Source organism: Ranitomeya variabilis, chromosome 4 (genome assembly GCF_051348905.1).
Source record: "Ranitomeya variabilis isolate aRanVar5 chromosome 4, aRanVar5.hap1, whole genome shotgun sequence".
Taxonomy (NCBI): Eukaryota; Metazoa; Chordata; class Amphibia; order Anura; family Dendrobatidae; genus Ranitomeya; species Ranitomeya variabilis.
Genome location: NC_135235.1, coordinates 263,409,421 through 263,553,599, shown reverse-complemented (window position 1 = coordinate 263,553,599; position 144,179 = coordinate 263,409,421). Strand labels below are relative to the sequence as shown.

Below are 144,179 nucleotides of genomic sequence, written 5' to 3'. Positions count from 1 at the left end.
TGCAAAGTTTTTGACCTCTTACGGGCAAACTCCCTCTATGCCAAGTTGGAGAAGTGTGTGTTTGAGCAGGAGTCCTTGCCTTTCCTTGGCTATATCATCTCTGCCCAGGGATTGGCTATGGATCCTGCCAAGCTACAGGCTGTGATGGACTGGCAAGAACCCCTTTCTCTTAAAGCGGTGCAGCACTTTATGGGGTTCATTAATTACTATCCCACACTTCTCAACTTTGGTAGCTCCCTTGGTTGCCCTCACCAAGAAGGGAGCAAATCCCAAGTTGTGGTCGGAGGAGGTCTCCAAGGCCTTTCTCTTGATTAAGTCACACTTCGCTAGTGCTCCCATCTTACATCGCCCCGATGTAGATAAGCCATTTATTATGGAGGTGGATGCCTCATCCGTTGGTGCTGGAGCAGTCCTCTTCCAAAAGGATGCTCAAGGTCGGAAGTATCCTTGCTTCTTCTTCTCCAAGGCCTTTTCACCAGCGGAGAGGAATTATTCCATCGGCGACAGGGAGTTGCTAGCCATGAAGTTGGCTTTCTCAGAGTGGAGACACCTCTTGGAGGGAGCTCGCTTTCCCTTCCAAGTGTTCACAGACCACAAGAACTTGGTGTACATTCAGACGGCCCAGCGGCTGAATTCTCGCCAGGCTAGATGGTCCCTGTTCTTTTCCCGGTTCCATTTTACTCTCCATTTTCTCTCCGGGGAGAAGAACATTCGTGCCGACGCTCTCTCGCTCCGTAGTGTCATCTGAGGAGGAGGAGGAGCCTCGGCTTATTGTCCCTTCTGAGAGCCTGAGAACTGTGGCTCTGGTTTCGCTAGAGTCTGTGCCCCCAGGCAAGACTTTCATTCCATCTAATTTGTGATCGGAGGTTCTCTCTTGGGCTCAATCGTCCAGGGTGGGTGGACATTTTGGGACCAAGAGGACATCTGAGCTTTTGGCGAGGACATACTGGTGGCCGCATATGGCCCATGACGTCGGGGACTATATTTGGGCGTGTGTCTCCTGCGCCAAGAATTGGTCTCCTCGGCAACGGCCTGCTGGGTAACTTTTCCCCCTGCCGGCGGCAGATAGGCCCTGGGAGATGGTCAGAATGGACTTGTGGGCTTACCCAAGTCTCGTAACTGCACCGTTATCTGGGTTGTCACCGATCATTCCTCTAAGATGGTGCACTTGGTGCCGCTTCCACAGTTACCTTCTGCACGGGCCTTGGCGGTGTTGTTTATTAAACATATTTTCCGTTTACATGGCATGCCTGATAAAATTGTCAGTGACCGGGGTCCCCAGTTTGTTTCTCGGTTTTAGAGAGAGCTCTGTCGTTTACTCAGCATAGAATTAAATCTCTCCTCTGCATATCATCCCGAGATGAATGGGTTGGTAGAGAGGGCCAACCAGACTCTGGTGACATATTTGCGACATTTTGTCTCTGCTAGGCAGGATGACTGGACATCTTTGCTACTTTGGGCAGAATTTGCTCTGAACAACGCCATAGCCGATTCCACTGGGCAGACTCCTTTTCTCCTTAATTACGGCCAGCATCCGCGTGTCCCTGTGCCAATGCCCGTGTCATCCACTGATTCCAGGGTGGCAGACTGGGCAGTGGAGGCACGTTAAATTTGTGACCGCACACAGGATGCCATTCGGGCTTCCAAGGAGAGAATGAGGGTTTCTGCCGATGCTCACTGGCGCCCCGCTCCGACCTTTGCTCCTGGCGATTTATTGTGGCTAGTGTTGAGCGATACCGTCCGATACTTGAAAGTATCGGTATCGGAAAGTATCGGCCGATACCGGCAAAGTATCGGATCCAATCCGATACCGATACCCGATACCAATACAAGTCAATGGGACTCAAGTATCGGACGGTATTCCTGATGGTTCCCAGGGTCTGAAGGAGAGGAAACTCTCCTTCAGGCCCTGGGATCCATATAAATGTGTAAAATAAAGAATTAAAATAAAAAATATTGCTATACTCACCTCTCCGACGCAGCCTGGACCTCAGCGAGGGAACCGGCAGCGTTGTTTGTTTAAAATTCGCGCGTTTACTTGGTTACGTGAAGTCCCGGCTTGTGATTGGTCACGGCGGCCATGTTGCCGGGACGCGGACCAATCACAGCAAGCCATGACGTAATTTCGTCACGGCTTGCTGTGATTGGTCCGCGTCCCGGCAACATGGCCGCCGTGACCAATCACAAGCCGTGACGTCACGGGAGGCTGGACACGCACGCATTTTAAAATGCGCGCTTTTCCTTCCTCCCGGCTTGTGATTGGTTGCGCCGCGGTCAACCAATCACAAGCCGTGATGTCACGGGAGGCTGGACACGCGCACATTTTAAAATGCGCGCGTGTCCAGCCTCCAGTGATGTCCCGGCTTGTGATTGGTCACGGCGGCCATGTTGCCGGGACGCGGACCAATCACAGCAAGCCGGGACTTCACGTAACCAAGTAAACGCGCAAATTTTAAACAAACAACGCTGCCGGTTCCCTCGCTGAGGTCCAGGCTGCGTCGGAGAGGTGAGTATAGCAATATTTTTAATTCTCTCTTTTACACATTATTACATTAATGTTGTTGCGATACCCGATACCCAATACCACAAAAGTATCGGATCTCGGTATCGGAATTCCGATACAGCAAATATCGGCCGATACCCGATACTTGCAGTATCGGAATGCTCAACACTAATTGTGGCTCTTCGCCCGTAACATCATGCTGCAAGTTGAGTCCACTAAGTTTGCACCTCACTACATTGGTCCTTTCAAGGTTCTGCAACATGTTAACCCTGTGGTCTACCGTTTGGCTATTCCTCCACACCTTGGTATCACCGACACCTTCCACGTTTCCCTCTTAAAGCCGTCTATATGTCCCGGTTTTCTGAGTCATCTGCCAGGACATCAGGTTCGTCCACGGATGAGTACGAGGTGAATGCTATCATGGGGTGCAAGGTAGTACGTGGCAAAAAATACTATCTGGTGGACTGGAAGGGCCACGGCCCCGAGGACAGAACCTGGGAACCTGTAGAGAACATTCAGGCTCTGCTGCTCATTGCAGCCTTTGAGCGTGGCGAGGCCCAAGGGGGGGCCCTAGGGGGGGGTCATGTTAGGAGTCGAGTTCCCGCTGCTGTGCAGGGGGAATCTCGAACCATATCTGCTGCTGGGCAGCGACGAGCAGATGCTTTTGGGACTAAGTCTTGCTTTTCCCCTTCTGAGCATGCCCAGGGCAAGATCTCCCATTGGAGATCGAGGGTCACATGCTCAGATACTGCAGCAGATCCCATTGGTCCTCCAGAAAGGTCCTAAAGGTGCTCAACTTCTGTGGCAGCCTCCCATTGGCCATGCGCTAGTATACACTTGTATATGTGTGTGTGTTGTGAGTGAAAGTCGCTCTTAATCATCCCCTCCCTTGTGTTTGAATGCTTGCGTAAGGAGGATGATTGTAATCTAGCACCCGACTAGTAACCAACACTGGTACACAAACAGCATCTATTGCTGTGACCGCCAGTGCGGCGCCGTGCGCTATCACCGCACTTTCCAAACCCAAGTCTGGGTGGTTAGTGGCGTCCGCCAGTGCGGCATCGCATGCACTCTCATGCTATTTAATTATTAGTTTTGTTACGTGCGGTACTGCGGCCCTGTGACGCAACAGGGTTCGCCTATTTCACACAGGGTGAAGCTAACCAGTGTGTATCCTCATTGTACCGCCATATAGTCCATCATTGCTTAGCAGCAGGTTCCATCTCTGCACAGTGGACCCCGGGTTGCGAACGGACCTTATTCCTTTTCTCTAATTATTTGGTGCATTCCGCTAGCCCTAACATAGGGGCTCCTTTGCCTGTGGTGGTTGCAACATCTGTGCCCACATGGTGGCCACTAGAGATGTTTTTGTTAATCCTGCGGATGGGAAGACTCATAGGTTGCAGTCCTACATTAATTGTAAAACCACCTGCATGATTTATGCTCTTATTTGTCCATGCAAGCTGGTGTATGTAGGCCAAACTTCGCAGGAATTGCGGTGGAGGGTCCAAAAACATTTTTCCACCATTAATTTGGCCTCTTGTGACCTGTCCAAGGGTAAGTCGCTGACGCCTGTAGCTGCTCATTTTTTTGCCCATCACGCAGGCTGTATGCTGAATACACGGGTTGTTGGGCTGGAACACATCCAGTTATCTAACAGGGGTGGTCCCTTTAAGCCTTGCTTACTGCGTGCCGAATCCCGATGGATTTTTAACCTTGGTTCTGTTGCCCCGGCAGGTCTTAATGAGGAGCTCCTTTTTACAGGATTTCTGGGATAAGATCAATTCATCTTCACCACAATTGCTTCAATGGCTCCCATGGGTTTCTACGACAATGGAATGGTTCCTGCAATTTTATTGAACTACAACTGAAGACTTCTGGGTACCAACCCTCTATTTGCCTGGGACTGGGCGTTTTGGACCTTATTCAGGTTCTGCGCCTAATTCTTTGCTCCCATTTGGATTTTACTGTGGGTACGTGTCTGGGGTCTGATTATCGGTGTGACAATTATTTACAATAATTTAGCATATGTGTTTTGTATACACACTATTATGTTTTTTTTTTCCTTCATTGATTTGGATATCCTGGCTCATGGGATATTTTATTTTATTTATTTATTTTTTATTTTTTTTGTAGGGTCAGGTCTTTTGGCTCATGGGACATTCTTTTCAATTAGGCTGTTTCAGCATCAGGTCTGTTTGTTTTCTCTGTGACTATACAAGTTATTTCCTTGCCCTACACCCGGGCTTTCTTGTTCGATTAGGGTTTGCGTCCATTCTCGGGACCATGGCTCAGTATCTTCATTCTACAGGCGGGGCTTTTGGCAAAAGTGCATTATTCAATTGGGTCTTTATTTGGGGACCTGGCACATACAACTGGGGGGAATAGGAATATAAATAATAAAAAATGGGGGGTACAATTTTGGTATTGGGGGGGGGGTTTCGTGACATTTGTTTGCAAATTTTCTATTGTATAATGATGGGATTTTGTCTGGTGTGCCATATTTAATAAAGATATATATTTTTTTATATACTATTTATACATGTTTGTCATGACTTTTTTTGTGTTCTTGTGCGCCTGAGGATTCTTGTATGAATGCACCCCCGGGGGTTGTCTGTGGTATGTGTGTTAGTGTATGCATTCCATTGCTGGCAACACCAACACAATGGCTTGTCCATATTATATTTTTAACCCCAGCTCCGGTGTCACCGGCATTACATTCCGATACCTTGTTGTTAATTTTTCCCTTTTTGTGCCAAACAGTCAGCCCCCTCCCCGTTCTATGCCTACACTCCTGTGCGTTTATTTCATGTGCAGGTGCACACATACTATTTTGTGCATATGCAGATATGCACGGGAGTTTCCTCTCCCCCTTTCGTCATACAGCCCCCCCCCTCTAACATTCAGGTCATACCCCTTTTTTACGCATGCGCGGCATCGCACGCACGCACCTTGCGGCCCTCCTGGCACACATTACCGCGTTCCACCTCACGCAGGCGCGTTGGATTTCCACTCCACCCAGCCGCGTGTGCGTAGTGGGGCATTACGCGGATCTTTTCTCAGGCACTGCGGCCGCATTTCTGCGCACGCGCGGCAATTCGCGTGTGCGCCCTGGGGCTCTTCATTCCCCCTGGTACGCATTTTGCACTCCAGCTTGCGCAGGCGCGGTTGCGTGCCTGCTGACCCCAGCCACATACACGCAGCTGCACGGCTCCCTCTTTCCTTCCTTTTTTTTTCTCTGCTCAGGTGCAGCTCGTTACTCATCCTGCTACCAGGCTCATCTAAAGTGGCCTATTTAAACAGAGGCCTACAGGTACACCACACTTCCCCTGACGAAGCCCTCTCTTGGAGGGCGATACACATGGGGCCTTGTTCCTGGGTCCGTCCACTTTGTGTATGGGGTGACCTGCCCCTGTCAATATCTACAAATGGGTAATCTATACTCTTTCTGATCTCTAGGGTTTCTGCTGTATAGGCCTTTGCGTTAATTCACAGACGTTTCCCGGCCAGGGGCTTTTCAGCCTTGGGAATGTTCGTGCTCTATTCCTCCTTTTGTAGGATATATATATTTCTCTGCTAGAGTCATACTTGTGTGACGGGCTATAAAGTTCAGATTAGTAGTCCCATGAGCCAGTAGTTGTATAGGCCATGTTTAGGTATTTTATTATGCATGAATTGTTATGTGGATTTCATTTCTAATGGTCCAGATTCTCTGCTGTGTTGCATTTTTAGTTATGTTTTAACCCATGTGTGTTGCATCAATAAAAGCCTCTTTTGTATTTTGTGTACATATGACGTGGTGTGCATTATTACAGTGGTGTTTTTTTTTCTACATTATACAATTCGGTATTCACCATTGTCTGCATTGTCTGATTTTGATTTATAATCATGTTATGGTAGTGCGCCAGGTGCTTTTCCTGTCTATATACCAGATCAATGTCGATTGACAGTCATTTTGTATTTCTTCCATTTTCTTACTATTGCACCAACAGTTATCTCCTTGTCAACCAGCATCTTACTTATGGTTTTGTAGCCCATTCCAGCTTTGTGCAGATCTATGATCTTGTCCATGACATCCTTATAAGGATCTTTGGTCTTGCCCATGTTGTAGAGATTAGAGTCTGACTGATTCATTGAGTCTGTGAACAGGAGTCTTTTATAAAGTTGACTATGTAAGACAGCTGTCTTTAATGCAGGTAACAAGTTGATTAGGAGTATCTAACCGGTCTGTAGGAGCCAGAACTCTTAATGGTTGGTAGGGGATCAAATACTTATTTCTCACTGCAAAATGCAAATATATTTATATAATTTATACAATGTGTTTTTCTGGATTTTATTTTTGATATTATCTCTCTCGATGTTAAAATTAACCTACCCTTAAAATTATGGACTGTTCATGTCTTTGTCAGTGGGCAAACTTACAAAATCAGCACTGCATATGTATTGAAGAATGTTTCCTTGGAAAACTATCATAAAAAGTTCTTCTATGTAAAAGCTAATGTTAAAATTGCACTGCATACGGACTACATGTGCATGTGATTCAGATATTAATTATAAGCTATGTGATAAAAGTATAAATGGTTTTATTTGTCAATGCGTTTCAAAGTATATAAATGTCTTCTTCATGACCACCACAATAGCAAGAGTGTTTGTCCTGAATGAGTTTATATACTTCAAAACACATTGACAAATTAAATCACGTATTCTCGGACTAGCATTGTTCATCTTTCCTATAAGGCAGCACAGAATTTACAAATTTGTTTCTCCATTGCCTGCACTTTCATCCTCTTGTGAGTCTGCAGCAGTATTAAGCATTATCAATAGTTGTGTGCACACAACCCGATCAGGTGAGCACCATAATGCAACTCTTTTAAAAATTCCTACCCATATAAGACCCTATTTGCTCTTTATGTCATCCCAGTCGTTCTTTTCTTTGGATCTTTAATGAAAGGAAAAGGCTACTTTTCATGTTGGTAAACTCTTTCGGCATAGTTAATTGATAATTTATCTCAATTAACTCAATCATAGTCTTCCTGTGAAAAAAGAAACAGGGAAAAATCAAGTGCAATAGGGTCTTATCTGATGGACAAATTTATATAGGTGAGAGGCAAATAACTGCTCACTTTTTGTAGTTGTTTTACCCACAACTAAGGATTAACAGCTGCTGCAATACCCTTAGGTTGGAAGATGCTGCCTTTTTAGATGCCAAACATGTAGGGCGGGGACTCAACCATGGTGCTTGAGCATCCGCGATACTCGATTGAGTACCGAGAATGTCCGAGTACCTCAATGCTTCATCGATTATCAAGCAGGGGTGAGTATAGTCGGTCATAACTGCTAAATAATAATTCGTATTGCTTGTGTCCCAAAAACATTGTTAGGGCTGGCGGAACGCATCAAATAATTATAAAGATGGAATAATGTGCGTTCGCAGCCTACCATGCAGAGATGATATCTGCTGCTCAGTAATGGCAGACAGTAAATGGCGGTATAATGAGAACACACACGGGTTAACTTCACCTGTATGAAGGAAGCAAACCCTATTGTGTCACAGGGCTGCAATACCGCAGAAAGAACGCAAGTATAGAGTCACAAGACTCTGCCCCGAGACACGGGGTTAGAGTATCTCTAGACCACTTGCGCTCGGCACTGCAACTGCGGTGCCAGGGAAAGTCTAAATAATAATTTACCGCACTGAGTGCGTGCAGCACCGCTCTGGCAGACGCCACTAACCACCCTAACTAGGGCCAGGAAAGCTCACTAATTTCCAAGGCGTCCCACTAACGGATGCTGTTACTAGATGCTGTGTAATCGTGCCTAGTGCTGGATGGCACAGTCTGGCGCTAAGTAGCTCAAACACCCAAAACTTTCAACAACACTAGGAATGGGGATGATTAGGAGCTTTCACCAGATTCAGTCATACATCCACACACACACGATAACAGATTTATACTAGCGCATGACCGAGTGGCCAATGCAAAACTTTTATAGTTGTAGCTCTCCAGGACCTTCCTAGTGGTCCAATCGGAGCCGCTACAGGACCTGAGCATGTGACCCCCGACCTCCAATGAGAGGTCGTCCCGTGGACATGCTCAATAGAAAAAAAGCAGGACTTGGTCCCTGGAACATCTGCTCACCACTGATCAGTGCTGGTTACAAATGCAGAGACTGGAAAGGCAGCAGTAACCAAGGGCACAGTATTAGCTAGAGCCAGATGCTGGGATCAATGTCTCTGCTAAGCAGGTTCCACTGTGGCTGGAGGAGAATGGGAGACTGCAGCGGATATGGTTCGAGATACCCACTGTTCAGCAGCAGGAACTTGACACCTAACATGGCCCCCCTCCTTGGGCCTCGCTATGTTCAAAAGCTGCAATGTGCTGAGGAGCCTGAATGTGCTCAACAGGTTCTCAGGTAATGTATTCTGGGCCATGACCCTTCCAGTCCACCAGATAGTACTTTTTGCCACTTACCACCTTGCACCCAGCAATACCGTTCATCTCATAATCGTCCATAGATAAGCCCAATGTCCCAGCAGATGACTTGGAAAACTGGGACATGTGAACGGGTTTTAAGAGGGACACATTGAAGGTGTCGGTGATACCTAGGCATGGAGGAAGGGCCAGACGGTAGACCACAGGGTTAACCTGTTCCAGGACCTTGAAGGGACCTATGTAGCGAGGTTCGAACTTAGTGGACTCAACTCGCAGCCTGATATTACAGGCGGAGAGCCATATCAAGTTGCCAGGAGCAAAGGTCGGAGCGGGGTGCTGATGTGTATTGGCGGAGACCCTCATTCTCTCCTTGGAAGCCCGGATGGAATCCTGCATGTGGTCCTAAATGTCACGTGCCTCCACTGCCCAGTCTGCCACCCTAGAGTTGGTGGAAGACACGGGCATGGGCACCGGAACCTGCAGATGCTGGCCATAGTTAAGGAGGAATGGGGTCTGCCCAGTGGAGTCGGCTGCGGAATTGTTCAATGCAAACTCCGCCCATGGTAGCAAGGATGCCCAGTCATCATGTCTGGCTGAAACAAAATGTCGCAGGTATGTGACCAGGGTCTGTTTGGCCCTCCCTACCAACCCATTCATCTTGGGATGGTATGCTGAAGAGAGATTCAGCTCGATGCTGAGTATTATTATTATTATGTATTTATATAGCACCATTAATTCCATAGTGCTGTACATGAGAAAAGGGGTTACATACAGGGTTATAGATAACGTTTTCAGTAAACAAATTTACAATGACAGACCGGTACAGAGGGGAAAGCACCCTGTCCTTGCAGATTTACATTCTACGGGATAATGGGGAGGAGACAGAAGGTCGGGGAAGCGGCAGTTCTGGCGGTGGTGAGGTGGCAGCTCTGGCAGTGGTGAGGCTGCAGCTCTGGCGGTGGTGAGGCAGCAGCTCTGGCAGTTGGTGAGGAGGCAGCTCTGGCAGGTTGGTGACACAGAAGCTCTGGCGGTAGGTGACGCAGCAGCTCTGGCGGTTGGTGACGCGGCAGCTCTGGCGGTTGGTGACGCGGCGGCTCTGGTGGTTGGAGACATGGCAGCTTTGGTGGTTGGTGACAAGGCAGAATGGTTATTGCAGGTTGTAGGCTTTCCTAAAGAGATGGGTTTTCAGGTTCCATCTGAAGGATCCGAGGGTGGTGGATAGTCGGACGTGTTGAGGTGTGGAGTTCCAGAGGATGGGGGATATTCGGGAGAAATCTTGGAGGCGGTTGTGTGAGGAATGAATAAGTATGGAGAAGAGTAGGAGGTCTTGGGAGAATCGAAGATTATGTGAAGGAAGATATTGGGAGATTAGTTCAGAGATATAGGGAGGGGACAGGTTGTGGATGGCTTTGTAGATCAGTGTTAGTAGTTCGAACTGGATTCGTTGGGGAATTGGGAGCCAGTGGAGGGATTTGCAGAGGGGAGAAGCAGGGGAGTAGCGAGGGGAGAGGTGGATTAGCCGGGCAGCAGAGTTGAGGACAAACTGGAGTGGTGCAAGAGAGTTAGCGGGGGGGCCAAAGAGAAGGGTGTTGCAGTAATCATGGCGGCAGATGATGAGGGCATGCACAAGAGTTTTAGTAGATTGTGGGCTGAGGAAGGGATAGATTATGGCAAAATTTTTGAGTTGGAGGCGAAAGGAGGTGGCAACAGTTTGGACGTGCGGCTTGAAGGACAGGGCAGAGTCGAGAGTTACCCTGAAGCAGCGGATTTCAGGTGCAGGAGACTGGAGTGTGATGCCATTTACCATAATAGATAGAACAAGTAGGGGGGATACACAAGATGGGGGAAAGATGATGTTTGATTTTGTCTACATTGAGTTTTAGGAAGTGAGAGGTGAAGAAGGAGGATATGGCTGATAGACACTCCGGGATTCTGGACAGCAGAGAGGTGACATCTGGGCCAGAGAGGTAGATCTGAGTGTCATCCACATACAGGTGGTACTGGAAGCCATGGGACTTTATTAGTTGTCCTAGGCCAAGGGTATAGATGGAAAAAAGTAAGGGCCCTAGGACAGAGCCTTGAGGGACTCCAACAGAGAGAGGGCGGGATGAGGAGGTAGTATGGAAGTGGGAAACGCTAAATGTGTGGTTGGAAAGGTATGAAGCAATTCAGGACAGGGCAAGGCCTTTGATGCCAAGGGAAGAAAAAATCTGCAGCAGTAGGCAGTGGTTGACTGTGTCGAAAGCAGAGGATAGGTCGAGAAGGAGGAGGATGTAGAACTGTCTGTTAGCTTTGGCTGTGAGTAAGTCATTAGTAATTTTGGTCAGAGCAGTTTCGGTGGAGTGGTGGGGACGGAAGCTAGATTGGTGTAATAATTATAGGGGATAATTCAGAAGACTCTTTGCGTAGAACAAGACAACAGGACGCAGTTTTATAAGTGGTAAAGTTTATATTATCACATGGTGATTAGTGTTGAGCGATACCGTCCGATACTTGAAAGTATCGGTATCGGATAGTATCGGCCGATACCCGAAAATAATCGGATATCGCCGATACCGATACCCGATACCAATACAAGTCAATAGGACTCAAGTATCGGAAGGTATCCCTTATGGTTCCCAGGGTCTGAAGGAGAGGAAACTCTCCTTCAGGCCCTTGGATCCATATTAATGTAAAAAATAAAGAATTAAAATGATAAATATGGATATACTCACCCGTCCGGCGGCCCCTGGACCTTACCGCTGTTAACCGGCAGCCTCCTTTGCTAAGAATGAGCGCGTTTAGGACCTTCCATTGATGTCACGGCTTCTGATTGGTCGCGTGCCGCTCATGTGACCGCCACACGACCAATCACAAGCCGCGACATCCTAAATTCCTAGAATGAGGAGTTTAGGGCCTGAGAATGATGTCGCGGCTTGTGATTGGTCGCGTGGTGGTCACATGAGCGGCACGTGACCAATCAAAAGCCGTGACGTCATGGAAGGTCCTAAACGCGCTCATTCTTAGCCTCGGTAAGGTGCAGGGGCCGCCGGAGAGGTGAGTATATCAATATTTTTTATTTTTATTCTTTATTTTACACATTATTATCGATCCCGATACCGATTCCCGATATCACAAAAGTATCGGAACTCGGTATCGGAATTCCGATACCGCAAATATCCGCCGATACCCGATACTTACGGTATCAGAATGCTCAACACTAATGGTGATTCAAACAGGTGCAGAGAGAAACTCAAGTTCACAACACTTGGTGCAAATAATAAACGCAGCTTAGCAGTCAATAGGAAACTTCAGAGGTAGATGCAAACAAACAGAAAGTCTATGAAGCACAGTTATTCTTGAGGAAACTTGACACGAATAGATCCTTGACTTAGTCCAGACACAGATAGATATGCTATAAGGCAGTTCAAATCATATCTTAGCTCAACCAGGGAGACTCAGGTTTTGCAGAGCAGCAAACAGCTTACATGTCCAGCAAATGCAGATGGAAGTAACACGAGCAGCAGATGAAGGAGGATTACTGAACACTGGTGTATGCAGCAGGAACTCAGAGCAGAGTGGCAGGATCTCCAACACAGGTTCACAGGAGCAGGTGCAGGTGCAAGGCCAGGGAGTAATCAGGAGCTGGATGCAAGCAGAATAATCTAGCACAGACTGAAGGCTGGGGTCGAGTTTTATAGCAGGAAGACAAGTGCACATGAGACCAAAGACGCCATGTTGGAAAAGGGCAGTAATGCACAAAAGGTAAAAAATGTTCAGAGTCCTGACAATTGGAGGTTGTCAAGAACAGAGTTAGATGAAAGGTGGGAGGGAAGTTGAGCATGGACATGCTGCTCAAGGAGTTTGGAAGCAAACGAGAGCAGTGATATGGGGCGATAGCTGGGCATAGCAGTTGGGTCAAGGTTAGCTTTTTTGAGGATTGGTGTGATAGTCGCATGTTTGAAGGCAGAGGGGAAGGTACCAGAAGATAGCAATAGGTTGAAGAGATGGTTAGGGCTGGAATCAGCATGTTAGTGAGGTTGGGGAGCAGGTGGGAAGAAATGGGGTCAAGTGCACAGGTGGTGAGGTGTGATGTGGAAAGGAGGTAAGTTCTCCTTCAGTGATGGAGAAGGAAGTTATTAGGGAAGGGCAAATGTCTGGTATATGGAGTGGTTGGGGTGGTGGAACAGTAAAGGTTTGCCTTGTTTGATCGATCTTGTTTTTGAAGTAGGTGGCAAACTCCCCAGAATAGATGAGGGGAGTTGGAAGTGGCAGTGGTGGACTGAGGAGAGAATTAAATGTGCTGAACAGTTGTTTTGGGTTGTATGATAGTGAAGATACAAGGATAGTGAAATAAGTCTGTTTAGCAGAAGTGAGGGCTAGTTTGAAGGCAAGTGTAGCTTGTTTGAAAGAATTGAAGTTGCCTGGCAGGCGTGTTTCTTTCCAACGCTGCTCTGTGACCCTGGATGCTTGTCGAAGTTTTTTGGTGAGGTTGTTATGCCAGGGTTGCCTATTGTTTTGTCGCACTTTGTCATGCATGACAGGGGTGACTGAGTCTATGGCTGATGTGAGGGTGGAGTTATAGAACGTGGTGGCGCTGTCCGTGTCATGGAATGAAGATGTGGAGGACAGGGGTAGAAGAGAGTCTGTGAATGTCTAGGTGTGCAAGGTTTCTGCAAGGATGTGGTAGTGAGTGGACATAGGAGGCGGGTGAGGACAAGGATGGGAAGGTGAGTAGATGGTGGTCATATAGGGGAAGGAAGAGGTTGTGAGACTAGATAAGGAACAGAGGCCGGTGAAGATAAGGTCTAGTGTATGTCCGTCTGCGTGGGTGGATGTGGTGGACCACTGTGTAAGTCCAAAGGATGAAGGAAGGGCCAGGAGCTTGGAGGCTGGTGGCTGGCTGGTGTCAGTAGGGATATTAAAGTCACCCATTATGATGGTGGGGATGTCAGCAGAGAGAAAGTGAAGAAGTCAGGTGGAGAATTGGTCAATGAAGGCAGTGGCTGAGCCCGGTGATCGGTATATGACAGCCATTTGGAAACTAGAGGAAGAGTAGATATGGACAGAGTGAACCTCGAAAGAAGGAAGGATAAAGGAGGGTGGGAGTGTTGGATAGGGTTGAAGGAGCAGTTTTTAGAAAGAAGGAAACCTACTCCTCCCCATGTCTGTTGCCATTGCAAGGAGTGTGGGTAAAGTGGAAGCCACCATAGCTCAGTGCAGCAGGGAAGGCCATGTCAGGAGGGTCAGCCAGGTCTCAGTGAGGGCCAGGAAGGAAAGGTTGCGTGAAGTAAAGAGATCGTGGATCATGTGGAGCTTGTTACAGACATAGCGGGCATTCCAAAGTGGCCCAGAGAGAGGAAGCAGGGTGGTGGTAGTCAGTGGTACCGGATTTTCAGTGTGAGGGGTTGCGGTAGTTTCTCATGGTGTGAGAAGGATAGGGCTGAGAATTAGTGTAGAGTAGAGTAGAGTGCAGAGTAGACGACAAAGCTCTCTTCAGAACCGAGACGCAAACTGGGGACCCCGGTCATTGACAATTTTGTCTGGCATACCGTGTAGGCGGAAAACATGCTTAATAAACAATGCCGCCAAGGCGCGTGCAGAAAGTAGCCATGGAAGAGGCACCAAGTGCACCATTTTAGAAAAATGGTTGGTGACTACCCAAATAATGGTGCAGCTATGGGACTTGGGTAAGCCCACTGCGAAGTACATCTTGACCATCTCCCAGGGCCTGTCCACCACCAGCAGGGGGTAAAGTAGCCCAGCAGGCCATTATCGAGGAGACCTATTCTTGGCGCAGGAGACACACGCCCGAATATAGTCTCCAACATCATGGGCCATATGCGTCTACCAGTACGTCCTCGCCAGAAGCCCAGATGTCTTCTTGGTCCCAAAATGTCCACCCACCCTGGATGAGTGAGCCAAAGAGAGAACCTCCGGTCGCAACTTAGATGGCACAAAAGTCTTGCCTGGAGGCATAGACTCTATCGAAACCGGGACCACAGTCCTCAGGCTCTCCGAAGGGGCAATTAGCCGAGGCTCCTACTCCTCCTCTACTGATAAAACTATGGAGTGGGAGAGAGCATCGGTACGGATGTTCTTCTCCCTGGAAAGATAATGGAGGGTGAAGTGGAAGCGGGAGAAGAACAAAGACCATCTAGCCTGGTGAGAGTTTAGCAGCTGGGCAGTCTGCAAAAAAACCAAATTTTTGTGGTCGGTATACACTTGGAAGGGAAAATGAGCCCCCTCCAGGAGGTATCTCCACTACGAGAAGGCCAACTTCATAGCTAGCAACTCCCTGTCATCAATGGAATAATTCCTCTCCGTTGGTGTGAAGGTCTTGGAGAAAAAGAAGCAAGGATGCTTCCAACCTTGAGCATCCTTTTGGAAGAGGACTGCTCCAGCACCGACGGATGAAGCATCCATCGCCCATTATACATCGGGGCGATGTAGCATGGGCGCGCTATCAAAATGGGACTAAATAGAGAGGAAGGCCTTGGAGACCTCCTCCGACCACAATTTGGGATTTGTTCCCTTCTTGATGAGGGCTACCAAGGGAGCTACCAAAGTTGAGAAGTGGGGAATTAACTGGCGATAATAGTTAATGAACCTCATAAAGCGCTGCACCACTTTGAGAGAATGGGGTTCCTGCCAGTCCATCACAGCCTGTAGCTTGGCAGGATCCATAGCCAATCCCTGGGCGGAGATGATATAGCCAAGAAAAGGCAAGGACTCCTGCTCAAACACACGCTTATCCAACTTGGCATAGAGGGAGTTTGCCCGTAGGAGGTCAAAGACTTTGAAAACATCTCTACGGTGGGAGTCTATATCTGGAGAATAGATGAGAATATCATCCAGGTAGACTATGACCAAAGTAAAGAACATGTCCCGGAAGATGTCATTTACAAAGCCCTGCAAGACGGCAGGAGCATTACAGAGCCCAAAGGGCATCACCAGGTACTCGTAATGGCCATCCCTGGTGCTACATGCCGTCTTCCATTTGTCCCCCTCACGGATGCGAATAAGGTTGTAAGCACCCTGCAGATCAAGTTTACCCTCGCTCCCTGCAACCTATCAAACAACTCAGATATCAGGGGCAGAGGGTACTTGTTCTTAACGGTGATGGCATTAAGACCTCTGTAATCTATGCATGGATGTAGTTCTCCTTTCTTCTGCACAAAGAAGAATCCCGCCCCTGCAGGTGACACTGACTCCCTAATGAATCCTCTTGCCAGATTCTCCTGGATGTACTGAGTCATTGCCTCCGTCTCCGGGAGAGATAGTGGATAGACTCGACCCCAGGAAGGCTCAGCACCAGGCAAAAGGTCAGTAGGACAGTCATAGGGGCGGTGAGATGGAAGGGTCTCTGCAGCCTTTTTGGAGAACACGTCTGCATAGGACCAATAGTGCTTGGGGAGAGAGGAAAGATCTGCGGGTACCTCTGTAGTAATAACCTGAACCCACTCCCTCAGACATCTGCCCTCACAGGACTCACTCCATCCCAAAATTTTCCCTGTAGACCACTCTATATGAGGGGAGTGGTAACTAGTGTTGAGCATTCCGATACCGCAAGTATCGGGTATCGGCCGATACTTGCGGTATCGGAATTCCGATACCGGGATTCCGATACTTGCCGCGTATCGGATACCGGAATCGGAAGTTCCCAGATTCAAAATGCACAAATTCAGCCAATGAGAATGATTTCAAGTGTGGGCACATCCTGTTCAGCATGGAGGGCATGAAACTACTGGCATGGCTGTGATTGGCTGCTGAAATGATGTCATTATGCAGTTTAAAAGTCGCTGGCGCCATTTTGCGATCACTCTGCTGTGAATTCAGTTAGTGACAGGACGCTGTTTGCTGACTGAGGGCCAGTTTAGAGATAGCGATTTGCTTCTTTGTGCTTTCCAAAGGCTAATTTAGCAACCGCTGTGTTCACCTACTATTCACCTTGCTTTTGCCTTGTAGCGCTGTTTTCACAGCGATCTGCAAGGTCTGTGTGTGTGTGTGTGAGTGCAGCCCACTCTCTAGTCTGAGTGCAGCCACATAGGGCATCCATTGCTGGTTGTATTCAGTTCAGGGAGGGTGGTTCATTGCCTCATACTGTTCTTTTTTTTTTTTTTTTCCAAGTAGTGTAGTCTGCTGCTAAGTTTTAACAAAAAATCCTATTAGTGTCTTTCCACCCGTCTCCAGCTAATTTGTGGAAAAACACTACATAGGATAACGTAGAGGAGGGTTTTTGGGCCTTGCAGCGCCGTTTACGGCTGTCTGCACGGTCTCCGTGTGACTGCAGCTCGCCCTATAGTCTGTGAGCAGCCATAGCCTGGTTGTCTCCAGCTCAGGGTTGTTCACTGCGTCATACCGCAAAATCAATTTTCATTTTGTTTTAAGTAGTGCAGGCTGCTGCACATTTTTTCAAAAAATTCCTATTAGTGTCTTTCCACCCGTCTCCAGCTAATTTGTGGAAAAACACTACATAGGATAACGTAGAGGAGGGTTTTTGGGCCTTGCAGCGCCGTTTACGGCTGTCTGCACGGTCTCCGTGTGACTGCAGCTCGCCCTGTAGTCTGTGAGCAGCCATAGCCTGGTTGTCTCCAGCTCAGGGTTGTTCACTGCGTCATACCGCAAAATCAATTTTCATTTTGTTTTAAGTAGTGCAGGCTGCTGCACATTTTTTCAAAAAATTCCTATTAGTGTCTTTCCACCCGTCTCCAGCTAATTTGTGGAAAAACACTACATAGGATAACGTAGAGGAGGGTTTTTGGGCCTTGCAGCGCCTTTACGGCTGTCTGCACGGTCTCCGTGTGACTGCAGCTCGCCCTGTAGTCTGTGAGCAGCCATAGCCTGGTTGTCTCCAGCTCAGGGTTCTTCACTGCGTCATACCGCAAAATCAATTTTCATTTTGTTTTAAGTAGTGCAGGCTGCTGCACATTTTTTCAAAAAATTCCTATTAGTGTCTTTCCACCCGTCTCCAGCTAATTTGTGGAAAAACACTACATAGGATAACGTAGAGGAGGGTTTTTGGGCCTTGCAGCGCCGTTTACGGCTGTCTGCACGGTCTCCGTGTGACTGCAGCTCGCCCTGTAGTCTGTGAGCAGCCATAGCCTGGTTGTCTCCAGCTCAGGGTTGTTCACTGCGTCATACCGCAAAATCAATTTTCATTTTGTTTTAAGTAGTGCAGGCTGCTGCACATTTTTTCAAAAAATTCCTATTAGTGTCTTTCCACCCGTCTCCAGCTAATTTGTGGAAAAACACTACATAGGATAACGTAGAGGAGGGTTTTTGGGCCTTGCAGCGCCTTTACGGCTGTCTGCACGGTCTCCGTGTGACTGCAGCTCGCCCTGTAGTCTGTGAGCAGCCATAGCCTGGTTGTCTCCAGCTCAGGGTTCTTCACTGCGTCATACCGCAAAATCAATTTTCATTTTGTTTTAAGTAGTGCAGGCTGCTTCACATTTTTTCAAAAAATTCCTATTAGTGTCTTTCCACCCGTCTCCAGCTAACTTGTGGAAAAACACTACATAGGATAACGTAGAGGAGGGTTTTTGGGCCTTGCAGCGCCGTTTACGGCTGTCTGCACGGTCTCCGTGTGACTGCAGCTCTCTCTGTTGTCAGTTCAGCCCCCCAAAAATAAATAAATAATAAAGTTCACCAAACACACCAGTGACACCACTTTACATTTCTGTAGGCCACATTAGCTCATATTAAAGTCTAGTCCACACTTTAGAAAATTAGTGTTTCTTATACCTGTTAGGAGGAGTTGTTCAGGAATAAGCACACAAAGCCGTTAGTACTTTTCTGCTTATCTTTATCAGTCACCCAAGATGAAGAAGGCAGTGAGTAAGGCACGTGGGCGTGGGCGCGGAGCAGGGAGGGGATGTGGGGATTCTGTGCCCGCTGCGGGCACCGGTGACTCATCAGCACCCACTTTCACAAGGGAACAGTCATTCATGCGCAGCTTTGTCGCAGAGCGCCGTACACCGCTGCTGCGTGAAGACCAAATTGAAGCCGTTGTCGGATGGATGGCAGCTAATGCATCAACTTCAATTAGTGCCACATCCTCTCAGACACAGAGCACTGGAGAGCAGCCATCTGTCTCTTCACCACCTGCCAAATTGCCCAGGCAGACAGAGAGCCCAGGACAGGAGCCGTCTCTACTTCTGTTCTCTGAATCTCTTGGCTCGGAAACAGGGGGCCAGCCAAGCAGCATTGGAGAAATGGAAGAAGAGGCAGGGTGCAGTGATGCCCAACAGCTTTTTCTCTCTGAGTCTGAAGAGGCGGGTGGGCCAGTGGCTCCGGTCACCACATCGCAGGCCGCATCCGCTGATGATGACACTCAGGTGCCACTTACTGGTGCGTGCTCTGCTGCTGAGACTACCCAGGAGGAGCAGTTGGGGGCAGAGGGTAGTGTAGATGATGAGGTCCTTGACCCATCTTGGCGTGAGGGACAGGAAGGTGGTGGGAGCAGCTCTGAGGAAGAGATTCCCCGTACGGCCCAAAGAGGGAGAGGGAGGGGGAAGTGTTGTGAATTTGGATTCGGGGCTCCCCCGGTGGCTACTGGTGGAATTGAACTGGTGTCTTCATCTTCTCTGTTCACCTGTTCCCATCAAGATGTGGGAGTCGCTATATAACCTTGCTTCTCTGTTAGTTGCTTGCCGGTCAACAATGTTATCAGAAGCCTCTCTGTGCTTGTTCCTGCTCCTAGACAACTACTAGATAAGTTGGACTCTTGTCCATGTTTGTTTTTGCATTTTGTTCCAGTTCACAGCTGTAGTTTCGTTACTGTGTCTGGAAAGCTCTTGTGAACAGGAATTGCCACTCTGGTGTTATGAGTTAATGCCAGAGTCTTAAAGTAATTCCTGGATGGTGTTTTGATAGGGTTTTCAGCTGACCATGAAAGTGTCCTTTCTGTCTTCTGCTATGTAGTAAGTGGACCTCAAATTTGCTAAACCTATTTTCATACTACGTTTGTTATTTCATCTTGATTCACCGCCAATACATGTGGGGGGCCTCTGTCTCCTTTCGGGGTATTTCTCTAGAGGTGAGCTAGGACTAATATTTTCCTCTGCTAGCTTTATTTAGTCCTCCGGCTGGTGCTGGGCATCTAGAATCAACGTAGGCATGCTACCCGGCCACTGCTAGTTGTGCGTTAGGTTTAGTTCATGGTCAGCTCAGTTCCCATCTTCCAAGAGCTAGTTCCTATATATGCTGATGCTATGTTCTCTTGCCATTGAGATCATGACAGTTTGACCGGCCTACTAAAGGGTTAAAATCCTTGGCTGAGAAAGGAGAGTAATAAGAAGTCTGCTGAGTTTTTTTTTTTTTTTTTTTTTTTCTTTGAATGGCTCTGTGTCCACCTGTTTGTAATGGATCTTCAGAGTGTAACTGCAGGTTTGAATAATCTCGCCACGAAGGTACAAAATTTGCAAGACTTTGTTTGTCATGCACCTGTATCTGAGCCGAGAATTCCTTTGCCGGAATTTTTCTCGGGGAATAGATCTGGGTTTCAGAATTTTCGAAATAATTGCAAATTATTTTTGTCCCTGAAATTTCGCTCTGCCGGAGACCCTGCACAGCAGGTCAGGATTGTGATTTCCTTGCTCCGGGGCGACCCTCAAGACTGGGCTTTTTCATTGACACCAGGGGATCCTGCGTTGCTCAATGTGGATGCGTTTTTTCTGGCCTTGGGGTTGCTTTATGACGAACCTCATTTGGAGCTTCAGGCAGAAAAAACTTTGATGTCCCTATCTCAGGGGCAAGATGAAGCGGAAATTTACTGCCAAAGATTCCGTAAATGGTCTGTGCTTACTCAGTGGAATGAGTGCGCCCTGGCGGCGACTTTCAGAGAGGGTCTCTCTGATGCCATTAAGGATGTTATGGTGGGGTTCCCTGTGCCTGCGGGTCTGAATGAGTCCATGACAATGGCTATTCAGATCGATAGGCGTTTGCGGGAGCGCAAACCAGTGCACCATCTGGCGGTGTCCACTGAGAAGTCGCCAGAGAGTATGCAGTGTGATAGAATTCTGTCCCGAAGCGAGCGGCAGAATTTTAGACGGAAAAATGGGTTGTGTTTCTATTGTGGTGATTCTACTCATGTTATATCAGCATGCTCTAAGCGCACTAAAAAGCTTGATAAATCTGTTTCCATTTGCACCTTACCGTCTAAGTTTATTCTATCTGTGACCCTGATTTGCTCTTTGTCATCTATTACCACGGACGCCTATGTCGACTCTGGCGCCGCTTTGAGTCTTATGGATTGGTCCTTTGCCAAACGCTGTGGGTATGATTTAGAGCCTTTGGAGACTCTTATTCCTCTGAAGGGGATTGACTCCACCCCATTGGCTAATAATAAACCACAATACTGGACACAAGTAACTATGCGTGTTAATCCGGATCACCAGGAGATTATTCGCTTTCTGGTGCTGTATAGTCTACATGATGATTTGGTGCTAGGATTGCCTTGGCTGCAATCTCATAACCCAGTCCTCGACTGGAGAGCTATGTCTGTGTTGAGCTGGGGATGTAAGGGGTCTCATGGGGATGTACCTGTGGTTTCCATTTCATCATCTATTCCCTCTGAAATTCCTGAGTTCCTGTCTGATTATCGTGACGTCTTTGAAGAATCCAAGCTTGGTTCGTTACCTCCGCACCGAGAGTGCGATTGTGCCATAGATTTAATCCCGGGTAGTAAATACCCAAAGGGTCGTTTATTTAATCTGTCTGTGCCTGAACATGCTGCTATGCGAGAATATATAAAGGAGTCCTTGGAAAAGGGACATATTCGTCCATCGTCATCTCCCTTAGGAGCCGGTTTTTTCTTTGTGTCAAAAAAAGACGGCTCTTTGAGACCATGTATCGATTATCGGCTTTTGAATAAAATCACTGTTAAATATCAATACCCATTGCCGTTGCTGACTGATTTGTTTGCTCGCATAAAGGGGGCCAAGTGGTTCTCTAAGATTGACCTTCGTGGGGCGTATAATTTGGTGCGAATCAGGCAGGGGGATGAGTGGAAAACCGCATTTAATACGCCCGAGGGCCACTTTGAGTATTTAGTGATGCCTTTTGGTCTTTCAAATGCTCCGTCAGTTTTCCAGTCCTTTATGCATGATATTTTTCGCGATTATTTGGATAAATTTATGATTGTGTATCTGGATGATATTCTGATTTTTTCGGATGACTGGGACTCTCATGTCCAGCAAGTCAGGAGGGTTTTTCAGGTTTTGCGGTCTAATTCTTTGTGTGTGAAGGGTTCTAAGTGTGTTTTTGGGGTACAGAGGATTTCCTTTTTGGGATATATTTTTTCTCCCTCTTCCATTGAAATGGATCCTGTCAAGGTTCAAGCTATTTGTGATTGGACGCAGCCCTCTTCTCTTAAGAGTCTTCAGAAATTTTTGGGCTTTGCTAACTTTTATCGTCGATTTATTGCTGGTTTTTCGGATATTGCTAAACCATTGACCGATTTGACTAAGAAGGGTGCTGATGTTGCTGATTGGTCCCCTGATGCTGTGGAGGCCTTTCGGGAGCTTAAGCGCCGTTTTTCCTCTACCCCTGTGTTGCGTCAGCCTGATGTTGCTCTACCTTTTCAGGTTGAGGTCGACGCTTCTGAGATCGGAGCTGGGGCAGTGTTGTCGCAGAAAAGTTCTGACTGCTCCGTGATGAGGCCTTGTGCCTTCTTTTCCCGTAAATTTTCGCCCGCTGAGCGGAATTATGATGTTGGGAATCGGGAGCTTTTGGCCATGAAGTGGGCTTTTGAGGAGTGGCGCCATTGGCTTGAGGGGGCCAGACATCAGGTGGTGGTATTGACTGACCACAAAAATTTGATTTATCTTGAGACCGCCAGGCGCCTGAATCCTAGACAGGCGCGCTGGTCATTATTTTTCTCTCGGTTTAATTTTGTGGTGTCATACCTACCGGGTTCTAAGAATGTTAAGGCGGATGCCCTTTCTAGGAGTTTTGAGCCTGACTCGCCTGGTAACTCTGAGCCCACAGGTATCCTTAAGGATGGAGTGGTATTGTCAGCCGTTTCTCCAGACCTGCGGCGGGCCTTGCAGGAGTTTCAGGCGGATAGACCGCATCGTTGCCCACCTGATAAACTGTTTGTTCCTGATGATTGGACCAGTAGAGTCATCTCTGAGGTTCATTCTTCTGCGTTGGCAGGTCATCCTGGCATTTTTGGTACCAGGGATTTGGTGGCAAGGTCCTTCTGGTGGCCTTCCCTGTCACGAGATGTGCGAGGCTTTGTGCAGTCTTGTGACGTTTGTGCTCGGGCCAAGCCTTGTTGTTCTCGGGCTAGTGGATTATTGTTGCCCTTGCCTATTCCTAAGAGGCCTTGGACGCACATCTCGATGGATTTTATTTCAGATCTGCCTGTTTCTCAGAAGATGTCTGTCATCTGGGTGGTGTGTGACCGTTTCTCTAAGATGGTCCATTTGGTTCCTCTGCCCAAGTTGCCTACTTCTTCCGAGTTGGTTCCTCTGTTTTTTCAAAATGTTGTTCGTTTGCATGGTATTCCTGAGAATATCATTTCTGACAGAGGGGCCCAATTCGTGTCTAGATTTTGGCGGGCATTCTGTGCTAGGATGGGCATAGATTTATCTTTTTCGTCCGCTTTCCATCCTCAGACGAATGGCCAGACCGAGCGGACTAATCAGACCCTGGAGACATATCTGAGGTGTTTTGTGTCTGCTGACCAGGATGATTGGGTTGCTTTTTTGCCATTGGCGGAGTTCGCTCTCAATAATCGGGCCAGCTCTGCCACTTTGGTGTCCCCGTTTTTCTGTAATTCGGGGTTTCATCCTCGATTTTCCTCTGGTCAGGTGGAATCTTCGGATTGTCCTGGAGTGGATGCTGTGGTGGAGAGATTGCATCAGATCTGGGGGAAGGTGGTGGACAATTTGAGGTTGTCCCAGGAGAAGACTCAGCTTTTTGCCAACCGCCACCGTCGTGTTGGTCCTCGGCTTTGTGTTGGGGATTTGGTGTGGTTGTCTTCTCGTTTTGTCCCTATGAGGGTCTCTTCTCCTAAGTTTAAGCCTCGGTTCATCGGCCCGTATAAGATATTGGAGATTCTTAACCCTGTTTCCTTCCGTTTGGACCTCCCTGCATCCTTTTCTATTCATAACGTTTTTCATCGGTCATTATTGCGCAGGTATGAGGTACCGGTTGTGCCTTCCGTTGAGCCTCCTGCTCCGGTGTTGGTTGAGGGTGAGTTGGAGTACGTTGTGGAGAAAATCTTAGACTCCCGTGTTTCCAGACGGAGACTCCAGTATCTGGTCAAGTGGAAGGGATACGGCCAGGAGGATAATTCTTGGGTGAATGCATCTGATGTTCATGCCTCTGATCTGGTTCGTGCCTTTCATAGGGCCCATCCTGATCGCCCTGGTGGTTCTGGTGAGGGTTCGGTGCCCCCTCCTTGAGGGGGGGGTACTGTTGTGAATTTGGATTCGGGGCTCCCCCGGTGGCTACTGGTGGAATTGAACTGGTGTCTTCATCTTCTCTGTTCACCTGTTCCCATCAAGATGTGGGAGTCGCTATATAACCTTGCTTCTCTGTTGGTTGCTTGCCGGTCAACAATGTTATCAGAAGCCTCTCTGTGCTTGTTCCTGCTCCTAGACAACTACTAGATAAGTTGGACTCTTGTCCATGTTTGTTTTTGCATTTTGTTCCAGTTCACAGCTGTAGTTTCGTTACTGTGTCTGGAAAGCTCTTGTGAACAGGAATTGCCACTCTGGTGTTATGAGTTAATGCCAGAGTCTTAAAGTAATTCCTGGATGGTGTTTTGATAGGGTTTTCAGCTGACCATGAAAGTGTCCTTTCTGTCTTCTGCTATGTAGTAAGTGGACCTCAAATTTGCTAAACCTATTTTCATACTACGTTTGTTATTTCATCTTGATTCACCGCCAATACATGTGGGGGGCCTCTGTCTCCTTTCGGGGTATTTCTCTAGAGGTGAGCTAGGACTAATATTTTCCTCTGCTAGCTTTATTTAGTCCTCCGGCTGGTGCTGGGCATCTAGAATCAACGTAGGCATGCTACCCGGCCACTGCTAGTTGTGCGTTAGGTTTAGTTCATGGTCAGCTCAGTTCCCATCTTCCAAGAGCTAGTTCCTATATATGCTGATGCTATGTTCTCTTGCCATTGAGATCATGACAGGGAAGACTGCGGATCCTGCAGCCTCCGCTTTGGCACCCGTTAGGAGCATGTCTCTTCCAAAAGCCAAAAAGGGCGCTCCCAAGACTTGCAGTGCCTGGGCCTTTTTTGACACAGTTGCAGATGACATTTGCTATGTCAAATGCAAGGTGTGTCATCAGAAAGTCAAAAGAGGTCGAAATGTCAGCAGCCTCAATACCTCCAACATGTGGAAACATGTGCGCAACAGGCACGCGGCGTTGTTAGAAAAACACACTGAAGAGCTAGGCCAACCAACAGCGGCAGCTACCACCTCTTCAGCTCGTGTTGCCTCTTCCTCCAGCTCACACGCAGCTGGTTCGGCTTCCTCCCAGGATCGCCGTGGAAGAACCTCTGGCCCTGTTGTCCAGAGACCCACTGTAATTCCACCCGCAGCACCACTTTCCCAGTCATCCACACACTCCCAGCCCAGTCTACAGCCATCGGTAGTACAGGCATGGGAGAAAAGGCGGCCTTTCTCGTCAAACCACCCACGAGCACAGGCTCTGACTGCAGGCATTGCCAAACTTCTGTCACTGGAAATGCTGTCATTCAGGCTGGTGGAGACTGACAGCTTCCGTGACTTGATGTCATTGGCAGTCCCCCAGTACAATGTGCCCAGCCGCTTTTACTTCAGCAGGCAAGCCGTCCCTGCCCTGCACAAGCATGTGGAGGGACACATAAAACACGCGCTACTGAACGCCGTCAGTAGCAAGGTCCACCTCACCACCGATGCGTGGACCAGTCACCATGGACAGGGGCGATACCTTTCCCTCACTGCCCATTGGGTTAATGTCGTTGAGCCGGGTACAGACCGTGCGAGTGGCGCAGGACGTGTCCTGCCCACTCCAAGGATTGCAGGAATCCATTCTGTACGCATTGACTCCTCCTCCTACACCAGTTCCTCAGAATCATCGCTGCAGGAGCCGTCACAGTCCACCTCCACATGGACCCGTGATGAACGTGTACCTGTTACGACCGACATGAGCACAGCCGTGGCCAAACGTCAACAGGCCGTCTTGAAATTAATTTCTTTGGGGAATCGAAGCCACACAGCGCGGGAGCTCTGGAATGCCATCAAGCAGGAGAGCGATGTGTGGTTTGTGCCAGCGAATCTCCAGCCAGGCATGGTAGTGTGTGATAATGGCCGAAATCTGGTGGCAGCTCTGGGCCTCGGCAACCTCACTCACATCCCATGTCTGGCACATGTGCTCAATTTGGTCGTGCAGAGTTTTCTGAGGGACTATCCGGATCTTGATGCACTGCTGCACAAGGTCCGCCTAGAGTGTGCTCACTTGCGGCGTTCCAGTACGGCAAAAGCGCGCATTGCGGCTCTGCAGCGCCGACACCGCCTGCCGGAACATCGCATCATACAGTGGGGCAAAAAAGTATTTAGTCAGTCAGCAATAGTGTAAGTTCCACCACTTAAAAAGATGAGAGACGTCTGTAATTTACATCATAGGTAGACCTCAACTATGGGAGACAAACTGAGACAAAAAAATCCAGAAAATCACATTGTCTGTTTTTTTATCATTTTATTTGCATATTATGGTGGAAAATAAGTATTTGGTCAGAAACAAACAATCAAGATTTCTGGCTCTCACAGACCTGTAACTTCTTCTTTAAGAGTCTCCTCTTTCCTCCACTCATTACCTGTAGTAATGGCACCTGTTTAAACTTGTTATCAGTATAAAAAGACACCTGTGCACACCCTCAAACAGTCTGACTCCAAACTCCACTATGGTGAAGACCAAAGAGCTGTCAAAGGACACCAGAAACAAAATTGTAGCCCTGCACCAGGCTGGGAAGACTGAATCTGCAATAGCCAACCAGCTTGGAGTGAAGAAATCAACAGTGGGAGCAATAATTAGAAAATGGAAGACATTCAAGACCACTGATAATCTCCCTCGATCTGGGGCTCCACGCAAAATCCCACCCCGTGGGGTCAGAATGATCACAAGAACGGTGAGCAAAAATCCCAAAACCATGCGGGGGGACCTAGTGAATGAACTGCAGAGAGCTGGGACCAATGTAACAAGGCCTACCATAAGTAACACACTACGCCACCATGGACTCAGATCCTGCAGTGCCAGACGTGTCCCACTGCTTAAGCCAGTACATGTCCGGGCCCGTCTGAAGTTTGCTAGAGAGCATTTGGATGATCCAGAGGAGTTTTGGGAGAATGTCCTATGGTCTGATGAAACCAAACTGGAACTGTTTGGTAGAAACACAACTTGTCGTGTTTGGAGGAAAAAGAATACTGAGTTGCATCCATCAAACACCATACCTACTGTAAAGCATGGTGGTGGAAACATCATGCTTTGGGGCTGTTTCTCTGCAAAGGGGCCAGGACGACTGATCCGGGTACATGAAAGAATGAATGGGGCCATGTATCGTGAGATTTTGAGTGCAAACCTCCTTCCATCAGCAAGGGCATTGAAGATGAAACGTGGCTGGGTCTTTCAACATGACAATGATCCAAAGCACACCGCCAGGGCAACGAAGGAGTGGCTTCGTAAGAAGCATTTCAAGGTCCTGGAGTGGCCTAGCCAGTCTCCAGATCTCAACCCTATAGAAAACCTTTGGAGGGAGTTGAAAGTCCGTGTTGCCAAGCGAAAAGCCAAAAACATCACTGCTCTAGAGGAGATCTGCATGGAGGAATGGGCCAACATAACAACAACAGTGTGTGGCAACCTTGTGAAGACTTACAGAAAACGTTTGACCTCTGTCATTGCCAACAAAGGATATATTACAAAGTATTGAGATGAAATTTTGTTTCTGACCAAATACTTATTTTCCACCATAATATGCAAATAAAATGATAAAAAAACAGACAATGTGATTTTCTGGATTTTTTTGTCTCAGTTTGTCTCCCATAGTTGAGGTCTACCTATGATGTAAATTACAGACGCCTCTCATCTTTTTAAGTGGTGGAACTTGCACTATTGCTGACTGACTAAATACTTTTTTGCCCCACTGTATGTGACCTACCTACCAGGTGGAATTCCACGTTACATATGTTGGAGCGGTTGTGTGAGCAGCAGCAAGCTGTAATGGAGTACCAGCTGCTTCAGGCGCAAAGAAGTCGCACTCAGTGCCGTACAGACTTCACAACCACAGAGTGGGCCACTATGAATGACGTCTGCCAGGTTTTGCGTCCCTTTGATTATTCCACGCGGATGGCGAGTGCAGATGATGCACTAGTCAGCATGACTGTCCCCCTTATCTGCCTGCTTGAAAAATCACTGCAAGCGCTAAGGGATGATGTTGTGGAAGAGGTGGAGGATGAGGATTCAGCATTTCCATCATCTTCTGGACAGTCAGCGCCACGTGGTTCCTCACAAACGCGTAGGCAGGGGACAGTTTGTGAGGAGGATGAGGAGGAGTCAATGGAGGAGGAAGACATCCGTCCAGAGGAGGGAGTTACACAATTGTCCAGTAGTCAGTGTGTACAGCAAGAGTGGGGTGATGACGAGCGGGCAGAGATCACGCCTCCAGCAGGGGACAGCGTTTCTTGGGCAGTTGGCAGTCTGCAGCACATGGTGGATTACATGCTGCAGTGCCTGAGAAACGACCGCCGCATCGCCCACATTCTCAACATGTCTGATTATTGGGTGTTCACCCTCCTCGATCCTCGCTACCGGGACAACGTAGAAAGCCTCATCACACCGTTGAACCGGGAGCGAAAAATGCGGGAGTACCAAGACACACTGGTGAATTCCATCATCTTCTCCATTCCAAGTGAGAGAAGTGCTGCTAGTGCATTCCAAAGCAGCTCAGTGCGTCCAGGCAGTGGTGGAGGCTCTGCACAAAGAGGGAGCAGAAGCAGTGCCTCTGCCCAAGGCAAGACCAGTATGGCCCAACTGTGGCACAGTTTTCTGTGCCCGCCACAAAAGTCTACACCATCACAGACGGCTCCAGTCAGCAGGAGGCAATGGTTCCGTCAGATGGTGACAGACTACATGTCTTGCCCTCTTGCTGTACTCCCAGACGGCTCTTCCCCTTTCAAGTTTTGGGTCTCAAAGCTGGATACATGGCCAGAGCTAAGCCAGTATGCATTGGAGGTGCTGTCTTGCCCTGCGGCCAGTGTATTATCGGAACGTGTCTTTAGTGCTGCAGGTGGTGTACTAACTGACAGTCGCATGCGACTATCTTCCGATAACGTTGAACGGCTTACTTTCCTGAAAATGAACAAGGCCTGGATCTCGCAGGAATTTGCCACTCCTCTTCCTGATTAAATAATTAGGTGACTGTCTACAGTATCCAGGTCTCCTGTTGTGTTCATCTTTCTACCACCTGAACTTAAATTCCTGGGCTCCAACACCGCCAGTTGAGGCTCAGAAGTGCCACCTGCACAGTCAAAACATACGACCCAGTGTTATTGGGTTTCAGTAACGTCAGCTGATCCCCAGCTGTGTAGCCGGCAATGTGTCCTGTGACCGCCACGCTGACACAACAACTGAAATGTAAGGGAACCTGTCCCCCCCCCCAAGGCGTTTGTTACTGAAAGAGCCACCTTGTACAGCAGTAATGCTGCACAAGGAAAAGGTAGCTATTTTTGTTTAGCTCCTTGCACACGCAGAACTTAACACTTATAAAATGTGTCCCCTGATACCGTGTGACCGTCCCGGAGGTGGGACTTTCCTTCGTAATATGACGCAGCACAGCCGTCATTCCTACCCCCTTGGCGCCGTGCCCCGGCTCCTCAGCGTTGTTTGATTCCGTCCCGGAGCCTGCGCTGTTATGTTATCCCTTGGCCAGGCACACTTAGCGCTGCCCGTCTTCTGACATCATTTGGTGTCAGGATGGCTGCGCCTGTGCGGCCGCGCTGGCCGAGAGCCCGCCTCGCAGTGTCTTCTGATTTCATCCCACTGGGGGCCTGAGATCCATGGACATGCGCAGTGCATATCTGAACCTCCACCTCTCACTCATCTCCCTACGGCTTCTTCAGACTGTGCAGTTGGAGCGCCCCCCCACACCGCCGCAGGGCCTAGGGGTACCCGGAGCCGGGCCTCTAGGTCTCAGTCCTGGGGTTGTCACGGTGGCTAGACCCGGTCCGTGGCCCTGTCTGTCAGTGGGGGACGTCCGGTGAAATAAGTGGTGTTATAACGGTGCAGTTGTGGGGTGCAAGTCGCGATAAATAACAAGGACACCAGGTTGCAGTCTCTTTACCTCTTTACTGAAGATCTCTGAGTCCTCAATCCAGAATACGGCTCACCAGGCTGCGCAAGTCCGGCCGGTCCAATGGCACTTCCAGAGTTCTCTTCACAGGAGGAAATCTGTGCCTTCCCCCTAGCGCTATGTGTTGTAGTCCTTCCCTGCTGTGCTTACGGAAAGTACCCCACAACTGTTGTGTCTGTTTCTGATGTTCCCTCACAACTCGATTAGATGATGTTCTGCTAATCCTCCGTCCCTCCCTGAGGTTCGGGTAGGAACGGCACCCGTTTGACGGGTAGGCCTGGAGTTCTTCCGGGACCCTAGAGACGCCCCTCTCCCACAATTGCCTCCCAAGACTTCATAGGTGATTTGAGTTAGACAGCCCGCCTGAGACTGACTGTCCTGCCGCTGTTTGGAGTATTGCTTGAAGCTGAATGTTATTCTACTCCCTCGGCATTCCGGCCACCGGTAGTGCGCCTCAGTAGGATGTTGCTTCGGTCTTACAGCACGACTCCTACTGGTATTTCTCCTTTGCGTGATCCCGTTTCTCACTCAGCACAATCTATCTCTCTTCTAATCCTTTCTTGGGCACCGCCGCTACCCGGAGCAGGCACGGTCCCGTTACGTTCGTTCTCGTTGCCAAGCCTCTGTCAGGATCCCACCCCTGACAGAGACCCTACTGTATCTTCCCCTACAACACCCTCTGCCACAAGGTGTTGCCTGGTTCCAACCCAGTCAGCTTTCTGATCTAACTTCCTGCCTGACCCCCAGTTTACCCACTATGGTGGGGAGTGGCCTAATGAATAGCACCCTTAGCTCCCCCCGGAGGCCCGGCTGTGAAATGTATTGGTGTCTGTGATACCTGATCAGATGAACTCCTTCAGTGCCATCGAACGTACCATAGCTCCCCTTAGTGGCTGAGCCATAGTACTGCAATGACCAGGACTCTGGGGCGCTGCACTCCCCCCTGGTTAAACACAGTACTCCGGGACTGGGAAGAAAAACAACAATACAAGTTAGCAAAAAGACATACAGTTCTGTTTGAGTGCAATAACAATAAGTATACTTGAACAGGCTTCCCTTTATGGGAGGTAAGGACACTTGAACGTTACAAAACATGGTTAAATATTAAAACATTATAAATTACAGGCTATAAATAACTCCTGTTACCCAACCGGGTATTCTACTTAGTGCAAACATTGGTATAATACATTAACATTGTCTTTAGAGGACACACACTCTAAGTCCACCAAAGACCTTCCTATAATCACATTATAAGGCATATCAACTTTTCATTCTCCTTCTGTGAATCTGCAGGACCGCCTGTCCTATCGGCACCAGACCTACTGCCTCTCCTTTCTATTACAGGACCGTCCCGTTCAGCCAGAACCTACTGCCTTTTCAACTGCTATACATAGTATAGGACATAACATACTTTCAGTTTTAGAAGCACTGAGCCATCTACGTATAGCTCCTAGGAGGACTCACTACCTAACCCCTACGGGTTCACTTTCTGTCCTCTGTAACACATTATTAACTCTTCTTAACTTTCTATGGAGGACTCAGGGTTTACCTTCTATCCCCAGTTTCTTATCAACATTATCAACTATCTTCTTAGATCATCAACCTTCATTAATACTTTCTTACTTCCGACTATGCAGGACACTCTGTCTACCCCTATGGGCCTACTGCATCTTCCTTCTGTCTCTCAATCTTTCTTCTAAGGAACATTATCAGCATTTCTTTACAGTTAACCAGTTGGATACATATAACTTTTACATGTAAGCATCATCATTTTCTCTTATCAAACATCATTGCTATCTATCAGTCTTAAAGCAATACCATTTCTTTAAGTGCAACACGTGAACATCCCCTTTAAGAGGGGACCAAGTCTTTAAGAGGTAGCATTTGTTCTCTAGCTACCAGTCCATACTCAGCAAAAGCTCCGGTATGGTATCTTCGCAAAGAGTCTTTAAGTAGAACCAGTAGGAAACACCCTTAAGAAGGTGTAAACTATTTACAAGGAAGAGTTTGTATCATGCTCGGTCCATGATTACTGCAGTTCTTTTAACTTGTGCAAACTTGAAGGACATAAATAAACAACAAGGATCCCGGGTCAGCAAAGGGATCCATAAGAATTAACCCTGGACGGGTTTAGCAGCAACAATCAGGAAACAAACAGTTAAGCAAAGAACTATATACATTTTTAAAGCAGTCATGCTTACTCATTCTTCGGGGAGGAAGGTGGTTTCCTCCCGGGCCTCACCAGACCAACGGGTCGTCCGGCTGGTTCAAGGATCGGGTCCCGCCCCAACAGCGACAGGATCCCCCGCCGGGATGTTCTTTTTACCGAGGATCCGGCACGCCCCCACGGTGCATTGTAGGTCCGGGTCCCTCGCTGCTCCCCAGGACCAGGTTCTGTTGTCTTATCGGTGGGAGGTTTCTCTTCGGAAGTTGCAGCGGCGGCCTGAAGCGCAACGCACCGCTGGACGCCCCGCGCCATCCAGCCCGCTTCGCTGGTTGCCCTCCTCCACCTGGTATAAGTGACGGCATCACCCGGCTCCAGGTCACGATCAAATCTTCCACTGCAAGGCTCCACCTCTTCTCGGTCCACGTGGACTTGTAGCGGCTCCCCGATCTCCTGGATAACCCCGCGTCCGTATCGGGGGTTGAAGGAGACCACTACACCCCAGTGGGACAAGGGGGGCTCCGCAACAGTGAGTAAGTTTACCTGGGGTACCGGTTGTGGCCGGGCTCGCCATGCAGCCATCATGTGCCGCAGGTGTTCGGCTTCAGGCATGAGCTTCAAGCCTGGTGTCAGCGGCGCACTTCCAGCCGCGACCGGGTTGAGAGGATCAAGGGACATTGGAGACAAGCAGACCTCCGTGGGCTGGCCCAGCCGAGCAGTCACTCTAGCATCGGCCTCCAGGCGAGCAGCGATCCGCCGGGCCTCGGCTGCGGCCGTGCACTCTTCCGACGGCGGCCTGGGGGGTCGGCCCATCGTTGGCTCCGTAAGGGTCAGCTCCCGCAGCGGCGGCGTATCCTGAGCCACACCGGGCTGTCCAGCCTCTCTCGGAGTTCGACCATCCCCATGCGGTGCTTCTGGTGTCGCCATCTTTATCTCCTCTCCAATGTCTTCTTCCCGCGGTCTCTTTCGTGGGCGGCCCCGTCTCCATGGTCTCCACCCTCCAAACAGGATCAGGAGGCGGACCTCAGCTGTTGACGGACACGTCCGCAGGACACAGAAATACTTAGACTGGGCGGCCATTATCTTTTGCGCTCTCCAGCTTGTCTACGCCTACTCCACGCCCCTTCTCTTCTCCTGCGCTTCTCCTCAGCGCTGCAATGGCGGCGGTTTTGGCGGCAATCCTTGTAGTAATGGCAGCACACAGTCTCTCAATAAAGTTACAGTCCAAGCACAATAAATCACAGTTCCAAGGCACACATGACCTGATTCTTTAGGCTTAAGTAGATCCTGTTCGTGACGCCAAGTTGGAGCGCCCCCCCACACCGCCGCAGGGCCTAGGGGTACCCGGAGCCGGGCCTCTAGGTCTCAGTCCTGGGGTTGTCACGGTGGCTAGACCCGGTCCGTGGCCCTGTCTGTCAGTGGGGGACGTCCGGTGAAATAAGTGGTGTTATAACGGTGCAGTTGTGGGGTGCAAGTCGCGATAAATAACAAGGACACCAGGTTGCAGTCTCTTTACCTCTTTACTGAAGATCTCTGAGTCCTCAATCCAGAATACGGCTCACCAGGCTGCGCAAGTCCGGCCGGTCCAATGGCACTTCCAGAGTTCTCTTCACAGGAGGAAATCTGTGCCTTCCCCCTAGCGCTATGTGTTGTAGTCCTTCCCTGCTGTGCTTACGGAAAGTACCCCACAACTGTTGTGTCTGTTTCTGATGTTCCCTCACAACTCGATTAGATGATGTTCTGCTAATCCTCCGTCCCTCCCTGAGGTTCGGGTAGGAACGGCACCCGTTTGACGGGTAGGCCTGGAGTTCTTCCGGGACCCTAGAGACGCCCCTCTCCCACAATTGCCTCCCAAGACTTCATAGGTGATTTGAGTTAGACAGCCCGCCTGAGACTGACTGTCCTGCCGCTGTTTGGAGTATTGCTTGAAGCTGAATGTTATTCTACTCCCTCGGCATTCCGGCCACCGGTAGTGCGCCTCAGTAGGATGTTGCTTCGGTCTTACAGCACGACTCCTACTGGTATTTCTCCTTTGCGTGATCCCGTTTCTCACTCAGCACAATCTATCTCTCTTCTAATCCTTTCTTGGGCACCGCCGCTACCCGGAGCAGGCACGGTCCCGTTACGTTCGTTCTCGTTGCCAAGCCTCTGTCAGGATCCCACCCCTGACAGAGACCCTACTGTATCTTCCCCTACAACACCCTCTGCCACAAGGTGTTGCCTGGTTCCAACCCAGTCAGCTTTCTGATCTAACTTCCTGCCTGACCCCCAGTTTACCCACTATGGTGGGGAGTGGCCTAATGAATAGCACCCTTAGCTCCCCCCGGAGGCCCGGCTGTGAAATGTATTGGTGTCTGTGATACCTGATCAGATGAACTCCTTCAGTGCCATCGAACGTACCATAGCTCCCCTTAGTGGCTGAGCCATAGTACTGCAATGACCAGGATTCTGGGGCGCTGCACGATGTCAGCTGGTCCCTAATAGCATGCCACGGCCGTGACACCGCACAGTCTTAAGAAGCCGTAGGGAGGGGAGTGAGAGGCGAGGATATGCACTGCGCATGGCCACGGATCCCAGGCCCGCGGTGGGATTACATTAGACGACACTGCGAGGCGGGCTCTCGGCCAGCGCGGCCGCACAGGCGCAGCCAGCCTGACACCAAATGATGTCAGAAGATGGGCAGCGCTAAGTGTGCCTGGCCAAGGGATAACATAACAGCGCAGGCTCCGGGATGGAATCAAACAACGCTGAGGAGCCGGGGCACGGCGCCAAGGGGGTAGGAATGACGGCTGTGCTGCGTCATATTACGAAGGAAAGTCCCACCTCCGGGACGGTCACACGGTATCAGGGGACACATTTTATAAGTGTTTAGTTCTGTGTTTGCAAGGAGCATCATGAAAAGAGCCACCTTTTCCTTTTGCATCTTTTTTGCTGCACAAGCTGGCTCTTTCAGCTACAAACGCCTTGGGGGGGGGTTAAAGGTTCCCTTTCGACTTTCTCCAATCAGGCTTCGGCCTACATTGTGTTCCTCTGCTTCTCCTCCTGTCCCTGGGCTCCAACACCGCTAGTTGTTGCCTGGTAGTGCTGTACGCACAGTCCCGACAGTCCCTCCTCTGTTATTGGGGTTCAGTAAAGTCAGCTGTTCCCCTGCTGTGTGTGTGGCAATCCCTCCTACCTCCTCCACCTCCTCCTCCTCCACCTGTCCCTGGGCTCCAACACCGCTAGTTGTTGCCTGGTAGTGCTGTACGCGCAGTCCCGACAGTCCCTCCTCTGTTATTGGGGTTCAGTAACGTCAGCTGTTCCCCTGCTGTGTGTGTGGCAATCCCTCCTACCTCCTCCACCTCCTCCTCCTCCACCTGTCCCTGTGCTCCAACACCGCTAGTTGTTGCCTGGTAGTGCTGTACGCGCAGTCCCGACAGTCCCTCCTCTGTTATTGGGGTTCAGTAACGTCAGCTGTTCCCCTGCTGTGTGTGTGGCAATCCCTCCTACCTCCTCCACCTCCTCCTCCTCCACCTGTCCCTGTGCTCCAACACCGCTAGTTGTTGCCTGGTAGTGCTGTACGCGCAGTCCTGACAGTCCCTCCTCTGTTATTGGGGTTCAGTAACGTCAGCTGTTCCCCTGCTGTGTGTGTGGCAATCCCTCCTACCTCCTCCACCTCCTCCTCCTCCACCTGTCCCTGGGCTCCAACACCGCTAGTTGTTGCCTGGTAGTGCTGTACGCGCAGTCCCGACAGTCCCTCCTCTGTTATTGGGGTTCAGTAACGTCAGCTGTTCCCCTGCTGTGTGTGTGGCAATCCCTCCTACCTCCTCCACCTCCTCCTCCTCCACCTGTCCCTGGGCTCCAACACCGCTAGTTGTTGCCTGGTAGTGCTGTACGCGCAGTCCCGACAGTCCCTCCTCTGTTATTGGGGTTCAGTAACATCAGCTGTTCCCCTGCTGTGTGTGTGGCAATCCCTCCTACCTCCTCCACCTCCTCCTCCTCCACCTGTCCCTGTGCTCCAACACCGCTAGTTGTTGCCTGGTAGTGCTGTACGCGCAGTCCTGACAGTCCCTCCTCTGTTATTGGGGTTCAGTAACGTCAGCTGTTCCCCTGCTGTGTGTGTGGCAATCCCTCCTACCTCCTCCACCTCCTCCTCCTCCACCTGTCCCTGGGCTCCAACACCGCTAGTTGTTGCCTGGTAGTGCTGTACGCGCAGTCCCGACAGTCCCTCCTCTGTTATTGGGGTTCAGTAACGTCAGCTGTTCCCCTGCTGTGTGTGTGGCAATCCCTCCTACCTCCTCCACCTCCTCCTCCTCCACCTGTCCCTGGGCTCCAACACCGCTAGTTGTTGCCTGGTAGTGCTGTACGCGCAGTCCCGACAGTCCCTCCTCTGTTATTGGGGTTCAGTAACGTCAGCTGTTCCCCTGCTGTGTGTGTGGCAATCCCTCCTACCTCCTCCACCTCCTCCTCCTCCACCTGTCCCTGGGCTCCAACACCGCTAGTTGCCGTCCAGAAGTGCTGTCCGCACAGAGCCAAACACCTCGCCAATGTGTTAGTGGGGTTCAGTAACGTCAGCTGTTCCCCTTCTGTGTATACGGCAACGTGTACTGCGACCGCCACGCAGGCACAACAAGTTAAATTTAAGGGAACCTGTCCCCCCCCCCCAGGCGTTTGTTACTGAAGGAGCCACCTTGTGCAGCAGTAATGATGCAAAGGGAAAAAGTGCCTCTTTTCGTGGTGCTCCTTGCACATGCTGAACCTAACACTTATGAAAAGTGTCCCCTCCTACCGTGATACCGTCCGGTAGGTGGAACTTTCCTTTGTGATGTGACGCAGCACAGCCGTCATTCTTACCCCCTTGGCGCCGTGCGCTGCCTCCTCAGCGTTGTTTGAATCAGTCCTGGAGCCTGCGCTGTTAGGTTAGCCCTTGGCCATGCACACATTTTGCGCTGCCCGTCTTCTGACATCATTTGGTGTCAGGCTGGCTGCGCCTGTGCGTCCGCGCTGGCCGAGATCCCGCCTCGTACTGTCTTCTGATTTCATCCCACTGGGGGCCTGAGATCCATGGACATGCGCAGTGCATATCTGATCCTCCACCTCTCACTCATCTCCCTACGGCTTCTTCAAACTGTGCGGTGTCAGCTGGTCCCTAATAGCATGCCACGGCCGTGACACCGCACAGTCTGAAGAAGCCGTAGGGAGGGGAGTGAGAGGCGAGGATATGCACTGCGCATGGCCACGGATCTCAAGCCTCCAGTGGGATTAAATCAGAAGACAGTACGAGGCGGGATCTCGGCCAGCGCGGCCGCACAGGCGCAGCCAGCCTGACACCAAATGATGTCAGAAGACGGGCAGCGCAAAATGTGTGCATGGCCAAGGGCTAACCTAACAGCGCAGGCTCCGGGACTGATTCAAACAACGCTGAGGAGGCGGCGCACGGCGCCAAGGGGGTAAGAATGACGGCTGTGCTGCGTCACATCACAAAGGAAAGTTCCACCTACCGGACGGTATCACGTTAGGAGGGGACACTTTTCATAAGTGTTAGGTTCAGCATGTGCAAGGACCATAATTAAAAGAGCTAAGTTTACCTTTTCCAGCATTAGTGCTGTACACGATGGCTCTTTCAGCTACAAACGCCTGGGGGGGGGGTTAAAGTTTCCCTTTCTTTCTTTCAACGTTCTTTTTATTGAAAAGCATGTTTATACAAACAAAACAATGAAAACACATTAATATAAGGTAATTTTAGCATATAGAGTAAAATTACAGAATAACACCGGTTTCTCATTCCTTAAGTGCCACTGTCCAGTAAATATGTGAACACATACCTACATAGTAACATATGAAAATAATAGAATAAACTGCATTCTTGGCGCACATTTGATAAACAGTTCTGGTTTAAAGAGAAAATCACCTGTATATTAGAAGGAAGAAGAGAGGAAGAAGCAAAGGAGTGAAAATTAGGGTCAAAAGAGTAGGTATGGGAGAGGAGGAAGGGGCAGGGGAAACTACGGCACCTGTGATATCAATGAGTAGGTTTATGATGTTGTTTCTGTTATTTCAGAAATAAAGGGTCGTTGCGTTCTGTAAAGAGTCCAAGGTTTCCAGACGCGGTTAAAGTTTTCTAGATTATGATTGACTTTGGCAGCCAATTCTTCGATGTGATATAATTGTTCTATTTTAAGAAGTAGTTGGGTATTAGTAGGTATTGTTTTGGAGTTCCAGTGTTGAGGAATCAAGGATTTCCCTGCTGCTATAATAAATTGAGCTAATTTATCGGTTGCTTTGTCGTTTGTCACAGTTGGGAAGTGGAGGAACATATTTTCTGGTCTACACGTAATGCGTTTATTTAGTAGCTTGCATAATAATGAGTTAACATCTTTCCAGAGGGGGGCTAATGCCGGACAGGACCACCAGATGTGTAAATAATTTCCTTCCTCCACTCCACATCTCCAACAGTCTATAGACGCAGCAGGATTCCATTTTTGGATTTGTTTGGGCGTGATATACCATCTAGTGAGTAGTTTAAAAGAATTTTCTTGGATTCTCACACATTTTGAGTGGCCATGTGAGTTCCTATAAATGTGTTTGATTTGTGAGTCAGAAAAGGAGCAACCTAGATCTCTCTCCCATCTGGCTAAGTAGGCGCGTTTCAACGTTGTGTCAATTTTGATTAATGATTGATATATGGTTGACAAAATTTTGGTAGGGGGTCTCAGTTCAGCACATAATCTTTCGTAAGCGGTTAATGATCTATTAAGATCGGCCTGACGGGCATATTGATTAATTGTATGGGAAAGTTTTCTGTGTTTAAAGTTTCCCTTTCAACTTGCTCCAGTGCAGGCTTCGGCCTACACTCTGCTCCCTCTCCTCCTCCTGCTGACCCTGGGCTCCAACACCGCCAGTTGGGGCCCGGTACTGCTAGCTGCACAGAGAAAAACACCAGCCAATGTGTCAGTGGGGTTCAGCACCGCCAGCTGTTCCCCTGCTGTGCAGCCGGCAACGTGTCCTGCGACCGCCACGCAGGCACAACAGACCCAAAGCTGCCGCCAGTGCAGGCTTCGGCCTACACTCTGCTCCATCTCCTCCTCCTGCTGACCCTGGGCTCTAACACCGCCAGTTGGGGCCCGGTACTGCTAGCTGCACAGAGAAAAACACCAGCCAATGTGTCAGTGGGGTCCAGCACCGCCAGCTGTTCCCCTGCTGTGTAGCCGGCATTGTGTCCTGCAAAAGCCACGCAGACACAAGAACTGAAATTGAAGGGAACCTGTCCCCCCTCCCCCAGGCGTTTGTACGTTTTACAGCCACCTCGTACAGCGGTAATGCTGCATGTGTGCAAGGTGGCTCATAAACGTATTCTCCTCGCACATGTGGAACTGAAAACACGTCTGAAATGTGTCCTCTGTGTGACCATTTAACCGTCCCGGTGGTGTGACTTTCCTTTGTAATGACACGCTGCAACCCCCTTGGTAGCGCTGCCCGTCTTCTGGCATCATTGTTTGGCTGCCTGCGCCTCTGCGGCCGCCCTGACCCACACAACGCCCCTCGGTGTCTTATTTATTGGGACTGCGAGGGTGTGATTGATGGGCATGAGCAGTGCATATCTTCGCCTGTTGTCACTCATCTCCTTCCGCCTTCTTCAGACTGTGCGGCTTCATGGCCGTGGCATGCGATAAGGGATCAGCTGACGCCGCACAGTCTGAAGCGGGTGTAAGGACCCGAGTGTGAGAGGCGAACATATGTGCTGCGCCAGGCCATGAATCCCAGACCCGCAGTGTTTTAACAATGTTACGACACTGCGGGGCTGGGATTCATGGTCATCGCGAACGCAACGGCCGACATTAAATGATGTCAGAAGATGGGCAGCGCTAACAGCGCTAGGCCAGGGGATAACACGACAGCGCAGACTCCTGTACAGCAAATAACAACGCTCAGGAGGCTGCACCCAGCACCAAGGTGGGATTCTTGACATCTGTGCTGCGTCTCATTACGAAGGGAACTCGCGCCTCCAACACAGTTTGACTGTATAAAGGGCTAAATGTTATACGTGTTTCATTCAGCGTGTGCAAGGAGAAAAATTAAAAGAGCAACCTTTGACTTGTGCGGCACTACTGCTGCATAAGCTGTGGCTCTTCTAGTTTGTAACCCCTGAGGGGGGGTTAAAGGTTTACTTTAAAATTGGTTCAATTAGGCTTCGGCCTACACTCTGCTCCCCCTGCAGAGCCCGGGCTCCAACACCGCCAGTTGGGGCCCGGTACTGCTAGCTGCACAGAGAAAAACACCAGCCAATGTGTCAGTGGGGTTCAGCACCACCAGCTGTTCCCCTGCTGTGTAGCCGGCAACGTGTCCTGCGACCGCCACGCAGGCACAACAGACCCAAAGCTGCCGCCAGTGCAGGCTTCGGCCTACACTCCCCTCCCCCTGCTCCTCCTCCTGCTCCTCCTCCTGCTGACCCTGGGCTCTAACACCGCCAGTTGGGGCCCGGTACTGCTAGCTGCACAGAGAAAAACACCAGCCAATGTGTCAGTGGGGTTCAGCACCGCCAGCTGTTCCCCTGCTGTTTAGCCAGCAACGTGTCCTGCAAAAGCCACGCAGACACAAGAACTGAAATTGAAGGGAACCTGTCCCCCCTCCCCCAGGTGTTTCTATGTTTTACAGCCACCTTGTACAGCAGTAATACTGCATGTGTGCAAGGTGGCTCGGAAACTTATTCTCCTTGCCCATGGGGAACTGAACACGTCTAAAATGAGTCCTCTGAGACCATTAAAACGTCCCTCAGGTGTGATTTTCCTTTGTATTGACACGCAACAAGCTCCTTGGTAGCGCTGCCCGTCTTCTGGCCTCATTGTTTGGCTGGCTGCGCCTCTGCCGCCACCTTGCCCCACACAACGCCCCTCGGTGTCTTATTTATTGGGACTGCGAGGTTGTGATTGATGGGCTTGATCGGTGCATTTCTTCGCCTGTCCCTCATCTCCTTCCGCCTTCTTCGGACTGTGCGGCTTCATGGCCATGGCATGCGATAAGGGATCAGCTGACGCCGCATAGTCTGAAGCAGGTGTAAGAACCCAAGCGAGAGGCGAACATATGTACTGCACCAGGCCATGAATCCCAGCCCCGCAGTGTTTTAACAATGTTAAGACACTGCGGGGCTGGGATTCATGGTCATCGCGAACCGCAACGGCCGACATTAAATGATGTCAGAAGATGGGCAGCGGTAACAGCGCAAGGCCAAGGGATAACACGACAGCGCAGACTCCTGTACAGCAAATAACAACGCTCAGGAGGCTGCACCCAGCACCAAGGTGGGATTCTTGACATCTGTGCTGCGTCTCATTACGAAGGGAACTCGTGCCTCCAACACAGTTTGACTGTATAAAGGGCTAAATGTTATATGTGTTTCATTCGGCGTGTGCAAGGAGAAAAATTAAAAGAGCAACCTTTGACTTGTGCGGCACTACTGCTGCATAAGCTGTGGCTCTTCTAGTTTGTAACCCCTGAGGGGGGGTTAAAGGTTACCTTTGAAATCGGTTCAATTAGGCTTCGGCCTACACTCTGCTCCACCGGCAGAGCCCGGGCTCCAACAACGCTAGTTGCTGTCCGGAAGTGCTGGCTGCACAGAGCCAAACACCTCGCCAATGTGTCAGTGGGGTTCAGCACCGCCAGCTGTTCCCCTGCTGTGTAGCCGGCAACGTGTCTTGCGACCGCCACGCAGGCACAACAGACCCAAAGCTGCCGCCAGTGCAGGCTTCGGCCTACACTCCCCTCCCCCTGCTCCTCCTTCTGCTGACCCTGGGCTCTAACACCGCCAGTTGGGGCTCTAGGAAGACAAGCTTGAATAGGTCCCCATCCTGGTTCCAGTACCGTCAGCTGGTTCCGGGCAGAGCCTTTGGCTTAGGTGCCTCCCTCTGGGTATCCGAGTTCCACCAACGTCAGGTGGTCCTTGGTAGTGCTTTCAGGCACGGGTACCTCCTGCTTAGTAACCGGGTTCCAGTAACGTCAGCTGGTCCTCGGTAGTTCCATTGGCTCTTGGACCTTCGGTTACCCATCCGGGTTCCAGTACCGTCAGCTGGTTCTCGGCAGTGTCTTTTGCTCTTGTACCTTCTGCTCCCCATCCTGGTTCCAGTACCGTCAGCTGGTTCCGGGCAGAGCCTTTGGCTTAGGTGCCTCCCTCTGGGTATCCGAGTTCCACCAACGTCAGGTGGTCCTTGGTAGTGCTTTCAGGCACGGGTACCTCCTGCTTAGTAACCGGGTTCCAGTAACGTCAGCTGGTCCACGGTAGTTCCATTGGCTCTTGGACCTTCGGGTAGCCATCCGAGTTCCAGATCCATCAGCTGTTTCTCGGCATTTTCTCAGCCTTCTTGTACCTTCTGCTACATTTCCAAGTTCAAGACCCTAAAGACGATGACCCGGAAGACCACCCCTAAGATGATGACGACACCAGAGACGACAACCACCGAGATGACGATGACCCTGGAGACGATGACCCTGAAGACGACCCCGATGACGACGACCCCGATGACGACGACCCCGGAGACGACGACCCTGGAGACGACGACGACATGGGAGACCGAGAAGCAGAAGAACAAGAGGCTGCAGAACAAAGAGCAGAAGAACATTAAGCATAAGACTAAATATCAGAGCAAAAGATATTATCTAAATTATAAGCAGAAGAAGACTAAGCAGTGTATGGGGGTGAGTCCGTTCCTCCTCGTGGTGCCCCTGGATAAAGCCTGATGCTGCAGGCCAAACTGAACGCGGACAAATGTAACTCTTTTGTGACAGGCAGAACGGAAGGTGTAATCTTCAAACTTTTATAGATAACAACTACGGGAATGCCTGTCACAAATAAGAATATGATGAAGAAGTTGAATATGAAAAAGATAATAGTTAAATAAAAAGAATATGAACAATGTAAAAAAAAAAAATTAGAGGTAGAAGAAGATGAATAAGGTGAAGATAGTTGATGTCAAAGAAGCTGATGATGAGGATAATGAAGAAGAAAGTGTGGGAGAAGTAAAAAAGAAGGTGAAGGACGTGGAAGTAGTGAAACATCAATATCTGACAAAATAAAAAAAAAAAAATAGTCAAAATCTTTCTAACGCCGACCGTCATAAAAAAAAACAAAAAAACCTGCTATTCTATTTGTTTGGGCTAAACCTCTGTGCCTTTAATGTCTCCGCCACCTCCCCCAATACATCCTACATTATTCTTAGTTGTTTTCCTTCATGTAGAATGAACCTACAAGGAAAGAAAGGGTTTATTTTAATTCCGATATTTTCGTCCCATTGACTTGCATTGGGATCGGGTATCGGTATCGGATTAGATCCGATACTTTGACGGTATCGGCCGATACTTTCCGATACCGATACTTTCCGATATCGGAAGGTATCGCTCAACACTAGTGGTAACGCAACCAAGGTATCCCTGACAGAACCTCATCAATTCCCTCGGAAATCACAAGCAGGGAGATTATTTCCTTAAGGGATGGTGACATAGAAAGGGTAAATGGGATGGTTTGATGTGTTATCTTTGAGGGCAGTGTCAACTCATTTATCACTCGCACAGTCACTGGTTTGGAGAGCATTACCAGGGGTATTGTGTGCTGTTGGGTGAAGAAGATGACATGAAATTGCCCTCCACCCCGGAATCAGCGCAAACCTCTACCGTATGAGTGGATGGGCCTATGGTTATTGTCCCCTTGAAGGACAATTTGAAGGAAAATGCTGCTGTGTCTTGTGAACCACCTCCTCCGGACACTAAACCGGGGACATTTTCCTGACTGCTGAGAACATCTGGAGGCAAGATGTCCTGATTGCTGGCAAAAATGACAAACCTTGAAAGCAAAAGCTGTCTGGGACTTAGATCCCGCTTGTGACACCTCCATGGCCTCATGTAGCTTGGACGCCTGGACCGAAGATTCCAAAAGTTTTGCGAAGATGCGAGCCAGCCGAAACCTCTCCCTACACTGGACTCACTCCAACCTTCACTCGTTAAAATGAAGGTCGATGCGAATTGATACCGCAATTAGCTCCTCCAGTGTGGCAGGAATCTCCCTAGTGGCCAAAACATCCTTCACATGGTCAGCCAGCCCCCTCCAAAAAACTGTGATGAGGACTTTATCCGACCACTCCAGCTCAGATACTAAAGTCCGGAAGTGGACGGCAAAATTGCTGACCATGGACAAGCCTTGTGTCAATGCCAGCAGTTGGAGCGCCATAACATGGTGACTTGAGGTCCCAAGAAGACCTGTTTCAGAGTGCTCAGGAACCGCGGAGCACTCTGCACCAGATGAACATCGCACTCCCACAGCGTGGTAGCCCACTCCAGCGTCCTGTCCGACAGGAGGGATATGATAAATCCCACCTTTGGCCGTTCTGTGGGGAAAACGTGCTGCCAGGACCTCAAGGTGTATTGCACACTGGCTCATGAATCCCCTACACAGCTTACTGTCTCCAGAAAACTTATCTGGCAGTTGAAGGCGGGATAAGGTCGGAACAGGGGTGGCAGTAGACAAACTGGCTGCAGCCACGCTAGCAGCCTGAACAACTACTGCGGTAACATCCACAGCCGAGGTTGTGCGCTCGAGAGCCGCCAACCTGCCCTCCAGCTGCTGGATGTACCACTGCAGTCGCTGTTCGTTCAGCATTACTAGCCAGACCTTTGTGCTAGTATAATGTTAGGGCTGGCAGAACACACCAAATAATTGACCATTTGAGCTTGGCGGTGCCAGGGAAAGTCTAAATAATAATTTATCACACTGAGTGTTTGCAGCGCCACTCTTGCGGACGCCACTAACCACCCACACTAGGGCCAGGAAAGCGCACAAATTGTGCAAGGCACCACACTGACGGACGCTGTTACTAGATGCTGTATAATTGTGCTGGTTGGCACAGTCTGGTGCTAAGTAGCTCAAACACCCAAAACTTTCAAAAACACTAGGAATGGGCATGATTAGGAGCTTTCACCACATTCCGTCTTTCATCCACACACACACGATAACAGATTTATACTATTGCATGGCCGAGCGGCCATGCAAAACTTTTATAGTTGTAGCTCTCCAGGACCTTCCTAGTGGTCCAATCGGAGCTGCTACAGGACCTGAGCATGTGACCCCCGACCTCCAATGAGTGGTCGTCCCGTTGGCATGCTCAGCAGAAGAAAAGCAGGACTTAGTTCCTGGAACGTCTGCTCACCAATGATCAGTGCTGGTTACAAAGGGTGAGCCTGGAAGGAGAGCAGTAACCAAGCGCACAGTATCAGCTTGAGCCACACACTGGGATCGACATCTCTGCTGAGCAGGTTCCACTGTGGCTGGAAGAGAATGAGAGACTGCAGTGGACATGGTTCGAGATTCCCCCTGTGCAGCTGTGGGAACTTGACACCTAATACCCATATCAAAATGTGCAAAATCTACACCCCCCATGGCTATAAAGACATCACAAAGCTGGATTGATACAAAAATATATTTTATTAGTTTTTTTCACTGCCAAAAAAGTAAATTCAAGAATTCTGTGTACTCCTGAAGAGTTAGTCATTAATGGGTTAAGCAACTTGTTTTCATAACATTTTAACATATGACGATCTTTCAAATTCCAATTAAAAGTAGGATCATATGATTCTCTAAAGCAACATAAGAACTCATGTTATCATAAGTAAATGTAATCCTTACTAACATGCTTTGTTAATCCATTCTTTCTGATTATATAAAACCTCGAGCAGCAGTGCAGAAAGAGTCACCAGTCTGTAATAGAAGATTAGACAATGGATTCCAGCACCTGTAAGCGCTACCATGAAGATGAATTTGATTCCAGAGAAAATCTGGAGTTTTATTTTTCAGATAAACCTGATATGGTCTTTCGAGAGGATTCCTTAATATTTCCCATTGAAAATCTTACAAAAATATTCACAGAGGGTATGTATCTAATTCTTTTTGAGTTTAATTAGTTCAATAAGATACCAAAGAAGCAAACTTGGTTATAAAGGGTTTGGGTAATAAAAGAGGAAAAACACACTGCTCCAAGCATATCCACCAAATAGAGCATAGCAAAGCTCTAGTTATTACAAACAGAAGAATATAGAGGTTTTAGGTTTTAAGGGTGTCAGTGTTCTCCTCTCCGTGTTCAACAACAATTTAGAAAATACAGTGATTGTGATAAAATGATCATTTAAGAATTTAAATTTCGGCTGGTACATTCACATGTGCAAATTTTCAGATGCAAATTTTGATGAACATCCAGAGAAAATCCACAGCAAAATTTTCAGGTGTTTCATATGGACTTTCTGTGGATTTTGTTGTGTATTTGTCATACAGTCTTCCCTTGAATTTGCCCTATAGATTAAAAATCTGCTGTAAAATTCTAGACCACAGGTCAATTTTTGCACTAAATGGTATTTGAAGCATGTGTATAAGGCTTCTTGAAAACTTATCTGAGACATTCTATTACTTTTAATGAGCAATGTGTGCTTCAAGAATAACCATTGCTTTATTTTTTTTCTTTAAATCAATGGTAAACATGAAAATACAGCAGACTCAATGTGTCCTATGTGATGTACATACACAAGTACCATTGTCTCCTATGTGATGTATACGGGTGTCTCAGTGTCTAATGCGTGATACACAAACACAAATTCCAGTGTCTCCTATATGATATATAAAGCTGTCTCAGTGTCTCCTATATGATGTATACAACAGTATCAGTGTCTCCTATATGATGTATAAAGCTGTCTCATTGTCTCTTATATGATGTATACAACAGTCTCAGTGTCTCATATATGATGTATGAAACGGTCTCAGTGTCCCCTATGTAATGTATGCAACAGTCTCAGTGTCTCCTATGTGAAGTATGTTGCAGAGTCACAGTTTATCTTAAGGTTACCATTTTTAAAGTTTCACCGAATAGTGCTCAAATCATATAATAATAATAATAAAAAATGTTATTTATATAGCGCCAACATATTCCGCAGCACTTTACAATTAAGCGGGGACATGTACAAACAATAAATTCGGTACGAGTTAAGACAATTTAAACAGTGACATTAGGAGTGAGGTCCCTGCTCGCAAGCTTACAATCTACAAGGAAAAAAACCTTTAATATATCTCAAGAAAACTTTTAAATAGTACAATCAACACCCAATACTATGATACGGGTCTGCTAATACACTGCTCAAAAAAATAAAGGGAACACTAAAATACCATATCCTAGATATCACTGAATGAAATATTTCAGTTGCAAATCTTTATTCATTGCATAATGGAATGTGATGAGAACAATAAAACATAAAAAATGATCATTGGAAATCAAAATGAATATCCCATGGAGGTCTGGATTTGGAATTATACTCAAAATCAAAATGGAAAATCAAATTACAGGCTGATCCAACTTCAGTGGAAATGCCTCAAGACAAGGAAATGGTGTTCAGTTGTATGTGTGTTGGCTCCTTGTGCCTGTATGACCTTCCTACAATGCCTGGGCATGCTCCTGAGGAGGCGGCGGATGGTCTCCTGAAGGATCTCCTCCCAGATCTGGACTAAAGCATCCAACAACTCCTGGATAGTCTGTGGTGCAACGTGACATAGGTGAATGGTGCGAGACATGATGTCCCAGATGTGTTCAATTGGATTCAGGTCTGGGGAACGGGTGGGCCAGTCCATAGCTTCAATGGTTTTATCTTGCAGGAACTGCTGACACACTCCAGCCACATGAGGACTGGCATTGTCCTGCATTAGGAGGAACCAGGGGACAACCGCACCAGCATATGGTCTCACAAGGGGTCTGAGGATCCCATCTCGGTACCTAATGGGAGTCGAGCTACCTCTGGCGAGGACATGGAGGAACGTGCAGCTCTCCAAAGAAATGCCACCCCACACCATTACTGACCCACTGCCAAACTGTTCATGCTGAAACATGTTGCAGGCAGCAGATCACTCTCCATGGCATCTCCAGACTCTGTCATGTCTGTCACATGTGCTCAGTGTGAACTTGCTTTCATCTGTGAAGAGTGGCGAAATTGCCAATCTTGGTTTTCTGTGGCAAATGCCAAGCATACTGCACGGTGTTGGACTGTGAGCATAAGCCCATCTGTAGATGTCGGGCACTCAAACCATCCTCATGGAGTCGGTTTCTAACCATTTGTACAGACACATGCACATTTGTGGCCTGCTGGAGGTCATTTTGCAGGGCTCTGGCAGTGCTCCTCCTGTTCCTTCTTGCACAAAGGCTGAGGTAGCAGTCCTGCTCCTGGGTTGTTGCCCTCCTATGGCCCCCTCCACATCTCCTGGTGTACTGGCCTGTCTGCTGGTAGCGCCTCCATCCTCTGGACACTAGGCTGACAGACACAGCAAACCTTCTTGCCACAGCTCACATTGATGTGCCATCCTAGATGACCTGCACTACCTGAGCCACTTGTGTGGGTTGTAGAGTCCGTCTCATGCTACAACTAGTGTGAAAGCACAACCAACATTCAAAAGTGACCTAAACATCTGCCAGAAAGCATTAGTACTGAGATGTGATCTGTCGTCCCCACCTGTAGATCCACTCCTTTATTGAGTGTGTCTTGATAATTGCCAATAATTTCCATCTGTTGTCTATTCCATTTGCACAACAGCAAGTTAAATTTATTGCAAAACAGTGTTGCTTCCTAAGTGGACAATTTGATTTCACAGAAGTTTGATTTACTTGGAGTTATATTCATTGTTTAAGTGTTCCCTTTATTTTTTTGAGCAGTGTATATGGGCAAATAAAGAAGAGGAATATTTTACCCTAATAGCTTACTAAAATATCCCATCCTACCAGTGGAGGTTGGCACCCTGGAACCTGCGCATTGGCGCCCCTGCTCAACGTAGACTCTCCCTCCCTTTACCTAGAAAAACCTTTTACTGAATTCACACAAAGCAAATGATAGAACATTTTTGCATTTGGGCAAATCAGACTTTTTTATAAATAATTAATGGTGGTGTTTAAATCTTTTGCTCTGTGAGTTTGACACACAAATTAAAAATGACAATAATGGGTGCAGCGATAATACATGGCACAGTGACAGATGGAAAAAGATTAATGCTGTGGCATAAAATATTAAAAGTCTGCAACAGTGTTTAAAACTGGTAGTTTGACATAGAAAAAACAAATCACAATAATGGCTGCAGCAGTCAGACAACGCACAGTGACAGATGTCCAAAAAAGTTATGATGTGACAAACTAAATTTTAACAGTCTGAGCTACAAATAAAAATGGGGGGTTCTATCTGCTTCTTTGATACAGAATGTTCTAAAAAGCATTACACAGACTCCGCACAAGTGACCTCAGACATATATACCATCATGATCGGCTGTGCTATAACTGCTACTGTAAGGCATTATGGGGAGACCTGCCAGGTGATGTGATCTCTCTTCTCTACCTTATACTGTCTGAAATTAACCAAGAATTATTCTGATTTGTAAACTTAGTGAATTTTGTAAAATTTGTATCTATTTCAATTTGTGCAAAATTGATTTATGCTTCTGTAAGATTTTTATGATGATGAAAAGATATGTTATGGGTGGATTTTGCAGCAGAATTGTGCACTTGGAAGCAGATTTACCGGATCGTCTTGTTGGGTTGAGAAAATCGTTCTAACCAAAAGTTCTAATTTCACCATTCTGCCTGCTAATTGGACAAGCAGTCTCTATTCTGTGGCATCTATCATTTTACATGTACATGAGTTCTGCTGTTTATTACAGATCCTGAGACGGCACCGTGCGACTGCAGTAAATGTTCGGCACCTATGAAAGCAGCCTTCCGTTTGTGCAGTCAATATATGATGAAATTTCAGGAAGGAGTTAACGAAAATGGATTGAAAGTTCTGTTTTGATTTTCCCATTCAGTATTCAATGACACAATTTGACTATTATTCTAACTTTTCCACCTCTATGTATGTATCAATATTTCACATTTTTTTCTGCAGGTCATGTTAAAGGCGATATCTTGATTGACCTTAGTTCTGGTTCTATGGTTCATCATCTGTTTGCAGCCTGTGACTTTTTCAAGCACATCATAGTGCTGAAGATGAGAGACAGATGCATCATGGAGATGAAAAGATGGGTGGACTCACGTACAGGAGCGTTTGATTGGAACCATGCCACACAACTTCATGTAGACAGAGCGGGAAAGAGGTGAAGTATATGTCCTAAAATTAGGAAATCCCTCTCATGTCATTTTTTACTACAAAGGACATAAAAGCAGTTCTTAGTGTAATATCATAAATATCTATGGTTTACCTGATGGTACAATGATGGTTTGTTCTAACTGAAATTTTAGTAAGGCTCTACTTGTGTTTAGAGATGAGCCACCTCCCTAGTGTTCGGGTTCGGTGCGGTTCGGTTCGTCAAAAAAAAGAAATATCTTTAGGTAGAATGGCAGTGGGTCCATTCAGAACACTTTCCTTAGAAGACGTAGTGGTACCACCGTTGGGAGTTGTGCCAAAAAATGAACCCAATACATTCAGACTAATCCACCAATTGTCATATCCAAGGGGCAGGTCAGTAAACGACAACATCGACGCGGAACCAAGTAAAGTACTATGTACTGTACCTCCTTTGACGAGGCAATCAGGTGGGTCAAGAAGTTGGTAAGGGGCACCCTAATGGCCAAAACAGACATTGAGGGGATGTTCCGGTTACTACCTGTGCCTCCGAATAGTGTCCTCCCATTGGGCTGCTTCTGTGAAGGAGCATACTACATAGATCGCTGTTTGCCCATGGGGTGCTCCATACCCTGCTCACTATTTGAGGCATTTAGTTGCTTCCTCTAATGTGTCGTCTTGGACGTTTGTAAGGCGGCACATATTATCCATTACCTTGACGACTTCTTATGCCTGGGCCCAAAAGATTCGCCACAGTGTGAAAACACCCGGTAGTCCACCTGTGAGAAGGAGAGAGCTGGAGGGAGAGTGGACACCCCAGGGCCGAGGGGTTAGATTGAGAAAGAAAGAAGGCGGTGTAGCTTGCTTCATGGGTGGGGTACTCCGCTGAGTAGCAGAAATTGCTACTAGGCCCAAAAGGATTTCCTGGCCTAGATGCCGTTAAAAAATAGTACTTAGGTAAACAGGCGGTGTAGCTTGCTTCATGGGTGGGGTACGCTGCTGAGTAGCACCAAATTCTACTAGGCCCAAAACGATTTCCTGGGCCAGATGCCGTTAAAAATAGTACTTAGGTAAACAGGCGGTGTAGCTTGCTTCATGGGTGGGGTACGCTGCTGAGTAGCACTAAATTCTATTAGGCCCAAAAGGATTTCCTGGGCTAGATGCTGATAAAATATAGTACTTAGGTAAACAGGCGGTGTAGCTTGCTTCATGGGTGGGGTACGCTGCTGAGTAGCATGAAATTCTACTAGGCCCAAAAGGATTTCCTGGGCCAGATGCCATTAAAAATAGTACTTAGGTAAACAGGCGGTGTAGCTTGCTTCATTGGTGGGGAACGCTGCTGAGTAGCACTAAATTCTACTAGGCCCAAAAGGATTTCCCGGGCTAGATGCCATTACAAAATAGTAGTTAGGTAAACAGGCGGTGTAGCTTGCTTCATGTGTGGGGTATGCTGCTGAGTAGCACCAAATTCTACTAGGCCCAAAAGGATTTCCCCTTGCCAGATGCCGTTAAAAATAATACTTAGGTAAACAGGCAGTGTAGCTTGCTTCATGGGTGGGGTACTGTGCTGAGTAGCACAAAATGCTATTAGGTAAAAAACGATTTCCTGGGCTTTATGCAGTTAAAAATTAGTAATTAGATCAACAGGCAGTGTAGCTTGCTTCATTGGTAGGGTACGCTGCTGAATAGCACTAAATTCTACTAGGCCCAAAAGGATTTCCTGGGCCAGATGCTGTTAAAAATAGTACATAGGTAAACAGGCAGTGTAGCTTACTTCATGGGTGGGGTACTGTGCTGAGTAGCACAAAATTCTACTAGTCCCAAAAGGATTTCCCAGGCTAGATGACATTACAAAATAGTAGTTAGGTAAACAGGTGGTGTAGCTTGCTTCATAGGTGGGGTACGCTGCTGAGTAGCACTAAATTATACTATGCCTAAAAGGTTTTCCTGGGCTAGATGCCATTAAAAATAGTTCTTAGGTAAACAGGGGGTGTAGCTTGCTTCACGGGTGGGGTACGCTGCTGAGTAGCACTAAATTCTACTAGGCCGAAAAGGATTTCCTGGGTTAGATGCCGATGCAAAATAGCAGTTAAGTAAACAGGTGGTGTAGCTTGCTTCATGGGTGGGGTACGCTGCTGAGTAGCACTAAATTCTACTAGGCCCAAAAGGATTTCCCTGGCTAGATGCGGTTACAAAATAGTAGTTAGGTAAACAGGCGGTGTAGCTTGCTTCATGGGTGGGGTATGCTGCTGAGTAGCACCAAATTCTACTAGGCACAAAAGGATTTCCTGGGCCAGATGCCGTTAAAAATAGTACTTAGGTAAACAGGCGGTGTAGCTTGCTTCATGGGTGGGGTATGCTGCTGAGTAGCACTAAATTCTACTAGGCCCAAAAGGATTTCCCGGGCTAGATGCCGTTACAAAATAGTAGTTAGGTAAACAGGTGGTGTAGCTTGCTTCATGTGTTGTGTACGCTGCTGAGTAGCACTAAATTCTATTAGGTCCAAAAGGATTTCCTGGGCTAGATGCCGTTACAAAATAGCATTTAGGTAAACAGGTGGTGTAGCTTGCTTCATGGGTGGGGTATGCTGCTGAGTAGCACTAAATTCTACTAGGCCATAAAGGATTTCCCGGGCTAGATGACGTTACAAAATAGTACTTATGTAAACAGGCGGTGTAGCTTGCTTCATGTGTGGGGTATGCTGCTGAGTAGCACCAAATTCTACTAGGCTCAAAAGGATTTCCCGGGCCTGATGCCGTTAAAAATAATACTTAGGTAAACAGGCAGTGTAGCTTGCTTCATGGGTGGGGTACTTTGCTGAGTAGCACAAAATGCTATTAGGTAAAAAACGATTTCCTGGGCTAGATGCAGTTAAAAATTAGTAATTAGATCAACAGGCAGTGTAGCTTGCTTCATGGGTGGGGTACGCTGCTAAGTAGCACCAAATTCTACTAGGCCTAATAGGATTTCCTGGGCCAGATGTCGTTAAAAATAGCACTTAGGTAAACAGGCGGCGAAGCTTGCTTCATGGGTGGGGTACGCTGCTGAGTAGCACCAAATTCTACTAGGCCCAAAAGGATTTCCCGGGTCAGATGCCATTAAAAATAGTACTTAGGTAAACAGGCGGTGTAGCTTGCTTCATGGGTGGGGTACGCTGCTGAGTAGCACTAAATTCTACTAGGCCCAAAAGGATTTCCTGGGCTAGGTGCCGTTACAAAATAGTAGTTAGGTAAACAGGCAGTGTAGCTTGCTTCATGGGTGGGGTATGCTGCCGAGTAGCACTAAATTCTACTAAGCGGAAAAGGATTTCCTGGGCTAGATGTCATTACAAAATAGTAGTTAGGTAAACAGGCGGTGTAGCTTGCTTCATGGGTGTGGTACTGTGCTGAGTAGCACTAAATTCTACTAGGCCCAAAAGGATTTCCCGGGCTAGATGCCGTTACAAAATAGTAGTTAGGTAAACAGGCGGTGTAGCTTGCTTCATGGGTGGGGTACGCTGCTGAGTAGCACTAAATTCTACTAGGCCCAAAAGGATTTCCTGTGCTAGATGCCATTAAAAAATAGTAGTTAGGTAAACAGGCTGTGTAGCTTGCTTCATGGGTGGGGTACGCTGCTGAGTAGCACTAAATTCTACTAGGCCCAAAAGGATTTCCTGGGCTGGATGCCGTTACAAAATAGTACTTAGGTAAACAGGCGGTGTGTGGCTTGGCTGCTCTGCTGACTAGCAGACACTGAATCTTTGGAGCAGACCTCTGAATCCCAGGCCATAGTATGAGTAAACAACTCTGCACACGACCCCACCCACCTGGAATTGACGATGACAACGTCATGTAAAACTCAGCAAGGGGACTAAATAAAAGAGTCTCCATTTTTTAAAAAAATTCGGCCACAGACACCACTTAAGTGGCATCAAGAGTTTTTTAAAACAGTTGGTGAGGTGATTTTCAAAAATCATCACGCTTTTAGTCTCCCCAAGATGACACAGGGGTAGAAAAGTCCTTGCGGATCCAGGATTTGTTCATCTTGATGAATGTTACAGTAGTCTGTCTACATTGTCACTGGACAGCCGCGTGCGCTTATCTGTCGGCACACCACCAGCAGCGCTGAGCACACAGTCAGAGAGAACGCTGGCTGCGGGGCACGACAAGATCTCCAAGGCATGAGTGGCGAGCTCAGGCCATTTTTCAAGATTGGAAGCCCAAAATGAGCAAGGGTCCAGTTCCACAGTCATGGCATCGATGTTAACTTGGAGATACTCTTGTACCATCCTCTCTCGGCGTTGGCTGTGCATCAGACTTCTTGTCTCCTGTGGCCTTGCAAAGGATGGTCTAAAAAAATCTTGAAACGATAGGAAAAAATTGCTGTTACCACCAGATACGATGTTACTGTTACGGTTAGAGTAATGACTCGATAGTCCCACGGTTGGCAAGTTAGAACTCAGGGATTGACTACGTGCACCACTGGTATTTTGTGGAAAACCAGATGTTAGATTCTGTAACAGTCTCTGCTGATACTCCTGCATGCGTGAATCCCTTTCTATGGCAGGAATTATTTCACTAAATTTGCTTTTGTACCGGGGGATCTAAGAGTGTGGCAACCCAGTAGTCGGCATTACTTCGAATTCTGACAATCTGAGGGTCATGTTGCAGGTAGTGCAGCAAGAAGGCACTCATGTGTCTTGCGCATCCAGGAGGACCAAGTCCTTGTTGTCTTGGTGGTGGCGAGGTGAGAATCATGCTTCCTTCGTCTGCCCTCTCCCCCCAACCTCGCACAACAGAAATTTGATCAAGGTCTCCCTCATCTGATGAGTCTTCCATGCCCAGCGCCAGTTCGTCCTCCACTTCTTCCTCGCATCCTGCACCTTCCTCAAAAGTTTGGCTGCTACCATGCGCCCTCGGTAATCCCTCTACCCCAGCCTCCAATTCCAGCCACCTTGGTGCTGCCAACCTTCTTGACCTTGGAGATATGATCCCTTCCACATACTACTCCTCCTGTTCCGCCTCCTCCTCTTGTTCCAACACCTGACTCCGAACACTGTGTAAGGTGTGCTACAGCATGTAAATCACCAGAATGGTCATGCTGATAATGGCATCGTCAGCACTAAACATCTTTGTTGCAATTTCAAAACTGTGCAGAAGGGTGCATAGGTCCCTGATCTGAGACCACTCCTGCAGCGTGATTTGCTCCACCTCTTGAGCTCATTGGCCCAGGCTATAGGTCACAACGTATTATACAAGGGCTCGTCGGACAGTGCAGACACTGCTCCTAGGCCCAATACTATTAACTGGATTAGATGCAGTAAAAATAGAGATACACAGGCGGTATAGTTAGTTTCACAGGCGGGCTACTCGGCTGACGTGCAGACACTGCTCCTAGGCCCTAAACTATTAACTGGATTAGATGCAGTAAAAATTGTGATACACAGGCGGTAAAGATTGTTTCACAGGCGGGCTACTCTGCTGACGCGCAGACACTGCTCCTAGGACCAAAACTATTAACTGGATTAGATGCAGTAAAAATTGAGATACACAGGTGTGGCACCCCAGTGTCCTGGTCATCGCAGTGATGTCATTATCCTTCCAGGGGAGAAGTGATGTCATGTCTGAAGGCAATGAAAGACAACCACATTCAGGTATTACTCACATGCAACATGTTCACACTCCAGACCAGAAGGGGGAGCTCTAAGCCTGTTTAGGGTGACCTCCCCTAATTACATCCTGATTTGGAGGAAAAGAGTTCAGTTTCTGTCAGGCAGAGAGAAGGAGTGGAGCTCTGCTTGCATGATGTGCTGCAACTCCTGGGAAAAGACAAGGTGAACATACTGCGGAGAGTGTGCAGGAAAGCGGAGCATAGGAGAGAAATACCAGAGGGAGAACAGCCAGGAACAAGCTTCTCTTTTCTGAGGCACAGAAGCCGGTAGCCAGAAACACCGAGGGAGTAATAGGCTCTACGCATTACTTCAAACAACGGCAGGACAGTTAATTCCAAGTTGGCTGCCCAACCTTTAACCTAATGAAGACAACGGAGGCAAATTGTGGCAGAGGGGCGTCTCTAGGGTCTCTATAAAATAGCTCTAGGCCTACCCCGTCATACGGGTGTCCTATCCATACCATCTGGGGGACGGAGAGAGAGAATATCAGAAAAATACACGACAGTTGTGAGGACTATCCCGTGGTCCTCAGCAGGGAGGTACTACAACACACAGGCGCTAGTAGGAAGGCTACTGATTTCCACCTGGATAAGGGGACTCTGGAATTGCCTTCAGACCGACCGGACCCTGCCTGCCCTGTCATCTGGCGCTCCGGGCTGAGGATACCATCTGAAGTCTTCAGTAAACCAAGGTAAAAGACTGCAAACCTGTCTCCTCGTTCTTTATTGCACCTTGCCCATATATAAACTCTTTTACTGGACACCCCTGATGGCCACGGACTGGGTCAGCCACCGTGACATCCCCCAAACCGCAGGACCCGGTGCCGAGTACTCCATTGCCCTACACTGTGGGTCATCCATTTTGGCGTCACGAACAGGATCTACTTAAGCCTGGAAAAATCGGGTCATGTGCGCCTAAGAACTGTGCCCGAACTGTATGTGAACTACGATTTGCTTAAAGACTGTGTGTTGCAAATTGCCGCCAAAATCCGCCATTGCCATGCTGTGTGGAGCACGAGGGGAGGAGCCATAGCTTCGTGGGTGGCGCCAGCTGGAAAGAGCGTGAAGCAAGAAGACCGGTGCCGTGCTGCTGCCTGGGAAAGCCGGAAGTGGAGACGCCGTGCAGCAGAGCCGCCAGAAGAGACGCTGCAAAGTGACGATTCCAGAGAGGAGCCCCGATGTTGTGAATTCTGCTCTTGGGCTCCCTCCGGTAGTTGTAAGTTGTACTGCTGCTGATTCCAGCAATCATCAGGTGCTTTCACTTACTACCAATTCTGACTGGGCTACTTATTCTGGCTAGATCCTTTGGTCAGTGCCAGTTGTCCATGGTTTTCTGGAGGATTCACATCTCTACTTGGTTTCTCCTGCTGGATTGTCCAAATCATCAAAGATAAGTCCTGACTTTGTGTTTGCAGTCCACATGCAGTGGACTTTATAGCTCAGTGAATTGCTATGTTTTTTCTTGTCCAGCTTTGTCTGTGTAAAGATTTATTCAGCCAAGCTGGAAGCTCTGGAGTTGCAGAGTTACCCTCCATGCCTTTAGTTAGGTGTGGAGATTTTTGTATTCTCTGTGGTGGATTTTTGTAGTACTTTAATACTGACCGCAAAGTACTCTGTTCTGTCTTTTCTTTCTAGTTAGCGTGGCCTCCTTTGCTAATTCTGTTTTCAGTCTGCGTGTGTAATTTCCCTCTCCTCTCACAGTCAATATTTGTGGGGGGCTGTCTTTCCTTTGGGGATTTTCTCTGAGGCAAGATAGTTTTCCTGTTTCTCTCTTTGGGGGTAATTAGTCCTCCGGCTGTGACGAGGTGTCTAGGGAGTGACAGGAACATCCCACGGCTACTTCTAGTTGCGGTGTTAAGTTCAGGGTCTGTGGTCAGTATAGAGGCCACCTTCTCCAGAGCTCGTCCATGCTGCTCCTGGCCACCAGATCATAACAGTACAACTGGCCAACAAAGAGTTAAATGCATCTCAAAAGAAGGGAAGTGCTGAGCCATTTTTTTTTTTTGTAGTCTGTTTTGTCTTCTCTTCCCTCTTAAACTCTGGGTGGTTCAGGAGTTTGGCGCGGGCATGGATATTCAGGGACTGGCTTCTCGTGTGGATCAACTTGCTGCAAGAGTACAGGGTATTTCCGATTATATTGTCCAGACTCCGGTTTTGGAGCCTAGAATTCCTATTCCTGATTTGTTTTTTGGGGACAGGTCCAAGTTTTTGAGCTTTAAAAATAACTGCAAACTGTTTTTTGCTCTGAAACCTCGTTCCTCTGGTGATCCCATTCAGCAAGTTAAAATTGTCATCTCTTTGCTGCGTAGCGATCCTCAGGATTGGGCATTCTCCCTGGAGTCTGGGAACCCAGCCTTGCTCAATGTAGACACCTTTTTTCAGGCGCTAGGGTTATTGTATGATGAACCTAATTCAGTGAATCATGCAGAAAAGACCTTGTTAACCCTGTGTCAGGGTCAAGATGCGGCAGAATTATACTGCCAGAAATTTAGAAAATGGCCTGTGCTCACGAAATGGAATGAGGATGCTTTGGCGGCAATTTTCAGAAAGGGTCTTTCTGAATCCGTTAAAGATGTTATGGTGGGGTTCCCCACGCCTGCTGGTCTGAGTGATTCTATGTCTCTGGCCATTCAGATTGACCGGCGCTTGCGTGAGCGCAGAGTTGTGCACACGATGGCGTTGTCCTCTGAGCGGAGTCCTGAGCCTATGCAGTGTGATAGGATTTTGTCTAGAGCTGAAAGACAAGAATTCAGACGTCAGAATAGGTTGTGTTTTTACTGCGGTGATTCTGCTCATGTTATTTCTGATTGTCCTAAGCGTACAAAGAGAATCGCTGGTTCTGTTACCATCAGTACTGTACAACCTAAATTTCTGTTATCTGTTACCCTGATCTGCTCATTCTCGTCATTTTCTGTCATGGCATTTGTGGATTCAGGCGCCGCTTTGAACTTGATGGATTTAGAATTTGCCAGGCGTTGTGGTTTCTCATTGCAGCCTTTGCAGGATCCTATTCCTTTAAGGGGCATTGATGCTACACCTTTGGCTAAAAATAAACCTCAGTTCTGGACACAGCTGACTATGTGCATGGCGCCAGCACATCAGGAAGATTGTCGTTTTCTGGTGTTGCAAAATTTGCATGATTCTATTGTGCTGGGTTTTCCATGGTTACAGGTACATAACCCGGTACTGGATTGGAAATCCATGTCTGTGACTAGTTGGGGTTGTCAGGGGGTTCATGATGACGTTCCTGTGATGTCAATTTCCTCTTCCCCCTCTTCTGAAATTCCTGAGTTTTTGTCAGATTTCCAGGATGTATTTGATGAGCCCAAGTCCAGTTCCCTTCCGCCGCATAGGGACTGTGATTGTGCTATTGACTTGATTCCAGGCTGTAAGTTCCCTAAGGGCCGACTCTTCAACCTGTCTGTGCCAGAACATGCCACCATGCGGAGTTATGTTAAGGAGTCCTTGGAGAAAGGGCATATTCGGCCATCTTCTTCACCTTTGGGAGCGGGTTTTTTTTGTTGCCAAGAAGGATGGCTCATTGAGACCCTGTACTGATTATCACCTCTTGAATAAGATCACGGTCAAATTTCAATACCCTTTGCCTTTGCTTTCTGACTTGTTTGCTAGGATTAAGGGGGCTAGTTGGTTTACTAAGATTGACCTTCGAGGGGCGTATAATCTTGTTCGTATTAAACAGGGTGACGAATGGAAAACGGCATTTAATACGCCTGAAAGTCATTTTGAATACCTTGTGATGCCATTCGGGCTCTCTAATGCTCCATCGGTGTTTCAGTCCTTCATGCATGATATCTTCCGCAATTATCTTGATAAATTCATGATTGTATATTTGGATGATATTTAGATTTTTTCTGATGATTGGGAGTCTCATGTGAAACAGGTCAGGGTGGTATTTCAGATCCTTCGTGAGAATGCTTTGTTTGTGAAGGGGTCTAAGTGCCTCTTTGGAGTACAGAAGGTTTCTTTTCTGGGTTTCATTTTTTCTCCCTCATCTATAGAAATGGATCCGGTTAAGGTTCAGGCCATTCATGATTGGATTCAACCCACATCTGTGAAGAGTCTTCAGAAATTTTTGGGTTTTGCTAATTTTTATTGCCGTTTCATTGCCAACTTCTCCAGTGTGTTTAAACCCTTGACCAATTTGACAAAGAAAGGCGCTGATGTGACGAATTGGCCCTCTGCGGCTGTTTCTGCTTTTCAGGAACTTAAACGCCGATTTACTTCTGCCCCTGTGTTGCGTCAGTCGGACGTTTCTCTTCCTTTTCAGGTTGAGGTTGACGCTTCTGAGATTGGGGCAGGGGCCGTTTTGTCTCACAGGAATTCTGATGGTTCCTTGATGAAACCATGTGCCTTCTTTTCCCGAAAGTTTTCGCCTGCGGAACGCAATTATGATGTCGGCAATCGGGAGTTGTTGGCTATGAAGTGGGCAGTTGAGGAGTGGCGACATTGGCTTGAGGGGTCCAAGCACCGTGTTGTGGTCTTGACCGATCATAAGAATCTGATTTACCTCGAGTCTGCCAAGCGGCTGAATCCTAGACAGGCTCGTTGGTCCCTGTTTTTCTCCCGTTTTGATTTTGTGGTCTCGTATCTTCCGGGTTCTAAGAATGTTAAGGCTGACGCCCTCTCTTGGAGCTTTTTGCCTGATTCTCCTGGGGTCCTTGAGCCGGTCGGCATTCTGAAAGAAGGGGTGATTCTTTCTGCCATCTCCCCTGATTTACGACGGGCTCTTCAGGAATTTCAGGCTGATAAACCTGACCGCTGTCCAGCGGGGAAACTGTTTGTTCCTGATAGATGGACTAGTAAGGTGATTTCTGAGGTTCATTGTTCTGTGTTGGCGGGTCATCCTGGGATTTTTGGTACCAGAGATTTGGTTGGTAGGTCCTTTTGGTGGCCTTCTTTGTCACGGGTTGTGCGTTCTTTTGTGCAGTCCTGTGGGACTTGTGCGCGGGCCAAGCCCTGCTGTTCCCGTGCTAGTGGGTTGCTTTTGCCTTTGCCGGTCCCTGAGAGGCCTTGGACGCATATTTCTATGGATTTCATTTCTGATCTTCCTGTTTCCCAGAAGATGTCTGTTATTTGGGTGGTTTGTGATCGGTTTTCTAAGATGGTTCATTTGGTACCCTTGCCTAAATTGCCTTCCTCCTCTGATTTGGTTCCGCTGTTTTTTCAGCATGTGGTTCGTTTGCATGGCATTCCTGAGAATATTTGGTCTGACAGAGGTTCCCAATTTGTTTCTAGGTTTTGGCGGGCCTTTTGTGCTAGGCTGGGCATTGATTTGTCTTTTTCTTCCGCATTTCATCCTCAGACAAATGGCCAGACCGAGCGTACTAATCAGACCTTGGAGACTTATTTGAGATGCTTTGTGTCTGCTGATCAGGATGACTGGGTGACCTTTTTGCCATTGGCTGAGTTTGCCCTTAATAATCGGGCTAGTTCGGCTACTTTGGTTTCGCCTTTTTTTTGCAATTCTGGCTTTCATCCTCGTTTTTCTTCTGGACAGGTTGAGCCTTCTGACTGCCCTGGGGTGGATTCTGTGGTGGACAGGTTGCAGCAGATTTGGACCCATGTGGTGGACAATTTGGTATTGTCTCAGGAGAAGGCTCAGCGTTTTGCTAACCGTCGTCGGTAGGGTTGAGCGACTTTCATTTTTTAAAGATCGAGTCGGGTTTTGTGAAACCCGACTTTGTCCAGAGTCGAGTCGAGGGCAGTCGGCCGATTATCGCTAAAAGTCGGGGATCGACCGAAACATGAAACCCAATGCAAGTCAATGGGGAAGCATAGTCGGCAGTGAGTGGAGGCCAGGAAAACACCTACAGTGCCCATTTTAATGCCAAAAACATCCATTCTTGTTTCTGAAGCTTGTCAATCTTAATTAACTTTATAATAATAGTTGTTCATTGGAACTTGGGGGTTATTTGGCAAAAGTTGTGGGGGGTAGGGTTGGTTCAAGGTTTTAGTGGGCCCAGGAATCGTGGACTACGTCACGGCGGTGGAGCAGGGAGAGGTAAGTATTTCAACGTTGCAAGTGCTGTGATCCTGAGCAAGCAGGGGGGGCCCACTCGTTCGCATTGGCACTGGCACAGGGCCCCTCAAAGTACAGCGGTGTGTTTGCACGGCGGGGGCGCCTCCCACCAGCAGCGACACTTTTGCGTACTCTGAGGGGCCCTGTGCCAGTGACGTCGCCAACGAGTATGCCCCCCCCACCTGATGAAGGAACCTGCACTTTCATCTGCACCTTCCTCTTTGTCCCTGTGTAAGGTGGCATAACATGCGGGAAGGGGAACCTTACTTTCAGCAGGGTCAGATTCTGGCTGTGTAGAGTGCAAGGGGAATGTAGTGGTCTAGGTCAATGTACCAGCAGACTCATCTAGCAGTGGCTGGGCAATGGGCAGGATGAGGAGGAAACAGATATAGGGCCAAAGAATAAAGTAGGCTAAATGCAGTTCAAAATTGGTAACAGCACTAAACAGGCGGCATTGCTTTGTTCAGTGGAGTAGCAAACCCAGGAGCAGCAGACACTGTTTTAAGGGCCCAAACACACTAATAGGCCAAATGCAGTTTAATATCTGATACTTTAGGCCAAAAGCCTAAAGACTGAAGCTCAGCTTTATACAGTGGAGGACAACACCAGGGAGGGGCAGACACCGTTAGTAGGCTGTAACCACCAAGTTTTTTAAAAAACAGCACTTAATGAGAGCCAGAAGGTTGAAGCTCAGCTTTATTCAGTTGAGGACAAACACCAGGGAGGGGCAGACACCGTTAGTAGGCCGTAACCAAATTTAAAGGCCAAATGCAGTTTAATATCTAATACTATAGGCCGAAAGCCAGAAGGTGGAAGCTCAGCTTTATTCAGTTGAGGGCAAACACCAGGGAGGGGCAGACACCGTTAGTAGGCTGTAACCACCAAGTTTTTTAAAAACCAGCACTTAATGAGAGCCAGAAGGTTGAAGCTCAGCTTTATTCAGTTGAGGACAAACACCAGGGAGGGGCAGACACCGTTAGTAGGCCGTAACCAAAGTTGAAGGCCAAATGCAGTTTAATATCTAATACTATAGGCCGAAAGCCAGAAGGTGGAAGCTCAGCTTTATTCAGTTGAGGGCAAACACTAGGAAGGGGCAGACACCGTTAGTAGGCTGTAACCACCAAGTTTTTTAAAAAACAGCACTTAATGAGAGCCAGAAGGTTGAAGCTCAGCTTTATTCAGTTGAGGACAAACACCAGGGAGGGGCAGACACCGTTAGTAGGCCTTAACCAAAGTTGAAGGCCAAATGCAGTTTAATATCTAATACTATAGGCCAAAAGCCAGAAGGTGGAAGCTCAGCTTTATTCAGTTGAGGGCAAACACCAGGGAGGGGCAGACACCGTTAGTAGGCCGTAACCAAAGTTGAAGGCCAAATGCAGTTTAATATCTGATACTATAGGCCGAAAGCCAGAAGGTGGAAGCTCAGCTTTATTCAGTTGAGGGAAAACACCAGGGAGGAGCAGACACCGTTAGTAGGCCGTAACCACCAAGTTTTTAAAAAACAGCACTTAATGAGAGCCAGAAGGTTGAAGCTCAGCTTTATTCAGTTGAGGGCAAACACCAGGGAGCGGCAGACACCGTTAGTAGGCTGTAACCAAAGTTGAAGGCCAAATGCAGTTTAATATCTGATACTATAGGCTGAAAGCCAGAAGGTGGAAGCTCAGCTTTATTCAGTTGAGGGCAAACACCAGGGAGCGGCAGACACCGTTAGTAGGCCGTAACCAAAGTTGAAGGCCAAATGCAGTTTAATATCTGATACTATAGGCCGAAAGCCAGAAGGTGGAAGCTCAGCTTTACTCAGTTGAGGGCAAACACCAGGGAGCGGCAGACACCGTTAGTAGGCCGTAACCAAAGTTGAAGGCCAAATGCAGTTTAATATCTGATACTATAGGCCGAAAGCCAGAAGGTGGAAGCTCAGCTTTATTCAGTTGAGGGCAAACACCAGGGAGCGGCAGACACCGTTAGTAGGCCGTAACCAAAGTTGAAGGCCAAATGCAGTTTAATTTCTGATACTATAGGCCGAAAGCCAGAAGGTGGAAGCTCAGCTTTATTCAGTTGAGGGCAAACACCAGGGAGCGGCAGACACCGTTAGTAGGCCGTAACCAAAGTTGAAGGCCAAATGCAGTTTAATTTCTGATACTATAGGCCGAAAGCCAGAAGGTTGAAGCTCCGATTTAGACAGTGGAGGACAATTTGAATTAGGGACTGCAGACAGACTTAGTAGGCTGTCCCCTGTGGACCATGCATCCACCACATTAACCCATTGCGCCGTAATGGACACGTAATCTTCCGTGGCCATGCCTACAGGTCAATGCGTCTGTTGTCAGGTGCACCTTTGTACTCACAGATTGCCAGAGTGCATGGACAATGCGGTCTTTTACATGCTGGTGGAGGGTTGGGATGGCTTTTCTCGCAAAAGAAGTGTCGACTGGTTAGCTTGTAGCGTGGTACAGCATAGTCCATCATGGCCTTATTAATAGTAAATAAAATATATAACTAGGCTCTATGAACTTTTAAATAGGTTCCAGGGGTACACGGGCAGCATTGGTGTGGTCAGTGGAGGAGTATTGCAAGTAGGGGCCGCAGACAGGCTATCAAAGGCATAAAATAACAAACAATAGGCTCATGGCAGTTATAAATCGGTTACATGGATACACAGGCAGGCACTCCAGGCAGCATTGTGGTCAGTGGAGGAGTATTGCAAGTAGGGACCGCAGACAGGCTAACAAAGGCCTAAAATAACAAACAATAGGCTCATGGCAGTTTTAAATCGGTTACATGGATACACAGGCAGGCACTCCAGGCAGCATTGTGGTCAGTGAAGGAGTATTGCAAGTAGGGACCGCAGACAGGCTAACAAAGGCCTAAAATAGCAAACAATAGGCTCATGGCAGTTTTAAATCGGTTACATGGATACACAGGCAGGCACTCCAGGCAGCATTGTGGTCAGTGGAGGAGTATTGCAAGTAGGGACCGCAGACAGGCTAACAAAGGCCTAAAATAACAAACAATAGGCTCATGGCAGTTTTAAATCGGTTACATGGATACACAGGCAGGCACTCCAGGCAGCATTGTGGTCAGTGGAGGAGTATTGCAAGTAGGGGCCGCAGACAGGCTATCAAAGGCCTAAAATAACAAACAATAGGCTCATGGCAGTTTTAAATCGGTTACATGGATACACAGGCAGGCACTCCAGGCAGCATTGTGGTCAGTGGAGGAGTATTGCAAGTAGGGACCGCAGACAGGCTAACAAAGGCCTAAAATAACAAACAATAGGCTCATGGCAGTTTTAAATCGGTTACATGGATACACAGGCAGGCACTCAAGGCAGCATTGTGGTCAGTGGAGGAGTATTGCAAGTAGGGGCCGCAGACAGGCTATCAAAGGCCTAAAATAACAAACAATAGGCTCATGGCAGTTTTAAATCGGTTACATGGATACACAGGCAGGCAGCACTGTGGTCAGTGGAGGAGTATTGCAAGAAGTGTCTGACACAGTTAGTACTCCCAAAAAATAAATAGATGTTAATGTCTCGCAAAACAACTATAAATAAAAAAAGGGTGGCATGCTTAGGTACAGGGGTGGGCTCATTTGCAGAGTTTATGACAAAGTAATTTGGCAGTAAATTAGTATTTACTGGTGTCAATATAGGACACTGACCCAGACTACTTTAACTAGCATCATAGATGTCAACAAATTGGTATTGTTTGTCAGTGCCAGGCATTGAATGATGTCAGCGCATAGACTAAACATTGGTGGAGCTGTGCGAGATAATTTTGCACGTGGTAGAGCACAGTTTGAGCTGGGGGGGGACTCTCTTGTGGCCGGCAGTACCGCCCCAGGGCCCCTCATGTTACAACGGTGTGTCTGACGTTGGGTGCGCACCACCACCGCCAGAGACACTACATTGTACTATGAGGGACCCAGTGGCAGTGCCGTCGACCAAAAGCGAGCACACCCATCTCTTCTGACAAACAGCACTGTAACTAACGGGTGCTTGCGCCAAGTGTCGAGAGTGAGACAACGGCCCCGTGGGGGGAGTTTTCCCATTGGGGGATGTGTAAACATGTCGTATGCTGTTCAAACAGCTGCTGCAAATTAAGAGATTTGAACACTCAGTAAGACCACTCCACAAGCAAGACCTTTTTATAGGAAAGCTAGGTGTCAGCCGGGAAAGGTGGGGCAAAATAATTTGAAATCCAGGAGTGGTTCATTTTAATGAAGGTGAGATCATCCACATTTTGGGTAGCCAGATGAGTCCTTTTTTCGGTTAATATTGAACCAGCAGCACTGAATACTCTTTCTGATAGCACACTAGCTGCTGGGCAAGCAAGCTCCTGCAACGCATATTCTGCCAATTCAGGCCAGGTGTCTAATTTGGATGCCCAGTAATCAAATGGGAATGACGGTTGAGGGAGAACATCAATAAGGGCTGAAAAATAGTTAGTAACCATACTGGACAAATGTTGTCTCCTGTCACTTTGAATAGATGCTGCAGTACCTGTCCTGTCTGCGGTCATTGCGAAATCACTCCACAACCTGGTCAGAAAACCCCTCTGTCCAACGCCACTTCTGATCTGTGCACCTCTAACACCTCTGCCATGTAGCCCCCTGCAGCTTGTGTGAGAACCATCACCGGCGCTGTGTGATGAGAATACCTGAATCAAACGGTCTACAAGAGTAGCTTGTTTGGTTGCTAAGATTTGTTCGAGGTTCTCATGTGGCATAACATTTTGCAATTTGCCTTTATAGCGAGGGTCAAGGATGCAGGCCAACCAGTAATCGTCATCGCTCATCATTTTAATAATGCGTGTGTCCCTTTTGAGGATACGTAAGGCATAATCCGCCATGTGGGCCAAAGTTCCAGTTGTCAAATCTGCGGTTGTGCTTATTGGAGGGGCAGTTACAGGCAAATCTACGTCACTTGTCTCCCTTAAAAAAACACAACCCGGCCTTGCAACGTCACTAATTTCTGTTGGCCCAGGAGAAGCTTCCTCATTCAAAAAGTACTCATCCCCATCATCCTCCTCGTCCTCCTCCTCCTCTTCGCCCGCTACAGCGTCCTCTACACGGCCCTGACCAGACAATGGCTGACTGTCATCAAGGCTTTCCTCTTCCTCGGCTGCAGACGCCTGCTCCTTTATGTGCATCAAACTTTGCATCAGCAGACGCATTAGGGGGATGCTCATGCTTATTATGGCGTTGTCTGCACTAACCAGCCGTGTGCATTCCTCAAAACACTGCACACCTGACAACTCCATGTCTGCCATCCAACTGCCTGCCCGTGTATGTGTATCCTCCCACAAAAATATAACAGCATGCCTCTGTTCGCACAGTCTCTGAAGCGGGTAACTTTTCAGGAAGCACTGCACCACCAGGTTTAAGGTGTGAGCCAGGCAAGGAATGTGTTTCAGTTGGGAAAGGGCTATGGCAGCCATGAAATTCCTTCCGTTATCACTCACTACCTTGCCTGCCTCAAGATATACAGTGCCCAGCCATGACTGAGTTTCATTCTGCAAGAACTCGGACAGAACTTCTGCGGTGTGTCTGTTGTCGCCCAAACACTTAATTGCCAATACAGCCTGCTGACGCTTGCCACTAGCTGTCCCATAATGGCACACCTGGTGTGCAACAGTGGCAGCTGCGGATGGAGTGGATGTGCGACTGCGGTCTGTGGTCGAGCTCTTGCTTCTGCATAAGGAGGAGGAAGAGGAGGAGGGGGGGCGAACGCCTACAGCCAACTCTTTCCTTGACCGTGGGCTAGGCAGAACTGTCCCAATATTGCTGTCCCCTGTCGACCCTGCATCCACCACATTCACCCAGTGTGCCGTGATGGACACGTAACGTCCCTGGCCATGCCTACTGGTCCATGCATCTGTTGTCAGGTGCACCTTTGTAGTCACAGACTGCCTGAGTACATGGACGATGCGGTCTTTAACATTCTGTTGGAGGGCTGGGATGGCTTTTCTAGAAAAGAAGTGTCGACTGGGTAGCTCATAGCGTGGTACAGCGTAGTCCATCAGCGCTTTGAAAGCTTTGCTTTCAACTAACTGGTAGGGCATCATCTCTAATGAGATTAGTCTAGCAATGTGGGCGTTCAAACCCTGTGTACGCGGATGCGAGGATGAGTACTTCCTTTTCCTAACAAGAGTCTCATGTAGGGTGAGATGGACTGGAGAGCTGGAGATCGTGGAACTAGCGGTGGTGCCGGTGGACATGGGTGACTGAGAGAGGGTTGGAGATGGTATTCTTGCCGGTGCCCTACATGCAGTGTTTCCTACTACTAACCTGGTGATTCCCTGACTGCTTTGGCCTGGCGAGGAAAGCTGCACAGATACTGCAGGTGGTGTGGGAAATGGTCGGCTTACAGGGAGGGAAGGGATGTAGCGTTGCTGACTAGCTTCATTGGCCGAGGGTGCTGCAACCTTTAGGGACGTTTGGTAGTTAGTCCAGGCTTGCAAATGCATGGTGGATAAATGTCTATGCATGCAACTTGTATTTAGACTTTTAAGATTCTGACCTCTGCTTAAGGTTGTTGAACATTTTTGACAGATGACTTTGCGCTGATCATTTGGATGTTGTTTAAAAAAATGCCAGACTGCACTCTTTCTACTATCGGATACCTTTTCAAGCATTGCAGACTGAGCTTCTTTAACCGGATGGCCACGCTGTCCTCCAACTGGTTTTGTTTTTGCCACGCGTTTTTGGCCAGATACGGGCCCGGTAGATGGAACCTGTTGTGATGTTGATGCCTGCTGCGGCTCCTCCTCCTCCGCTTCAGAACTACTGCCGCCTGCACTCTGTTCCCCCAATGGCTGCCAATCGGGGTCCACAACTGGGTCATCTATGACCTCCTCTTCTATGTCGTGTGCAATTTCGTCTGTGTCACCGTGTAAGCCGGTGGTATAGCGTTCGTGACAGGGCACCATTGTCTCCGCTGGGTTTTATTCTGCCTCAGTACACTGCGAGGGCAATGTTCTGGTCTGAGTCAAAGGAACAGCATAGTAATCTGGCTGTGGCTGTGCATCTGTGCACTCCATGTCCGATTCAACTTCTAATGGGCATGGCCTGTTAACTGTTTCACTGTCTAACCCAGGAACGGTATGTGTAAAGAGCTCCATGGAGTAACCTGTTGTGTCGACTGACGCACCCTTAACTGTTGTTTTTAGTGAAGGACACAAGGAAGCGACTTGTTCCTGACCGGGAGCAACCACTGACGATGCACTGCTCTGACATTTGGCACTTTCCGAGGAGGAGGCGAAAGAGCTAGAGGCAGAGTCAGCAATGAAAGCCAATACTTGTTCCTCCTGCTCCGGCTTCAAAAGTGGTTTTCCTACTCCCAGAAAAGAGAGTGTTCGAGGCCTTGTGTAGCCAGACAACGAACCTGGCTCAACAACTCGAGACTTAGGTGCTGTACTGCTTTTACCACGACCACCTGATGCTCCACCACCACTACCATCATTACCAGCTGACAATGACCGCCCACGGCCACGACCTCTTCCACTAGACTTCCTCATTGTTTGTAAAACGTAACCAAAGTAAAGCTATTTGTTACTGTAAAACAACTTATAAGGTGAACTCAAACTTCTGTAGGATTTATATATACCTTTATAGGTGCCTGACACTGAAATGAAAATCAGGCCCAATGTTACACACTAGGTTTTCTGTGCCCCAATAATTTGAGACAGATGGCACACACAGGACCAGCACTCAAGCAGAAATGCCAATCTTAATCTCCCACTATTATTTTTTTTTTAAAAGGGAGAATTTACCCCCCCCCCAAAAAAAAGGCCAAGTATTACACAGTGTTTTCGGTGGCACACAATGAGAGACAGATGCCACACACAGCAATGGCACGGAGGCAGACTTGCCAATATCTATCTCCCACTATTTTTTTTTTTTTTGAAAAGGGAGAATGTACCCCAAAAAAAAAAAATGGCCAAGTATTACACAGTGTTTTCGGTGCCACACAATGAGAGACAGATGCCACACACAGCAATGGCACGGAGGCAGACTTGCCAATATTTATCTCCCACTATTTTTTTTTTTTGAAAAGGGAGAATGTACCCCCCCAAAAAAAAAAAAAAAGGCCAAGTATTACACAGTGTTTTCGGTGGCACACAATGACAGACAGATGCCACACACAGCAATGGCACGGAGGCAGACTTGCCAATATTTATCTCCCACTCATTTTTTTTTTTGAAAAGGGAGAATGTACCCAAAAAAAAAAAAAATGGCCAAGTATTACGCAGTGTTTTCGGTGGCACACAATGAGAGACAGATGCCACACACAGCAATGGCACGGAGGCAGACTTGCCAATATTTATCTCCCACTAATTTTTTTTTTTGAAAAGGGAGAATGCACCCCAAAAAAAAAAAAATGGCCAAGTATTACACAGTGTTTTTGGTGGCACACAATGAGAGACAGATGCCACACACAGCAATGGCACGGAGGCAGACTTGCCAATATTTATCTCCCTGCAGTTATCTCAGAAAAGTATGGCAGGCAGCTATAAAAAAGGACTGCTGCACACAAAAGTGTGGACAAACACACAAGATAGCTGTGCAGAAAGGAAGGAAAAATAGGATTTGTGCTTTGAAAAAAGCAGTTGGTTTGCACAGCGGCGTACACACAGGCACAGCAACGCAGCTATCAGGGTCAGGGAGCCTTCTAGTGCAGCCCAATGAGCTACAGCGCTGAGGAAAAAAAAATGTAGCTTCCACTGTCCCTGCAATCAAAAGGTGGTGTTGGACAGTGGAAATCGCTACAGCACAAGCGGTTTGTAGCTTTATGTACCCTGCCTATCACTATCCCTGCTTCTGAAGAAGCTGCAGCAACCTCTCCCTACGCTCAGATCAGCAGCAGTAAGATGGCGGTCAGCGGGAACACCCCTTTATAGCCCCTGTGACGCCGCAGAAAGCAAGCCAATCACTGCAATGCCCTTCTCTAAGATGGTGGGGACTGAGATCTATGTCATCACGCTGCCCACACTCTGCGTCCACCTTCATTGGCTGAGAAATGGCGCTTTTAGTGTAATTGAAACGCGACTTTGGCGCGAAAGTCGTGTACCGCATGGCAGACCCCACACAGGGATCGGCTCGGTTTCATGAGACGCCAACTTTGCCAAAAGTCGGCGACTTATGAAAATGAACGATCCGTTTCGCTCAACCCTAGTCGTCGGGGTGTTGGTTCCCGGCTTCGGGTTGGGGATTTGGTCTGGTTGTCTTCCCGTCATGTTCCTATGAAGGTCTCTTCCCCTAAGTTCAAACCTCGCTTTATTGGTCCCTATAAGATTTCTGAGATTATTAATCCAGTGTCTTTTCGTTTGCCCCTTCCAGCCTCATTTTCCATCCATAATGTTTTCCATAGATCTTTGTTGCAGGAATATTTGGTGCCCGTGGTTCCTTCTGTTGATCCTCCTGCTCCGGTGTTGGTTGATGGGGAGTTGGAATATGTGGTTGAGAAGATCTTGGATTCTCATTTTTTGAGGTGGAGGCTTCAGTATCTTGTCAAGTCGAAGGGTTATGACCAGGAGGATAATTCTTGGGTTGCTGCCTCTGATGTTCATGCTGACGATTTGGTTTGTGCTTTTCATTTGGCTCATCCTGATCGGCCTGGGGGCTCTGGTGAGGGTTCGGTGACCCCTCCTCAAGGGGGGGGTACTGTTGTGAATTCTGCTCTTGGGCTCCCTCCGGTGGTTGTAATTGGTACTGCTGCTGATTTCAGCAGTCATCAGGTGATTTCACTTACTACCAATTCTGACTGGGCTACTTATTCTGGCTAGATCTTTTGGTCAGTGCCAGTTGTCCATGGTTTTCTGGAGGATTCACATCTCTACTTGGTTTCTCCTGCTGGATTGTCCAAATCATCAAAGATAAGTCCTGGCTTTGTGTTTGCAGTCCACATGCAGTGGACTTTATAGCTCAGTGAATTGCTATGTTTTTTCTTGTCCAGCTTTGTCTGTGTAAAGATTTATTCAGCCAAGCTGGAAGCTCTGGAGTTGCAGAGTTACCCTCCATGCCTTTAGTTAGGTGTGGAGATTTTTGTATTCTCTGTGGTGGATTTTTGCAGTATTTTACTACTGACCGCAAAGTACTCTGTTCTGTCTTTTCTTTCTAGTTAGCGTGGCCTCCTTTGCTAATTCTGTTTTCAGTCTGTGTGTATAATTTCCCTCTCCTCTCACAGTCAATGTTTGTGGGGGGCTGTCTTTCCTTTGGGGATTTTCTCTGAGGCAAGATAGTTTTCCTGTTTCTCTCTTTAGGGGTAATTAGTCCTCCGGCTGTGACGAGGTGTCTAGGGAGTGACAGGAACATCCCATGGCTACTTCTAGTTGCGGTATTAAGTTCAGGGTCTGCGGTCAGTATAGAGGCCACCTTCTCCAGAGCTTGTCCATGCTGTTCCTGGCCACCAGATCATAACACCCCGACTCCCACCAGGTTAGCAGAGGGGAGGAACGGCCATGTCCGATCTGGGAAGGGAAGTAGCGGCGGTCGCAGCCGCAGACCTGGAAGCGCCTCCAGGACCCGCAATAGGCGCAGCCGCAGGCCTTGTACCACCGCCGGGTTCCACAGAGCTTGCCGCTTCCATCAGCCAGCCGGGCACCACCATGGCTACAGCGGCCATAATGCCCTTCTCTATGCCATACATACCTGGAGCAGCCTGGCTCCCATGATACTCTGGAGAATCGCATACATTAACTGACTTTAATTAAGGGATCTGCAACCTGCTTGAGTTTTATCCCCTGACAGCGCCTCAGAAAGTTCACATGATAACGGGCCAACTGCTTGGAGCGGCTCTGAGAGAAGTGAAGTCCTGGCCCACTGCGGATAAGAGAACTGCACAGCAGGTCTTTGCAAAGCTTAAAACCACCTTTGACATCCGCACCGCTACAGAAATTAAATTGATGTTCTATGGGTGCAAGCAGAGGCCACAGGATAGCTTACGGGACTATGCCCTTATTCTCCAGGAGGCACTGCGGGCAATCAAGCAGGATGATCCAAACAGCATGCAAGATGAGGATAAACTCTTAAAGGAGCGGTTCATCGAGGGGCTCCTGTGCAGTCATCAAAGGGCCCAACTGCACCTCCTGGCCATGCAGAATCCTGACCTGACCTTTGCGCAATTTAAGGACAAGGCCATCTAAGTTCTACAAGAGCGACAGCCCAGCCCTGCAGTACTTCCCAGGCGTCAAGCCCTCACGTACCACCAGGAGGTGGTGCCAGATGCTCAAGTTTCTGCCGAGGCCGATGCCCAGATCCTGGAAGACGATTCCCCTGCAGGACTACGCCTCCAGATGCAGGAGCTGACCAAGAGCTGCCTTAGCCTGACCGTGCAGTCCCTACAGGAGGCCACCAAGGAGAAGATCAAGCTGGCTTCCAGACCGGAGGATGTTCCCTGGCGACGACAGAAGAGGATCCCGCTGACCAGAGGCAGAGATGACGATCGCTTTCATCAGGACGGACGACCCATCTGCCGCCGCTGCAACCAGGTGGGCCACATTGCAAGGTACTGTCATTTAAATGAGCAACCCCTGGGGCAGAGGGCCAACCCCCAGGAGTAGGTATTCCCATGAACGCTCTGTTGGACACCGGCTCTCAGGTGACAACTATGCCTTACATCCTTTATAAACGTTATTGGGAGGACACAGACATTACTCGTGGCCCTGATGATGATTTCACCATAGTAGCCAGTAACGGTCAGTCATTGCCACAAGTGGGGTACAAAGAGGGTACAAAGAGGTCACCATTAAAGTGGGGCGGGTAGAATTGAAAGCCCAAGGAATTGTGATTGTTGATATTGACCGACGTGAATGTAACCCCATGATGACCATTGGTACTAATGTCATAGAAAATTGTCTTGCAGAGGTTATTTGTTATGACCTGGTGGTTAGGAGCACCTGGAATGACCTGATGGTTAAACTAGATGACAGGACAAGCTCTGGGGAGTGGGATCTCTGCTGACCGCAAACCCTAATCCTATCACACACACTAGAAATAGCCGTGGAGCGTACCTAACTCTCCCTAGATGCCTCTTCACAGCCTAAGAGCTAACTACCCCTAAAGATAGAAAATAAAGCCTTACCTTGCCTCAGAGAAATTCCGCAAAGGAAAAGGCAGCCCCCCCACAAATATTGACTGTGAGTTAAGAGGAAAGTCACAAACACAGGAATGAAACAGGTTTCAGCAAAGGAGGCCAGACTTACTAAATAGACTGAGGATAGGAAAGGGATCTATGCGGTCAGCACAAAAAAACTACAAAAAGCCACGCAGAGTGTGCAAAAAGACCCCCGCACCGACTCACGGTGCGGAGGTGCCACTCTGCACCCCAGAGCTTCCAGCTAGCAAGGCAATATCATGTTAGCAAGCTGGACTAGAACTTAGCAAGTACTAATAAATATATTCAGTACACAATGAACAACAAATGAACTAGCAGGGACTTAGCTTCTGCTGGAGTAGACAGGTCATCAGAAAGATCCGAGAGAGATCTGAACCAGTACTGATACATTGACAGCTGGAATGAAGTAACGATCTGAGTGGAATTAAATAGAGAAGCCAGCCTAGCTGCAAATGAGAGCAGCTGAGGAAGCAACCTCAGAACCAGCAGTTCCACTCACAGCCACCAGAGGGAGTCCACGGACAGAACTCGCCGAAGTACCATTCATGACCACAGGAGGGAGTTCGAGAACGGAATTCACAACAGTACCCCCCCTTGAGGAGGTGTCACCGAACCCTCACCAGAGCCCCCAGGCCGATCAGGATGAGCCAAATGAAAGGCACGAACCAAATCGGCAGCATGGACATCGGAGGCAACAACCCAGGAATTATCCTCCTGACCATAGCCCTTCCATTTGACCAGGTACTGAAGTTTCCTGTTGTGAATTGGGTTTCTGGGCTCCCCCGGTGGTCACTGGTGGTACTGAACTTGTGTGCTTCATCTCCTCTGTTCACCTGTTTCCATCAGGATGTGGGAGTTTTCTATTTAACCTTGCTCCTCAGTCATTTCTATGCCGGCCAACAATGTTACCAGAAGCCTTTCTGTTGCATGTTCCTGCTCCTAGACTACTATCAGCTAAGTTGGACTTGTAGTCCTAAGTTTGTTTTGCATTTTTGTTCCAGTTCTCGGTGTTTGAATATTTCTGAGGCTGGAAGCTCTTGTGAGCTGAAATTGCCACTCTAGTGTCATGAGTTGATATTAGAGTCTTAAAGTAATTTCAGGATGGTGTTTTGAAAAGGGTTTTCAGCTGACTGTGAAGTTCCCTTTTCTGTCTTCCTACTATCTAGTAAGCGGACCTCAATTTGCTAAACCTATCTTCATACTTCGTATGTCTATTTCCTCTAAAATCACCGACAATATATGTGGGGGCTACTGTCTGCCTTTAGGGGAAAATTTCTCTAGAGGTAAGCCAGGTCTGTATTTTCCTCTGCTAGGGTCAGGCAGTCCTCCGGCTGGCGCTGGGCGTCTAGGGATAAAACGTAGGCACGCTACCCGGCCACTGTTAGTTGTGCGGTAGGTGTAGCTCACAGTCAGCTCGAGTTCCCATCTTCCAAGAGCTAGTCCTTTTGTATGCTTTACTACGGTCTCTTGCCATTGAGAACCATGACAGTTTGGCCGGCCAAGGGTTAAAATAATTGGCAGAAGAAAGGAGAGATAAGAAGTCTGCAGAGAATTTTTTTTTTTTTTTTTTTTCCTGAGTTTGCTCATTAGTTTATTCACTTGCATCTCTGCTTACTGCAGCCTTCGTCTCTCTCTCCTTCTAATCCTTGAATGGTTCTGATTTCACCTGATAAAAATGGATCAGCAGAGTTTAGCTACAGGTTTGAATAATCTCGCTATGAAGGTTCAAAGTTTACAGGATTTTGTAATTCATGCTCCTATATCTGAACCTAGAATTCCTTTACCTGAATTTTTCTCCGGGGATAGATCTCGCTTCCAGAATTTCAAACATAATTGTAAATTATTTTTGTCTCTGAGATCTCGCTCCGCTGGAGATCCTGCACAGCAGGTCAGGATTGTAATTTCCTTGCTCCGGGGCGACCCTCAGGATTGGGCATTTGCTTTGGCACCAGGGGATCCTGCGTTGCTCAATGTGGATGCGTTTTTCCTGGCATTGGGGTTGCTTTATGAGGAACCTCATTTAGAGATTCAGGCTGAAAAAGCCTTGATGGCCCTGTCTCAGGGGCAAGATGAGGCTGAAATATACTGCCAAAAATTTCGTAAGTGGTCTGTGCTTACTCAGTGGAATGAGTGCGCCCTGGCGGCGAATTTCAGAGAGGGTCTCTCTGATGCCATTAAAGATGTTATGGTGGGGTTCCCTGTGCCTACAGGTCTGAATGAGTCCATGACAATGGCCATTCAGATTGATCGGCGTTTGCGGGAGCGCAAACCTGTGCACCATTTGGCAGTGTAAACTGAGAAGGCGCCAGAGATTATGCAATGTGATAGAATTCTGTCCAGAAGCGAACGACAGAATTTTAGGCGAAAAAATGGGTTATGCTTCTATTGTGGTGATTCAACTCATGTTATATCAGCATGCTCTAAACGTACTAAGAAGGTTGATAAGTCTGTTTCAATTGGCACTTTACAGTCTAAGTTTATTCTGTCTGTGACCCTGATTTGCTCTTTATCGTCTATTACCGCGGACGCCTATGTCGACTCTGGCGCCGCTTTGAGTCTTATGGATTGGTCCTTTGCCAAACGTTGTGGGTTTAATTTAGAGCCTCTGGAAGTTCCTATACCTCTGAAGGGTATTGACTCCACGCCATTGGCTAGTAATAAACCACAATACTGGACACAAGTAACTATGCGTATTAATCCGGATCACCAGGAGATTATTCGCTTCCTTGTGTTGTATAATCTACATGATGTGTTGGTGCTTGGATTGCCATGGCTGCAATCTCATAACCCAGTCCTCGACTGGAAAGCAATGTCTGTGTTAAGCTGGGGATGTCAGGGGACTCATGGGGACGTACCTTTGGTTTCCATTTCGTCATCTATTCCCTCTGAGATTCCGGAATTTTTATCTGATTATCGTGACGTTTTTGAGGAGCCTAAACTTGGTTCACTACCTCCGCACAGAGATTGCGATTGTACTATAGATCTGATTCCGGGCAGTAAGTTTCCAAAGGGTCGTTTATTTAATCTATCTGTGCCTGAACATGCTGCTATGCGGGAATATATTAAGGAGTCCTTGGAAAAGGGACATATTCGTCCTTCGTCATCTCCCTTAGGAGCCGTTTTTTTCTTTGTATCTAAAAAAGATGGCTCTTTGAGGCCGTGTATTGATTATCGGCTTTTGAATAAAATCACGGTTAAATATCAGTATCCTTTGCCACTGCTTACTGATTTGTTTGCTCGAATAAAGGGGGCCAAGTGGTTCTCTAAGATTGATCTTCGTGGGGCGTATAATTTAGTGCGAATTAAGCAGGGGGATGAGTGGAAAACCGCATTTAATACGCCTGAGGGCCATTTTGAGTATTTAGTAATGCCTTTTGGTCTTTCAAATGCCCCTTCAGTCTTTCAGTCTTTTATGCATGACATTTTCCGTGAATATTTGGATAAATTTATGATTGTGTATCTGGATGATATTTTGATTTTTTCGGATGACTGGGACTCTCATGTCCAACAGGTCAGGAGGGTTTTTCAGGTTTTGCGCTCTAATTCCTTGTGTGTAAAGGGTTCTAAGTGTGTTTTTGGGGTTCAAAAGATTTCGTTTTTGGGGTACATTTTTTCCCCCTCTTCCATTGAGATGGACCCTGTCAAGGTTCAGGCTATTTGTGATTGGACGCAACCCTCTTCTCTTAAGAGCCTTCAGAAGTTTTTGGGCTTTGCTAATTTTTATCGTCGATTTATAACTGGTTTTTCTGATGTTGCTAAGCCGTTGACTGATTTGACTAAGAAGGGTGCTGATGTTGCTGATTGGTCCCCTGCTGCTGTGGAGGCCTTTCGGGAGCTTAAGCGCCGCTTTTCTTCCGCCCCTGTATTGCGTCAGCCTGATGTTACTCTTCCTTTTCAGGATGAGGTTGACGCTTCAGAAATCGGAGCTGGGGCGGTTTTGTCGCAGAAAAGTTCCGACTGCTCCGTGATGAGACCTTGCGCGTTCTTTTCTCGTAAATTTTCGCCCGCTGAGCGTAATTATGATATTGGTAATCGGGAGCTCTTGGCTATGAAGTGGACTTTTGAGGAGTGGCGTCATTGGCTTGAGGGGGCTAGACATCAGGTGGTGGTATTGACCAACCACAAGAATTTGATTTATCTTGAGTCTGCCAGGCGCCTGAATCCTAGACAGGCGCGCTGGTCGTTATTTTTCTCTCGGTTTAATTTTGTGGTTTCTTACCTACCGGGTTCTAAAAATGTGAAGGCGGATGCCCTTTCTAGGAGTTTTGAGCCTGATTCCCCTGGTAATTCTGAACCTACAGGTATCCTTAAGGATGGGGTGATATTGTCTGCTGTTTCCCCAGACTTGCGACGGGTCTTGCAGGAGTTTCAGGCGGATAGACCTGATCGTTGCCTGCCTGGTAGACTGTTTGTTCTGGATGATTGGACCAGTAGAGTCATCTCGGAGGTCCATTCTTCTGCGTTAGCTGGTCATCCTGGAATCTTTGGTACCAGGGATTTGGTGGCTAGGTCCTTCTGGTGGCCTTCCCTGTCGCGAGATGTGCAAGGTTTTGTGCAGTCTTGTGATGTTTGTGCTCGGGCCAAGCCTTGTTGTTCTCGGGCTAGTGGATTGTTGTTATCTTTGCCCATTCCGAAGAGGCCTTGGACTCACATCTCCATGGATTTTATTTCTGATCTTCCTGTTTCTCAGAAGATGTCTGTCATCTGGGTGGTGTGTGACCGTTTCTCTAAGATGGTCCATTTGGTCCCCTTGCCTAAATTGCCTTCCTCATCCGAGCTGGTTCCTCTGTTTTTTCAAAATGTGGTTCGCTTGCATGGTATTCCGGAGAATATCGTTTCTGACAGGGGAACTCAATTCGTGTCTAGATTTTGGCGAGCATTCTGTGCTAGGATGGGCATTGATTTGTCTTTTTCGTCTGCTTTCCATCCTCAGACTAATGGCCAGACCGAGCGAACTAATCAGACCTTGGAGACTTATTTGAGGTGTTTTGTGTCTGCGGATCAGGATGATTGGGTTGCCTTTTTGCCCTTGGCGGAGTTTGCCCTCAATAATCGGGCTAGTTCTGCCACCTTGGTTTCTCCTTTCTTCTGTAATTCGGGGTTTCATCCTCGTTTCTCTTCCGGTCAGGTGGAGTCTTCGGATTGTCCTGGAGTGGATGCTGTGGTGGAGAGGTTGCATCAGATTTGGGGGCATGTGGTGGACAATTTGAAGTTGTCCCAGGAGAAGACTCAGCAGTTTGCCAACCGCCGTCGTCGTGTTGGTCCTCGTCTTTGTGTTGGGGACTTGGTGTGGTTGTCTTCTCGTTTTGTCCCTATGAAGGTTTCTTCTCCTAAGTTTAAGCCTCGGTTCATCGGCCCGTACAAGATATTGGAGATTCTTAACCCTGTGTCCTTTCGTTTGGACCTCCCTGCATCTTTTTCTATTCATAATGTCTTCCATCGGTCATTGTTGCGCAGGTATGAGGTACCGGTTGTGCCTTCCGTTGAGCCTCCTGCTCCGGTGTTGGTTGAGGGTGAGTTGGAGTACGTTGTCGAGAAGATCTTGGACTCCCGTGTTTCCAGACGGAGACTTCAGTATCTGGTCAAGTGGAAGGGCTACGGTCAGGAGGATAATTCTTGGGTGACAGCCTCTGATGTTCATGCCTCCGATTTGGTCCGTGCCTTTCATAGGGCTCATCCTGATCGCCCTGGTGGTTCTGGTGAGGGTTCGGTGCCCCCTCCTTGAGGGGGGGGTACTGTTGTGAATTGGGTTTCTGGGCTCCCCCGGTGGTCACTGGTGGTACTGAACTTGTGTGCTTCATCTCCTCTGTTCACCTGTTTCCATCAGGATGTGGGAGTTTTCTATTTAACCTTGCTCCTCAGTCATTTCTATGCCGGCCAACAATGTTACCAGAAGCCTTTCTGTTGCATGTTCCTGCTCCTAGACTACTATCAGCTAAGTTGGACTTGTAGTCCTAAGTTTGTTTTGCATTTTTGTTCCAGTTCTCGGTGTTTGAATATTTCTGAGGCTGGAAGCTCTTGTGAGCTGAAATTGCCACTCTAGTGTCATGAGTTGATATTAGAGTCTTAAAGTAATTTCAGGATGGTGTTTTGAAAAGGGTTTTCAGCTGACTGTGAAGTTCCCTTTTCTGTCTTCCTACTATCTAGTAAGCGGACCTCAATTTGCTAAACCTATCTTCATACTTCGTATGTCTATTTCCTCTAAAATCACCGACAATATATGTGGGGGCTACTGTCTGCCTTTTGGGGAAAATTTCTCTAGAGGTAAGCCAGGTCTGTATTTTCCTCTGCTAGGGTCAGGCAGTCCTCCGGCTGGCGCTGGGCATCTAGGGATAAAACGTAGGCACGCTACCCGGCCACTGTTAGTTGTGCGGTAGGTGTAGCTCACAGTCAGCTCGAGTTCCCATCTTCCAAGAGCTAGTCCTTTTGTATGCTTTACTACGGTCTCTTGCCATTGAGAACCATGACAGTTGCCGTCTCGAAATACGAGAATCTAAAGTCTTCTCCACAACATACTCCAACTCCCCCTCGACCAACACCGGAGCAGGAGGGTCAACGGAGGGAACCATAGGCGCCACATATCTCCACAACAACGACCTATGGAACACATTATGGATGGCAAAAGAAGCTGGAAGGGCCAAACGAAATGACACAGGATTGAGAATTTCAGAAATCTTATAAGGACCAATGAAACGAGGTTTAAACTTAGGAGAAGAAACCTTCATAGGGACATAACGAGACGACAACCAAACCAAATCCCCAACACGAAGTCGGGGACCAGCACAGCGACGGCGGTTGGCGAAACGTTGAGCCTTCTCCTGGGACAATGTCAAATTGTCCACTACATGAGTCCAAATTTGCTGCAACCTGTCCACCACAGAATCTACCCCAGGACAGTCCGAAGGCTCAACCTGCCCTGAAGAAAAACGAGGATGAAAACCAGAATTACCAAAAAAAAGGCGAAACCAAAGTAGCCGAACTGGCCCGATTATTAAGGGCGAACTCAGCCAATGGCAAGAAGGTCACCCAATCATCCTGATCAGCAGAAACAAAGCATCTCAGATAGGTCTCCAAAGTCTGATTAGTTCGTTTGGTTTGGCCATTTGTCTGAGGATGGAAAGCCGAAGAAAAAGACAAATCAATGTCCATCCTAGCACAAAAGGACCGCCAAAACCTTGAAACAAACTGGGAACCTCTGTCCGACATGATGTTCTCCGGAATGCCATGCAAACGAACCACATGCTGGAAAAATAATGGAACCAAATCAGAGGAGGAGGGTAATTTAGGCAAGGGTACCAAATGGACCATCTTAGAGAAGCGATCACAAACCACCCAGATGACCGACATCCTTTGAGAGACAGGGAGATCTGAAATAAAATCCATGGAAACATGCGTCCAAGGCCTTTTCGGGACTGGCAGGGGCAAAAGTAACCCACTGGCACGAGAACAGCAGGGCTTGGCCCGAGCACAAGTCCCACAGGACTGCACAAAAGAACGCACATCCCGTGACAAGGAAGGCCACCAAAAGGACCTAGCCACCAAATCTCTGGTACCAAAAATCCCAGGATGACCAGCCAACACCAAACAATGAACCTCAGAGATAAATCTACTAGTCCATCTATCAGGGACAAACAGTTTCTCCGCTGGACAATGGTCAGGTCTATCAGCCTGAAACTCCTGCAGCGCCCGCCGCAAATCAGGTGAGATGGCAGACAGAATTACCCCCTCTTTGAGAATACCAGCCGGCTCAGGAACTCCCGGAGAATCAGGCACAAAACTCCTTGAAAGGGCATCGGCCTTCACATTCTTAGAACCCGGAAGGTATGAAACCACAAAATTGAAACGGGAGAAAAACAGCGACCATCGAGCCTGTCTAGGATTCAGCCGCTTGGCAGACTCGAGATAAGTCAGATTCTTTTGATCCGTTAAGACCACCACGCGATGCTTGTCTCCCTCAAGCCAATGTCGCCACTCCTCGAATGCCCACTTCATAGCCAACAACTCCCAATTGCCAACATCATAATTATGCTCAGCAGGCGAAAACCTTCTAGAAAAGAAAGCACATGGCTTCATCACAGAGCCATCAGAACTTCTTTGAGACAAAACAGCCCCTGCCCCAATCTCAGAAGCATCAACCTCGACCTGAAAAGGGAGCGAAACATCTGGCTGACACAACACGGGCCGAAGAAAAATGACGTTTCAACTCCCGAAAAGCCTCAACGGCCGCAGAGGACCAATTCACCACATCAGCACCTTTCTTGGTCAAATCAGTCAACGGTTTAACAACACTAGAAAAATTAGCGATGAAGCGACGGTAAAAATTAGCAAAGCCCAGGAATTTCTGAAGGCTCTTCACAGATGTAGGCTGAGTCCAATCAAAAATGACCTGAACTTTAACAGGATCCATCTCGATAGTAGAAGGGGAAAAAATGAAGCCCAAAAAGGAAACCTTCTGAACTCCGAAGAGACATTTAGACCCCTTCACAAACAAAGAATTAGCACGAAGGACCTGGAAGACCATTCTGACCTGCTTCACATGAGACTCCCAATCATCCGAAAAGACCAAAATATCATCCAAATATACAATCATGAATCTATCCAAATACTTTCGGAAGATGTCATGCATAAAGGACTGAAACACAGATGGAGCATTAGAAAGCCCGAATGGCATCACCAGGTACTCAAAATGGCCCTCGGGCGTATTAAATGCTGTTTTCCATTCATCGCCCTGTTTAATACGCACAAGATTATACGCCCCTCGAAGATCTATCTTGGTGAACCAACTAGCCCCCTTAATCCGAGCAAACAAATCAGACAGTAGAGGCAAAGGGTACTGAAATTTGACTGTGATTTTATTGAGAAGGCGGTAATCTATACAAGGTCTCAGAGAACCATCCTTCTTGGCCACAAAAAAGAACCCTGCTCCTAACGGTGACGACGACGGGCGAATATGCCCTTTCTCCAAGGACTCCTTTATATAACTCCACATAGCGGCGTGTTCCGTCACAGATAAATTGAAAAGTTGTCCCTTAGGAAGTTTACTACCAGGGATCAAATTAATAGCACAATCACAATCCCTATGAGGAGGTAGGGCACTGGATTTGGGCTCATCAAATACATCTCGGTAATCCGACAAAAACTCAGGGACTTCAGAAGGAGTAGAGGAAGAAATTGACAACAACGGAACATCACCATGTACCCCTTGACAACCCCAACTGGACACAGACATTGATTTCCCATCCAATACTGGATTATGGACCTGTAGCCATGGAAAACCCAACACGACCACATCATGCAAATTATGCAACACCAAAAAGCGAATAGCTTCCTGATGTGCAGGAGCCATGCACATGGTCAATTGAGTCCAATACTGAGGTTTATTCTTGGCCAAAGGCGTAGCATCAATTCCCCTTAATGGAATAGGATACTGCAAGGGCTCGAAGAAAAAACCACAGCGCCTGGCAAACTCCAAGTCCATCAAATTCAGGGCAGCGCCTGAATCCACAAATGCTATAACAGAGTAGGACGACAAAGAGCAAATCAGAGTAACGGACAGTAATGTACAGTACCAATGGTGACAGACCTAGCGAACCGCTTAGTGCGCTTAGGACAATCAGAGATAGCATGAGTGGAGTCACCACAGTAAAAACACAGCCCATTCTGACGTCTGTGTTCTTGCCGTTCAGCTCTGGTCAAAGTCCTATCACATTGCATAGGCTCAGGCCTCTGCTCAGAGGATACCGCCAAATGGTGCACAACCTGGCGCTCACGCAAGCGCCGATCGATCTGAATGGCCAAGGACATTGATTCATTCAGACCAGCAGGCGTGGGGAACCCCACCATAACATCCTTAAGGGCTTCAGAAAGACCCTTTCTGAAAATTGCTGCAAGGGCACACTCATTCCATTGAGTAAGCACAGACCACTTTCTAAACTTCTGGCAATATACCTCCGCTTCATCCTGACCCTGACACAAAGCCAGCAAGATTTTCTCTGCCTGATCCACAGAGTTAGGTTCGTCATAAAGCAATCCAAGCGCCAGAAAAAACGCATCTACATTAAGCAATGCAGGATCTCCTGGCGCAAGGGAGAATGCCCAGTCTTGAGGGTCGCCACGTAACAAAGAAATAATGATTTTCACTTGCTGAATGGGGTCACCAGAGGAGCGGGGTTTCAAAGCAAGAAACAGTCTACAATTATTTTTGAAATTCAGAAATTTAGATCTATCCCCAGAAAACAAATCAGGAATTGGAATTCTAGGCTCTAACATCGGATTCTGAACTACATAATCTTGAATGCTTTGTACCCTTGCAGTCAGTTGATCAACACAAGAGGACAGAACTTGAATGTCCATATCTACACCTGAGTCCTGAACCACCCATAGGTTAAGGGGAAAAGAAAGACAAAACACATTGCAGAGAAAAAAAAATGGTCTCAGAACTTCTCTTATCCCTCTATTGAGATGCATTAACACTTTGTTGGCCAGCTGTACTGTTATGACCTGGTGGTTAGGAGCACCTGGAATGACCTGATGGTTAAACTAGACGACAGGACAAGCCCTGGGGAGTGGGATCTCTGCTGACCGCAAACCCTAATCCTATCACACACACTAGAAATAGCCGTGGAGCGTACCTAACTCTCCCTAGATGCCTCTTCACAGCCTAAGAGCTAACTACCCCTAAAGATAGAAAATAAAGCCTTACCTTGCCTCAGAGAAATTCCCCAAAGGAAAAGGCAGCCCCCCCACAAATATTGACTGTGAGTTAAGAGGAAAGTCACAAACACAGGAATGAAACAGGTTTCAGCAAAGGAGGCCAGACTTACTAAATAGACTGAGGATAGGAAAGGGATCTATGCGGTCAGCACAAAAAAACTACAAAAAGCCACGCAGAGTGTGCAAAAAGACCCCCGCACCGACTCACGGTGCGGAGGTGCCACTCTGCACCCCAGAGCTTCCAGCTAGCAAGGCAATATCATGTTAGCAAGCTGGACTAGAACTTAGCAAGTACTAATAAATATATTCAGTACACAATGAACAACAAATGAACTAGCAGGGACTTAGCTTCTGCTGGAGTAGACAGGTCATCAGAAAGATCCGAGAGAGATCTGAACCAGTACTGATACATTGACAGCTGGCATGAAGTAACGATCTGAGTGGAGTTAAATAGAGAAGCCAGCCTAGCCGCAAACGAGGGCAGCTGAGGAAGCAACCTCAGAACCAGCAGTTCCACTCACAGCCACCAGAGGGAGTCCACGGACAGAACTCGCCGAAGTACCATTCATGACCACAGGAGGGAGTTCGAGAACGGAATTCACAACAGTTATTCTCTTGTTACAGCAGGTGGCAGAAACAGCTGGTTACAGTGAACAGCGTGCCTTGCAGAAAGAAATCCGAGCTCTGATGCAGAGACAGCAGGTAGAACTGACTGGTGGAGAAATTGGCCGTGTCACCGTGAGTGATTCAATCCCCATTGCAATACCCCCCAGGAGCGAAATATTAATATGCTGTCGGGCAGCAATAGGCCTCAGGGGTGGAGACTATCAAGCCCTGATGGAACCTGTGTATTCAGATAGTAGGCCCACCCTCCTGAAATCCAGAGGGGTGGTTGAAGTCTGCAAGGGGAGGGTGCCAATACGTGTCCTTAACTGTGGAGAGGAAGAGGTCCACCTAACCAAATATGCCACACTTGCCAAATTGTTTGCTGTTGATAATAATGTGATACAGGGAACAGAACCCTTGGTCCCGTCCAACCGGGCGGAGGACAATGGCTCTGCAGGGCAAATGGAAGATTGGTGTCAGAAATTGCACGTAGGCACTGACTCTACCCCATCACACCAAAAACAGGGGGCTTACAGGGTGGTTCATGAGCATGAGCGGGTATTCAGCAAGCATCCCCAAGATTTTAGGCAGGTAAAAGGGATTCAACATCATATCCCCACAGGAGATCATCCACCCATTAAAGAAAGATACCATCCTGTACCCCCAGCTCACTATCAGTGTGCCAAAGATATGTTGCGAGAGATGAAGGAGGCTAGGGTAGTGAGAGACAGTTGTAGCCCCTGGGCAGCTCCATTAGTCCTTGTCAGAAAGAAGGATGGCACAATGAGGATGTGTGTTGATTATAGGCAGAAAAACCGCATTACACATAAGGATGCATACCCACTGCCCAGAATAGAAGAGTCCTTAGCTGCTTTAAAATCTGCTAACTACTTCTCTACCTTGGATCTCACCAGTGGCTACTGGCAGGTTCCTGTAGCAGAGACAGACAAGGAAAAGACAGCCTTCACCCCACCGATGTTATGATCCTAGTGGCTGAGGATCACCAAACGGACTAGCTAAGTTTATGAACATAGACAGGAGCTCTAGGGAGGTGGTAACTGGACTGACCGCAAACCTGATCCTAACCAACACACTAAAGGAAGCCAGTGAACGTGCCTAAAATCCTGGACGTCTCGACGCAGCCTGAGAAACTATCTACTCCTGGAGGGAAAGTAAGACCTCACTTGCCTCAAGAGAAATCACCCCAAAGATATAGGAAGCCCCCAACAAATAATAACGGTGAGGTAAGGGGAAAACACAAACGTAGAAATGAAAACAGATTAAGCAAATGAGGCCCGCTAATACTAGATAGCAGAAGACAGATAGGGAACTGTGCGGTCAGTAAAAAACCCTATGCAAAATATCCACGCTGAGAATACAAGAACCCCCACACCAACTAATGGTGTGAGGGGAGAAACTCAGCCCCCTAGAGCTACCAGCAAGCAAGGAAATCACATATTAGCAAGCTGGATAAAAATAAACCAAGAAACATATGACCACTGATGGTCAAAAAATGAACCAAGCAAAACTTAGCTTCTCTTGAAGAGACTGATAACGAAGGACTGCAGGAGAGCTCCAAAATAGCACTGAAGACATTGACAGCAGGCAACAACTGAGAGTCCAGGTGAACTAAATAGGAAACCAGCTAAGAGATAACGAGACAGCTGATCCTGCCTCAGACCTGCAGAATGACACAAAGAACCACCAGAGGGAGCCCAAAGACAGCACTCACACAATACCAGTTGTGACCACAAGAGGGAGCCCAAAAACAGAGTTCACAACAACCGATGGGTCTCTGTGAATTCAACTACATGCCATTCGGACTGTGCAACGCCCCAGGAACGTTCCAGAGGATGATGGAGTGCTGTCTTGGACACAAGAATTTTGAAACCGTGTTGCTATATCTGGACGATGTCATTGTTTTCTCCAAGACTTATGAGGACCATCTGAAGCACCTGGCTGAGGTGTTCGAAGCCCTGTCCAACTTTGGCCTAAAGGTAAAACCGTCCAAATGCCATCTGTTCAAGCCCAAAGTGCAGTACCTGGGCCATGTAGTGAGTGCCGAAGGGGTGGCCCCAGACCCTGACAAGGTCACTGTGATCAGAGACTGGCCGAAGCCCAGCAACCTCCATGAAGTCCGGCAGTTCCTCAGGTTGGTAGGCTACTACAGGAGGTTTATCAAAGACTTCACCAAGAAAGCCGCGCCATTGCAAGACCTGCCGGTGGGCCAATCCAAGAAAACCAAGGGTAAGAATACCCCATTAGACTGGAACGATGGATTGGAGGGATCCTTCACTTGTTTGAAGTTGGCGCTGATGGGAGAAGAGGTACTGGCCTACCCTGAATATGACCAACCATTTGTGCTGTATACGGATGCCAGCAACATGGGACTGGGAGCCGTGTTGTCCCAGGTCCAGAAAGGCAAGGAGAGGGTAATTTCTTATGCCAGCAGGAAACTTCGTCCCACTGAAAGGAACCCTGACAACTACAGTTCCTTTAAGCTGGAGTTCCTCGCCATCGTTTGGGCAGTGACGGAGAGGTTCAAGCACTACCTGGCCTCAGCAAAATTCACCATCTTCACGGACAACAATCCACTGACACACTTGGACACAGCAAAACTTGGTGCCTTAGAGCAGCGGTGGATGGCCCGGTTGTCCAATTACGATTTCACCATCAACTACCGGGCAGGGCACAAGAATGCGAATGCCGATGCATTGTCCAGGATCCCCAACTTACCAGAAACGGGAGAAGACTCGTAAGCACTTGAAGAAATAGAGTTGCCAGCTTTCCATCCCCCCAAGGCCACTCAGTATTCCCATCATGTGTGGAACAGGCGCAAGAACAAGCAGGATGCCACGCTGAATCCCCTGCCACCCCATGGATGGGTGAAAAAATAGAAAAAATGCGGCAGCACTCACCAACCTCAGTGTGGTCTAAGTCCTTTATTAAGACATATAAAACATCACCATTTTTAGTGTGAAAAAGGAGGAGGTGAGCAGGGATCGACGACGGCCGTTTCGCGCAAACAGTAGCGCTTCCACGGGTTTTTTTTTCTATTTTTTCACTTGTTGCATTGCTGTTTTCCATGCGAGCACCTCCACCTGGATGTCAGGCTCTCCTCTCACACCACTCACGGACTGTGGTCAGCTCCAGGTGATGTGGCTGTGCGGTTCAGCTTTTTTCTTTATTTATGCACACCATGGATGGGCAGGGACTCAGGACAGTGACCCCGCGGTCCGTCGGGTGAAAGAGCTCCTGAAGCAAGCAGGTTCGCACCCTGGCCCAGAGGATCCACAGGAGATGCAACAGCTGTGGAAGGGGAGAGGCAATGTGTTTATCTATGATGGTAAGCTGTGCCGAAGAAGCATCGACCCACGCACCCATGAGTTGGTATGGCAGATAGTAGTCCCAAAGCAAGATGTGCCAATGGTTCTGGAAGCGTACCACGATGGAGCAGGACACTTCAGATGGAGGAAGTTAGAGAGTCTGCTTCGTGGAAGGTTCTACTGGATTGGCATGAAGAAAGCCATCGAAAAGTGGTGCCGAGAGTGTGGCCCATGTAGCCTATGCAGGAAGGACCCTGACAGCCAAAGGGCTCCACTCCAGCCCATTATCACCAAACGACCGCTCGAACTGGTCGCGCTAGATCATGTGAAGCTAACACCCAGCCGGTCAGGCTATGTCTACGCCCTAACCATCGTAGATCACTACTCTAGATTCCTGGTAGTTGTGCCTGTCAAAGATCTGACAGCAAGGACAGCAGCCAAAGTCTTCCAGCAGTACTTCTGTAGACCACACGGGTACGCGGAAAAGGTGCTGACTGATCAAGGACCAGCCTTTGAAGCAGAAGTGTTCCAGGAATTCTGCAACTTATACGGGTGTAAAAAGATCAGGACGACACCGTATCACCCCCAAACCAACGGGATGTGTGAAAAGATGAACCGAGTGGTAATTGAAGACTTTGCCTGTGGAGGAACGGAACTTATGGCCAGCAAAGTTGCCCGACTTGGTAGACATGTACAACCACATCCCAGTGAATTCCACCAACTGTACCCCAGCATACCGGATGAGAGGAAGATCCAACAAGATACCTGTTGATCTAGACATGGGGGTCTTAACCCCAGATGATACCTCGCCAGATGCAGATTGGGATACAGAAAGGCAGCAAAGGTACCACAAAGTACAGGAATGCGTGGAAAGAAGTCTAGCCCAAGCCAGACAAAAACAAGAAAGGGATTACAACCAGCATGCTCCTGTAATTCCCTTGTCACCAGGTGAACAAGTACTCAAATGGAAGAGGAGACTACACAAACTTGACGGCCAATGGGAAGCAGAACCATATACCATCCTGCTATCCGACTTTGACAATACAAAGGTCTGTCTCATCAGCAAAGATGGAGGAGAAACTTCGACAGCAATATCCAGGGACCACCTCAAAGTATGCCCTGACAAGCTGAGAGATAGAGAAACAGATCCAAGAACATCGCCACCTGTGGAGGAGGAGAAGGTGATACACACTGTTCTTGGGGACTTTCCCCAGTCTTGGACTCAAACAAATCAGGCCATCGTGGTACCTGTTTTGATGTTTCATCAGCCGAAACCGCCGGAACCAAATGTGATGCCAGATCATCTGGAGCCAAGCGAGACTCTGCACCAACAGATTCCAACAGCTGACGCAATCCCGGCCGTAACTCACCAACAGCAGACTCCAACAGAGGACGCCATGCCAACAGTTGAATTGGCAAGTCCACCCTCTGCTGTCGGTGAATCTGCCATGCCTGCAAGTAGTAGAAGCAGTCCTGAGAGCTCCAGCATACCAGTGCTACCTAGACTCACTAGAAGTGTAGCCAAAAGACAGTGCACTACACCAGCAATAGCAAGCACAGTGGACCCTGTTAGGTCACTAGCGACCCCTGCATTGCGGAGGTCTACACGTAGCACTAAAAATCAGACCCCAATTCGCTACAAAACTTGGAAATATTAACGGTTGCTGCTGTTTGGTTGAAAATGTTTGTATATATATCTTTGTTACAGATTTAAAATGGACAATGGAGTAATGGACAGTGAATTGCTCCAAAATTTTCATCATACTTTTAAAAGGGATCCCTTTGTTTACCCGGGATCCCTGCTGTTTCAAGTTTGCACTCACTGAACTGGGAGTCATGAACTGTGCATGAATGAGACTTTCGCAACGTTCAAGTGTCCTCACCTCCCACAAAGGGAAGCACTGTTAAATTAATTTGTTTTAAAGCATTTCAAAATGTTGTATGTATTTTTGCTAATGTATTGTTGTTCTTCTTTTCCCAGTCCCGGAGTACTGGATTTAACAGTGGGGGAGTGCGGAGCCCCAGTGTCCTGGTCGTCGCAGTGATGTCATTATCCTTCCAGGGGAGAAGTGATGTCATGTCTGAAGGCAATGAAAGATAACCACATTCAGGTATTAAACACATGCAACATGTTCACACTCCAGACCAGAAGGGGGAGCTCTAAGCCTGTTTAGGGTGACCTCCCCTAATTACATCCTGATTTGGAGGAAAAGAGTTCAGTTCCTGTCAGGCAGAGAGAAGGAGTGGAGCTCTGCTGGCATGACGTGCTGCAACTCCTGGGAAAAGGCAAGGTGAATATACTGCGGAGAGTGTGCAGGAAAGCGGAGCATAGGAGAGAAATACCAGAGGGAGAACAGCCAGGAACAAGCTTCTCTTTTCTGAGGCACAGAAGCCGGTAGCCAGAAACACCGAGGGAGTAATAGGCTCTACGCATTACTTCAAACAACGGCAGGACAGTTAATTCCAAGTTGGCTGCCCAACCTTTAACCTAATGAAGACAACGGAGGCAAATTGTGGGAGAGGGGCGCCTCTAGGGTCCCTATAAAATAGCTCCAGGCATACCCCGTCATACGGGTCATCCTATCCATACCATCTGGGGGACGGAGAGAGAGAATATCAGAAATATACACGACAGTTGTGAGGAATATCCTGTGGTGCTCAGCAGGGAGGTACTACAACACACAGGTGTTAGTAGGAAGGCTACTGATTTCCACCTGGATAAGGGGACTCTGGAATTGCCTTCAGACCGACCGGACCCTGCCTGCCCTGTCATCTGGCGCTCCGGGCTGAGGATACCATCCGAAGTCTTCAATAAACCAAGGTAAAAGACTGCAAATCTGTCTCCTCGTTCTTTATTGCACCTTGCCCATATATAAACTCTTTTACTGGAGACCCCTGAGGGCTACGGACCGGGTCAGCCACCGTGACATCCCCCGAACCGCAGAACCCGGTGCCGAGTACCCCATTGCCCTACACTGGGGGTGATCCACAGGCAGTATAGTTTGTTTCACAGGCTGGCTACTCTGCTGACATGCAGACACTGCTCCTAGGCCCTAAACTATTAACTGGATTAGATGCAGTAAAAATTGAGATACACAGGCGGTATAGTTTGTTTCACAGGCGGGCTACACTACTGAGGATCTGATTTTATGCACTTTACATTTTGTCAGTGATAGAAGGAAACACATGGTATCAGACGGTTGAGGGGTGTCTGGTTGATTTGGGTTAATTATAACCTCAGCACTAGTGTTGAGCGATACCTTCCGATATGCAAAGGTATCGGTATCGGATTGGATCGGCCGATATCCAAAAAATATCGGATATCGCCGATACCGATACCCGATACCAATGCATATCAATGGGACACAAAATATCGGAATGGTTCCCAGGGTCTGACGGAGAGGAAACTCTCCTTCAGGCCCTGGGATCCATATTCATGTATAAAATAAAGAATAAAAATAAAAAATATTGATATACTCACCCCTCTGATGGGCCCGGCTCTCACCGGTACAAGCGTCTGCCTCCGTTCCTAAGAATGCAGAGTGAAGGACCTTCGATGACGTCGCGGCTTGTGATTGGTCGCGTGACCGCAACATGTGACCGCTCACGTGACCAATCACAAGCCGCGATGTCATCGAAGGTCATTCACTCCCTGCAATCTTAGGAACGGAGGCACCGCTAAGCACCAGGGTCCGCCGGAGGGGTGAGTATATCAATATTTTTTATTTTTATTATTTATTTTTTACATGAATATGGATCCCAGGGCCTGAAGGAGAGTCTCCTCTCCTCCAGACCCTGGGAACCATATGCACCGCACACTTCCGATTCCGATTTCCGATATCGCAAAAATATCGGAACTCGGTATCGGAATTCCGATACAGCAAATATCGGCCGATACCTGATATTTGCAGTATCGGAATGCTCAACACTACTCAGAACCTGTTATAAATCTGTGGAGAGTTTCCCGGTTTGTGTGTTTTCCTTCTTATAAGATTGCAAAACGTCAGGTGGTAGATTTTTAATGCACATGTCCCCATAAATGGTGTTATTTTTGTTAAGGAAGTCAACTTATATTCCACTTTGCCTACCTAGCCTCTGGTTTGGTTTGGTTTGGTTTGAGGCACCAATTTTAATGTATATGTTATTCTGTTTTATATTGAAATAAAGAAATTGATATATTGTATATAAATTGTGTTTTATGGCACTTCTTGATCCTGTAAAAGGATTGTTATGTTATAACTGGATTAGATGCAGTAAAAATTGAGATACACAGGCGGTATAGTTTGTTTCACAGGCGGGCTACTCTGCTGACGTGCAGACACTGCTCCAAGGCCCAAAACTGTTAACTGGATTAGATGCAGTAAAAATTGAGATACACAGGCAGTTTAGCTTGTTTCACAGGCTGGCTACTCTGCTGACGTGCAGACACTGCTCCTAGGCCCTAAACTACTAACTGGATTAGATGCAGTAAAAACTTAGATAAACAGGCGGTATAGTTTGTTTCACAGGCGGGCTACTCTGCTGACGTGCAGACAATGCTACTAGGCACTAAACTATTAACTGGAATAGATGCAGTGAAAATAGAGATACACAGGCAGTGTAGTTAGTTTCACAGGCGGGCTACTCTGCTGATATGCAGACACTGCTCCTAGGCCCAAAACTATTAACTGGATTAGATGCAGTAAAAATAGAGATACACAGGCGGTAAAGTTTGTTTCACAGGCGGGCTACTCTGCTGACGTGCAGACACTGTTCCTACGCCCAAAACTATTAACTGGATTAGATGCAGTAAAAATTGAGATACACAGGCGGTATAGTTTGTTTCACAGGTGGGCTACTCTGCTGATGTGCAGACACTGCTCCTAGGCCCAAAAGTATTTACTGGATTAGATGCAGTAAAAATTGAGATACACAGGTGGTATAGTTTGCTTCACAGGCGGGCTACTCTGCTGACGTTCAGACACTGCTCCTAGGCCCAAAACTATTAACTGGATTAGATGCAGTAAAAATTGAGATACACAGGCGGTATAGTTTGTTTCACATGCGGGCTACTCTGCTGACGTGCAGACACTGCTCCTAGGCCCAAAACTATTAACTGGATTAGATGCAGTAAAAATAGAGATACACAGGCGGTATAGTTAGTTTCACAGGTGGGCTACTCTGCTGACGTGCAGACACTGCTCCTTGGCCCAAAACTATTAACTGGATTAGATGCAGTAAAAATTGAGATACACAGGCGGTATAGTTAGTTTCAGAGGCTGGCTACTCTGCTGACGTGCAGACACTGCTCCTATGCCCCAAACTATTAACTGGATTAGATGCAGTAAAAATTGAGATACACAGGCGGTATAGTTTGTTTCACAGGCGGGCTATTCTGCTGACGTGCAGACACTGCTCCTAGGCCCAAAACTATTAACTGGATTAGATGCAGTAAAAATTGAGATACACAGGCGGTATAGTTTGTTTCACAGGTGAGCTGCTCTGCTGACGTGCACACACTGCTCCTAGGCCCAAAACTATTAACTGGTTTAGATGCAGTAAAAATTGAGATACAATGGCGGTATAGCTAGTTTCACAGGCTGGCTACTCTGCTGACGTGCAGACACTGCTCCTAGGCCCAAAACTATTAACTGGATTAGATGCAGTAAAAATTGAGATACACAGGCGGTATAGTTTGTTTCACAGGCGGGCTACTCTGCTGACGTGCAGACACTGCTCCAAGGCCCAAAACTGTTAACTGGATTAGATGCAGTAAAAATTGAGATACACAGGCAGTTTAGCTTGTTTCACAGGCTGGCTACTCTGCTGACGTGCAGACACTGCTCCTAGGCCCTAAACTACTAACTGGATTAGATGTAGTAAAAATTGAGATACACAGGCGGTATAGTTTGTTTCACAGGCGGGCTACTCTGCTGACGTGCAGACACTGCTCCAAGGCCCAAAACTGTTAACTGGATTAGATGCAGTAAAAATTGAGATACACAGGCAGTTTAGCTTGTTTCACAGGCTGGCTACTCTGCTGACGTGCAGACACTGCTCCTAGGCCCTAAACTACTAACTGGATTAGATGCAGTAAAAACTTAGATAAACAGGCGGTATAGTTTGTTTCACAGGCGGGCTACTCTGCTGACGTGCAGACAATGCTACTAGGCACTAAACTATTAACTGGAATAGATGCAGTGAAAATAGAGATACACAGGCAGTGTAGTTAGTTTCACAGGCGGGCTACTCTGCTGATATGCAGACACTGCTCCTAGGCCCAAAACTATTAACTGGATTAGATGCAGTAAAAATTGAGATACACAGGCGGTATAGTTTGTTTCACAGGCGGGCTACTCTGCTGACGTGCAGACACTGCTCCAAGGCCCAAAACTGTTAACTGGATTAGATGCAGTAAAAATTGAGATACACAGGCAGTTTAGCTTGTTTCACAGGCTGGCTACTCTGCTGACGTGCAGACACTGCTACTAGGCCCAAAACTATTAACTGGATTAGATGTAGTAAAAATTGAGATACACAGGCGGTATAGTTTGTTTCACAGGCGGGCTACTCTGCTGACGTGCAGACACTGCTCCAAGGCCCAAAACTGTTAACTGGATTAGATGCAGTAAAAATTGAGATACACAGGCAGTTTAGCTTGTTTCACAGGCTGGCTACTCTGCTGACGTGCAGACACTGCTCCTAGGCAGGGCCGTTTCTTCAACAGGGCGGGCAGGGCGGCCACACGGGGCGCCGTGGGGCCGGGGGGCGCAGGAGAGGCCTCGGGCCCCGGTGGTCCCCTGCCCGCTGCTGCTGCTGTTTAAGGGCTGTCAGGGGCGCGGATGCCGCGCTCAGTGCTGAGCGCGGGCGCGCCCTGCCCGAACTCAGCTGCAAATCTGACAGCTGAGCGGTCAGATCATCGCCTCGCGTCGCCGCGCCCCCCCCCCGCACCGCACATAATGGTTGCGGCCACCTCGGCGCCGCCACTCACCTCCGCTCCGCGCTGGATGAACAGCGAGAATGAACAGCCAGGATGAGGCAGCTCGGCCACTCCCACACTGATAGTATTATTTTCGGTGCCGGGGGGGGGGGGGCTTGGGAAATTTCCTACTCTCGCCCTGTGTCATTTTTGGGCTAGAAACTGCCCTGCTCCTAGGCCCTAAACTACTAACTGGATTAGATGCAGTAAAAACTTAGATAAACAGGCGGTATAGTTTGTTTCACAGGCGGGCTACTCTGCTGACGTGCAGACAATGCTACTAGGCACTAAACTATTAACTGGAATAGATGCAGTGAAAATAGAGATACACAGGCAGTGTAGTTAGTTTCACAGGCGGGCTACTCTGCTGATATGCAGACACTGCTCCTAGGCCCAAAACTATTAACTGGATTAGATGCAGTAAAAATAGAGATACACAGGCGGTAAAGTTTGTTTCACAGGCGGGCTACTCTGCTGACGTGCAGACACTGTTCCTACGCCCAAAACTATTAACTGGATTAGATGCAGTAAAAATTGAGATACACAGGCGGTATAGTTTGTTTCACAGGTGGGCTACTCTGCTGATGTGCAGACACTGCTCCTAGGCCCAAAAGTATTTACTGGATTAGATGCAGTAAAAATTGAGATACACAGGTGGTATAGTTTGCTTCACAGGCGGGCTACTCTGCTGACGTTCAGACACTGCTCCTAGGCCCAAAACTATTAACTGGATTAGATGCAGTAAAAATTGAGATACACAGGCGGTATAGTTTGTTTCACATGCGGGCTACTCTGCTGACGTGCAGACACTGCTCCTAGGCCCAAAACTATTAACTGGATTAGATGCAGTAAAAATTGAGATACACAGGCGGTATAGTTTGTTTCACAGGCTGACTACTCTGCTGACGTGCAGACACTGCTCCTAGGCCCTAAACTATTAACTGGATTAGATGCAGTAAAAATAGAGATACACAGGCGGTATAGTTAGTTTCACAGGTGGGCTACTCTGCTGACGTGCAGACACTGCTCCTTGGCCCAAAACTATTAACTGGATTAGATGCAGTAAAAATTGAGATACACAGGCGGTATAGTTAGTTTCAGAGGCTGGCTACTCTGCTGACGTGCAGACACTGCTCCTATGCCCCAAACTATTAACTGGATTAGATGCAGTAAAAATTGAGATACACAGGCGGTATAGTTTGTTTCACAGGCGGGCTATTCTGCTGACGTGCAGACACTGCTCCTAGGCCCAAAACTATTAACTGGATTAGATGCAGTAAAAATTGAGATACACAGGCGGTATAGTTTGTTTCACAGGTGAGCTGCTCTGCTGACGTGCACACACTGCTCCTAGGCCCAAAACTATTAACTGGTTTAGATGCAGTAAAAATTGAGATACAATGGCGGTATAGCTAGTTTCACAGGCTGGCTACTCTGCTGACGTGCAGACACTGCTCCTAGGCCCAAAACTATTAACTGGATTAGATGCAGTAAAAATTGAGATACACAGGCGGTATAGTTTGTTTCACAGGCGGGCTACTCTGCTGACGTGCAGACACTGCTCCAAGGCCCAAAACTGTTAACTGGATTAGATGCAGTAAAAATTGAGATACACAGGCAGTTTAGCTTGTTTCACAGGCTGGCTACTCTGCTGACGTGCAGACACTGCTCCTAGGCCCTAAACTACTAACTGGATTAGATGTAGTAAAAATTGAGATACACAGGCGGTATAGTTTGTTTCACAGGCGGGCTACTCTGCTGACGTGCAGACACTGCTCCAAGGCCCAAAACTGTTAACTGGATTAGATGCAGTAAAAATTGAGATACACAGGCAGTTTAGCTTGTTTCACAGGCTGGCTACTCTGCTGACGTGCAGACACTGCTCCTAGGCCCTAAACTACTAACTGGATTAGATGCAGTAAAAACTTAGATAAACAGGCGGTATAGTTTGTTTCACAGGCGGGCTACTCTGCTGACGTGCAGACAATGCTACTAGGCACTAAACTATTAACTGGAATAGATGCAGTGAAAATAGAGATACACAGGCAGTGTAGTTAGTTTCACAGGCGGGCTACTCTGCTGATATGCAGACACTGCTCCTAGGCCCAAAACTATTAACTGGATTAGATGCAGTAAAAATTGAGATACACAGGCGGTATAGTTTGTTTCACAGGCGGGCTACTCTGCTGACGTGCAGACACTGCTCCAAGGCCCAAAACTGTTAACTGGATTAGATGCAGTAAAAATTGAGATACACAGGCAGTTTAGCTTGTTTCACAGGCTGGCTACTCTGCTGACGTGCAGACACTGCTACTAGGCCCAAAACTATTAACTGGATTAGATGTAGTAAAAATTGAGATACACAGGCGGTATAGTTTGTTTCACAGGCGGGCTACTCTGCTGACGTGCAGACACTGCTCCAAGGCCCAAAACTGTTAACTGGATTAGATGCAGTAAAAATTGAGATACACAGGCAGTTTAGCTTGTTTCACAGGCTGGCTACTCTGCTGACGTGCAGACACTGCTCCTAGGCCCTAAACTACTAACTGGATTAGATGCAGTAAAAACTTAGATAAACAGGCGGTATAGTTTGTTTCACAGGCGGGCTACTCTGCTGACGTGCAGACAATGCTACTAGGCACTAAACTATTAACTGGAATAGATGCAGTGAAAATAGAGATACACAGGCAGTGTAGTTAGTTTCACAGGCGGGCTACTCTGCTGATATGCAGAAACTGCTCCTAGGCCCAAAACTATTAACTGGATTAGATGCAGTAAAAATAGAGATACACAGGCGGTAAAGTTTGTTTCACAGGCGGGCTACTCTGCTGACGTGCAGACACTGTTCCTACGCCCAAAACTATTAACTGGATTAGATGCAGTAAAAATTGAGATACACAGGCGGTATAGTTTGTTTCACAGGTGGGCTACTATGCTGATGTGCAGACACTGCTCCTAGGCCCAAAAGTATTTACTGGATTAGATGCAGTAAAAATTGAGATACACAGGTGGTATAGTTTGCTTCACAGGCGGGCTACTCTGCTGACGTTCAGACACTGCTCCTAGGCCCAAAACTATTAACTGGATTAGATGCAGTAAAAATTGAGATACACAGGCGGTATAGTTTGTTTCACATGCGGGCTACTCTGCTGACGTGCAGACACTGCTCCTAGGCCCAAAACTATTAACTGGATTAGATGCAGTAAAAATTGAGATACACAGGCGGTATAGTTTGTTTCACAGGCTGACTACTCTGCTGACGTGCAGACACTGCTCCTAGGCCCTAAACTATTAACTGGATTAGATGCAGTAAAAATAGAGATACACAGGCGGTATAGTTAGTTTCACAGGTGGGCTACTCTGCTGACGTGCAGACACTGCTCCTTGGCCCAAAACTATTAACTGGATTAGATGCAGTAAAAATTGAGATACACAGGCGGTATAGTTAGTTTCAGAGGCTGGCTACTCTGCTGACGTGCAGACACTGCTCCTATGCCCCAAACTATTAACTGGATTAGATGCAGTAAAAATTGAGATACACAGGCGGTATAGTTTGTTTCACAGGCGGGCTATTCTGCTGACGTGCAGACACTGCTCCTAGGCCCAAAACTATTAACTGGATTAGATGTAGTAAAAATTGAGATACACAGGCGGTATAGTTTGTTTCACAGGTGAGCTGCTCTGCTGACGTGCACACACTGCTCCTAGGCCCAAAACTATTAACTGGTTTAGATGCAGTAAAAATTGAGATACAATGGCGGTATAGCTAGTTTCACAGGCTGGCTACTCTGCTGACGTGCAGACACTGCTCCTAGGCCCAAAACTATTAACTGGATTAGATGCAGTAAAAATTGAGATACACAGGCGGTATAGTTATTTTCACAGTCTGGCTACTCTGCTGACATGCAGACACTGCTCCTAGGCCCTAAACTATTAAGATGGATTAGATGCAGTAAGAATTGAGATACACAGGCGGTATAGTTTGTTTCACAGGCGGGCTAATCTGCTGACGTGCAGACACTGCTCCTAGGCCCAAACTATTAACTGGATTAGATGCAGTAAAAATTGAGATACACAGGCGGTATAGTTTGTTTCACAGGCGGGCTACTCTGCTGACATGCAGACACTGCTCCTATGCCCCAAACTATTAACTGGATTAGATGCAGTAAAAATTGAGATACACAGGCGGTATAGTTTGTTTCACAGGCGGGCTATTCTGCTGACGTGCAGACACTGCTCCTAGGCCCAAAACTATTAACTGGATTAGATGCAGTAAAAATTGAGATACACAGGCGGTAGAGCTAGTTTCACAGGCTGGCTACTCTGCTGACGTGCAGACACTGCTCCTAGGCCCAAACATATTAACTGGATTAGATGCAGTAAAAATTGAGATACACAGGCGGTATATTTATTTTCAGTCTGGTACTCTGCTGACATGCAGACACTGCTCCTAGGCCCTAAACTATTAAGATGGATTAGATGCAGTAAGAATTGAGATACACAGGCGATACAGTTTGCTTCACAGGCGGGCTACTCTGCTGACGTGCAGACACTGCTCCTAGGCCCAAAACTATTAACTGGTTTAGATGCAGTAAAAATTGAGATACACAGGCGGTATAGTTTGTTTCACAGGCGAGCTACTCTGCTGACGTGCAGACACTGCTCCTAGGCCCAAACTATTAACTGGATTAGATGCAGTAAAAATTGAGATACACAGGCGGTATAGTTTGTTTCACAGGTGGCTATTCTGCTGACGTGCAGACACTGCTCTTAGGCCCAAAACTATTAACTAGATTAGATGTAGTAAAAATTGAGATACACAGGCGGTATAGTTTGTTTCACAGGTGGGCTACTCTGCTGACGTGCAGACACTGCTCCTAGGCCCAAAACTATTAACTGGATTAGATGCAGTAAAAATTGAGATACACAGGCGGTATAGTTTGTTTCACAGGCGGGCTACTCTGCTGACATGCAGACACTGCTCCTAGGCCCCAAACTATTAACTGGATTAGATGCAGTAAAAATTGAGATACACAGGCGGTATAGTTTGTTTCACAGGCGGGCTAATCTGCTGACGTGCAGACACTGCTCCTAGGCCCAAACTATTAACTGGATTAGATGCAGTAAAAATTGAGATACACAGGCGGTATAGTTTGTTTCACAGGCGGGCTACTCTGCTGACATGCAGACACTGCTCCTATGCCCCAAACTATTAACTGGATTAGATGCAGTAAAAATTGAGATACACAGGCGGTATAGTTTGTTTCACAGGCGGGCTATTCTGCTGACGTGCAGACACTGCTCCTAGGCCCAAAACTATTAACTGGATTAGATGCAGTAAAAATTGAGATACACAGGCGGTAGAGCTAGTTTCACAGGCTGGCTACTCTGCTGACGTGCAGACACTGCTCCTAGGCCCAAAACTATTAACTGGATTAGATGCAGTAAAAATTGAGATACACAGGCGGTATATTTATTTTCAGTCTGGTACTCTGCTGACATGCAGACACTGCTCCTAGGCCCTAAACTATTAAGATGGATTAGATGCAGTAAGAATTGAGATACACAGGCGATACAGTTTGCTTCACAGGCGGGCTACTCTGCTGACGTGCAGACACTGCTCCTAGGCCCAAAACTATTAACTGGATTAGATGCAGTAAAAATTGAGATACACAGGCGGTATAGTTTGTTTCACAGGCGGGCTAACTCTGCTGACGTGCAGACACTGCTCCAAGGCCCAAAACTGTTAACTGGATTAGATGCAGTAAAAATTGAGATACACAGGCAGTTTAGCTTGTTTCACAGGCTGGCTACTGTGCTGACGTGCAGACACTGCTCCTAGGCCCTAAACTACTAACTGGATTAGATGCAGTAAAAACTTAAACAGGCGGTATAGTTTGTTTCACAGGCGGGCTACTCTGCTGACGTGCAGACAATGCTACTAGGCACTAAACTATTAACTGGAATAGATGCAGTGAAAATAGAGATACACAGGCAGTGTAGTTAGTTTCACAGGCGGGCTACTCTGCTGATATGCAGACACTGCTCCTAGGCCCAAAACTATTAACTGGATTAGATGCAGTAAAAATAGAGATACACAGGCGGTAAAGTTTGTTTCACAGGCGGGCTACTCTGCTGACGTGCAGACACTGTTCCTACGCCCAAAACTATTAACTGGATTAGATGCAGTAAAAATTGAGATACACAGGCGGTATAGTTTGTTTCACAGGTGGGCTACTCTGCTGATGTGCAGACACTGCTCCTAGGCCCAAAAGTATTTACTGGATTAGATGCAGTAAAAATTGAGATACACAGGTGGTATAGTTTGCTTCACAGGCGGGCTACTCTGCTGACGTTCAGACACTGCTCCTAGGCCCAAAACTATTAACTGGATTAGATGCAGTAAAAATTGAGATACACAGGCGGTATAGTTTGTTTCACATGCGGGCTACTCTGCTGACGTGCAGACACTGCTCCTAGGCCCAAAACTATTAACTGGATTAGATGCAGTAAAAATTGAGATACACAGGCGGTATAGTTTGTTTCACAGGCTGACTACTCTGCTGACGTGCAGACACTGCTCCTAGGCCCTAAACTATTAACTGGATTAGATGCAGTAAAAATAGAGATACACAGGCGGTATAGTTAGTTTCACAGGTGGGCTACTCTGCTGACGTGCAGACACTGCTCCTTGGCCCAAAACTATTAACTGGATTAGATGCAGTAAAAATTGAGATACACAGGCGGTATAGTTAGTTTCAGAGGCTGGCTACTCTGCTGACGTGCAGACACTGCTCCTATGCCCCAAACTATTAACTGGATTAGATGCAGTAAAAATTGAGATACACAGGCGGTATAGTTTGTTTCACAGGCGGGCTACTCTGCTGACGTGCAGACACTGCTCCTAGGCCCTAAACTATTAAGATGGATTAGATGCAGTAAGAATTGAGATACACAGGCGATACAGTTTGCTTCACAGGCGGGCTACTCTCCTGACGTGCAGACACTGCTCTGAGGCCCAAAACTATTAACTGGATTAGATGCAGTAAAAATTGAGATACACAGGCGGTATAGTTTGTTTCACAGGCGGGCTACTCTGCTGACATGCAGACACTGCTCCTAGGCCCCAAACTATTAACTGGATTAGATGCAGTAAAAATTGAGATACACAGGCGGTATAGTTTGTTTCACAGGCGGGCTAATCTGCTGACGTGCAGACACTGCTCCTAGGCCCAAACTATTAACTGGATTAGATGCAGTAAAAATTGAGATACACAGGCGGTATAGTTTGTTTCACAGGCGGGCTACTCTGCTGACATGCAGACACTGCTCCTATGCCCCAAACTATTAACTGGATTAGATGCAGTAAAAATTGAGATACACAGGCGGTATAGTTTGTTTCACAGGCGGGCTATTCTGCTGACGTGCAGACACTGCTCCTAGGCCCAAAACTATTAACTGGATTAGATGCAGTAAAAATTGAGATACACAGGCGGTAGAGCAAGTTTCACAGGCTGGCTACTCTGCTGACGTGCAGACACTGCTCCTAGGCCCAAAACTATTAACTGGATTAGATGCAGTAAAAATTGAGATACACAGGCGGTATATTTATTTTCAGTCTGGTACTCTGCTGACATGCAGACACTGCTCCTAGGCCCTAAACTATTAAGATGGATTAGATGCAGTAAGAATTGAGATACACAGGCGATACAGTTTGCTTCACAGGCGGGCTACTCTGCTGACGTGCAGACACTGCTCCTAGGCCCAAAACTATTAACTGGATTAGATGCAGTAAAAATTGAGATACACAGGCGGTATAGTTTGTTTCACAGGCGGGCTACTCTGCTGACGTGCAGACACTGCTCCTAGGCCCAAACTATTAACTGGATTAGATGCAGTAAAAATTGAGATACACAGGCGGTATAGTTTGTTTCACAGGTGGCTATTCTGCTGACGTGCAGACACTGCTCTTAGGCCCAAAACTATTAACTAGATTAGATGTAGTAAAAATTGAGATACACAGGCGGTATAGTTTGTTTCACAGGTGGGCTACTCTGCTGACGTGCAGACACTGCTCCTAGGCCCAAAACTATTAACTGGATTAGATGCAGTAAAAATTGAGATACACAGGCGGTATAGTTTGTTTCACAGGCGGGCTACTCTGCTGATATGCAGACATTGCTCCTAGGCCCCAAACTATTAACTGGATTAGATGCAGTAAAAATTGAGATACACAGGCGGTATAGTTTGTTTCACAGGCGGGCTACTCTGCTGACGTGCAGACACTGCTCTTAGGCCCAAACTATTAACTGGATTAGATGCAGTAAAAATTGAGATACACAGGCGGTATAGTTTGTTTCACAGGTGGCTATTCTGCTGACGTTCAGACACTGCTCTTAGGCCCAAAACTATTAACTGGATTAGATGTAGTAAAAATTGAGATACACAGGCGGTATAGTTTGTTTCACAGGTGGGCTACTCTGCTGACGTGCAGACACTGCTCCTAGGCCCAAAACTATTAACTGGTTTAGATGCAGTAAAAATTGAGATACAATGGTGGTATAGCTAGTTTCACAGGCTGGCTACTCTGCTGACGTGCAGACACTGCTCCTAGGCCCAAAACTATTAACTGGATTAGATGCAGTAAAAATTGAGATACACAGGCGGTATAGTTATTTTCACAGTCTGGCTACTCTGCTGACATGCAGACACTGCTCCTAGGCCCTAAACTATTAAGATGGATTAGATGCAGTAAGAATTGAGATACACAGGCGGTACAGTTTGCTTCACAGGCGGGCTACTCTGCTGACGTGCAGACACTGCTCCTAGGCCCAAAACTACTAAATGGATTAGATGCAGTAAAAATTGAGATACACAGGCGGTATAGTTTGTTTCACAGGCGGGCTACTCTGCTGACTTGCAGACACTGCTCCTAGGCCCCAAACTATTAACTGGATTAGATGCAGTAAAAATTGAGATACACAGGCGGTATAGTTTGTTTCACAGGCAGGCTCATCTGCTGAAGTGCAGACACTGCTCCTAGGCCCAAGACTATTAACTGGATTAGATGCAGTAAAAACTGAGATACACAGGCGGTATAGTTGGTTTCACAGGCGGGCTACTCTGCTGAGGTGCAGACACCGCTCCTAGGCCCAAAATTATTAACTGGATTAGATGCAGTAAAAATTGAGATACACAGGCGGTATAGTTTGTTTCACAGGCGAGCTACTAGGCCCAAAACTATTAACTGGATTAGATGCAGTAAAAATTGAGATACACAGGCGGTATAGTTTGTTTTACAGGTGGGCTACTCTGCTGACATGCAGACACTGCTCCTAGGCCCAAAACTATTAACTGGATTAGATGCAGTAAAAATTGAGATACACAGGCGGTATAGTTAGTTTCACAGGCGGGCTACTCTGCTGAGGTGCAGACACTGCTCCTAGGCCCAAAACTATTAACTGGATTAGATGCAGTAAAAACTGAGATACACAGGCGGTATAGTTAGTTTCACAGGCGGGCTACTCTGCTGACGTGCAGACACCGCTCCTAGGCCCAAAACTATTAACTGGATTAGATGCAGTAAAAATTGAGATACACAGGCGGTATAGTTTGTTTCACAGGCGGGCTACTGGGCCCAAAACTATTAACTGGTTTAGATGCAGTAAAAATAGAGATACATAGGCGGTATAGTTTGTTTCACAGGTGAGCTACTCTGCTGACATGCAGACACTGCTCCTAGGCCCAAAACTATTAACTGGATTAGATGCAGTAAAAATTGAGATACACAGGCGGTATAGTTTGTTTCACAGGCGGGCTACTCTGCTGACGTGCAGACACTGCTCCTAGGCCCAAAACTATTAACTGGATTAGATGCAGTAAAAATTGAGATACACAGGAGGTATAGTTTGTTTCACAGGCGGGCTACTCTGCTGACGTGCAGACACTGCTCCTAGGCCCAAAACTATTAACTGGATTAGATGCAGAAAAAATTGAGATTACACTGACGGTATAGTTTGTTTCACAGGCGGACTACTCTGCTGACGTGCAGACACTGCTCCTAGGCCCAAAACTATGAACTGGATTAGATGCAGTAAAAATTGAGATACACAGGCGGTATAGTTAGTTTCACAGGCGGGCTACTCTGCTGACGTGCAGACACTGCTCTGAGGCCCAAAACTATTAACTGGATTAGATGCAGTAAAAATTGAGATACACAGGCGGTATAGTTTGTTTCACAGGCGGGCTACTCTGCTGACATGCAGACACTGCTCCTAGGCCCAAACTATTAACTGGATTAGATGCAGTAAAAATTGAGATACACAGGCGGTATAGTTTGTTTCACAGGCGGGCTAATCTGCTGACGTGCAGACACTGCTCCTAGGCCCAAACTATTAACTGGATTAGATGCAGTAAAAATTGAGATACATAGGCGGTATAGTTTGTTTCACAGGCGGGCTATTCTGCTGACGTGCAGACACTGCTCCTAGGCCCCAAACTATTAACTGGATTAGATGTAGTAAAAATTGAGATACACAGGCGGTATAGTTTGTTTCACAGGTGGGCTACTCTGCTGACGTGCAGACACTGCTCCTAGGCCCAAAACTATTAACTGGTTTAGATGCAGTAAAAATTGAGATACAATGGTGGTATAGCTAGTTTCACAGGCTGGCTACTCTGCTGACGTGCAGACACTGCTCCTAGGCCCAAAACTATTAACTGGATTAGATGCAGTAAAAATTGAGATACACAGGCGGTATAGTTATTTTCACAGTCTGGCTACTCTGCTGACATGCAGACACTGCTCCTAGGCCCTAAACTATTAAGATGGATTAGATGCAGTAAGAATTGAGATACACAGGCGGTACAGTTTGCTTCTCAGGCGGGCTACTCTGCTGACGTGCAGACACTGCTCCTAGGCCCAAAACTATTAACTGGATTAGATGCAGTAAAAATTGAGATACACAGGCGGTATAGTTTGTTTCACAGGCGGGCTACTCTGCTGACATGCAGACACTGCTCCTAGGCCCCAAACTATTAACTGGATTAGATGCAGTAAAAATTGAGATACACAGGCGGTATAGTTTGTTTTACAGGCGGGCTAATCTGCTGACGTGCAGACACTGCTCCTAGGCTCAAGACTATTAACTGGATTAGATGCAGTAAAAATTGAGATACACAGGCGGTATAGTTAGTTTCACAGGCGGGCTACTCTGCTGACGTGCAGACACTGCTCCTAGGCCCAAAACTATTAACTGGATTAGATGCAGTAAAAACTGAGATACACAGGCGGTATAGTTAGTTTCACAGGCGGGCTACTCTGCTGACGTGCAGACACCGCTCCTAGGCCCAAAACTATTAACTGGATTAGATGCAGTAAAAATTGAGATACACAGGCGGTATAGTTTGTTTCACAGGCGGGCTACTGGGCCCAAAACTATTAACTGGTTTAGATGCAGTAAAAATAGAGATACATAGGCGGTATAGTTTGTTTCACAGGTGGGCTACTCTGCTGACGTGCAAACACTGCTCCTAGGCCCAAAACTATTAACTGGATTAGATGCAGTAAAAATTGAGATACACAGGAGGTATAGTTTGTTTCACAGGCGGGCTACTCTGCTGCCGTGCAGACACTGCTCCTAGGCCCAAAACTATTAACTGGATTAGATGCAGAAAAAATTGAGATACACAGACGGTATAGTTTGTTTCACAGGCGGACTACTCTGCTGACGTGCAGACACTGCTCCTAGGCCCAAAACTATTAACTGGATTAGATGCAGTAAAAATTGAGATACACAGGCGGTATAGTTTGTTTCACAGGCGGGCTACTGGGCCCAAAACTATTAACTGGATTAGATGCAGTAAAAATTGAGATACACAGGCGGTATAGTTAGTTTCACAGGCTGGCTACTCTGATGACGTTCAGACACTGCTCTGAGGCCCAAAATTATTAACTGGATTAGATGCAGTAAAAATTGAGATACACAGGCGGTATAGTTTGTTTCACAGGCGGGCTACTCTGCTGACATGCAGACACTGCTCCTAGGCCCCAAACTATTAACTGGATTAGATGCAGTAAAAATTGAGATACACAGGAGGTATAGTTTGTTTCACAGGCGGGCTAATCTGCTGACGTGCAGACACTGCTCCTAGGCCCAAACTATTAACTGGATTAGATGCAGTAAAAATTGAGATACACAGGCGGTATAGTTTGTTTCACAGGCGGGCTATTCTGCTGACGTGCAGACACTGCTCCTAGGCCCAAAACTATTAACTGGATAAGATGTAGTAAAAATTGAGATACACAGGCGGTATAGTTTGTTTCACAGGTGGGCTACTCTGCTGACGTGCAGACACTGCTCCTAGGCCCAAAACTATTAACTGGTTTAGATGCAGTAAAAATTGAGATACAATGGTGGTATAGCTAGTTTCACAGGCTGGCTACTCTGCTGACGTGCAGACACTGCTCCTAGGCCCAAAACTATTAACTGGATTAGATGCAGTAAAAATTGAGATACACAGGCGGTATAGTTATTTTCACAGTCTGGCTACTCTGCTGACATGCAGACACTGCTCCTAGGCCCTAAACTATTAAGATGGATTAGATGCAGTAAGAATTGAGATACACAGGCGGTACAGTTTGCTTCACAGGCGGGCTAATCTGCTGACGTGCAGACACTGCTCCTAGGCCCAAAACTATTAACTGGATTAGATGCAGTAAAAATTGAGATACACAGGCGGTATAGTTGGTTTCACAGGCGGGCTACTCTGCTGAGGTGCAGACACCGCTCCTAGGCCCAAAATTATTAACTGGATTAGATGCAGTAAAAATTGAGATACACAGGCGGTATAGTTTGTTTCACAGGTGGGCTACTAGGCCCAAAACTATTAACTGGATTAGATGCAGTAAAAATTGAGATACACAGGCGGTATAGTTAGTTTCACAGACGGGCTACTCTGCTGACATGCAGACACTGCTCCTAGGCCCAAAACTATTAACTGGATTAGATGCAGTAAAAACTGAGATACACAGGCGTTATAGTTAGTTTCACAGGCGGGCTACTCTGCTGACGTGCAGACACAGCTCCTAGGCCCAAAACTATTAACTGGATTAGATGCAGTAAAAATTGAGATACACAGGCGGTATAGTTTGTTTCACAGGCGGGCTACTGGGCCCAAAACTATTAACTGGTTTAGATGCAGTAAAAATAGAGATACATAGGCGGTATAGTTTGTTTCACAGGTGGGCTACTCTGCTGACATGCAGACACTGCTCCTAGGCCCAAAACTATTAACTGGATTAGATGCAGTAAAAATTGAGATACACAGGCGGTATAGTTTGTTTCACAGGCGGGCTACTCTGCTGACGTGCAGACACTGCTCCTAGGCCCTAAACTACTAACTGGATTAGATGCAGTAAAAATTGAGATACACAGGCAGTTTAGCTTGTTTCACAGGCTGGCTACTCTGCTGACGTGCAGACACTGCTCCTAGGCCCTAAACTACTAACTGGATTAGATGCAGTAAAAACTTAGATAAATAGGCGGTATAGTTTGTTTCACAGGCGGGCTACTCTGCTGACGTGCAGATAATGCTACTGGGCACTAAACTATTAACTGGAATAGATGCAGTGAAAATAGAGATACACAGGCAGTGTAGTTAGTTTCACAGGCGGGCTACTCTGCTGATGTGCAGACACTGCTCCTAGGCCCAAAACTATTAACTGGATTAGATGCAGTAAAAATAGAGATACAAAGGCGGTAAAGTTTGTTTCACAGGCGGGCTACTCTGCTGACGTGCAGACACTGTTCCTACGCCCAAAACTATTAACTGGATTAGATGCAGTAAAAATTGAGATACACAGGCGGTATAGTTTGTTTCACAGGTGGGCTACTCTGCTGATGTGCAGACACTGCTCCTAGGCCCAAAACTATTAACTGGATTAGATGCAGTAAAAATTGAGATACACAGGTGGTATAGTTTGCTTCACAGGCGGGCTACTCTGCTGACGTTCAGACACTGCTCCTAGGCCCAAAACTATTAACTGGATTAGATGCAGTAAAAATTGAGATACACAGGAGGTATAGTTTGTTTCACATGCGGGCTACTCTGCTGACGTGCAGACACTGCTCCTAGGCCCAAAACTATTAACTGGATTAGATGCAGTAAAAATTGAGATACACAGGCGGCATAGTTTGTTTCACAGGCTGACTACTCTGCTGACGTGCAGACACTGCTCCTAGGCCCTAAACTATTAACTGGATTAGATGCAGTAAAAATAGAGATACACAGGCGGTATGGTTAGTTTCACAGGTGGGCTACTCTGCTGACGTGCAGACACTGCTCCTTGGCCCAAAACTATTAACTGGATTAGATGCAGTAAAAATTGAGATACACAGGCGGTATAGTTAGTTTCAGAGGCTGGCTACTCTGCTGACGTGCAGACACGGCTCCTATGCCCCAAACTATTAACTGGATTAGATGCAGTAAAAATTGAGATACACAGGCGGTATAGTTTGTTTCACAGGCGGGCTGTTCTGCTGACGTGCAGACACTGCTCCTAGGCCCAAAACTATTAACTGGATTAGATGTAGTAAAAATTGAGATACACAGGCGGTATAGTTTGTTTCACAGGTGGGCTACTCTGCTGACGTGCACACACTGCTCCTAGGCCCAAAACTATAAACTGGTTTAGATTCAGTAAAAATTGAGATACAATGGCGGTATAGCTAGTTTCACAGGCTGGCTACTCTGCTGACGTGCAGACACTGCTCCTAGGCCCAAAACTATTAACTGGATTAGATGCAGTAAAAATTGAGATACACTGGCGGTATAGTTATTTTCACAGTCTGGCTACTCTGCTGACATGCAGACACTGCTCCTAGGCCCTAAACTATTAACTGGATTAGATGCAGTAAAAATTGAGATACACAGGCGGTATAGTTTGTTTCACAGGCGGGCTACTCTGCTGACATGCAGACACTGCTCCTAGGCCCCAAACTATTAACTGGATTAGATGCAGTAAAAATTGAGATACACAGGCGGTATAGTTTGTTTCACAGGCGGGCTACTCTGCTGACGTGCAGACACTGCTCCTAGGCCCAAACTATTAACTGGATTAGATGCAGTAAAAATTGAGATACACAGGCGGTATAGTTTGTTTCACAGGCAGGCTAATCTGCTGAAGTGCAGACACTGCTACTAGGTCCAAGACTATTAACTGGATTAGATGCAGTAAAAACTGAGATACACAGGCGGTATAGTTGGTTTCACAGGCGGGCTACTCTGCTGAGGTGCAGGCACCGCTCCTAGGCCCAAAATTATTAACTGGATTAGATGCAGTAAAAATTGAGATACACAGGCGGTATAGTTTGTTTCACAGGCGGGCTACTAGGCCCAAAACTATTAACTGGATTAGATGCAGTAAAAATTGAGATACACAGGCGGTGTAGTTTGTTTTACAGGTGGGCTACTCTGCTGACATGCAGACACTGCTCCTAGGCCCAAAACTATTAACTGGATTAGATGTAGTAAAAATTGAGATACACAGGAGGTATAGTTAGTTTCACAGGCGGGCTACTCTGCTGACGTGCAGACACTGCTCCTAGGCCCAAAACTATTAACTGGATTAGATGCAGTAAAAACTGAGATACACAGGCGGTATAGTTAGTTTCACAGGCGGGCTACTCTGCTGACGTGCAGACACCGCTCCTAGGCCCAAAACTATTAACTGGATTAGATGCAGTAAAAATTGAGATACACAGGCGGTATAGTTTGTTTCACAGGCGGGCTACTGGGCCCAAAACTATTAACTGGTTTAGATGCAGTAAAAATAGAGATACATAGGCGGTATAGTTTGTTTCACAGGTGGGCTACTCTGCTGACATGCAGACACTGCTCCTAGGCCCAAAACTATTAACTGGATTAGATGCAGTAAAAATTGAGATACACAGGCGGTATAGTTTGTTTCACAGGCGGGCTACTCTGCTGACGTGCAGACACTGCTCCTAGGCCCAAAACTATTAACTGGATTAGATGCAGTAAAAATTGAGATACACAGGAGGTATAGTTTGTTTCACAGGCGGGCTACTCTGCTGACGTGCAGACACTGCTCCTAGGCCCAAAACTATTAACTGGATTAGATGCAGAAAAAATTGAGATACACAGACGGTATAGTTTGTTTCACAGGCGGACTACTCTGCTGACGTGCAGACACTGCTCCTAGGCCCAAACTATTAACTGGTTTAGATGCAGTAAAAATTGAGATACACAGGCGGTATAGTTAGTTTCACAGGCGGGCTACTCTGCTGACGTGCAGACACTGCTCTGAGGCCCAAAACTCTTAACTGGATTAGATGCAGTAAAAATTGAGATACACAGGCGGTATAGTTTGTTTCACAGGCGGGCTACTCTGCTGACATGCAGACACTGCTCCTAGGCCTCAAACTATTAACTGGATTAGATGCAGTAAAAATTGAGATACACAGGCGGTATAGTTTGTTTCACAGGCGGGCTAATCTGCTGACGTGCAGACACTGCTCCTAGGCCCAAACTATTAACTGGATTAGATGCAGTAAAAATTGAGATACACAAGTGGTATAGTTTGTTTCACAGGCGGGCTATTCTGCTGACGTGCAGACACTGCTCCTAGGCCCAAAACTATTAACTGGTTTAGATGTAGTAAAAATTCAGATACACAGGCGGTATAGTTTGTTTCACAGGTGGGCTACTCTGCTGACGTGCAGACACTGCTCCTAGGCCCAAAACTATTAACTGGTTTAGATGCAGTAAAAATTGAGATACAATGGTGGTATAGCTAGTTTCACAGGCTGGCTACTCTGCTGAGGTGCAGACACTGCTCCTAGGCCCAAAACTATTAACTGGATTAGATGCAGTAAAAATTGAGATACACAGGCGGTATAGTTATTTTCACAGTCTGGCTACTCTGCTGACAAGCAGACACTGCTCCTAGGCCCTAAACTATTAAGATGGATTAGATGCAGTAAGAATTGAGATACACAGGCGGTACAGTTTGCTTCACAGGCGGGCTACTCTGCTGACGTGCAGACACTGCTCATAGGCCCAAAACTATTAACTGGATTAGATGCAGTAAAAATTGAGATACACAGGCGGTATAGTTTGTTTCACAGGCGGGCTACTCTGCTGACATGCAGACACTGCTCCTAGGCCCCAAACTATTAACTGGATTAGATGCAGTAAAAATTGAGATACACAGGCGGTATAGTTTGTTTTACAGGCGGGCTAATCTGCTGACGTGCAGACACTGCTCCTAGGCTCAAGACTATTAACTGGATTAGATGCAGTAAAAACTGAGATACACAGGCGGTATAGTTGGTTTCACAGCCGGGCTACTCTGCTGAGGTGCAGACACCGCTCCTAGGCCCAAAATTATTAACTGGATTAGATGCAGTAAAAATTGAGATACACAGGCGGTATAGTTTGTTTCACAGGCGGGCTACTAGGCCCAAAACTATTAACTGGATTAGATGCAGTAAAAACTGAGATACACAGGCGGTATAGTTATTTTCACAGGCGGGCTACTCTGCTGGCGTGCAGACACCGCTCCTAGGCCCAAAACTATTAACTGGATTAGATGCAGTAAAAATTGAGATACACAGGCGGTATAGTTTGTTTCACAGGCGGGCTACTGGGCCCAAAACTATTAACTGGTTTAGATGCAGTAAAAATAGAGATACATAGGCGGTATAGTTTGTTTCACAGGCGGGCTAATCTGCTGACGTGCAGACACTGCTCCTAGGCCCAAACTATTAACTGGATTAGATGCAGTAAAAATTGAGATACACAGGCGGTATAGTTTGTTTCACAGGCGGGCTATTCTGCTGACGTGCAGACACTGCTCCTAGGCCCAAAACTATTAACTGGATTAGATGTAGTAAAAATTGAGATACACAGGCGGTATAGTTTGTTTCACAGGTGGGCTACTCTGCTGACGTGCAGACACTTCTCCTAGGCCCAAAACTATTAACTGGTTTAGATGCAGTAAAAATTGAGATACAATGGTGGTATAGCTAGTTTCACAGGCTGGCTACTCTGCTGACGTGCAGACACTGCTCCTAGGCCCAAAACTATTAACTGGATTAGATGCAGTAAAAATTGAGATACACAGGCGGTATAGTTATTTTCACAGTCTGGCTACTCTGCTGACATGCAGACACTGCTCCTAGGCCCTAAACTATTAAGATGGATTAGATGCAGTAAGAATTGAGATACACAGGCGGTACAGTTTGCTTCACAGGCGGGCTACTCTGCTGACGTGCAGACACTGCTCCTAGGCCCAAAACTATTAACTGGATTAGATGCAGTAAAAATTGAGATACACAGGCGGTATAGTTGGTTTCACAGGCGGGCTACTCTGCTGAGGTGCAGACACCGCTCCTAGGCCCAAAATTATTAACTGGATTAGATGCAGTAAAAATTGAGATACACAGGCGGTATAGTTTGTTTCACAGGCGGGCTACTAGGCCCAAAACTTTTAACTGGATTAGATGCAGTAAAAATTGAGATACACAGGCGGTATAGTTAGTTTCACAGGCGGGCTACTCTGCTGACGTGCAGACACTGCTCCTAGGCCCAAAACTATTAACTGGATTAGATGCAGTAAAAACTGAGATACACAGGCGGTATAGTTAGTTTCACAGGCGGGCTACTCTGCTGACGTGCAGACATCGCTCCTAGGCCCAAAACTATTAACTGGATTAGATGCAGTAAAAATTGAGATACACAGGCGGTATAGTTTGTTTCACAGGCGGGCTACTGGGCCCAAAACTATTAACTGGTTTAGATGCAGTAAAAATAGAGATACATAGGCGGTATAGTTTGTTTCACAGGTGGGCTACTCTGCTGACATGCAGACACTGCTCCTAGGCCCAAAACTATTAACTGGATTAGATGCAGTAAAAATTGAGATACACAGGCGGTATAGTTTGTTTCACAGGCGGGCTACTCTGCTGACGTGCAGACACTGCTCCTAGGCCCAAAACTATTAACTGGATTAGCTGGATTAGATGCAGTAAAAATTGAGATACACAGGAGGTATAGTTTGTTTCACAGGCGGGCTACTCTGCTGACGTGCAGACACTGCTCCTAGGCCCAAAACTATTAACTGGATTAGATGCAGAAAAAATTGAGATACACAGACGGTATAGTTTGTTTCACAGGCGGACTACTCTGCTGACGTGCAGACACTGCTCCTAGGCCCAAAACTATTAACTGGATTAGATGCAGTAAAAATTGAGATACACAGGCGGTATAGTTAGTTTCACAGGCTGGCTACTCTGCTGACGTTCAGACACTGCTCTGAGGCCCAAAACTATTAACTGGATTAGATGCAGTAAAAATTGAGATACACAGGCGGTATAGTTTGTTTCACAGGCGGGCTACTCTGCTGACATGCAGACACTGCTCCTAGGCCCCAAACTATTAACTGGATTAGATGCAGTAAAAATTGAGATACACAGGAGGTATAGTTTGTTTCACAGGCGGGCTAATCTGCTGACGTGCAGACACTGCTCCTAGGCCCAAACTATTAACTGGATTAGATGCAGTAAAAATTGAGATACACAGGAGGTATAGTTTGTTTCACAGGCGGGCTATTCTGCTGACGTGCAGACACTGCTCCTATGCCCAAAACTATTAACTGGATTAGATGTAGTAAAAATTGAGATACACAGGCGGTATAGTTTGTTTCACAGGTGGGCTACTCTGCTGACGTGCAGACACTGCTCCTTGGCCCAAAACTATTAACTGGTTTAGATGCAGTAAAAATTGAGATACAATGGTGGTATAGCTAGTTTCACAGGCTGGCTACTCTGCTGACGTGCAGACACTGCTCCTAGGCCCAAAACTATTAACTGGATTAGATGCAGTAAAAATTGAGATACACAGGCGGTATAGTTATTTTCACAGTCTGGCTACTCTGCTGACATGCAGACACTGCTCCTAGGCCCTAAACTATTAAGATGGATTAGATGCAGTAAGAATTGAGATACACAGGCGGTACAGTTTGCTTCACAGGCGGGCTACTCTGCTGACGTGCAGACACTGCTCCTAGGCCCAAAACTATTAACTGGATTAGATGCAGTAAAAATTGAGATACACAGGCGGTATAGTTTGTTTCACAGGCGGGCTACTCTGCTGACGTGCAGACACTGCTCCTAGGCCCCAAACTATTAACTGGATTAGATGCAGTACAAATTGAGATACACAGGCGGTATAGTTTGTTTTACAGGCGGGCTAATCTGCTGACTTGCAGACACTGCTCCTAGGCCCAAGACTATTAACTGGATTAGATGCAGTAAAAACTGAGATACACAGGCGGTATAGTTGGTTTCACAGGCGGGCTACTCTGCTGAGGTGCAGACACCGCTCCTAGGCCCAAAATTATTAACTGGATTAGATGCAGTAAAAATTGAGATACACAGGCGGTATAGTTTGTTTCACAGGCGGGCTATTGGGCCCAAAACTATTAACTGGTTTAGATGCAGTAAAAATAGAGATACATAGGCGGTATAGTTTGTTTCACAGGTGGGCTACTCTGCTGACATGCAGACACTGCTCTGTTGTGAATTTGGATTCTGGGCTCCCCCGGTGGCCGCTTGTGGAATTGGACTTGTCATCCTCCTTCCTGTTTCACCTGGTTCCATCAGTAGTGGGTGTCGCTATTTAAGCTCATTTCTCTGGTGGTTTCTTGCCGGTCAACAATGTTATCTGATGCCTCTCAGTGCTTGTTCCTGCTTCTAGACAACTACTAGATAAGTTGGACTTTTGTCCATGTTTTGTTTTGCCTATTTGTTCCAGTTCACAGCTGAAGTTTTGTTACTGTGTCTGGAAAGCTCTCGTTGATCAGGGATTGCTACTCTGGCGTTATGAGTTAATGCTAGAGTTTAAGGTAATCTCTGGATGGTGTTTTGTTAGTGTTTTTCTGCTGACCATGAAAGTATACTATCTGTCTTCTGCTATCTAGTAAGCGGACCTCAAATTTGCTAAGACTATTTTCCTGCTGCGTTTGTTGTTTCATCTGAACTCACCGTCATTATATGTGGGGGGCTACTGTCTTCTTTGGAATATTTCTCTAGAGGTGAGCCAGGTCTTATATTTCCCTCTGCTAGCTATTTAGGTCTTAGGCCAGAGCTGGGCATCTAGCGATAAATAGGAAATGCTACCTGGCTATTTCTAGTTGCGCGGCAGGCTTAGTTCATGGTCAGTATAGTTCCATCTTCCGAGAGCTTGTCCCTCTATAGGCTTGCTATGATCTCTGCCTGCAGAGATCATGACAGTTTGACCGGCCAATAAAGTGTTAAAGACCCAGGTTGAGAAAGGAGAGTTATAAGAAGTCTGCTGGAATTTTTTTTTTTTTTTTTCCTCCAGTCTGCCTTGCTGCAGTCTTTTTTCTCTCTCTCCTCCTAATCTCTGTATGGCTCTGTGTGCACCTGACAATAATGGATCTCCAGAGTGTAACTGCGGGTTTGAATAATCTCATCACGAAAGTACAAAATTTACAAGATTTTGTGGTACATGCTCCGGTATCTGAGCCGAGAATTCCTTTGCCGGAGTTCTTCACAGGGAATAGAGCTAGCTTCCAGAATTTCCGAAATAATTGTAAGCTTTATTTGTCCCTGAAGTCTCGTTCAGCTGGAGACCCTGCTCAGCAGGTTAGGATTGTGATTTCCTTGCTCAGGGGTGACCCTCAAGATTGGGCCTTCTCATTGCCAGCAGGGGATCCTGCGTTACGCGATGTGGATGCGTTTTTTCTGGCCTTGGGCTTGCTTTATGAGGAACCTCATTTGGAACTTCAGGCAGAAAAAACTTTGATGGCACTATCTCAGGGGCAAGACGAAGCTGAAGTTTTCTGCCAAAAATTCCGTAAATGGTCTGTGCTTACTCAGTGGAATGAGTGCGCCTTGGCGGCAACTTTCAGAGAAGGTCTCTCTGATGCCGTTAAGGATGTTATGGTGGGGTTCCCTGTGCCTGCAGGTCTGAATGAGTCCATGACAATGGCTATTCAGATTGATAGGCGTCTGCGGGAGCGCAAACCGGTGCACCATCTGGCGGTGTCTATGGAAAAGACGCCAGAAAGTATGCAGTGTGATAGAATTCTGTCCAGGAGCGAGCGACAGAATTTTAGACGGAAGAATGGATTGTGTTTCTATTGTGGGGATTCTACTCATGTTATATCAGTATGCTCTAGGCGTACAAAGAAGCTTGATAAGTCTGTTTCCATTGGCACCATTCAGTCTAAGTTTATTTTGTCTGTAACCCTGATTTGCTCTTTGTCATCCATTGCCACGGACGCCTATGTTGACTCTGGCGCCGCTCTGAGTCTTATGGATTGGTCCTTTGCCAATCGTTGTGGTTTTGATTTAGAGCCTTTGGAGACTCTTATTCCTCTGAAGGGGATTGACTCCACCCCATTGGCTAATAATAAACCACAATACTGGACACAAGTTACCATGCGTATCTATCCGGATCACCAGGAGATTATTCGTTTCCTGGTGCTGTATAATTTACATGACGATTTGGTACTGGGATTGCCATGGTTGCAGTCTCACAACCCAGTCTTGGACTGGAGAGCAATGTCTGTGTTGAGCTGGGGATGTAAGGGTATTCATGGGGACTTACCTTTGGTTTCTATTTCGTCGTCCATTCCCTCTGAAGTCCCTGAGTTCCTCTCTGATTATCAAGACGTCTTTGACGAACCCAAGCTTGGGTCGTTACCTCCGCACCGTGAGTGCGATTGTGCCATAGATTTGATACCGGGTTGTAAATATCCAAAGGGTCGTTTGTTTAATCTGTCTGTGCCGGAACATGCTGCTATGCGGGAATATATAAAGGAGTCTTTGGAAAAGGGACATATTCGTCCATCTTCTTCTCCCTTGGGAGCTGGGTTTTTCTTTGTCTCAAAAAAAGACGGCTCTTTGAGACCATGTATTGATTATCGGCTTCTGAATAAGATCACTGTTAAGTATCAATACCCATTGCCATTGCTTACTGATTTGTTTGCTCGTATAGAAGGTGCTAAGTGGTTCTCTAAAATTGATCTTCGTGGGGCGTATAATTTGGTGCGGATCAGGCAGGGGGATGAGTGGAAGACCGCATTTAATACGCCCGAGGGCCACTTTGAGTATTTGGTCATGCCTTTTGGTCTTTCTAATGCCCCTTCAGTTTTCCAGTCTTTTATGCATGATATTTTCCGCGATTTTCTGGATAAATTTATGATAATATATCTGGATGATATTCTGATTTTTTCTGATGACTGGGACTCTCATGTCCAGCAGGTCAGGAGAGTTTTTCAGGTTCTGCGGTCTAATTCTTTATGTGTGAAGGGGTCTAAGTGCGATTTTGGGGTCCAGAAAATTTCCTTTTTGGGGTATATTTTTTCTCCCTCTTCCATTGAGATGGATCCCGTCAAGGTGCAAGCTATTTGTGACTGGACTCAGCCCTCCTCTCTTAAGGGTCTTCAGAGATTTTTGGGCTTTGCCAACTTTTACCGCCGATTTATTGCTGGTTTTTCGGATGTCGTTAAACCACTGACTGATTTGACCAGACAAGGCGCTGATGTTGCTAATTGGTCCCCTCATGCTGTAGAGGCCTTTCAGGAGCTTAAGCGCCGTTTTGCCTCTGCCCCTGTGTTGCGTCAGCCTGATGTGAATCTGCCTTTTCAGGTTGAGGTTGACGCTTCGGAGATCGGAGCTGGGGCAGTGTTGTCGCAGAAAGGTTCCGACTGCTCCGTCATTAGGCCTTGTGCCTTCTTTTCTCGCAAATTTTCGCCCGCAGAGCGGAATTATGATGTTGGGAATCGGGAGCTTTTGGCCATGAAGTGGGCGTTTGAGGAGTGGCGCCATTGGCTCGAGGGGGCTAGGCATCAGGTGGTGGTATTGACTGACCACAAAAATTTGATTTATCTTGAGACTGCCAGACGCCTGAATCCTAGACAGGCGCGCTGGTCTTTATTTTTTTCTCGCTTTAATTTTGTGGTGTCATACCTACCGGGTTCTAAGAATGTTAAGGCAGATGCCCTTTCTAGGAGTTTTGACCCGGACTCTCCTGGTAATTCTGAACCCACAGGTATCCTTAGGGAGGGAGTAATTTTGTCGGCCGTTTCTCCTGATCTGCGGCGGTCCTTGCAAGAGTTTCAGGCGGATAGACCGGATCGTTGTCCGCCTGATAGACTGTTTGTTCCGGATGATTGGACCAGCAGAGTCATCTCTGAGGTACATTCTTCTGCATTGGCAGGTCATCCCGGAATTTTTGGTACCAGGGATTTGGTGGCAAGATCCTTCTGGTGGCCTTCCCTGTCACGAGATGTGCGAGTCTTTGTGCAGTCATGTGACGTTTGTGCTCGGGCCAAGTCTTGTAGTTCTCGGGCTAGCGGACTGCTGTTGCCCTTGCCTATTCCTAAGAGGCCTTGGACACACATCTCGATGGATTTTATTTCAGATCTGCCTGTTTCCCAGAAGATGTCTGTCATCTGGGTGGTCTGTGACCGTTTCTCTAAAATGGTCCATTTGGTTCCTCTGCCCAAGTTGCCTTCTTCTTCTGAGTTGGTTCCTCTGTTTTTTCAGAATGTTGTCCGATTGCACGGTATTCCTGAGAATATTGTTTCTGACAGAGGTACCCAATTTGTGTCTAGATTTTGGCGGGCATTCTGTGCTAGGATGGGCATAGATTTGTCTTTTTCATCTGCTTTTCACCCTCAGACTAATGGCCAGACCGAGCGGACTAATCAGACCCTTGAGACATATCTGAGGTGTTTTGTCTCTGCTGACCAGGATGATTGGGTTGCTTTTTTGCCATTGGCAGAGTTCGCCCTCAATAATCGGGCCAGCTCTTCCACCTTGGTGTCCCCGTTTTTCTGTAATTCGGGGTTTCACCCTCGATTTTCCTCCGGTCAGGTGGAATCCTCGGATTGTCCTGGAGTGGATGCGGTGGTGGAGAGATTGCATCACATCTGGGGGCAGGTTATGGACAATTTGAAGTTGTCCCAGGAGAAGACTCAGTGTTTTGCCAACCGTCATCGTCGTGTTGGTTCTCGGCTTTGTGTTGGAGATTTGGTGTGGTTGTCTTCTCGTTTTGTCCCTATGAGGGTCTCTTCTCCTAAGTTTAAACCTCGGTTCATCGGCCCTTATAGAATATTGGAGATTCTTAATCCTGTTTCTTTCCGTTTGGACCTCCCTGCGTCCTTTTCCATTCATAACGTTTTTCATCGGTCGTTATTGCGCAGGTATGAGGTACCTGTTGTACCTTCAGTTGAGCCTCCTGCTCCGGTGTTGGTTGAGGGTGAGTTGGAGTACGTTGTGGAGAAAATTTTGGACTCTCGTGTTTCCAGACGGAGACTCCAGTATCTGGTCAACTGGAAGGGTTACGGCCAGGAGGATAATTCTTGGGTCAATGCATCTGATGTTCATGCTTCTGATCTTGTTCGTGCCTTCCATAGGGCTCATCCTGGTCGCCCTGGTGGATCTGGTGAGGGTTCGGTGCCCCCTCCTTGAGGGGGGGGTACTGTTGTGAATTTGGATTCTGGGCTCCCCCGGTGGCCGCTTGTGGAATTGGACTTGTCATCCTCCTTCCTGTTTCACCTGGTTCCATCAGTAGTGGGTGTCGCTATTTAAGCTCATTTCTCTGGTGGTTTCTTGCCGGTCAACAATGTTATCTGATGCCTCTCAGTGCTTGTTCCTGCTTCTAGACAACTACTAGATAAGTTGGACTTTTGTCCATGTTTTGTTTTGCCTATTTGTTCCAGTTCACAGCTGAAGTTTTGTTACTGTGTCTGGAAAGCTCTCGTTGATCAGGGATTGCTACTCTGGCGTTATGAGTTAATGCTAGAGTTTAAGGTAATCTCTGGATGGTGTTTTGTTAGTGTTTTTCTGCTGACCATGAAAGTATACTATCTGTCTTCTGCTATCTAGTAAGCGGACCTCAAATTTGCTAAGACTATTTTCCTGCTGCGTTTGTTGTTTCATCTGAACTCACCGTCATTATATGTGGGGGGCTACTGTCTTCTTTGGAATATTTCTCTAGAGGTGAGCCAGGTCTTATATTTCCCTCTGCTAGCTATTTAGGTCTTAGGCCAGAGCTGGGCATCTAGCGATAAATAGGAAATGCTACCTGGCTATTTCTAGTTGCGCGGCAGGCTTAGTTCATGGTCAGTATAGTTCCATCTTCCGAGAGCTTGTCCCTCTATAGGCTTGCTATGATCTCTGCCTGCAGAGATCATGACACTGCTCCTAGGCCCAAAACTATTAACTGGATTAGATGCAGTAAAAATTGAGATACACAGGCGGTATAGTTTGTTTCACAGGCGGGCTACTCTGCTGACGTGCAGACACTGCTCCTAGGCCCAAAACTATTAACTGGATTAGATGCAGTAAAAATTGAGATACACAGGAGGTATAGTTTGTTTCACAGGCGGGCTACTCTGCTGACGTGCAGACACTGCTCCTAGGCCCAAAACTATTAACTGGATTAGATGCAGAAAAAATTGAGATACACAGACGGTATAGCTTGTTTCACAGGCGGACTACTCTGCTGACGTGCAGACACTGCTCCTAGGCCCAAAACTATTAACTAAATTAGATGCAGTAAAAATTGAGATACACAGGCGGTATAGTTAGTTTCACAGGCGGGCTACTCTGCTGACGTGCAGACACTGCTCTGAGGCCCAAAACTATTAACTGGATTAGATGCAGTAAAAATTGAGATACAAAGGCGGTATAGTTTGTTTCACAGGCGGGCTACTCTGCTGACGTGCAGACACTGCTCCTAGGCCCAAAACTATTAACTGGATTAGATACAGTGAAAATAGAGATACACAGGCGGTATAGTTAGTTTCACAGGTGGGCTACTCTGCTGACGTGCAAACACTACTACTAAGCCCAAAACCCCAAAACGATTTACTGGGTTAGATGCAGTAAAAAGAGAGATACACAGGCGGTGTATCTAGCTTCACAGGCCGGCTACTCAGATGACTATCTGACAATGCTACTAGCCCAAAAGGATTGGCTCAGCTAGATTACACCAAATGCTGTGACTAATACTTGCACAGCACTGGCTCAGACCTGCCTGGCAAACAGTGCTATGAACTGCTGTAACCTACCCTGAAAAGGGCTGATATTACAACTAGTCCTGACTCCTCCCGACTCCCTAAACCTATCTCTCTGACAATTCGCTCCAAAAAAACACTCTTAGTCTGTATAGCGCCCACAGCAGCAGCGGTGCCGTCTAACACTAAGCTGCAGCAGTGAGGAAATGGTGGCGATGGGGCAAATGGCTGGTTCTTATATGGCAAGGACATGTGACATACACAGCCAATGACACATGCCCTTGCTTATGTGCATCACATGCACATTGCTGTGTGTGTGTGCACTGCTGATAGGCTGAGAGACTGCACCGCCCCTCTGTAAATGCGGTAAAGAAAAAAAAAAAGGAGATCGGCGTTATTTCAGCACATATCTGTCCCCCGCCCACTATACACTAAAACAGTCCATTAACAATGATAAACAGTTTTAATGTGCAAATCAAGCTAGGCTTTTGGTGAAGGAACAGTTATCGAACAGAAACTCGAACAGCCGAATTTTAAGCAAATTGTTCGGGTTCCTCAAACGACTCGAACACCGCCCCAAACAGCTTGAATTTGAAATTGGCGAACAGTTCGACTCAAACACCGCTCATCTCTACTTGTGTTAGAGGTATAAATTAGGAGTATCCCAATCCTCAGATCTAATGTATATATTCAATGCATTCAGCTGATTCCCTATAAAGAGGCAAATGGTTGCCCTTGACCAAAGTGCAAAAATAAGTTTTCCAAGGTATAATATTTGCAGTGGCCATTGTACCAGAAAGACCAGTTTTCTGCACTTTCCTGTTTATTGAAAAAGTTTTGCCAGCATCGGAAAGCAACGGAAAGAGGTGAAGTATATGTCCTAAAATTAGGAAAACCCTCTGATGCCATTTTTTAGTACAAAAGATATAAAAGCAGTTCTTAGTGTAATATCATAAATATCTATGGTTTCCCTGATGGTACAATGATGGTTTGCTCAAACTGAAATTTTAGATCTCTTTAGGAAAGTCTACATTTGTCCAACCAGGACAAAATTCTCAATGTTCGTAGCTGTAGAATAAAAGGCCCTGTTGTGAGGGTACAGTAAGGCTGTCTTCATATAATATTTGTGTTAGGCTACGTTCACATTAGCGTTAAGCTAATGTGCGTCGGGTTTGCGTCGGCGACGCAGCGGCGACGCATGCGTCATGCGCCCCCTATACTTAACATGGGGGACGCATGCGTTTTTTTTTGTTGCGTTGTGCCACACATGCGTCTTTTTTGCCGCAAGCGTCGGACCAAGAAAACGCAACAAGTTGCATTTTTCTTGCGTCCGATTTTCGGCAAAAACCGACGCATGCGTCGCAAAACGCAGCGTTTTTGCGTGCGTTTTGCCGCGTTTTTGCGTGCGTTGTGCGTTGCGTCGCCGACGCAGCGGCGCACAACGCTAGTGTGAACTTAGCCTTAGAGGTATAAACTAGGAGTATCACAATCCTCAGCTCTAATGTATATATCCAACGTATTCAGCTGATTCCCTATATACAGGCAAATAGTTGCAATTGACAAAATTGCAAAAATTAGTTTTCCAAGGTATAATTTTTGCAGTGGTCATTGTACCAGAAAGATTTTCTGCACTTTCCTGTTTATTGAAAAAGTTTTGCCAGCATATAATATATTTAGAGAAAACAATAAAACACTATTCCGGTTTCAGTTAGGAGAATGGGGATCTATTTCTACCTTTACTATATTTGAAGGGAACAAAACATTTTTTTATCCACAAACTGGGTGAAAATATAACACGTTTTAACCATAAAACTTAGTGCTTCAGTCTTGGTTGCATTCAAGTATTTTCCCAACTGGAAGCTGATGATCCAGCACTAACCTCTGAGCTCTAATGTCATTGCATTCAATATTGACTGTAAGATGATCACTTTCATCACGTTTCTCATTTCTTTCAGTGACCTGTTACCGGACAAAGAAGGAAAAGTGCGATCAGCCCTTCAACATGTTGTGAAATGTAACCTTGAGAAAGAAGATATGATGGAGCCGATCGTCTTACCACCTGCCGATTGTGTCATCAGTGCTTGGCTCCTGGATTATATCTGCAAAAACCAAGATGATTACATGAGATATCTCAGGAAGTTCTCTTCACTGCTGAAACCTGGAGGACGCATTATATTACTTTCGAGTTTAGAGATGACATATTTCAAAGTTGGGAAAGAAAAGTTTCAGGCTTTCAGTTTTGATGCTGATTTTGCCAGGAAAGCTCTAGTTGCAGAAGGTTTTATCATTGACCGCTGTGAGGTTAAGAAGAGAACAGCTGTGAGTGACCTTACTGACTTTAAGGGTGTCATATTCATTGCAGCTCACAAAGACAAGTAGGTCTGAGATGTCACAATTTCATTCTCCATGTCACGTGTTGTATGTGAATCTTAAATTCTATCATGATTCTTAATCTAGTGCGTGATACAATTGTAAAAAAAAATCTAATTGATCTGTCAAAACGTGTTACATTTTCCATGATGGGGTTGGATGTTTAGTAATAAAAGTGCACACAATAAAGCAGTTTTAAGGCGACAGACGTCCGATTTACCTGTTTGTGCCCTTTTGAAGCATAACATTTCTCACATTTAGTCTAAACTTTGCAAAAATTTACTTATGGGCATTGATCATATTGAGTGGGATGTGCCACATACTAAATGCATAAAAGCATTAACTGAAATCAGAATAAATCACAGTAAGAGTATGTGCACAAGTTGCATATTTACCTGTGGAATTTTCTGCTCAGATTCTTCCTCTCTTGGCAGAAAATGCAGGAGCGTTTTTGATGTGTTTTTTGTGCATTTTTTCATGCTTTTTTTATGCGGATTTGTCTGCGTTTTTGTAACCTAAATAAAACTAACATACTTAAAAAAAAAGAATTGTGATGTCATTTCTTGTCCAATCTCTTCATTTACATACTCCATTGAAGAATAATGTTTACACACTGTCATGTCCCACGACTTGGGAAATCATTCAATGTTTTGCATTGTTTGTGTTCCATCCTTTCTTTCTAGGCAGAAGTTTGCCTTTCCCTTTATTTTGTCCCAACTCTCTCACTGTAGTCCTGTGATGTATGTTTGTTCACGCCCTTATTCTCCATTTTGTCATCATCCCCATATCTGTATGCATCCTATTACATGTCCTCTGTTGAATATTCCTTTTTACCTGCTGCTTTCATCATAATACAAGAATTTCGGTTAAAGCAATCCTCTTTTCCTGGAGTCTTCTTACATGAGATCGTGGCTGAGTTAAGCTATCTGATAAATCGGTATGAACGTGAGTACAGGTCAATACGGAAGCGCCCAAAAGAATAGGTCTATCCAGGCACCACTGCGTTCTACATACCCATGAGTCAGAATAGTAAAAAGGAATAGCCTGCCTTCAGAGACAGTAACTCAAGGTCTGTGCTGAACCTCAGTGGAAAAGGACATTTCCCAGATACACAGTAACCCAGTTCCCAGCCAGACCCCAGCGTGCATAGAAGCACACACTGCAGATAAACAGTGAGAAGTATAACCCTCATCATCCACTCTTCCTGCCTGCAAACAAATCATGTCTGAAGCGAGGTATACAATGTCCCTACCAGACTTACAAACACAGGACAGAGACCCAGATCCCCATCCACCAGCTAGTGAAAGGGGAAAGCGTACAGTCAAACCTACATGGAAAGTCATGGAGAATTTAGAGACTGAAAAATGTGTTGTATATAGTGATGTGTCTTCACTATGGGAGAAAGTGCTGAGTCACATAGACACTGTATCAAGGCCTGCTTCTCATGAGTTACCACTTGAGGGAGCCCTAGAACAATTATGCACAGCATACCAAAGGTATATGGAGAAGACTGACCAATACATTACTCTCCTGAAGAAACTGAATCTGCCAGAGACTTTAAAAGAACTGCAAAGTTTCCAGCAGCTTAATTCTGAAAGGGACTGCACCGTACGTGACATTAAGACAAAGATAGAGGCTAAAATTGCACGGACACCAGATGCATCATCTCGCTCATCCAAATCGTCTAAGCACTCAAAACGCTCATCTAGGTCAAGTTCATCAAAATATTCCACTCTCAGCCAGCAGCTTATAAGGGCACGTGCTAAGGTAGAAACGTCTAAGATACAAGCAGCCTTTGCGCAAAGGAGAGCAGATATGGACGCAGCCACAGCACAAAAGAGAGCAGAAATGGATGCAGCCACAGCACAAAAGAGAGCAGAAATGGATGCAGCCACAGCACAAAAGAGAGCAGAAATGGATGCGGATGCAGCACGCAAGGAAGCTCTGGAGAAGGAATGTGAGCACGCAACAGCCATGGCGGAGTTAAGGATCCTGGAGCGAGCTATCAGTGGGAGTCAAAGAGACAGCATCAGTTTGTGTGAAGTGGAGGCGGAGGACCCTATTGAACGCACAAGAGACTACGTGCTAAGCCAAAATGGCGAACCGCAGATCATCACTAACACTTCTGATGGCGTTCATGCTTCTCCAGGACACCAGGATGCCGATCAACTTACAGTACCCTACACTCAAGGTCAGTACAATGCTCCCAAACTTGAACTTCCTTCGTATTCCAGTATGCGCCAAGACCCTGCATCTCATCAAACTCCACAGGCTATTATCTACACGCAACCCAATATACCGGCAGGTCATTATACTCTCGACAACCGCACAGTGCCAGCTCCGCATGTAGCAGAGACTATACCCACCAAACCGGTTGCTGGACTAAATGCATATGCCACTCCATACTTACCCACGTTTCAAGTCCAAGACGTCTCCACTCCTATGTACAACACCGCTCAGCCCACATTCGTGCATCCTAAGTCAGAAAGAACAGACATGTCCGACTTCGCAAGGTACATGATTCGCCGCGAACTTACTAAAACCGGTCTCACAAGGTTTGACGACCAACCTGAAAATTACAGAGGTTGGAAAAATGCCTTTAGAACCGTAACTAGTGACCTCGGCATCACTGCTGCCGAAGAGCTGGACCTGCTAATCAGATGGCTAGGACCACAATCCACAGAGCGTGTCAAGAGACTCAGGTCTGTACATATCAGTAATCCAATGGCTGGTCTCATGGCTGCATGGGAAAGACTAGAGAAAAACTTTGGCAGTCCAGAAGCCATAGAGGACGCACTGTTCAAGCGATTACAGAGTTTTCCAAAGATATCAAGCAAGGACAGTTCAAAGTTCCTAGAGCTCAGTGACTTGCTGTTAGAGCTCCAGCTGGCCAAGGCAGACACCCACCTACCTGGCCTCAGCTACCTGGACACTGCTCGTGGAGTAAATCCCATTATCTCCAAGCTACCGTACAACGTGCAAGAAAGGTGGACTACACTAGGGTCAAAATACAAGAAAGACCATCAAGTGTCATTTCCTCCATTCTCCTACTTCTGTGAGTTTATAAAAGACGTGGCAGAGCGCAAGAACGACCCAAGCTTTTCTTACCAAGAATCCAGTGGCCCAGCTTCACCTCCTTCTAAATACGTCAGCGCACGCTCGAACGACAGAAACCGCAGAGGTCCAGTGTCAGTGAAGAAGACGGATATTCTTCCCTTACCAACACCAGCCCCAGACAAGAGTAACAAAGGTGAAAAGATAGAGAACCCAAATCGTGAATGTCCCATCCACAAGAAGCCACATCCCTTAAAAAAGTGCATCGGCTTCAGGAAGAAACCGCTCCAGGAACGCAAGGAGCTTCTAAAGAGGTTCGGGGTATGCTACAGATGTTGTGCTTCTACTGAACACCTTGCTAAAGACTGTAAAACTACAATTAAGTGCATGGAGTGTGACAGTGAGGACCACGTACAAGCACTCCACCCATTCCGTCCTGACTCTACACTTACTCCTTCCCCCACCACGAGCCATGGCGGGGAGGACGCAGCTCAAACTGCAAGCCATACCACAATATCTTCTTCATGCACAGAAGTCTGCGGAGAAGACCTCTGGGACAAGTCCTGTGCGAAGATTTGCCTGGTGAACGTATATCCCAACGGTCACCCAGAGAAAGCCGTGAAGGTGTACGTCCTTCTGGATGATCAGAGCAACCGATCACTTGCAAGGTCAGAACTCTTTGATATGTTTAACTTAAAGGGAAATGCCTACCCTTACACCTTAGGTACCTGCAGTGGTGTTACAGAGGTTTATGGGAGAAGGGCCAGTGGTCTTACAGCGACATCTCTCGAGAACACCGTCGAGATACCGTTACCTACACTGGTCGAGTGCAACCAGATTCCATCCAATCGAGAAGAGATCCCAACGCCAGAGGCTGCTCTTCATCACCAACATCTCAAGGGGATAGCAAACAAGATACCAGCCCTCAACAACAGTGCAGATATCCTGATTCTGCTAGGCAGAGACATCCTCCGGCTGCACAAGGTGCGTCAGCAAATTAATGGACCACACGATGCACCATTTGCCCAACGCTTAGATCTAGGCTGGGTAATCATAGGCAATGTTTGCATACACAAGATGAAGAGACCTAACAACATCTCCTCTTACAAGACACACATTTTGTCAAATGGTCGCAGCACCCATTTCCAACCATGCCCACATCACTACTGGGTGAAAGAGAAAGTGAGCAACACCAAGTGGCAACAGGAATCCTTCAACAACATGAACACACTCCAGTCCTGGGAAGAAAACCTCGGGTCATCAGTGTTCGATTCCACAAGTAATGACAACAAGTTGGCACCCACAAGGGAAGATAAAGAATTTATAAAGGTTATGGATAAAGAATTTGTTCAAGACGACTCCAACAGTTGGGTAGCTCCTTTACCCTTTCGTTTCCCAAGAGTGAGGTTGCCGAACAACCTGCAGCAAGCAACTGCAAGGTTCTCATCCTTAAAACGTACCCTAAAGAGGAAACCAGAGATGGAGAAGCATTTCATTGACTTTATGCAGAACATCTTTGACAGAAATCATGCTGAACCTGCGCCACCACTGAGGGAGGGAGAAGAATGTTGGTATCTTCCATCCTTTGGTGTCTATCACCCTCGCAAGCCTAATCAGATCAGAGTGGTGTTTGACTCCAGTGCTCAGTTTGAAGGCCTCTCTCTCAATAACCTGCTCCTAACTGGGCCCAACCTGAACAACAGCCTCCTTGGAGTATTGATCCGCTTCAGACAAGAACCTGTTGCCATAATGGCCGACATTCAGCAGATGTTTCATTGCTTCATTGTGAAAGAAGACAACAGAAACTATCTTAGGTTCCTATGGCACAAGGACAACAACGTCAACAATCAGGTCATAGACTACCGGATGAAGGTCCATGTCTTCGGCAACAGTCCCTCACCTGCTGTGGCGATCTATGGACTGAGACGGACAGCCCAGGAAGGTGAGAGAGAGTACGGTTCCGATGCTCGGCAATTTGTAGAGAAGAACTTCTACGTGGACGATGGGCTCAAGTCCTTGCCCACAAGCGAAGATGCAATTGACCTACTCTCCAGAACACAGGAAATGCTATCCACATCAAACCTCAGACTCCACAAGATTATCTCTAACAGTCAAGAAGTAATGAACGCGTTTCCATCTGAGGACCATGCCACAAACCTAAAGGACCTCAACTTGGGTTCCGATGTTCCTCCAACACAGCGCAGCCTTGGTCTACTGTGGGATATCAAACGGGACACCTTCACTTTCCAAGTGTCACCCTATGACAAACCCTTTACCAAACGAGGAGTCCTATCTGTCATAAATAGCATCTATGATCCTCTCGGGTTTGTAGCACCCATCACTATTCAAGGCAAGATACTGTTAAGACAGCTTACGGCCGAGAACACGGATTGGGAAACCCCGCTCCCAACTCAGAAACAGCAAAGGTGGGAGGCGTGGAAGAAGTCTCTGAAGTTCTTAGCGCAACTCCAAGTCCCACGTTGTTATTCTCCAAGATCACCTTTGACTGCAATCAGAAGAGAAGTCCATATTTTCTCTGACGCATCTACAGAAGCCATAGCCGCAGTAGCTTATCTGATGACCTTAGGAGCTAACAAGGTACACTGTGGTTTCATCCTGGGTAAAGCCAAATTAACTCCAAAGCCTGCACACTCTGTACCCAGACTCGAGCTTTGCGCTGCGGTATTGGCAGTAGAAATTGCTGAAGTTGTACAAGACGTAATGAACGCGTTTCCATCTGAGGACCACGCCACAAACCTAAAGGACCTCAACTTGGGTTCTGATATTTCTCCAGCCACACTTCTCACACAGAAGATTGGAGCTGCTACAGTTCCACCTGGGAACTTCGATAACAAGGACATTTACAGACGTCAGTGGAGGCAAGTACAACACCTGGCTAACGTGTTTTGGCATCGATGGAAGACCAAATATTTACACTTGCTTCAAAACCGTCACAAATGGCAGACGCCCAGTCCCAATATCCAAGAAGAAGACCTTGTTCTCTTAAAGGACAAAGAGGTTCATCGTAATGACTGGCCAATGGGACTTATCACCAAAGTCCTACCCGGTGAGGACGGAAAGACTCGTAAGGTAGAAGTTAAGGTGACAAAAGGGGGCTCTACCCGAACCTTCTTCCGCCCGGTCACTGAACTCGTGCTGCTTCTACGAAAGGAGGACATCACATGAACTGAACATGCTCCTGGACGTTGTTCACGGCGGGGAGCATTCCTCCTCATTCCCCAGTTTATTGAATGTTGACATTTTCCATTGGATTGAACCCTTAACATTCCCATTGGATTCTGGGTTGGTGGAAGAGTTTGCATGTTTGCGGCTTCCCCAATCTGAAGATGGGTTTTATATACTTGAACTTATCTTTCGGTGTGATCTACGGGTCAACAACAACGAGTTGGACTTAAAAATCTTTTATGTTTATTATTGCATGCATGTTTTCTTCCTCTTGTTTTTTCAGGTTCGAACGACTTCGAAGAATTACGGACATCGTGAAATCCAAGGATTTCAGACGGGGAGTGTCATGTCCCACGACTTGGGAAATCATTCAATGTTTTGCATTGTTTGTGTTCCATCCTTTCTTTCTAGGCAGAAGTTTGCCTTTCCCTTTATTTTGTCCCAACTCTCTCACTGTAGTCCTGTGATGTATGTTTGTTCACGCCCTTATTCTCCATTTTGTCATCATCCCCATATCTGTATGCATCCTATTACATGTCCTCTGTTGAATATTCCTTTTTACCTGCTGCTTTCATCATAATACAAGAATTTCGGTTAAAGCAATCCTCTTTTCCTGGAGTCTTCTTACATGAGATCGTGGCTGAGTTAAGCTATCTGATAAATCGGTATGAACGTGAGTACAGGTCAATACGGAAGCGCCCAAAAGAATAGGTCTATCCAGGCACCACTGCGTTCTACATACCCATGAGTCAGAATACACACACAGAGATAGATCTGTAGATAGATAGATAGCTAATAGATAGATAATAAATACCGTATATACTCGAGTATAAGCCGACCCCCCTAATTTTGCCACAAAAAAACTGGGAAAACTTAATGACTCGAGTATAAGCCTAGGGTGGAAAATGCAGCAGCTACCGGTAAGTTTCAAAAGTAAAAATAGATACCAATAAAAGTAAAATTAATTGAGACATCAGTAGGTTAAGTGTTTTTGAATATCCATATTGAATCAGGAGCCCCATATAATGCTCTATACAGTTCATGATGGGCCCCATAAGATGCTCCATACAAAATACGCCCCATATAATCCTGCATAAAGGTTAATAATGGCCCCATAAGATGCTCCATTGGCACATTTGCCCAATATAATGCTGCACAAATGTTGATTATGGCTCCATAAGATGCTCCATAGAGATATTTACCACACATAGTGCTGCACAAATGTTATGGCCCCATAAGATACTCCATAAAGATATTTGCCCCATATAGTGCTGCACAAACATTGATTATGGCCCCTGTTATGATCCTTAGTGGTTGAGGATCACAAATTACTCCAGCAAGGAAACAAAAATAGGACAAGCTCTAGGGAGGTGGAAAACTGGACTGACCGCAAATCTGAACCTATCCAAACACACTAGAGGTAGCCGGTGAACGTGCCTAAAATTCCTAGACGTCTCGAGCCAGCCTGAGGAACTAACTACCCCTAGAGAGAAAGAAAGACCTCTCTTGCCTCCAGAGAAATAATCCCCAACAGATATAGAAGCTTCCAACAGACAATAACGGTTAGGTAAGAGGAAGGCACATACACAGGGGTGAAAGCAGATTCAGCAAATGAGGCCCACTAATACTAGATAGCAGAAAATAGAAAAGGGATCTGTGCGGTCAGTAAAAAACCCTTACAAAAATATCCACACTGATATTTCAAGAACCCCCGCACCAACTAACGGTGTGGGGGGAGAAACTCAGTCCCCTAGAGCAACCAGCAAGCACAGAAATCACATTTTAGCAAGCTGGACAAAAAAACATGATAAACGCTGATAATCAGAAAAATGAACAAACAAGAACTTAGCTTGACTTGGAGAGACTGGGAGCAAGGTAGTCACAAGGAATCTGAAGAGCACTGAATACATTGATAGCAGGCAAGGAACTGAGTATCCAGGTGAGTTAAATAGGAAACCAACCAAGGATAACGAACCAGCTGATGCAGCCAACCTGCAGAAAGACAACACTACACAGTACCGCTTGTGACCACTAGAGGGAGCCCAAAAATAGAGTTCACAACAGTACCCCCCCCTTGAGGAGGGGTCACCGAACCCTCATCAAAACCCCCAGGGCGATCAGGATGAGCCGCGTGGAAGGCACGAACCAAATCGGCCGCATGAAAATCAGAGGCGACAACCCAGGAATTATCCTCCTGACCATAGCCCTTCCACTTAACCAAATACTGCAGCCTCCGTCTAGAAATACGAGAATCCAAGATCTTCTCCACCACGTACTCTAATTCGCCCTCAACCAGCACCGGAGCAGGAGGCTCAACAGAAGGAACCACAGGTACCACATACCTCCGCAACAAAGACCTATGGAACACATTATGGATGGCAAACGATGCTGGGAGATCCAAACGAAAAGACACCGGGTTAAGGATTTCCAAGATCTTATAAGGACCGATGAAGCGAGGCTTGAATTTAGGAGAGGAGACCTTCATAGGAACATACCGAGAAGACAGCCACACCAAATTCCCAACACGAAGTCGGGGACCCACACCGCGGCGGCGGTTGGCAAAGCGCTGAGCCTTCTCCTGTGACAACTTCAGATTGTCCACCACATGGTTCCAAATCTGCTGCAACCTATCCACCACAGAATCCACCCCAGGAGAGTCAGAAGACTCAACCTGACCCGAGGAAAAACGAGGATGGAAACCAACGAGAAGAAAACCGGTGCTTCAGCTCCCGAAAGGCCTCCACGGCCGCAGGAGACCAATTAGTCACATCAGAACCCTTCTTGGTCAAATTCGTCAAAGGTTTAACCACGCTAGAAAAATTAGCGATGAAACGACGGTAAAAATTAGCAAAACCCAAGAACTTCTGAAGACTCTTAACAGACGTGGGCTGAGTCCAGTCATGAATAGCCTGGACCTTGACTGGGTCCATCTCCACAGTAGAAGGAGAAAAAATAAAACCCAAAAAGGAGACCTTCTGTACTCCGAAGAGGCATTTTGAGCCCTTCACAAACAAAGCATTAGCACGCAGGACCTGAAACACCATCCTGACCTGCTTCACATGGGACTCCCAATCATCAGAAAAAAACAAAATGTCATCCAGATAAACAATCATAAATTTATCCAGATATTCTCGGAAAATGTCATGCATGAAGGACTGAAACACAGAAGGAGCATTAGAGAGTCCAAAAGGCATCACCAAGTACTCAAAATGGCCTTCGGGCGTATTAAATGCTGTTTTCCATTCATCTCCCTGCTTAATGCGCACAAGGTTATACACACCACGGAGATCTATCTTGGTGAACCAACTGACACCCTTAATCCGAGCAAACAAATCAGACAATAGTGGCCTGCTATACTGTTATGATCCTTAGTGGTTGAGGATCACAAATTACTCCAGCAAGGTAACAAAAATAGGACAAGCTCTAGGGAGGTGGAAAACTGGACTGACCGCAAATCTGAACCTATCCAAACACACTAGAGGTAGCCGGTGAACGTGCCTAAAATTCCTAGACGTCTCGAGCCAGCCTGAGGAACTAACTACCCCTAGAGAGAAAGAAAGACCTCTCTTGCCTCCAGAGAAATAATCCCCAACAGATATAGAAGCCCCCAACAGATAATAACGGTTAGGTAAGAGGAAGGCACATACACAGGGGTGAAAGCAGATTCAGCAAATGAGGCTCACTAATACTAGATAGCAGAAAATAGAAAAGGGATCTGTGCGGTCAGTAAAAAACCCTTACAAAAATATCCACACTGATATCTCAAGAACCCCCGCACCAACTAACAGTGTGGAGGGAGAAACTCAGTCCCCTAGAGCAAACAGCAAGCACAGAAATCACATTTTAGCAAGCTGGACAAAAAAACATGATGAACGCTGATAATCAGAAAAATGAACAAACAAGAACTTAGCTTGACTTGGAGAGACTGGGAGCAAGGTAGTCACAAGGAATCTGAAGAGCACTGAATACATTGATAGCAGGCAAGGAACTGAGTATCCAGGTGAGTTAAATAGGAAACCAACCAAGGATAACGAACCAGCTGATGCAGCCAACCTGCAGAAAGACAACACTACACAGTACCGCTTGTGACCACTAGAGGGAGCCCAAAAATAGAGTTCACAACAGGCCCCATGAGATGCTCCATAAAGATACTTGCCCCATATAATGCTGTACAAATGTTAATTATGGCCCCATAAGATGCTCCATAAAGATATTTGCCCCATATAATGCTGCACAAATGTTAATTATGGCCCCATAAGATGCTCCATAAAGATATTTACCCCATATAGTGCTGCACAAATGTTGATTATGGCCCCATAAGATGCTCCATAAAGATATTTACCCCATATAGTGCTGCGCAAATGTTGATTATGGCCCCATAAGATGCTCCATAAAGATATTTGCCCCATATAGTGCTGCACAAACGTTGATTATGGCCCCATTAGATGCTCCATACAAACACTTGCCCCATTTGCTGTTGCTGCGATAAAAAAAAATCACATACTCACCTCTCGTCGCACTTTAAATATTCATCACCTCTCCTCGTTCCGGGTGCCGCTCCATCTTGAGCATCTTCTGCACTGACGTTCAGGTAGAGGGCGCGCACTAACCACGTCACCGCGCCCTCTGACCTGAGCATCACTGCAGAAGACGCTGAAGACTGAGCGGCGGCTGGAACGAGGAGAGGTGAATATTGCGCAGCTCTCCCCCTCCCCATTATACTCACCTGCTCCTGGCGCGGTGCAGTCCCTGGTTCCCCGGTGCCGCAGCTTCTTCCTGTATTGAGCGGTCACATGGTACCACTCATTACAGTAATGAATATGTGGCTCCACCCCTATGGGAGGTCGAGCTGCATATTCATTACTGCAATAAGCGGTACCATGTGACCGCTCAGTACAGGAAGAAACTAAGGCGCCGGGAGAACCAGGGATGTGCAGGGACCGCGCCAGGAGCAGGTGAGTATTATTACACAGCTGCTGCTCCCCCCTCCCCTGCCGACCCCTGGGTATGACTCGAGTATAAGCCGAGAGGGGGACTTTCAGCCCCCAAAAGTGGGCTGAAAATCTCGGCTTATACTCGAGTATATTCGGTAGATACATGATGGATAGATAGATATCAAATATATAATAGATACATCTATAGATACTGTAGATGGATATATAGATAGATAATAGATAGATATATCTATAGATAGATTTACCTATCTATCTATCTAGCAGCACATGTGCATGAATCTAGCCCACTGTTAATCTATGGGACAGCACACATCAGCGTTTTTTTTCCTCTGGTGTATTCGACATGCGTGTAAAATCGCAGCAGGCTGCAATTGGCACCGAGACTCGACCCAGACTCGCCAATGCAAGCCTACACTGTGTTCCAAATTATTATGCAAATAATATTTTCTCATATTTTCTCTAAATTACCTATCTTAATTGCAGTCATTGTTATTTTCCAGTCATCTAGTATTCTAGTATAATTGCAATGTTTTGGAACAAACTGCCTATGAAAACAGTATCTTTTTTAAAAAAATATACACTCAAAATGCATGTTGCAAATTATTATGCACAGCAGAGTTTTCAACATTTTTTTTTTATTTTGAACAAAAAAATGGTCAATTGTGAAGTTATAAGCATTATCAGCTTATTACAAAATGAAATCAAACAGTTTTCAAGTGAAAACTTTATTCTAGGTGATGTTACATTTGCACATAGGACCCCTTGTTCGAAAGAAGCTTCTGAACTCTCTCGTCCATTGAATTTGTCAGTTTTTGGATAGTTTCTTCTTCAATTGTTTTGCATGTAGACAGAATACCCTCCCAGAGCTGTTGCTTAGATGTGACCTGCCTCCCGTCATCATAGACACTCCTTTTGATGATGCTCCAGAGGTTCTCAATGGGGTTGAGGTCAGGGGAAGATGGTGGCCACACAATAAGTTTGTCCTCTTTTATGCCCATAGCAGCCAGAGATGCAGATGTGTTTTTTGCAGCATGAGACGGTGCATTATCATGCATGAAAAGGATCTTGCTGCAGAAAGCACAGTTCTTTCTCTTGAACCATGGCAGGAAGTGTTGTTTTAGAAACTCCACATAGATTATGGAGTTCATCTTTACCCCTTCAGGGATCATAAAGGGGCCGACAATCTCTCTCCCCATGATTCCAGCCCAAAACATTACTCCACCTCCTCCTTGTTGGTGCCTTAGCTGTGTTTTCATGGAGTGTCCATCAACCAGATATCCTCCACTCCATCCATCTGGACCATCGAGCGTTGCACAGCACTCATCAATGAACAAAACAGTTTGGAAGTCAGTCTTCATGTATCGTTTGGCCCACTGGAGCCGTTTCTGCTTGTGTGCAGTGGTTAGAGGTGGTCGACAGGATGGCTTACGCACAGCTGCAAACCTCTGAAGGACCCTGCATCTTGTTGTTCTGGGGACGTTGGAGGCACCAGCAGCTTCAAAACTTGTATGCTGCTATGACAAGGCATTTTTGCAGCTGCTCTTTTAACCTTACGCAATTGCCTGTTGGAAAGAGTCCTCAATTTTTCCTTATCAGCACGCACACGTGTGTGCTGGGAATCAGCTACATACTTCTTGATTGTGCGATGATCACGATGAAGTGTCTTGGCAATGTTGATTGTAGTCATGCCTTGACCTAAATACTCCACAATTTGTTGCTTCTCAGCAACCTTATCACTCCTAAACTCTTTGTGCATAATAATTTGGAACACAGTGTATGTGCGTGAGAAAAAAAATTGAACAGCACATAGACCATGCGAGTGCAGTCTGATTTTTACACACTGATTGCCTTTGAAAAGAAGGCAATTCATCTGCCGCCTACAGTAAAATCAGACAGGTTTGAATAGAATAGATAGAATAGACATACACATAGAATACATAGATATACAGTATACTGTAGATTTCGGTGACACACACATATATATGTATATACAGTACAGAGCAAAAGTTTGGACACACCTCTCATTTAAAGATTTTTCTGTATTTTCATGACTATGAAAATTGTAAATTCACACAGAATGCATCAAAACTATGAATTAACACATGTGGAATGATATACTTAACAAAAAAGTGTGAAACAACTGAAAATATGTCTTATATTCTAGGATCTTCAAAGTAGCCATCTTTTGCTTTGATGACTGCTTTCCACAGTCTTGGCATTCTCTTGATGAGCTTCAAGAGGTAGTCACCGGAAATGGTTTTCACTTCACAGGTGTGCCCTGTCAGGTTTAATAAGTGAAATTTCTTGCCTTATAAATGGGGTTGGGACCATCAGTTGTGTTAAGCAGAAGTCTGGTGGATACACAGCTGTTAGTCCTACTGAATAGAATGTTATAATTTGTATTATGGCAAGAAAAAAGAAGCTAAGTAAAGAAAAACGAGTGGCCATCATTACTTTAAGAAATGAAGGTCAGTCAGTCCGAAAAATTGGGAAAACTTTGAAAGTGTCTCCAAGTGCAGTTGCAAAAACCATCAAGCGCTACAAAGAAACTGGCTCACATGAGGACCGCCCCAGGACAGGAAGACCAAGAGTCACCTCTGCTTCTGAGGATAAGTTTACCCGAGTCACCTCAGAATTGGCAGGTTAACAGCAGCTCAGATTAGAGACCAGGTCAATGCCTCACAGAGTTCTAGCAGCAGACACATCTCTACAATAACTGTTAAGAGGAGACTTTGTGCAGCAGGCCTTCATGGTAAAATAGCTGCTAGGAAACCACTGCTAAGCACAGGCAACAAGCAGAAGAGACTTGTTTGGGCTAAAGAACACAAGGAATGGACATTAGACCAGTGGAAATCTGCTTTGGTCTGATGAGTCCAAATTTGAGATCTTTGGTTCCAACCACAGTGTCTTTGGCCAAGCAGAAAAGGTGAACGGATGGACTCCACATGCCTGGTTCCCACCGTGAAGCATGGAGGAGGTGTGATGGTGTGGGGGTGCTTTGCTGGTGACAATGTTGGGGATTTATTCAAAATTGAAGGCATACTAAACCAGCATGGCTACCACAGCATCTTGCAGCAGAATGCTATTCCGTCTAGTTTGCGTTTAATTGGACCATCATTTATTTTTCAACCGGACAATGACCCCAAACACAACTCCAGGCTATTTAAGAGAGTTTTGATGCATTCAGTGTAAATTTACAATTTTCATAGTCATGAAAATACAGAAAAATCTTTAAATGAGAGGTGTGTCCAAACTTTTGCTCTGTACTGTATATTGCATAGATAGTAGAAAAGCCAGCAATTCAGCAGCCATGTACTGTAAAATAGCTGTAGAAGCCAACAAGATAGAAGAGATGGATTACATATAGTAAATACACATAGAATAGATATACAGATGTCATATATACAATTAGTACAGTGCATGTGCAGCTTACAGTACATGTATTTAATTAATAAAAGATTGTTTTTCTGAAAAAAATGGCATGGGCTCCCGCATAATTTTCTTAACAAGCAGAGGGAAAGCCGGTGGATGGAATCTGATGTTTATAGCCTGGGAGGGAGGTATTACCCATGGAGCTTCCCAGGCTATTAATATTTGCTCACAACTGTATATTTAGCCTTTACTGGCTATTTAAATGGGGGACCCTAACAAAAAAATGATGTACGGTCACCCTATAATTGATAACCTGCAAAGGCTATGCAGAGAGCTGCGGGCTGATATGAATAGCCTAGGAAGGGGCCATGGTTACTGCCCCCACAAGCTAAACACATCAGCTCTCAGATTCCTCAAAAAGGTACATTTCTAAGATATGCCAATTCTGGCTCTTAGATTTGCTCTTCCCACTTGCCCTGTAGTGGTGGCAAGTGGGGTGATAATTGGAGGGGATGATGTCACCTTTGTATTGCCAGGTGACATGAAACCCCGACGTTAGTAATGGAGAGGTGTATATGATGTACACAACAGTCTCAGTGTCTCCTATATGATGTATGAAGCTGTCTCTGTGTCTCCTATTTGATGTATGCAACAGTCTCAGTGTCTCCTATGTGAAGTATGTTGCAGAGTCACAGTTTGTGCACATCCCCAGTCACCTCTGCGACCATACACTCCCGGCTATTCTCATACCTGCTTCTTTTATATCTGCATCTCCGAGTGGGACCCTGGATCTGAGCTGTGCCGACCATACCAGGGAACCCCTCCAGCTCAGGGTTCAATGGGGTCCCATAACCTCTAATGCCACAACCTCTAGAGGGAGCCTATTGGGATTACACTCCGTCCCTAGGTTGGCGACCCCTATGGCAGGTATCTCAATATCTTTGGGTACTGCACCCGGTACAACACTTTCCTTGAGGGTTGACCTTGGTCTCCAACAGGGACCAAAACAGGGGAAAATCTCTCCCCAACGCAGCCCCATATGGAAGTGTCTTTGCCACATGCTTAATGTCCACACAAAGTGTGGAAAAATTAACCTCCACGGTTGGGTACTCCCTGATTTCCCCATGGATAGCCATAGCCGCCACTTTTGTTCCTTTGGGGTTGTCCCCGGCAACAAGGGACCGATGGACCAAAGTCACTTTACTCCCCATGTCCAAGAGAGCCTCTGTTCAGCACCCATTCATAAGTACCTGGCACAATTCTGGTTCGCTGCCGGCTGTGCCCGTAGTGGTGATACAGACAGGCTGGGCACACATAGACTCTGGACCAGTGTTCCCACAGTCCATGGGCTTAAATGTCAACAAACAGTTACTAGCCCCATGCCCGGGCTCTGGTGTAATGTCCTGAGTAGATTTATTCCACTCAATCAATTCTATCAGCAGTTCCAGGTGGCCTAGGTCCCTCAGCTCGACCTAACATTGCATGGTGGCCGGCAGAGCCCTCACCATCCGGTCAGCCACGATTCTCTCCATCATCTAATACGGAGAACAGAAGTCAGTCTGGAGCCACTCCTCCAATTGCAACAAGTCATTTGCTTGAGACCTGGCAGACTGAGTCTCTACATAGGACCACTGGTACACCCAATGATCGCCCCTTACCTTTGAGGTCTCTTCAGGACTCTGCTGTTTACCACTCACTTTAAGGGTCTCCTGTTGTGAATTTGCTTTTTGCTCCCTCTAGTGGTTACTAGTTTTTTGACTCTGGTTTTTCTGTCTTTCCTTTTATCCGCACCTGGGTCGTTAGTTAGGGGTGTTGCTATATAAGCTCCCTGGACCTTCAGTTCAATGCCTGGCAACGTAGTTATCAGAGCTAGTCTGCTGTGCTCTTGTCTACTGATCCTGGTTCCAGTTATATCAGCTAAGTCTGCCTTTTGCTTTTTGCTATTTGTTTTGGTTTTGTATTTTTGTCCAGCTTGTTCCTAATCTATATCCTACCTTTGCTGGAAGCTCTAGGGGGCTGGTGTTCTCCCCCCGGACCGTTAGACGGTTCGGGGGTTCTTGAATTTCCAGTGTGGATTTTGATAGGGTTTTTGTTGACCATATAAGTTACCTTTCTTTATTCTGCTATCAGTAAGCGGGCCTCTCTGTGCTAAACCTGGTTCATTTCTGTGTTTGTCATTTCCTCTTACCTCACCGTCATTATTTGTGGGGGGCTTCTATCCAGCTTTGGGGTCCCCTTCTCTGGAGGCAAGAAAGGTCTTTGTTTTCCTCTACTAGGGGTAGTTAGATTCTCCGGCTGGCGCGTGTCATCTAGAATCAACGTAGGAATGATCCCCGGCTACTTCTAGTGTTGGCGTTAGGAGTAGATATATGGTCAACCCAGTTACCACTGCCCTATGAGCTGGATTTTTGTATTCTGCAGACTTCCACGTTCCTCTGAGACCCTCGCCATTGGGGTCATAACAGTTTGCCAGGCCAGTATTAAATGTTTAATGCATTGCAGAAGAGGGATTATAAGAAAGAAGATTCTGAGTTTTTTTTTTTTTTTTCTCCTTCCCCTTTACCTCAGAGTGGCTATGCTTGCTGCAGACATGAATGTCCAGACCTTGATTACAAGTGTGGACCAGCTGGCTACTCGTGTGCAGGGCATACAAGACTATGTTATCAGAAATCCTAGGTCAGAACCTAAAATACCGATTCCTGAACTGTTTTCCGGAGACAGGTTTAAGTTTAGGAATTTCGTGAATAATTGTAAATTGTTTTTGTCCCTGAGACCCTGTTCATCAGGAGATTCTGCTCAGCAAGTAAAAATTGTTATTTCGTTCTTACGGGGCGACCCTCAGGATTGGGCTTTTTCGCTGGCGCCAGGAGATCCGGCATTGGCTGATCTTGATGCGTTTTTTCTGGCGCTCGGTTTACTTTATGAGGAACCCAATCTTGAGATTCAGGCAGAAAAGGCCTTGCTGTCTATGTCTCAGGGGCAGGACGAGGCTGAAGTGTATTGCCAAAAATTTCGGAAATGGTCCGTGCTGACACATTGGAACGAGTGTGCACTGGCCGCTAATTTTAGAAATGGCCTTTCTGAAGCCATTAAGAATGTTATGGTGGGTTTTCCCATTCCCACAGGTCTGAATGATACTATGGCACTGGCTATTCAAATTGACCGGCGGTTGCGGGAGCGCAAAACCGCAAATTCCCTCATGGTGTTGTCTGAACAGACACCTAATTCGGTGCAATGTGATAGAAAAACCGCAAATTCCCTCATGGTGTTGTCTGAACAGACACCCGATTTAATGCAATGTGATAGAATCCTGACTAGAAATGAGCGGAAAATTCATAGACGCCGGAATGGCTTGTGCTACTACTGTGGTGATTCTACACATGTTATCTCAGCATGCTCTAAACGTATAGCTAAGGTTGTTAGTCCTGTCACCGTTGGTAATTTGCAACCTAAATTTATTCTGTCTGTAACTTTGATTTGCTCACTGTCATCTTATCCTGTCATGGCGTTTGTAGATTCAGGTGCTGCCCTGAGTCTCATGGATCTCTCATTTGCTAAGCGCTGTGGATTTACTCTTGAACCATTAGAAAATCCTATTCCTCTTAGGGGTATTGATGCTACACCATTGGCAGCAAATAAACCGCAGTATTGGACTCAGGTTACCATGTGCATGACTCCTGAACACCGCGAGGTGATACGTTTCCTGGTTTTACATAAAATGCATGATTTGGTCGTTTTAGGGCTGCCATGGTTACAGACCCATAATCCAGTCCTGGACTGGAAGGCTATGTCAGTCTCAAGTTGGGGCTGTCGTGGTATTCATGAGGATTCCCTGCCTGTGTCTATTGCTTCTTCTACGCCTTCGGAAGTTCCGGAGTATTTGTCTGATTATCAGGATGTCTTCAGTGAGTCTGAGTCCAGTGCACTGCCTCCTCATAGGGACTGTGACTGTGCTATAGATTTGATCCCAGGCAGTAAATTTCCTAAGGGAAGACTGTTTAATCTGTCGGTACCAGAACATACCGCTATGCGTTCATATATCAAGGAGTCTCTGGAAAAAGGACATATTCGTTCGTCTTCTTCCCCTCTTGGTGCGGGATTCTTTTTTGTGGCAAAAAAGGACGGATCTTTGAGACCTTGTATTGATTATCGGCTTTTAAATAAGATCACTGTCAAATTTCAGTATCCTTTGCCGCTGTTGTCTGACTTGTTTGCCCGGATTAAGGGTGCCAAGTGGTTCA

General features: G+C 46.9%; 1 protein-coding gene across 1 annotated transcript; it reads left to right on the top strand.

Moving 5' to 3' along the window:
* The first annotated feature begins 46,100 nt into the window (after positions 1 to 46,100).
* LOC143764299 (nicotinamide N-methyltransferase-like) lies at positions 46,101 to 125,919 on the top strand. The gene is made up of 3 exons (XM_077249728.1): positions 46,101 to 46,310; positions 50,339 to 50,546; positions 124,957 to 125,919. The coding sequence occupies exons 1-3, from the start codon at positions 46,160 to 46,162 to the stop codon at positions 125,378 to 125,380; spliced, it is 783 nt and encodes a 260-aa protein (XP_077105843.1). The 5' UTR covers positions 46,101 to 46,159; the 3' UTR covers positions 125,381 to 125,919.
* Positions 125,920 to 144,179: the final 18,260 nt, after the last annotated feature.

Bases quoted from the DNA above. Each gene is read 5' to 3' on its own strand.
- LOC143764299 (XM_077249728.1), top strand. From the start codon at position 46,160: ATGGATTCCAGCACCTGTAAGCGCTACCATGAAGATGAATTTGATTCC. The intron at 46,311-50,338 runs GTATGTATCTAA...TTTTTTCTGCAG, and splicing joins TACAAAAATATTCACAGAGG to GTCATGTTAAAGGCGATATC. The intron at 50,547-124,956 runs GTGAAGTATATG...CATTTCTTTCAG, and splicing joins GTAGACAGAGCGGGAAAGAG to TGACCTGTTACCGGACAAAG.